The sequence below is a fragment of the Osmerus mordax genome, chromosome 1 (assembly GCF_038355195.1).
Source record: "Osmerus mordax isolate fOsmMor3 chromosome 1, fOsmMor3.pri, whole genome shotgun sequence".
NCBI lineage: Eukaryota > Metazoa > Chordata > Actinopteri > Osmeriformes > Osmeridae > Osmerus > Osmerus mordax.
The window spans coordinates 1272467-1412171 of NC_090050.1; the positions used below are offsets into that span (position 1 = coordinate 1272467).

Genomic DNA, 139705 nt, shown 5'->3' on the forward strand with positions numbered 1-139705 from the left:
ACGCACACACACACGCTCACAGACTCACACACACACACACTGTCTCTCACACGCACACACACACACATACGCTCACAGACTCACACACACACACACTGTCTCTCACACACTGTCTCTCACACGCACACACACTCACACACACACACACACTGTCTCTCACACACTGTCTCTCACACGCACACACACTCACACACACACACACACACGCTCACAGACTCACACACACACACACTGTCTCTCACACGCACACACACACACGTACGCACACACACTCACACACACACACTCACTCACACACACACACTGTCTCTCACACACACCCACACACCCACACACACACACACTCACTCACACACTCACACACACACACTGTCTCTCACACTCACACACAGTCGCACACACACTCATGCACACACACACACATACAAGCGTGCACCCATTCAGACTTGCACAAACCTACACACACATGCTACAGTAAAACACAAGGAAACACTCAAATTCATCAGGACTGTTTTTAAGGAACTGGTATTTATTCATGTCAGCACACACCCACAGTCACATTGTTAAAATGCATCAAATTCAGACATCAGAAAACATACGTGCACACACATACTCTCTCACACACACACACCCCTCAGCGCTTCTTATAGTTGGACTGATGAGACCTGACACCTGCCTCAAGCCCCTCATGTTTTCCACCCACGCCATCTCCCCTTCTCTCTCTCCTTCTCTCTCTCCTTCTCTCCCCCCTTCTCTCTCTCCTTCTCTCTCCCCTTCTCTCTCTCCTTCTCTCTCTCCTTCTCTCTCTCCTGCTCTCTCTCCTTCTCTCTCTCCTGCTCTCTCCCCTTCTCTCTCTCCTTCTCTCTCTCCTGCTCTCCCCCCTTCTCTCCCCCCTCTTTCTCTGTCTCCTTCCTTTGTTTCACTCCAACCTCCTTTTTCATGTTTTTCACAATATCCTTCTGTCTCCCTTTCTCTCTACACAGTGACTATATCTCTCCCCCCCTCTTCCCCCCCCCTCCCCCCCCCCCTCTCTCTCTCTCTTTCTCTCTCTCTCTCTCTCTCTCTGTCTCTCTCTGCTAAGAGCTAGAACTGAACAGGCTTCTCAGCTTTCCAATCAACGTTTGCTAACTCCTTCAGCTCAGTAACGGTTTCTACCATCTTCCCTCTCTAGCGTACGCCCACACACAATCTAAAAACATCTCTGGATCGACTTCCATGCTTTCTGTTTGGGTCATCCGTTGATTTGACGAGTACCTATTCAAGTGCTATTTGGTGTCATAGCCCTTGTGTGCTCCCTAAACAATGGTGAACACACAATTGATCACAGCAGCTACGCAGACGAGAGCAGAGACAGAGGTGGGATGTAAAGGATGAAGTCTGTCAGGTAAAGGATGAAGTCTGTCAGGCAAAGGATGAAGTCTGTCAGGCAAAGGATGAAGTCTGTCAGTTAAAGGATGAAGTCTGTCAGGTAAAGGATGAAGTCTGTCAGGTAAACGTGGTCAGTCGTTGGAGTGTGACTAAAGGAGATGGCGAAGGAAGGTTTCGGGTAGCGGCATGTCTGTGGTTTCAACCCTATCCGCGGTCTAGCCAGCCTCGATGTCTTTCTATGCTAGTGTACGGCCGCTGGAGAGAGGTTTGGGATCTAACTCGGTTTGACAGTAGGGAGGAAAATAAATGAGGGTTACAGTGAGGGCCACACAAACACTGGATAGTTCTGCCGACCAGTTAGTGTGCGTGTGTGTGTGACTACGTGGGCTCCTGTGTATGTGGGTGTGTGTCTACGTGGGCTTGTGTGTACGTATATGTGTGTGTGTCTGTGATGTTGTGCACCTGGTAATGTGTGTATAGTCGTGGTTGTTTCAGTGTGCTTGTGTGTGTGTTTGCCTCAGCATCCGTCTGCTGTGTTTGTTAACGTGTGAGCGTGCTCAGAGATGGAGGGATTCCAGACCAGCTGAAGGGGAGTGCAGTTCTGTGTATCCCCAGTGAGACAACAGTCCTGGAGAGGAAAACAAATGAATAAATGAGGTGGCGCTTTCTGAGGAGAACCGACACTAAGGTCATCCCAGACCAGCTGACCCACGTAACCATTACACGAGTTCAGCAGAGAATGGCTCCCCCTCTATTATCAAACAAATATAGCATAATTTCAAATTGACTGCTGTGCCTTCATTCAACAAGAAAGAATGGACTGGCAACACATTCTCAATCCAATCCAAGTGCAGGATGTATTGTAAAAGTATTTTCCACACAGATATTAAATACATTAGCTCATTAGCTGCCATACATTAATTATCTTCTAAGGATGTTGTTATAAAATTAAGCACCTACCAAAGTAATTGCTGGTTTTACCAGCTACATCCCACCAGTAATAATAGGGACCCAATTACCTTGCAGTTCCTGATGTGATTAAGGTAGCCTAGCAACTAAATAGGCAGTGAAATGAACAATGAAATAATGCTCTTGTTTCCAGATGCCTTCTTTGTGACCCCAAACAGCAGTTTGTTGATTCCAGTCTAGGTAGACTGTAGGCTGTGTGTAACCCGGCAACACCAGACTGTTGACTGGAAGACGTTACAAACCAGTGCAAGGTGCAACTCATTAGCACATGTAGAATCACTTTAAAAAAACACACAATGTATACACATACAGTACATACTGTATCTATGGTAGCCTATATATATATACTGTATCTGTGGTAGTCTATATATACTGTATTAAATGAGCCTGTGTATATACTGTATCTGTGTTAGTCTATGTGTAAATACTATTTTATATTAGCCTGTGTATAAATATGATATCTATGTTAGCCTATATATATACTGTATATGTTAGTCTATGTATCTATACTGTATATATGTTAGCCTCGTTGCAACTCCCAAGTGTCTTTTTCCTGATTGTTGTGATTTAAAATGTGCTAACTTGTTTTTGTAAAACTCTAATCAGCATGATTTTACAATGACAGCTGTTATGTTTCATATGAAGCCCTGTGGGTCAAAACTCTCTCAACACCGTCCAATGTGTTCAAAGTTTCAATCCAAATGATGGCAGGATGCCTGTGTGTGTGTATTACATGTTATCTGCAGAAGTGCCTCGTAACGTTTCTCTGTCTGCCTGTCATGGACATGTCTCAGCTTGTACTCTCTCCCTCTGTGTCTCTGTCTCTCTCCCGCCTCCCCTCCTTCCCTGCACCCCTGTCCCTTCATCACCCCTGTCCCTTCGGACAGGGGTGATGTGGCTCAGGGGGTAGAGAGGGTTGTCTGTTAATCGCAAGGTTGGCGTTTCGACCCCCGACTCCTCCCAGGCCATGTGCCGAAGTATCCTTGAGCAAGACTCTGAACCCCAAGTTGCTCCCGATGGGCAGGCCGGCGCCTTGCATGGTAGCTCGCTGTCGTCGGTATGTGTAGGGAGTCAGATGGCTGAGCGGTGAGGGAATCGGGCTAGTAATCCGAAGGTTGCCAGTTCGATTCCCGGTCATGCCAACTGACGTTGTGTCCTTGGGCAAGGCACTTCACCCTACTTGCCTCGGGGGAATGTCCCTGTACTTACTGTAAGTCGCTCTGGATAAGAGCGTCTGCTAAATGACTAAATGTAAATGTTTGAGTGAGAGTATGAATGTGTGAATGAGAGGCAAACATTGTAAAGCGCTTTGAGTGCCACTAAGGTAGAAAAGCGTTATATAAATGCAAGTCCATTTACCATTTACCATTTACCTTCGACCAGTCCTTCCCCCAGTCCTTCCTCCAGTCCTTCCCCCAGTCCTTCCTCCAGTCCTTCCCCCAGTCCTTCTCCCAGGTCTTCCCCCAGTCCTTCCCCCAGTCCTTCCCCCAGTCCTTCCTCCAGTCCTTCTCCCAGGTCTTCCCCCAGTCCTTCCCCCAGTCCTTCCTCCAGTCCTTCCCCCAGTCCTTCCTCCAGTCCTTCCCCCAGTCCTTCCCCCAGTCCTTCCCCCAGTCCTTCCTCCAGTCCTTCCTCCAGTCCTTCCCCCAGTCCTTCCTCCAGTCCTTCTCCCAGTCCTTCCCCCAGTCCTTCTCCCAGTCCTTCCCCCAGTCCTTCCCCCAGTCCTTCCTCCAGTCCTTCCTCCAGTCCTTCCTCCAGTCCTTCCCCCAGTCCTTCCTCCAGTCCTTCCTCCAGTCCTTCCTCCAGTCCTTCCTCCAGTCCTTCTCCCAGTCCTTCCCCCAGTCCTTCTCCCAGTCCTTCCCCCAGTCCTTCTCCCAGTCCTTCCCCCAGTCCTTCCCCCAGTCCTTCCCCCAGTCCTTCTCCCAGTCCTTCCCCCAGTCCTTCCCCCAGTCCTTCCCCCAGTCCTTCCTCCAGTCCTTCCCCCAGTCCTTCTCCCAGTCCTTCCCCCAGTCCTTCCCCCAGTCCTTCCCCCAGTCCTTCTCCCAGTCCTTCCCCCAGTCCTTCCCCCAGTCCTTCCTCCAGTCCTTCCTCCAGTCCTTCCCCCAGTCCTTCCCCCAGTCCTTCCCCCAGTCCTTCCTCCAGTCCTTCTCCCAGTCCCACTCCCCTCTTTCTCTCTGCACAGGAAAAGAAAAAACAGGGATGTAACAGTTACACTGGTAGATCAATCCTGTCTTCTAGCACCCAGTATTAAAGTAGCTAAACAGTGTGATACATGTGTATACAGGCCAGCACTGTGCATATCCTTCTATAACATTGTTTGGGCCCGCACTGTACATATCCCTCTTCTCTTCCAAAAATATTTTGGCCCCAAAATCTTTATAAAGACTCTGTCAACAACTGAAGAGGCAACTGTGTCAAACAGTGTGAACCTGTGGCTCTCCTTTTTCACAACTTCTTTTTCATGAACTCTGATATCCAGTCGAGTCCAGACAAGCAGAGGATATTCATCTCTATTATCACACAACTCTTGGTCAATATGCCATAAAGGACATAGGACCATCTCTTTGGAAGACCAGTCCCCTCTATCCAAACCTCTCCATCACTATCAGTATTTAAGTCTATTGGAAAAAAAAAATACCTGTGCCATCGTTAATGTGCTCAGAATGTGTGACTACATACGTTTGTATTGTTTATTATATTATTAGTATAAATTAAATCCTGGAGAGGAGGTTTACCACGAGACCTTTGGGGGTTCCTTTCTCTCCTGCACAATCCCTGCTGAATTTATTATACTTTTGTTTTAATCCCTTACTGTGCTAACAAATAAACTAAATGGAACACATCCACCACTTCTCCTCACACATGAAGAAGAAACTTCTTTATATATAAATGAAGAACAAAAGCCCCCTAGATTCTGGAAGCTTCTGGTTCGGTTGGATAATTGAGGGTTCATATTTACTGATGCACTATTTGTCATGTTCATTTACTGGAATAATCAATACATACACATCCCAGTTTGAGACCATTTTAGTTTTATAAACCAAGATGTTTGATCAAACGAAGATTCATTTATCTATATGCATGGATGATTTCTAATGCGTGCAAAAAAGGCCTTATTCTGAACCAGGCGTGATCTCTGTGTGACTGTTTGGTTTCAGTGCTCTGTTGGTACCGAGCGCTCACACTGTCACACACAAGCACACCCACTCCTCCACAAGCTCACCCAGGGCTCTGATTAGTGTGATTGGCTCCTTGTCTTGGCACACTGTGTCAACTGGAGTGCGTGCGAGTGTGTGTGTGTACTGCTTTTAGAGAACAAAACACACAGCTATTTATAGCAGCGGCCTGTAGATAATTAATGCAGCCTGAAGAATCTTCATGGGGACCTGGACGATCAACCATTTTAGAAGCACAGAGTAGTGTGTGTGTGTAAGTGTGAGACACACACACCTCTCACACACACACATACTCACTCTCTCTCACACACACTTTCTCTCTCTCTCACACTCACTCACTCACACACATACTCTCTCACACACGCACACACACCCACGCTCACTCATTCACTCACACATCTACATGCCCATAAAATACACTGACACATACACATTCAAACAAACCTACACACACACATTTCTCTTCTCTTCCCGTCAAGACAAGAAAAGATCTAGACACATCTAAAAAAAACATTTCCAAGCATGAAGCTGTGAGCTCTGAGTCATTAGGACCTTTTAGAAACACACACAAGCATCATGTAAATGATACTTTTACACACCCACATGCACGCACACACACAGTCAGACACACAGACACATAGACACACTCACACACAGACACACAGAAAAACACAGAAAAACACAGACACACTTACACACAGACACACTCACACACAGACACACTCACACACAGACACACTCACACACAGACACACAAACACATAGACACACTCACACACAGACACACTCACACACAGACACACTCACACACAGACACACTCACACACAGACACACTCACACACAGACACACTCACACACAGACACACTCACACACAGACACACTCACACACAGACACACTCACACACAGACAAGCATTTGAAGCCAAAGAGGCACGTGTGGGCTCCAACACACCATGACGGTTTACATTCAGTCGTAGAACAAACTCTGGTAACCAGGGCAACGCATGGCCAGAGTGGATGAGTCAGATGTAATGAAGCCTACATCCATCTCCCCATCCTTCCATCTCCCCATCCTTCCATCTCCCCATCCTTCCATCTCTCCATCCCTCTATCTCCCCATCTCTCTATTCCATCAGTGTGTGCTCTACTGTATGTGTGCATGCTCTAGCATGTATGTGTGTGCTCTAGTGTGTGTGTGTTCTAGCATGTGTGTGTGTGTGCTCTAGTGTGTGTGTTCTAGTGTATGGGTGTGTGTTCTAGTGTGTGTGTGTGTGTGTGTGTGTGTGTGTGTGTGTGTGTTCTAGCATGTGTGTGTGTGTTCTAGTGTATGTGTGTGTTCTAGCATGTGTGTGTGTGTTCTAGTGTGTGTGTGTGTGTGTGTGTGTGTGTGTGTGTGTGTGTTCTAGTGTGTGTGTGTGTATGTGTTCTAGTGTGTGTGTGTGTATGTGTTCTACTGTGTGTGTGTGTGTTCTAGTGTGTGTGTGTGTTCTAGTGTATGTGTGTGTGTGTGTTCTAGTGTATGTGTGTGTTCTAGCATGTGTGTGTGTGTTCTAGTGTGTGTGTGTGTGTATGTGTTCTAGTGTGTGTGTGAGTGTGTGTGTTCTAGTGTGTGTGTGAGTGTGTGTGTTCTAGTGTGTGTGTGTGTGTGTGTATGTGTTCTAGTGTATGTGTGCGCTGGACGGTGCTGGTGGACTCTCTATGGATCTAAACTGTATCTGTGTGATTTCCAGGCAGGGAGATCCATCATTAAAAATACATACTGCAGCTTCTCACAGCAAACCCTCTGGACCTGCCTGAGGGGATCAGGGACAGAGAGAGGAGGGGGGAGGAGGAGGCAGGGGGGGGAGGGGAGAGGCAGGGGGGGAGGGGAGGCAGGGGAGGGAGGAGGCAGGGGGGAGAGGGGAGAGGCAGGGGGGGAGGGGAGAGGCAGGGGGGGAGGGGAGGCAGGGGAGGGAGGAGGCAGGGGGGAGAGGGGAGAGGCAGGGGGGGAGGGGAGGCAGGGGAGGGAGGAGGCAGGGGGGAGAGGCGAACAAGGAATAATAACTGTATTTCTCAATTAAGAGGAGGGAAGAGAGCAGTAGATGAGAATTAGTCTGTGATTGTGTGAGAAAGGGAATGGGGGAGGAGGCGAAAGAGAGAAGGAAGGAGAAAAGGGAGAAACAAACAGAGAGAGAGACAGAGATACATAAAGAGAAGTAGAAAAGGGAGGGCGGAGGGAGGGAGGCAGGGAGAGAGAGAGAGAGAATAGAGAGAAGAATCTCCCTCTTTGAGAGGAAACCCCTGCAGGGGGGGAGGGGCCTATCAGCATCCTCTCCTCCTCCACCTATCAGCATCCTCTCCGCCTGCACATGAGACAGCCTGGTAACCCACAGCAGGTGACCAGCTGGGTGTGTAGGTGTGTGTGTGTGTGTGTGTGTGTGTGTGTGTGTGTGTGTGTGTGTGTGTGTGTGTGTGTGTGTGTGTGTGTGTGTAGGTGTGTGTGTGGGCTCCGCTGCATGTACATTTGCAAACGTGTGTATCTGTATGTGAGAGAGAGTGTGTGTATCTCCCTGTGTATGTGTGAGTGATCATGTGTATCCGTGTGTGTGTGTGGATTCTCACTCCAGCAGGGATACTATGTACTCGCTGTGAAAGGAAGGGGTGGAGCCTCAATGCAAGACTGGCCCAGAAGAGGGAGGGAGAGAGAGAGAGAGAGAGAGAGAGAGAGAGAGAGAGAGAGAGAGGGAGGGAGGGAGGGAGGGAGGGGGAGAGCAGAGACTTCCCTGGTTTCTGTCAGAGGGAGCAGAGCTCTCAGAACCTTGCCTCTCTCTCTCTCCCCAGGTCTCCGGCAGCTCTGGATCCTTCCTCAGTCCTCCTCGCTCTTCCTCTTCCCCATCTTCACCCTGCTCGCTTGCACCCAGGGTAACCTTGGAGACGGCACTCATCTGTTGCTGTGACGATGGGCTGTCGGCTCTCGGGGCCATGGATCGAAGATGGAATGAGGGTTAGTGTGTGTGTAAGCGTGTGTGTGTAAGCGTGTGTGCATGCGTGCTCATGGCATAAAAATGGACAGACCTGTAAAGTGGACAGAGTGTGTTTTTGAGTGTGGACAACAGCAGCCGCCTGTTCATGGATACAAATGGAATTTGGAATTTCACTTGGTGGGCGGATCTTTGATGCGTTTGTCTGTCAGCAGATCCAGAACATATTAGAATTATTCGATTGTGCTGTGTGTGTTGAGGGGGGTGGTAGATGGATATGTGTGTTCATGACAGGCAGTTCTATGTGGGGGTGTTATCTGAGAGAGAGACACACAGTACTGATCACATTATGACAGAATCTGTTCTTCTATGTCTGTATATCAATGTTTTGGTGTACGGTGGTCGTATGTGTGAAAATGCGTGTGCTTGTGAGCAGGCGAGTGTATGGGTGTGATGGTGTGTGTGTCTTACCTTATTGCACATTGTGTTTGGAGATGAAGCTGTATATGTGTGTGTCTGTACAGGCATAGTAAGGAAGCGTGTTTTGAGAGTGCAGTTTAGTTAACCAAGAAGGGAAACCATTTGCTTCCATCTGATTGACAGAAGCAAATGGCTTGTCGTTATCATTTGACAACACAAACATGGGAATCTAGATATGTATCCAGGCGGTGTTGCACCTGATATGTGTGTGTGCGCGTGTGTGTTGGGGATTCTGTGTGCATTTGTGTGTTTGTGTTGTTTGTGTGTGTGTGTGTGTGCTAGAGTGTACGCTACAGGGGAGGATTTGTGTCACTGTGTGTGCATTTTAGTGTGAGTGTGTGTGTGTGTGTGCGTGACACCCTCTTGTAACTGCGGTTGATGTAAGGTACAGAGCTTTGCCCGTCCAACACCACTGAGAGATGTGGCTCCCTCTCTACTCTCCTCTCTACTCTCCTCTCCTCTCCTCCTCTCTCCTCTCCTCTCCTCTCTCCTCTCCTCTTCCTCCTACTCTACTCTCCTCTCCTCCTCTCCTCTCCTCTCCTCTTCCTCCTCTACTCTCCTCTTCCTCCTCCCTACTCTCCTCTCTCTTCTCTCCTCTCCTCTCCTCTCCTCCTCCTCTCCTCTCCTCTTCCTCCTCCTCTACTCTCCTCTCCTCCTCCTCCTCTCCTCTCCTCTCCTCTTCCTCCTCCTCTACTCTCCTCTCCTCTTCCTCCTCTCCTCTACTCTCCTCTCCTCTTCCTCCTCTCCTCTACTCTCCTCTTCCTCTTCCTCCTCCTCCTCCTCCTCCTCCTCCTCCTCCTCCTCCTCCTCCTCCTCCTCCTCCTCCTCCTCCTCCTCTCCTCTCCTCTTCCTCCTCCTCTCCTCTCCTCTTCCTCCTCCTCTCCTCTCCTCTTCCTCCTCTACTCTCCTCTTCCTCCTCCTCTACTCTCCTCCTCCTCTCCTCTCCTCTTCCTCCTCCTCTCCTCTCCTCTTCCTCTTCCTCTTCCTCTTCCTCATCCTCTACTCTACTCTACTCTACTCTCCTCTTCCTCCTCTACTCTCCTCTCCTCCTCCTCTCCTCTCCTCTCCTCTTCCTCCTCCTCTACTCTCCTCTCCTCCTCCTCCTCTCCTCTTCCTCCTCCTCTACTCTCCTCTCCTCTTCCTCCTCCTCTACTCTCCTCTCCTCTTCCTCCTCTACTCTCCTCGCCTCTTCTTCCTCCTCTACTCTCCTCTTCCTCTTCCTCTTCCTCTTCCTCCTCCTCTCCTCTCCTCTCCTCTCCTCTCCTCTTCCTCTCCTCTCCTCTCCTCTCCTCTCCTCTTCCTCCTCTACTCTCCTCTCCTCTTCCTCCTCTACTCTCCTCTTCCTCCTCCTCTACTCTCCTCCTCCTCTCCTCTTCCTCTTCCTCTTCCTCCTCTCCTCTCCTCTCCTCTCCTCTCCTCTTCCTCCTCCTCTACTTTCCTCTTCCTCTTCCTCTTCCTCTTCCTCTTCCTCTTCCTCTTCCTCCTCCTCCTCCTCTCCTCTACTTTCCTCTTCCTCTTTCTCTTCCTCTTCCTCTTCCTCCTCCTCTCCTCTCCTCTTCTCTTCTCTTCCTCTCCTCTCCTCTTCTTACTCCTCCTCTACTCTCCTCTTCCTTATCTACTCTCCTCTTCCTCCTCCTCTCCTCCCTCACTTATTTCCGGGTCCCTGTATGTGTCAGTCGCACATACTCTCACCAGATCTGTCTGTCATCTCCATCTCATTCCCTTATCAACCCGTCTCCCTCTCCCTGCCCATCTGTCCCTCCCTCCCCCCTCCCTCCCTCCCTCCCTCCCTCCCTCCCTCCCTCCCTCCCTCCCTCCCTCCCTCCCTCCCTCCCTCCCTCCCTCCCTCCCTCCCTCTCCATGTGTGGATCCCACTGCCCCCTCTTTCTCTGATAATCTATATTTCCTCTCCCCCTTCTCTCTCCCTTTCATTCTATTCTGTTCTCCATCCTCCTCACACACCATCTCTTCACCCCTCGCTCTCTCTTTCCATGCCAGGGGGGAAACCTCCCTGTATGTAAATATTCCTTCTCTCATCGAGTCTCTGTGCTCAAGAGCCATTTTGTGCCTATGAGCACGTGGCCTGCAGTGGGTGTTTATGAGAGACAGAGAGAGACAGAGAAAGAGAGAGAGGGGGGAGACAGAGAGAGTTGACCAGATAATTTACTGTATTTGGATAGTGCGGCTATATTAATGAGAGAGAGAGAGAGACAGAAAGAAAGAGAAGAGAGAGAGAGAGAGAGAGAGAGAGAGGGAGGGAGGGAGGGAGGGAGGGAGGGAGGGAGGGAGGGAGGGAGGGAGGGAGGGAGGGAGGGAGGGAGGGAGGGAGGGAGGGAGGGAGGGAGGGAGGGAGGGAGGGATATTCTCTGTGCTCTACAGCATGTGCTCGGTTGAGCATGTTCTAGATTGCATGTCAGAGAAATCAGTGTGGAAGACAACAGTTGGCGCTCATGTGGACAACCACACACAACCACACACAACCACACACAACCACACACAGAATCTCTGTGTGTCTCCATCACAGACACACACTCACTCTCTTTCTCTTCAAATGTTATTACCAAACAATCCGATCGTGCTGATTTGATTATGAAGTCTTAAAAGAAAGGCTTAACAAACCTAAACAACAAACTCTCCTCTTCTACCTCCCTCCCCCCTGTCTCCCCCGTCTCTCCCCCGTCTCACCTGTCTCTCCCCTCTCTCCCCCCCAGAGAGAGAGGACGTGAGTGATACAGTAGGTGACTCATGTTGGTGGTGATGTGTGCTATAGTTAAGAATACACCGCATGTGTCCGACTGTAACGTTGCGTTCACACTGCAGCGTTTTTTAACGCTCTGCATCGCTTGCCTTCCCACAGTACACCACGCTCGGGGGCGTGTTAGACAAGTTAATACAGAGTTGTAGTTCTCTAAGGTCATTGTTATAGTCATGGCCAAGCGTGCAGACTTGGGTTCATGTACTCACAATATCGATCAATATACCACTTTTACACAACATTTATGTCGAGGGAGTCAGGTGGCTGAGCGGTGAGGAAATCGGGCTAGTAATCCGAAGGTTGCCAGTTCGATTCCCGGTCATGCCAACTGACGTTGTGTCCTTGGGCAAGGCACTTCACCCTACTTGCCTTGGGAGAAATGTCCCTGTACTTACTGTAAGTCGCTTTGGATAAGAGCGTCTGCTAAATGACTAAATGTAAATGTAAAATGTAAGTGCAAGATTACAGTAGAATACATGTTACGCCACCGGTCACTCAACCAGTCGTTTGTAGGCTGGGCTAGCGAGCTAGCAGTGGCACAGAACGTCACGTAATGTGACGAGACTAAATTTAAAAGTAGGCTATAAAAACACACTAGGAACAATGACGACATCGGCAACCATGCACCATGCATTATTAGTTTAATGTATTCTTTAAATTCAGGCTCGTCACATTAGTACCTTTGTTCTGAACAGAACTGGGTGTGCAGACACATACGAAAAGTTTCTGCTCCATCTTGAAATTGTCAAACCTAGAAATGTTTACCATGACGAACACGTTACAAGAAACAAGAAAGCAATCCGATTGGCCAACGCTAGCGTTTTCACGCTCCTCATTTACATAAAGTTGAGAAAATCCAACTTGCAATGCTCCGCTCCGCTCGCCTTCCCACAATGCCCTACGCGAGCGTCCACGCCTGGTTTCATTGAAAATGAATTGGAAGCCGACGCCCCGCGCCGCCCGCTCCGCTGCAGTGTGAACGCAGCGTAAGCAGGCCACAGCAGTGTGTGTGTGTCTGTGTGTGTGTGTGTGTCACAGTTGAGTGGGCGACACACCGCAGCAAGATCAGCTGCAGATGAAAACAGGTTGAGAGTGTTTGCAGGGTGTGGTGTGTACCTGTTGGTGTGGTGTGTGTGTGTGTCTTATGTTGGGGGTAGTAAAGAGAAGTAAAAGAGAAGTTTGGTTGATGTTTTACTCAAGAAGACTCCAGGTCACATGGGCGGGGTGGGGGAGTGGCTTCTGGGGCTTGAGCCCTGAATGTTTTAGGTTAGAAGTTGGGTTGTCATTTTCGTCACGTGAACGAGTCCAACGTAATGTTTATTGTCTCTCTCTCTCCCTCCCTCTCCCTCTCTCTCTCTCTGTCAGGTGGGTGGGCGGGACCTGACCCACCTTAGCAAACGAGATGCCCTGCGCATCTTGGCCACGTACGAGCAGCCAATCACGCTGCAGATCCGGGGAGGCCACTGGGGGGAATGTCAGCAGGACTGCGGCACGCAGACGGAGCACTGGGAGCTCCGCCCCCCCGGAGCTCAGCTCCTCCCCCCCGGAGCCCAGCTCCTCCCCCTGCCGCTCAGGAGTCTGGGAGGAACCGTGCCCCGAGCCAGCGCTGCCTACCAGGACAGGTAGGACACACACATGTATAGACACACACACATGTTTACGCATACACGCACACATACATACATTTACACACTTATATACACACACATACAGTATATACACGTGTACGCACATGAATACACATACACACGTATACACACACACATATCTATACAGATACACACACATACAGACACATGTACACACACATATACACATGCACATGCATATACACAAACAAATACACCCACACATTCATACACACACAGTAAATGTGTCCGCTCCCTCAGACACACGTTGGTGTGCATGTACCCCTTTACTCTCACACACACACGCATGTCTGCAGGCACACACACATGTCTGCAGGCACACACACACACACACACGCATGTCTGCAGGCACACACACACACACACACGCATGTCTGCAGTCACACACACACACACATTTACATTTAGTCATTTAGCAGACGCTCTTATCCAGAGCGACTTACAGTAAGTACAAGGTCATTCCCCCAAGGCAAGTGCCTTGCCCAAGGACACAACGTCAGTTGGCATGACCGGGAATCGAACTGGCGACCTTCGGATTACTAGCCCGACTCCCTCACCGCTCAGCCACCTGACTCCCACATGTCTGCAGGCTCCCACAGACTCCCACATGTCTGCAGGCACACACACACACACACACGCATGTCTGCAGTCACACACACACACACACACACACATGTCTGCAGGCACACACACACACACGCATGTCTGCAGACACACACACAGACAGACATGAGTCCTGACGTGTTCAGTGTTCCTGGTTCAGACCCTGCTGCCCCCACATGAGCCTGCCCAGAGACCACAGAGACAGATACGACTACCTCCCAGAGACCACAGAGACAGATACGACTACCTTCCCAGAGTCCCCCACCACATCCAAGATACGGAGCCTGTCGGCTACCAGGTGAGACACACACAGGCGCCACCCGACACACACACACACAGGAGCCACCCCACACAGCCAGGACAGGCGGCAACGGGGTCTTGTAGACAGTCTCTCTCTCTCTCTCTCTCTCTCTCTCTCTCTCTCTCTCTCTCTCTCTCTCTCTCTCTCTCTCTCTCTCTCTCTCTCTCTCTCTCTCTTTCTTTCTGTCTCTCTCTCTCTCTCTCTCTCTCCCTCTCTTTCTTTCTGTCTCTCTCTCTCTCTCTCACACACACACACACAATCTTGGGCGAGCATAGTCCGGCAGGCATTTGAATTTACGACAGTCGCACACACACACACACTATTTCTGATGACATGACGAGGTTGTGACAGGTATAAATACTCGTTAGATAACACCTCTCTCCTCTATAATCACCCTGACACCATGTGAGGACACATGCTCTCCACACGGCAGCAATCCATCTACCCCAAGCCTCACACTACTCTTCCTGCATCATCAGCATTCACTGAATAAAAGGAAGATGAGGAGGTGTACATTGTTCAGTTTGTGGGTTTGGAGGGACGCCCCCTGATACAGACAAAAAGGCTTAAAAGGGTGAAAAAGGTCATTCGCAAAATGACTTCACTCTTAGCTTATCTAAGTTAATATACAGAATGAAAAAGGTGTGTCTGTGTGAGACAATCTCCTGTAGTACTTTAGAACATGTGCTGTTTGTACTTTATAACATGTGCTGTTTGTACTTTATAACATGTGCTGTTTGTACTTTATAACATGTGCTGTTTGTACTTTATAACATGTGCTGTTTGTACTTTATAACATGTGCTGTTTGTACTTTATAACATGTGCTGTTTGTACTTTAGTTATGCTGCCTGACGATACACAGTCCTCTGTGTGGAGGGCTTTTGTTTGAAAGAAAATCATTTTGAGCACAACCTGAGGGTACTTCACTAAGTGCTGTGCTTGTGCATGTGTGTACAGTGTGTGTGTGTGTGTGTGTGTGTGTGTGTACAATGTATGTGAGTGTGTGTGCGTGCGTGTGGAAGCCGGAGGGGAGAGTTTACAACAACACTGGGACAGTGTTGTTCTGTCTGGGCACGTTCAAACAACGTTTAAACAATGCTCAAACAGCCTAACAGAATTTGACACAATGAGCCCCTCACAGTCTTTATTGTTATTTTCGAAGTCCTTTAAGATGTACACAATGTTTTCATCTTATATATTCCACCGGTCTTATAGAGAAAATAAAAACTGCAGCATCATGTTGTGTTTTCACATCTTCACGGAGTGAAATAAAGTCTTTGGTAGAAATGAGGGAGGATAATGACGCATTTAAACAAGCAGCTTCCTTCAGTGTTCAAACTGGAATTATTCATGTTGCCGTTATGCTCGGGGACCCGAGACAACAAACAAACACACACACAAACACACTCACAAACACACACACAGCCTCCCACAATGCCAGCGCACACACAACTAACACAACACCTAGAACCTCAGGCTAGCCTACTTCAGGACGCACACACTCGTGCAGACGCTCTCACTCTCGCACACTCACAAACACTCACAAACACTCTCACAAACACTCTCACAAACACACTCACAAACACACACACAAACACACTCACGTGTTCAGTAGACGGTGTGTCGCCAGATGCTGAGAATGGAGAAGCAGAGGAGGGAAACACACATCTCTCCTCCATAGACTAACACCAGCCTCCCTGGTTATCTCTCCTCCATACACTAACACCAGCCTCCCTGTTTAGCTGCTCTACTGCTTGCCAGGTTGACAGCTCACAACAATCGAATGCACTTAGGGACAGTGATAATGGTCTACTTTCAGAGCAGGGTTAGAGGACTAGCAGTGAGTGGTACTTGATGGAGATATACGTTGGTTCTAAAGCACTGTGACCAGCTCATCTCCAACAGAGGACAGACTGGAGGGAGACAGGTCTAATGAGTTTCTACAATACAAGTTAGATGTCAGTCCTTTGTTGTGAGGGAACAAATCCTAATTAAGAATGCTCTCTCTTTCCCCTCCTCATCCCTCTGTCCTCTTCTCTCCCTCCTCATCCCTATCTCCTCTCCCTCCTCCTCATCCCTCTCTCCTCTCCCTCCTTATCCCTCTCTCCTCTTCTCTCTCAGGACCCAGAGCTGTCGAACCGTGTGCCCAAAGGACAAAGTTGTCTGATTGGCTGCTGCAACGCCAACCTGGAGGAACCCAGCAGTTTCCACAGCCAGGTCACTAATTATGTGTGTGTGTGTATGAGTGTGTGTGTTTGTGAGTGTGAGAGTGCGTGTATATGTGAATGTGTGTGGGTGAGTGTGTGTGTACAGTGTATTGGCATGTTTTATACTTGTGTGTGTAAGCATGCATTGTATAATGGTGTGTTATAGTGTGTGTGTGTGTGTGTGCTGGTGTACTGTCGTGATGTATTGAGTGCTGTGCCATCACCACCTCCATGTTGAAGCATGTCTCCGTCCCCAGACGGAGGATGAGGATGTGATGCTCGACAAGGCCCTGGGCTACCTGCCCCTGCACCACGAGCTGGACAGCGGCCTGGGCTGGACCGACGGCAGCATCCACCAGGGGGAGCTCTCAGGGCTGGACACGGAGGAGGGGGGGCTGGAGGAGGGCCTGCGGGGGGGTGCGCCGGGGCCCCGGGGCGGGGGCTCGTCCGAGTCCTTCATCTCCTCGGAGCTGAGCGACTCTGGCTTCTACAGCGTGAGCACCGGAGAGTTCCGTCGCTTCCAGAGGATGCTGGAGACACGCATGCGGCTGTACAACGCCCGCCTGCACGCCCCGGAGCCCTGCGACAGAAGAGAGCGTAGGGACAGCTACCAGAAGAACCACAGAGAGCTGCTGGAGGCTATCCCTGAGACCCTGACTGTCCAGCCCCAGCACCAGCCCCAGCACCAGCCCCAGCATCAGCTCCAGCACCAGCCCCAGCACCAGCTCCAGCACCAGCCCCAGCATCAGCTCCAGCACCAGCCCCAGCCCCAGCACCAGCCCCAGCCCCAGCCCCAGCATCAGCTCCAGCTCCAGCTCCAGTGCGCCCCCCTGGGAATGGGAGGCCTCACAGCCTTGGGGCCCCCTCCACCTCGCGGACTCTTCAGGTAACAAATGTTTTCCTTTAAATTTATTTCATTTCCCTACTAATTTTGCACATGAAAATGCCACATAAACCTTTCAAATGCCTTTGTTGGTTCTATTTAGAAAGTAGATTAACCCATTAACCCGTTAATGAGTAGCGTCACAAATATGTGATCGTTCGAATGTGGGTTCCTCAGCGTAACATCACAAATATGTGATTCTTACATTTCAATTTAATATTTTCCGATAGACAAAAACTATGCGACAAACGCTTTAGTATGGCTTCAAAATTAACTAATTAGAAGGCTAGCAAGTAACACTAGCATGGTAGTAGCATTGCTACGAGTTTAATGCTATGTAACTTAGCCCGGCAGCTATCTAAGCTAGCTAGCTACCATTTTGAAAAAAATAACTTACACTGTGGGGACCTTGGAAATATTTGGAACTCACTCTTTAACCTTTAGATGATACTATCATGCTAATGTTACTTGCTAGCCTTCTAATTGGTACATTCTGAAGCCATACTAAAGCGTTTGTCGTGTAGTTTTGGTTAGGTTTTTGTTTATCGGAAAATTGGAATGTTCGAATCACATATATGCAACGCGCCCACTTTCGAACGCTCACATATATGTGACGCTACTGCTGGATGGGTTACATTGTGTTTCTCTATTATGTTAAAACATCAATGATTCAAATTTAGCAATAGTTGACACATATTGGTGTTATTTCAAGTACTAGCTGTCTCTCTCTCCAGGGTATCTTCAGTCCAGTTCCGCAAGGCCGAGCGTCCGTGTCTGAACAGACACAGCTCCAGCAGCGGCTCCCTCTTCACCCCGTCTCTGGCCCCCCTGGCCCTCCAGGGAGCCCCTGGTCCCGTCCTCTCCACTTGCAGTACCCCCTCCGGCCACCGGAGGCCCTCCGTGCCCACGGTGCAGCATGCCGGCTCCGTGTCGATGGGTGCGCTGAGGAGGAGCCGGACCCTCCACCACCGGCCGCCACCCCAGGAATACCGGCGACGCGCCAGCCACCCAGCCTCTCCCTCCTACGCCACGCTGCACCACTGCGGAGGGGTGGCAGCGCCACCTAGAGGCCTAGAGATGGGCCTGTTAGAGCAGCCAGGCCTCCAGCCCCCAGCCGGCCTGGCCCTTTCCCCCCAGCTGCATGCCCCCGTGCTGGGGGAGCACCGGGGAGCACCGGGGGTGCCCCTGCCTTGCGGTCCCTGCTACAACAACAACGCTAACCAGCTGGCACACAGCCAGCGGGTGCAGCACGGGAGGAGCTTTCTGATGGAGCTGCCTGCCAGGGAACGAGAGCGAGAATGGGAACGAGAACGAGAGAGGGAACGAGAAGGACAGCGGGAGCGTGAGAGGGAGAAGGAGCGGGAGAGAGACGCTCGCTTCCGTTCCCTGGGCCCTAACCCTACCCACCCTCCCCAGCAAGGAGACATCCACGAGACGTGGCCCAAGCCGGCAAGCCGCCAGTCCCAGGGCTCTGGGGGCGGCAGGGGCCTCTACAGCACCCTGGAGGGCCACGTGGGCACCGGAACCGGGCCACTCGGCGCTCCTGCCTCCAGGAGCGGTCCCCAGAACCAGAGCCTCAACACCGCTCCCACCCCACGCCTCTCCAGGAACCAGATGCTGAGGGAGCGGGCCCTGCGGCTGGCGGACGAGCGCAGCGGGATGAGCACGGACGAGGAGAGCCACGGGGACATGCTCCGGGGCCGCTACTGGAGCCGCACAGAGAGGAGGGAGCACCTCCTATTGGCCCGCGAGCAGCGACATCAGCAGCAGCAAGCCCGCGGGGGTGGGGCTGGAAAAGAGGGCGGGGTCGGCATGAGGGGCGGGGCCACACGAGAGGGCCTTGTCTCCGAGGCGGTGGAGGGCGGGACCCAGGAGGGAGGTGGGGAAAGGGGCGGAGCTTTGGGAGATGGGCGGAGCAACACAGTCCTGGAGCTCAGCCACAGGAAGTTGAGTCGCATGCGGAACAGGAAGGTGCTCGATGATTGGACGACGGTGGAGGAGCTGCTGACTCATGGAACGAGGATGGGGAGTGGAGAGATCCTCTGTCCCAGCTCGCTGCTCACTGTTACCACTGTGTGAACTACACAGACTGTGTGTGTGACATGGAGAGAGCAGCACTGTACACCCTGGGCAGCAGCACCTCGGCCAATAGCTTTGTGTGAGTGAGTGAGTGAGTGAGTGAGTGAGTGTGCACATGTGCAAGAGTCACTGTGTTGAGAGCCTTTGAGAAGTGTGTGTAGGTGCATGACCATCTTTAAAACTTCAGCAAGTGTGTACTTAAAGGAGAGGACGTGAGTTCATTCAATATCTCACAGAACACACACTGATAACTCTGAGGGGAAATCTCTCCTGTAGGTACAGGCATGCCTCCAATGGAAGAGATTTCTAAAAGCAATACTGAACTGCAAATGTATCAAGCTGTATCTGGCTTCTACGCAGAGGCCTCAGTAAAGTATGTAGCATTAATGTTACGGCCAGTTGAATCAATGTCCCAATAGTTGACCGCAGACAGTCGCTTTTGATACACAAACTCAGTTTACAGTCATCGCATAGTAGTGCAGTGTTCCATATACACATGAACTGAAAAAGATGACCTGTTACCCTTGAACACGCAAAGCAATCCTACACTCCTTCTCGTGTAAGGTGTGTACTCTTTATATGGCATCATGATACCTGCATCAAATAAAATGATCAAAGTGAGGGAGAAGAAGTTGAATTAAAACAATATGCTGACACAAACCAAGAAGAGCAGGATTTTATATATACTTTTACCATTACCATGGGCCCGTTTACTATTTACACACAGATTCAATGCCAAGTTGTTGTGTAAGTTGTCGTTCAGAATGAACGACAACTTAAACTAAATCAGAGCTGGACTGTTTAAAAATGTCTGTTTAGCTCCTTACTATGGCTCTGTCAGTGTTCAATCTCAGGTTGGGCTCAGGAGTTTAACAGACCCCTATCAGATGTGACACAACTTGGTTCCCACCATCCACCTTGGGCACCCCCACAAGATCTCTGACACATTCCAACACTAGACATATCAAGTAAAAATCTACAATGGCATTTGTGCTGTTTAGCGGGAGGATAAAATCCCCCCATGCAGTGACAGTAAACTGAGTTCCCTGAAAACTGATTGTCAGGGATGTTCTGAGAGGGGAGAAAATGGGAGTTGGTACTGATGTTCACTAGTTACAATGTCAAGGAGTTATTAGCGTTTATACAGATGTGATGTTCTGACATTTGTCTATGAGGCACATACATCCCCAAATGATCTCCCAGTAATATTCAACTGATTTCATGGGAGAGTACTGTAGCCTATGTCACAGATCAAAATGCGTTGTATTGCATATCAAGGATAAAACTGGTTTTGGCGAAACCTTTCAACCTTCGATCTTTCTTACAAGGTGACAGCAAAGGTGGTTTCTAAATTCCCTAACTGCCAAGGAAGGACATAAAAAAAACTTTTGCACATTATTTTACATATAAATAATTATTAGATTTTTCCTCACAAAGGGGACTTCGGCCAGTGGACTGTAGATAGAATGATAACGTTTGTCGCTATTTAGTTCTGATTGCAAATTGCTTTTAACGGAGGTTTGCCGAAAAACATTAAAGGTATTGTAGGATATATTTGTGTTGGATATATTTAAATATTGTTCTCGTGATAGTCACAAAAACGTGAGAGAAATTGTTTGTTTTTATCATTTGTAAAGAAAAAAGAAAAAAAATCTGTATCGGACTTTGTTTACCATTTTAGCAGAGTGAACAGCAAAACTAACATTATTTTGCTATTCACAACCGTATTGCTACTGCTCTTATTCTGTTGAAACCTGTACATAAGTGTTCTGTTAATGAGGCTTGGAAGGTTCGGGCCGGGGGGTTGTATATGCGCATGTCAGGGTCACACAGGCGTAGGCAAAGCACACTCCCCTAACGAAGCGTTATTATGGTATTCAGGGATGTTTACATATCCATAAGCCTACATTCAGTGTTTGCAGTATCAGTGACAGAGACTCCACAGTGTCACTAGCTGTGTGCCTCCTTTTAGCTGCACCTGATGTCGAACGATCACAGACAGTTTATTTGCACTGCGTGTTTTATCACATAACCTACTTAAAACTTATTTTACCCAGCGTGCATTGGGCACACACACACACACACACTCGCAGCAAGGATGACTAGTGTCTGCCTGGCGAGCAGAGAGAACGAGTGCGTAAAAGAGATAAAGTATAAAGGAGAGAGAAGAGATCGAGAGAAGGAAGGAAAGCGAGCGACGTAGTGACTGAAGGAGGTAGAAAGAGAAGAGAGATGGTGGAAAATCAAAAAGGGGGGATTGAGTGAGAGATAAAGCATGTCAGATCTCTTTTGATTTTAATCTTTCCTCAAGGTGTATGTGTGCACCGCGTCACACTCGGCATGACTCCACAACCCTGCATTATGGATGAAAATAAGGGGGGGATTTATTCTCTCCATCTATTTCCCCTCTCCATCCCTCCTTCTCCCTCTCCCTACATCTCGCTTCCTTCTCCACTATGTGAGGATTAAGAGCGCTGAAAATAGCTCTCCTTTATGAAAGGAAACATAGAAATGCTTGGTGCTGGGGACTGGAGCCTTGCACAACTTCAATGTCTGTATGTGTGTACGGGTTGACACCTTTTCACTTTTCAGACAAAACAATACTTTTTGGGATATGTGGTTGTAATAAAGAGATTTTAATTAGCTACAAAAATGGCTTTGCCTGTGTTTTTTGTTGTTGAATACTGTTAGGTGAAGAAGACAAAAACATATGAGATCTGCTTGGTTACAGTTGACTGTCGTTAGGCAGAGAAATCAAGTCCTATTTCTCCATAGATTTTCTTATTTTTGATGTGATATTTTTATAAAATTCTGTTTGCACTGATGTGTTCTTATAGAGAAGGTGAGAGAGATGGAAAAGTGCACAGCAGCTTTAGTCACAGCAACTGCTTGCTGATTGCTGTTATATTAGTCCTGCTTTGATCACTGTGCCTGGTAGCTGAGACGTAGTAACTTTGCACTGTGTCTGGGAAATACAGACCATCCCTTGACTCTGACCACAGAAATACTGCTGCTCTTCTGATCCTTGACCTTCCACTGAACTTTCTATATTGTGTTCTATTTGTATGTCTGTATACAGGGTATATCTGTATGTATGTCTGTATACAGGGTATATCTGTATGTATGTCTGTATGTCCTTTTACATGAAGCATCTGCTACGTGAACAAACTGTAAAACATTTTTAGAGATCTAAGTTGCACAATGGGTGCCTGTAACAGATCTGTCTTTACTATGTTAAAGGAAAGGCCATACTAAAGACAGATTACAGCCTGATCTGGTATTACAATTATCGTCAACGCAGAATCCCTGTCAAATGGGTTGATCAAATCAAGACCAGGTTTAAATTATGGTAGGATTAAAAAAACAGACCCCAAACTGTTGGAGTTAGCCGACGATACATGTAATTTTCATAGCCCTACTGGTAACATTAAATGAGCCAAGAACAAATTCAGATCTGGTTCTAAACATCTGATCTAATGCACCTCGTGAGACATTTCAACCCATGGCTGTTCTGGGAAGTGTAGTTTGAACCATCCTGACATGCATAAGCATGAGGTGCTGAGTCACATGCTCTGTCTGCTCTCTGGTCATCTGAACCAGACGTGCTCTGTGACACCACGGTCCTCTGAACCAGACGTGCTCTGTGACACCACGGCCCTCTGAACCAGACGTGCTCTGTGACACCACGGTCCTCTGAACCAGACGTGCTCTGTGACACCACGGCCCTCTGAACCAGACGTGCTCTGTGACACCACGGCCCTCTGAACCAGACGTGCTCTGTGACACCACGGCCCTCTGAACCAGACTTGCTCTGTGACACCACGGCCCTCTGAACCAGACGTGCTCTGTGACACCACGGTCCTCATGGAGCTGGGAGCTGCTGCAGAGGCCATGATGACACACACAGTCCAGGTCCTGATTCCCAGGACCAACAGGTTTAGTCAGGGTTCACCTCACTTCAAATCAAGCCCCCCTAACCCTCAATCATTAAAGAAACCGATCTCAAAGACCTGTGGAGCAATGAAAGCAGGGCAGTTTTCTCTCGAGGAGACAAGCTTGCTAGCTCCCTGGTTTAAAACAACACAACAGGTGGAAGCAGGGAGGGAGAGATGGGTACGGAGATCCACCAAGCCCCATCGAAGGGCCTGTTCAAACACAAGAATTAGCGAACCATCGAAGTGACGGCTATCCTTGTTTTCTAGACTCACAGCAACACCATGAACAACACCGTCGACCATCTTGTATTCTGTGCTGGTCCAGGAGCAAACATAGCCCACCGTCACCATAACAACAGCAGAGTTATGTAAGCGCTGTGAAGGATGAGCAGTTGGGTAAGCTCATCCCTCCATCTGCCTTCTGGTCGTTCAGCGACACTTCAGTTCATCAGGAGAGAAGGTTCCAGAGATGTGTTACATCTGAACGTCTAAAATCAGGAAATGTGTTACAATAGTGAGCATCATTTATGTATGTCTGTGTGACGTCCTTGTGAATGTAAGGAGCTTATATGAGCACTGCTGTTCTTAACCAGTGAGTCAAAAGCTTAATTAAGACTTGGGCATTGGAATGTTTCAGGAATCAAACCGGCAACCTTCTGATTTATAGCCCGATTCCCTAACCGCTCAGCCATCTGACAGTGAGGGGCTCCTCATGATCACCAGGAACATGGCAGTGTGGCAGCAGCGCCCCCCTGTGGTACAACTAGACACACAGATGCTGAAATGGTTTCCAGCAGCAAATGCAATGATACCTCTGAATGCCATCCATTGGGCCTCCTTTCCCATATATTTTGTATTGTCTAATTTTTTTACGATTATCTCAAATAAAATGACCTGGATGGCTGAAGGGAAGTGAACAGGTTTGATCCAGTTTGGATGTAGGTACTTGTGGTGATGTAAACATGACTAAATGTAGGGGAGGACTTTTACGGGACAACGTGAAGTGAGGAGGTGGCACTGCCAACTCCCCACGCCTCTCCTCACCACGTTCAGGAAGACCAGGTTCTACAGGGACATCAGGTTCTACAGGGACATCAGGTTCTACAGGGACACAAGGTTCTACAGGGACATCAGGTTCTACAGGGACACCAGGTTCTACAGGGACACCAGGTTCTACAGAGGTACCAAGTTCTACAGTGGTACCAGGTTCTACAGTGGTACCAGGTTCTCCAGGAACACCAAGTTCTACAGAGGTACCAGGTTCTACAGAGGTACCAGATTTACAGGAACAGAAGGTTCTACAGACTACAGAACTTGATTAGGTTGGTGGGAAACAATAACCTCTTTCACAGCCTACTCTTATAACCTAGAACTCCCATACAAACAGGCTCCACTCACCAAAGATCAAAATGGTTTAATGAATGTATTAAAAAAGTATAAAGCTCCTATACAGAAACGGTGAAGCATAGCAGTAATGAAAGGCAAGGAGTATCTTCAAATCTCTGTACATCCCGCGCCCTGCACAGAACACAGGTACAACTGAACATCAAGGTACACGCATAGGAGAGGAGTTCAACGTCCAGGTAACCATGGTGACATCAATCCTTGAGGGTCAGGGGAAGGAGAATCCCCCAGGGTCCAGTGATTCCGGGTTGTCATTTCATAATCCCTTTTCCTCTGGAGGGGGGCATTCTGAGGTCATGAGGACAGTCTTTTGTGGTGAGAAGAGATGAGGGCTGTATGTCTCTTCTCCAGGACCAGGGCCCCGTTAGTCCAGACCCTGCAGATCAGGCTGCTTGTACGACTGGGAACCCAGACTTCCTGTGGGGAAAAAGTCACAAGCATCAGAGAGCGCCTGGGAACAATCCAGTAACAACACAACAGTGGATCAGGGCCATGGTGATGCCACTGTGACGCTGGTTATCATTCATCTGCTCAGCTGGATCATTTGCTGCCAGACCCTTTCATGGTTCACTGACCAGTTACTGGCACTAGTCAAATATACAGAGGGGCGATGACACATTGAGTGTTCTGGCTTTTAAACAGTTAAACTAGGACTCATCTGGTGGGCCTTCTGAAGCTGCACATGACAGAAGCACGAGATACAGAGAGAGTTCAAACAATAACAACAAACTAATCCCAGGAAACCTGCTGGCACATCGTACGCACAGGAGATCCCACTAAGCACGTCTTACACGCCCGTCCCAATCAAGCTAGACCCACGGCCCCGCAGGAGCGCCTGCCCCGCAGGAGCGCCTGCCCCGCAGGAGCGCCTGCCCCGCAGGAGCGCCTGCCCCGCAGGAGCGCCTGCCCCGCAGGAGCGCCTGCCCCGCAGGAGCGCCTGCCCCGCAGGAGCGCCTGCCCCGCAGGAGCGCCTGCCCCGCAGGAGCGCCTGCCCCGCAGGAGCGCCTGCCCCGCAGGAGCGCCTGCCCCGCAGGAGCGCCTGCCGCAGCACCCACAGAGGACATGAGGAAGCGTACCTGGAGACACACACAGCACACACGCCTGGGACGAGCGAGCAGGAGCCAGGCAGGAGCAGGAAGGTCAAAGGGCAAGCAGGAAGTAGGTGAAACTAGCCATGGGAGAGCCCACGAGGACCTGATGCTGTCTACAGGAAGTCAGCACTGACCACGCCCATTGGGCTAGGTGAAGTTTGCAGCGGGTGGGGGGGGGATCTAAGCAAGGGGGTGGGGTCATGTGTCCAGTGCCTAGCTTAGGGGACTTGCAGGATCAGTCAGCATGTGGGTGTTGGAGAAGGCTGTGGGGGGTGGGGGCAAAGTGAAGCAACGTGAACAGCTAGCCTAGCGTAGCTCCCAGCCATGAGGCGCGGCTAGAGGGAGCTCGGGTCCTTACCAGCTGTGGCTAGGCCCCCCTCCATCCTGCCCTTCATCCCTCCTCCTCCTCCTCCTCCCGCGTCTCCGTCCGAGGGGTAGGGCCGCTCGCCCCTGTGGGGTTTGGGCCTGAAGGGGAAGTCTTTCTCTTTACCTTTGGAGCCTTTGGGACGGCCCGCTGTCTTCTTCTTCGACTTGCTGTCGCCCTTCACGCCCAGCAGGGGGTGCACCTCTGGGGGACAGTGAAGGGGGGGGGGTCAGTTTACTGTGTGTGATCACCCTTCAGCAGCACTGGGTGCCATGGAGTCATAACTGAAGCTTTTGATTTGAATTGATTTTTATCAGAACAACATTTCACTCCATTTGCGCTTATGACAGAATTGTTCTAGGGGGTTCAATACGTTTGCAGGGCCGTGTGTGTGATGTGTGTCCCCTCGTTTGAGGCCTCACCGTCGCTGGGCACCCCCTGCAGCTCGATGGTGGTGGTGCGGGCCTTCTTCTTGGCCGGCCCCCCCTCGGACGAGGGCTGCCGCTGCTTCTTGCCGTCCCCCGCAGACGAGGGCTCCTCGGCGGGGGCCGTCTGCGAGGCGCCTCCAGCGCCGTCCGGAGGAGGGCCGAACGGGTTCTCTTCGGGGTCCTCCACCTCCGGGGCGATGGGCAGGTACAGCAGGGCCTTGTAGTCCTCCAGCTCCTCGTCACTGGTGGGGGTGGAGGGGGAAGGGGTAGGGGGACAGGTGGAGGTGAGGGTAGGAGAAGAAGGTGAGGGTGAAGGTAGGTAGGGGTGGATGTTAGGGTGGGGGTGGACGTAGGAGTGGGAGAGGTGGTGAGGATAGGAGAGGTGGTGAGGATAGGAGAGGTGGTGAGGATAGGAGAGGTGGTGAGGATAGGAGAGGTGGTGGATTTAGTTCTCTGCAGGTTTCAAGGTTGGTGTGAATAGTGGACCAGGTCTATTTAATCCACAAATCCCCTCCACTCACCTGCTGCAGAACGCTATGATGGGGTCGACAGAGGTCACATCTACCTCCTCATCCTCGGCCGCATCCGCGCCTAACACACACACAAATACACAGCATCAATATCCTTTCACTAGAAAGATAATGCAAGACAGTGTCTGGCGTGTGTGTGTGTGTCTGTGTAGTGTGTGTGTGTAGTGTGTGTACCTGTCTGTTCTGGTTCACTCTTGTCCTCGTCTTCTATGTCAAACTCAGACTCTCTCTCCTCGTACTCCACATTCTCGTCCAGCTCTTTAAAGTCCGGGGCAAAAGCACTCCAGTTTTCCTGAACACCCAAAATAACACAACTCACAACGCAGCTAGAACTGGCACTGGCTGCTAGAATTATTACTAGGATACTTTTAGGGTTTTGGTTTGGAATTGGTTGGTTTTGGCCACCAGATGTTTTTAGTAGAGAAAGGACTGGAACATTTCAAGTTTGGTATCGGCGACTGATGGTGGGTTGAAATAGGATCTGTGTTACTTTCACTAGTTCCCAGAGTAGGGTCCAGGTGTAAGTTTGGAATGGTTCCTGCATCTTAGGCAGGGTCTAGGGGCCTGTTTACCCAGACAAGGGCCGACAGGAGGGGCTGAGAATGGGACACTCACCACTTGGTTCTGGGCCCAGATGGACACCACTCCGCTGGAGATGGAGGCGATGATGGGACGCACCGGGTGCCACTGTGGAGGTCAGGGGTCAACAGAGTGGCTTCAGGGGTCAAAGGTTATATGTGCATTTCAAACAGTCAACTAAACCACTTATCTGCCACAATATATATAATTTTTTTTGTCTGTCTGGATGCCTTTGTGTCTGTATTGTGCTTGCTTCCTGGATAAATCAGAAACTGAAACATGAAATATTTTCCATGAAGCATTTTGGACAAGGCTTCCTAGGTCATTCTTTATTTTTTGAATGAGTTAAATACTGCTTCAATGAAATATAGTAGAATGATTCAGTTAAATAAGATGTTTCAAGTTTGGGTTGGGTTTCTCCTCCTGCTGGAGGCTCCGAAGCGAGACAGTCTACAGGAGCAGTCTAGTCTACACGGGCAGACGCCCCTGGCATGGGCCCCTCCTCCAGGAGCCACGAAGCGCCTCCTCTTTGACTCCCTCTCTTGGACTCTCTGGCTCTCTCTGTCCAGGTCAGCCCACGAGTCAAACACACTCAGCCGCAGGTTGAAACTGTGCCTTTCGACCACAAGGGGAACACATTGGTTTTAGTGCACGGGACAAGGACTGGGAATACAGGGAGCTTGGTTTCTAGAAGCGCTACCCACTTGAGTCCCTCTGAGGACGTGCAGGGCAGCTGCTCAGTGACAGGGTCAAAGTAGACGGAGTAGAGGGGCAGGGTGGCTAGCTCAGGGCGCTGGGACATGCTGGAGTAGATGTGCTCCAGAGGGTGGCGGGGCCCCGGGGGGCGTCCCGGGCAGAGGTCGCGCCACAGGGCCGACACAACGGCGTCCAGAGTGGGCTGAGGCTGCCAACGGAGCAGGGTGCTGGGACATGCTGGCAGGGTGCTGGGACATGCTGGCAGGGCGCTGGGACATGCTGGAGAAGCCTGACGGTCACAGGTTAGATATCATTGTCTGACCTTTGCCTCTTTGAACGCCAGAATAATTTCATATAACCTGCACTAAAGTAGAGGGAATCTCGTGAGGAATCCAAGAGTCCCTTGGAAAGTTGTGTTCAGTAAGGTGTGTTTTAGGGGCTTGTTGTCTTCTGCTGTCTACAGTCACATTGAACATGAACTACCCTCTTTAATGACGTGACTGCTAACAGTGTCCAGAACATTCTGGGTTTCCCATATGAAACCAGATGTCAAACTCAGAGACTGTGCTTACCAATCTCCCTCATGATTATCACTGTTTTTAAACTGTCCGAGGATATCTGACAGTTTTTTTTTTTGTGGTTTAAAGTGGAGCGTCCACAAATTGAAGGAGGGTACAATTAAACCATTCTTCAAGCAAACACTAAACACCAAAATAATAATCTTATAAGTAAGGAATTGTTACAGTGCAATAACTTTTGGTGCTCACGGTAGGTAACATTTCTCTTGGGTTTAATATTAAAGGAACATTGTAACCTATAAACTGGCTATCTTACATTACACTACACCAACTTTACATTACACTAATATTGTGAATACATCAGATAAGAGGAAATCATGTCTTACCTTCAAAATCTAAATGTTTTTGTATGAAATGTGACACTTTCTACTCTGTGTTTACTCTTGATTTCCAACGGAATTATCAACCCGATTCTTAGAATTCATAGAACACCATGTAATTCCTTGCCCAGTGTCAGGGTCATGTTAGTGTTGCTAATATAGTTGTGATGGAACAGAGAGGACCCCACAGTGCCTTTGTGTTCAGGAAGTGCTTTTGTGAGTTGAAAAGGGTAGAGAAGAGCTATGGGATCATCAACCACTAGCTGTGCAGCCATGTTACAACTCCTGGAGTCTTTATGGTCCTTTGTTAGGTTCATGATGTCAAGACTGGACCTGCTAGGCACAGTCTTCTAAGGTCAGTAGGTCGCCATACCAGGCTATTGGCATCATTGCTTTCCCACCAACGAGTAAATGTTGCAATAGAACGTTCTAGTGAGCTGCAACCACGGATGTAAATCCCAGCACTGGGACACTAACAATTGGAGCTGGCTAATATTTAAGTAAGTAATAGTGTGTTAGCTTGACTGGGACCCGCCCTTAAGTTCCTCTGGTGTCGTCAGGATCCTGTCTGCTTCTAGAACTTGCCTCTGTATGTGGCTTCAAACACTATAAACGCAGGTCTTTTTTGCCAACTATACGCCTATCAACCATTTTCACACTATTGGCCTCTAAAGCTAATTTAATTAAGTATATAATATAATTGAGAGGAGGATAGGATGAGTAGGTGGAGGAGACAGGAGAAGAGGGGAGAGGAGGGAGGTGGAGAGGAGATGAGGAGAGGCGAGGAGGAGAGGCAAGGAGAGGAGGAAGAGGAGAGGAAAGGAGAGTGGAGGAGAGGAGGAGAGAGGAGGAGGAGAGGACAGTGTTCCTACCGCCACGTCCAGCAGCAGTTCTCCTCTAGTGCCGTGCAGGATCTTCACCAGGTTCCCGATGCTCTTCTCCCAGATGTAGAGGGCATGCTGCCTGGCTGAGCCCGCTACGATGTACTCCCCATCCCCAGAGAAGCAGCATCGCTTCCAGGGGGTTCTGGAGGACACACACACCACTACTGTTACACACCACTACTGTTACACACCACTACTGTTACACACCCTCTACACTCCACACACACACCACTACTGTTACACACCCTCTACACTCCACACACACTACTACTGTTACACACCCTCTACACTCCACACACACACACCACTACTGTTACACACCCTCTACACTCCACACACACACACCACTACTGTTACACACCCTCTACACTCCACACACACACCACTACTGTTACACACCCTCTACACTCCACACACACACCACTACTGTTACACACCCTCTACACACCACTACTGTTACACACCCTCTACACTCCACACACACACCACTACTGTTACACACCCTCTACACTCCACACACACTACTACTGTTACACACCCTCTACACTCCACACACACACACCACTACTGTTACACACCCTCTACACTCCACACACACACACCACTACTGTTACACACCCTCTACACTCCACACACACACCACTACTGTTACACACCCTCTACACTCCACACACACACCACTACTGTTACACACCCTCTACACACCACTACTGTTACACACCCTCTACACTCCACACACACACCACTACTGTTACACACCCTCTACACTCCACACACACACCACTACTGTTACACACCCTCTACACTCCACACACACACCACTACTGTTACACACCCTCTACACTCCACACACACACCACTACTGTTACACACCCTCTACACTCCACACACACCACTACTGTTACACACCCTCTACACTCCACACACACACCACTACTGTTACACACCCTCTACACTCCACACACACACCACTACTGTTACACACCCTCTACACTCCACACACACACCACTACTGTTACACACCCTCTACACTCCACACACACTACTACTGTTACACACCCTCTACACTCCACACACACACACCACTACTGTTACACACCCTCTACACTCCACACACACACACCACTACTGTTACACACCCTCTACACTCCACACACACACCACTACTGTTACACACCCTCTACACTCCACACACACACACCACTACTGTTACACACCCTCTACACTCCACACACACACACACCACTACTGTTACACACCCTCTACACTCCACACACACCACTACTGTTACACACCCTCTACACTCCACACACACACCACTACTGTTACACACCCTCTACACTCCACACACACACCACTACTGTTACACACCCTCTACACTCCACACACACACCACTACTGTTACACACCCTCTACACTCCACACACACACCACTACTGTTACACACCCTCTACACTCCACACACACACCACTACTGTTACACACCCTCTACACTCCACACACACACCACTACTGTTACACACCCTCTACACACCACTACTGTTACACACCCTCTACACTCCACACACACACCACTACTGTTACACACCCTCTACACTCCACACACACTACTACTGTTACACACCCTCTACACTCCACACACACACACCACTACTGTTACACACCCTCTACACTCCACACACACCACTACTGTTACACACCCTCTACACTCCACACACACCACTACTGTTACACACCCTCTACACTCCACACACCCTCTACACTCCACACACACCACTACTGTTACACACCCTCTACACTCCACACACACACCACTACTGTTACACACCCTCTACACTCCACACACACCACTACTGTTACACACCCTCTACACTCCACACACACACACCACTACTGTTACACACCCTCTACACTCCACACACCACTACTGTTACACACCCTCTACACTCCACACACACACCACTACTGTTACAAACAGTAGTGTGTATGCCTCTGTTTGTGTGTGTACCTGTTGACCAGGTCCTGTAGTTTCTGCAGGGGCTCTGGTTCCCCGTCTCTGCCACAGGTTAGGACCTCCCTGCCGTCGTACACGCGGATGATACGGTCGGCTGTGTTGATGAGGAAACAGCTGGACACAGGAAGGAAACTGGTCACCGCACGAACAACAGGCACATTTGCTCACATCATCGCCTGTGTCCGACATGGTTATCAGTTCAGTCGCCTCAAGGCTACGGAAAATGAGACAAGCGCTTAAAGACATATTTCGGTTCCCTTGGTCCCATGCACATGGACTCACCTGCCCTTGCGTGCAAACTCGATGGACTTGATGGCCGTGGTGTTGCTAGTGCCCGTGGTCACCCTAAAGGATGCTACCAGGTCCTGAGTGTCTGTGTTCAACACCAGGATCTGAGGGAGGAAGTTGGGTAGTTTGTATTAAAGGCAGGGTCAGTAAGTTTTGCAAACCTAGCCATTTTGTCTAGAGTTTGAAAGGAATCAAACCTAAATATCCCACCCCCTCCCTTTAACCCTTGTGTTATCTTCGGGTCATTCTGACAATCATTGTGACCCACCGTCATATTGCAACAACTTTACCGCATACAAAAACAAAGTGAAGCATTTTCTTTTAACCGTTGGGCTGTCTCAGACCCCCCACATTGCGAAGGTTAAAAGAAAATTATTTGTTTTTGTATTGGGTAAAATTGGGTAAACACAATGATGGTTCATTATGAACCTTTGGGTCATGTGACCCGAAGGCAGCACAAGGGTTAAAGCCACTCCTTCAAAACACATGCCTGTCTACTGCCGGGAGGTAGGTGGACAGGCAAACAAGTAGCCCGTTCAATCATTGCATTGGGTCTGCATGCCGTCCAATCATTTTGTTCGGTCCGAATGAAATGATTAGTCCTGTTTATTACAGTCCTGCGACGCCCACAGATATCAGATACATTTAATTTTACTGTCACATCTTTAGATGGTTACTATCAGGAAGTGAAGTTTGTTTCAGCAGATATGACAAAAAGTGCTTCTCAACAACTTTACCTACCCTGCCTTTAAGTATGAGATGCACTAGTTCTGAAATTCTGGGCCAATACCTATACTGATGTTTAAAATAACAATTTGGCTTAAACAGTATGTAGTAAGGCTGTATTGAGACACAGCGAGTGAAATACTATGAAATAATACGCACTTGTTTAATGTCAACCACTGTGATCAATCCAATCACTCACTCTCATAAGTTCCAAGAAGCAAATGAAACACTACTACACTTCTACTACGCTCTCAACGAAGGCAGTCGCATTTTCTTTCCCTCTCCTCCCCCTGACCTTCCCTGCTTGCTTCCCTGCTTGGCTTCTATCGTATTGTCTAGTTATTCACAGAGAAATGCTCTGAAGTTTCAATCATTTGGATAGTTTTTGAAGATATTACTCAAAATCAAATACTACAAAAAGGAACAACCTGAGAGGACTGAAGCCCAAGGAGAACAGAAGTATTTTTGGCTGCCCTCCAAGACTGACCACAGGCAAGCCAACTAAAGCTTGTTCCCTGTAGAACTATGGCTTGTAATGACTGCAAACAACTTACTCAGAGGATAGTCGAACTGGAGCTAAGAGTCAGAACCCACTTAGATATCAGAGAGACCGAAGACTTCATAGATTCCATGCTACCTAGCCCGGAGGCTAAGCTACCTGCCAATGAGCCACCCTTGGAACCAGCTTTCTCTCCACCGGCCGTTGGACCGGATGAGTCATGGTCTGCTCTCGGTGCTAAACCAAAGAGGCCTAGCGCCGCTTCTACCTTCATCAGAGATGGGACTGTCACCAAGGATAAACAGCAAAAAAAGCGAGGCAGAAACTCTTCCCGCATCACCTCTCCTCCTGTCACACTCAGAAACAGTTTCGAACCACTGGGAACTTTCTCTCCCTTGTGTGTGGAATCCAAGGCGAAGAGGCACAGGAGTGCTAGCCACGCAGCTAACAAACATGAAGGGCCCAGATCGCCGACACACCATGATGGTAGCTACTACACACATGCAAATCCAACACATCATCGTCTGCTGCGACCGGGAGTCCCCCATTTCACTCCAAGCCCCTCTCGGACCACTCGGGGCGCTGTTCGACCCCCTATCAAGCCTAATCAGACAACAATACCACAGGATTATCAAGATCCAAGGTATGCTAAGACTACCCACAGCCCATCAACACTTAGAGGAGCTAACACTGCTAGCACTATAGAATCTACTGCTAGCACTAACGCAGTGTCTAACCTTGGTCTAGCACAAGATCCTATCATTGCTAACCCAAATAAGATAAGAACTGGCCCCGCAGCTACTGATAAGGCAAACGTTAGAAATGCAAACACAACACCACATATGGCCACTATCTTGATTGGAGATGCCATGACAGCACATGTTAAACTGGCAAAGACAGAAAATATTTGTCTTAGCAACACATCTGTCGAGGAACTGTCCTCAGAGGTACAAACAATCCTCAACAATAAACCAAACAACCCTAAGATTATCATCCACACTGGCTCGTTTGATATCCTACACAAGAAAACTGGCACTGAGATACTTAAAAAACATTTCACCCAGCTACTGAACACACTTAACAGATATCAAGATGTATTCATCAGTGGACCGATTGCATGCTTTCGCTGAGGAAAAGAAGCCTTCAGTCGACTACTATCCTTCAACACATGGTTGGCATCTGTCTGTCTGACACACAAACTGAGATTTATCGATAACTTCAATGTGTTCTGGAACTGTGCAGACCATTTTCAAGCTGACGGACTCCACCCAAACCGTAGAGGATCTCGACTACTAACAGCAAACATCAATCACGTGCTCCTGACCACAAATCAAGCTTCTCTCCCTATCCCTGTTGTGTCTAAGCTGACTGACGTATCCCAAACAACCTCCCATGGAACAGAACAGAACATTCAAACAGCCTCCTGCAAGGACATGGGCCCTGCACAGATCTGCACCCCCCGGATGAATTCCCTTGTGATGGAACAGCTCAGTGACAGAGACTTTCCCAAAGAAAAGCTACGCTAGGACAGCCACCATGCTATTTCATTGGACATACCGGGCATCATCACAAACAGAAAATGGCATGGTAAAATGCATGGTTACAAACCTGAAACTAGTGTTAGAAGTCACAGAACTATCCATATTCTTCCAACAGATTTATCTACCCATGTTTTATCTGTTAATACCCCACAGATGAAACTGGCCCTTCTAAATGTTAGATCACTAAATAACAAAACATTCCTAGTTAATGATCTGGTCAAAGAAAACAACTTAGACTGCATCTGTCTAACAGAAACCTGGCTAAACAATGACACGGCAACAGCAACTTTGATAGAAGCGTGTCCGCCTGATTACAGCTTTCACCAAGTTTCAAGGACATCAAAAAAAGGTGGAGTAGTCGCAGCTATTTTCTCCTCTAAACTGTTGTTCAAAATCACTGAGCTAGGTGAATTCACATCATATGAATATCTTGCTATAGAGCTCAAAACCGAATCAATACTTTTTGTTATTATATATCGGCCACCCAAGCACTCGCCAATATTCATACAAGAATTCTCTGAACTATTATAACTATGTGTCACTAGATATGACAAAGTAGTTTTAAACGGAGACTTAAATATCCAAGTAAATAAAAAAGCAGACCCAAGAACTATTGAGCTCTTAAATCTCCTTGACAGTTTCAATCTAACTCAACACATAACAGACCCAACACACCGGCACGGAAACACACTAGATCTAGTGATAACAACTGGACTAAATATCAATAATATTTCAATAACTGATCTACCCCTCTCAGACCATCATTATATACTTTTTAATGTGGAAATTATCCTAACAAAAACCAAAAAAGAATTCTTAGTCCATAGAAGATATTTAGACGATACAGCTATGATGACATTTTCTGAACAATTTGCTCTATATGAGCCGACTTACCATGATTGCTCTCTGAATGAAATGGTAGAGAACCTCAATGAAGCACTATTATCTGTGTTAGACTCTGTTGCACCACTGAAAACCAAAAAGAAGTGCACAAGCAGAACCTCCCCATGGCTGAGAAATAAAAATGTTAGTGAAACGAAAAGAAAATGCCGTGCAGCAGAGAGAAAATGGAGGAAAACAAAGATCACTATCCACTACAATATCTACAAAGATACACTAACCACCTTTAACAAAACCATCCGTCTAGCAAGGAGAGAATATTTCTCCAACATTATTACAGAAAATGCCAGAAATTCCAGAGTTCTTTTCTCCACCATTGACCAGCTGCTAAACACTGTCCCTGCCCCACCTCCATCCTCAGCAGTTAAATGTGAAGAGCTTGCTTTGTTCTTCAAGAACAAAATAACTTTGATTAGAGCGAGTATTATTAATAGTGGGGTCGAAACTGACATCAGTAGATTCTGCAACATAACCATGAGCACATTTACCTGTATCACACTTAGTGAACTTTCCAAAATTGTCAGCGAATCTAACTCCACAACCTCAGATATTGATCCTATACCCACAACATTCTTTAAGCGAGTGTTTGATAGTGTCTCAGGTCCGGTGCTAGAGATTATAAACACATCCCTTAGAACTGGCGTCTTCCCAGATGCCTTCAAAACAGCTGTTGTAAAGCCCCTATTAAAGAAACCCAAATTGGATAACAGTCTACTTGCAAATTACAGACCAATATCAAACCTCCCATTTATTAGTAAAGTACTGGAAAAGATAGTTTTAGTCCAATTAAATTCTTTTCTTGAAGAAAATAACATCCTGGAAGTCTCGCAGTCAGGTTTCAGGAAATATCACAGTACTGAAACTGCTCTCACCAAAATAATTAGCGACCTCAGACTAAACTCTGATGCAAATAAAGTCTCTATCCTTATCCTGCTAGATCTCAGTGCAGCATTTGATACAATTGATCACGACATCCTAATCAATAGACTGGAAAAGCTTATTCGGTTCACGGATAGTGTATTGAACTGGCTGAAATCATATATCACAGGAAGGAAGTTTTATGTTAGTTTAGGTGACCATAGGTCCAAGAAACATGAGAACTGCTACGGGGTTGCTCAAGGAAGCTGCTTAGGTCCATTACTTTTTTCTCTTTATATGTTACCACTCGGCGACATAATCAGAGAACATAACATAGATTTCCATAGCTATGCAGATGACACACAACTATATATATCCACTGAACCCAACGATGCAACGGCCATCAATTCCATTACAAACTGCCTGTTGGCAATAAACAAATGGATGAATGATAACTTTCTTAAATTAAATGAAGACAAAACCGAAGTCCTACTATGTGGCCCCAAATCCAAAAGAGAGATGCTTATTAAGAATCTTGGAGGCTTAACCCCCTGTCTTAAACCAGAGGTGACGAGTCTCGGCGTAATCCTGGACTCAGATTTGAATTTCAACTCTCACATTAATAAAGTGACCAAAACCGCTTTCTTTCACCTGAGGAATATAGCAAAGGTACGACCATTCATAAACCAAAATGATGCAGAGAAGTTAATTCATGCTTTTATATCCAGCCGGCTGGACTACTGTAACGCACTTTTCACTGGTCTTCCCAAGAAAACCACTGAAAGACTACAGCTCATTCAAAATTCTGCAGCTAGATTATTAACCAAAACTAAAAGGAGAGAACACATTAGTCCTGTCCTAGCTACTTTACACTGGCTCCCTGTTACCTTCAGAATTGACTTTAAGGTCCTTTTCCTCACATACAAAGCTCTACACGGACAACGACCTAGCTACATTGCCAACTCCTTTATAAACTACACACCAGCTAGAACACTGCGATCATCAAATGCAGGCCTATTAGAGGTCACCAGAAGCAGTCATAAGAAGATTGGTGATTCGGCCTTTGTCAATTACGCCCCAAAACTATGGAACAAATTACCCATAAATATTAGGGAAGCTAACACTCTAGACATTTTTAAAAGACAGCTTAAAACCTACCTTTTTACCGAAGCATTTAAGTAATTTTATCTCAAAAGGGTTTTCCTACTTTTTAAAGTTGTTTTCTCTCTTGAACAGAGATCTTATTGGGATTTTTATTATTGTTTGAATTATTTATCACTTGTATTATTGTTTTTATTGATTTTATGTAAAGCACCTTGAGCTACAATTCTTGTATGAAATGTGCTATATAAATAAAGTCTTACTTACTTACCACTCAAATACTTGTGTTATACTGATCTCAGTAACTGACCCAGTTATGACGGACACACACACAAACAAACCCACACACACACACCTTTCCCTTGGCGTTGCCGGTGTAGATGAACTCCCCCCGCCGGTCGAAGGCCGCCACCACGTTCAGGTCCGAGTCGTCGTCCACGGGCAGGACCACGTGCTTGGAGTCGGACAGCGTGAGCAGCACCGGGGCCGACTTCATGGGGCACACCAGCACCTTGTCTCTGGAGGCAGGGGTCGTACAGAGAACACAGAGGAACCGTCAGGCTACTCAAGAGTCTGGGACACTACGCAGTGGTTCTCAAACTGCCATGCAGGAGATATATCAAACCTAAACCATCAGTGGAGACAAGGAAAAACTCCCAGAGTGACAATTGTTTGAAGAAACCCCAGGAGAAGCAATTCAGCGAGGGATGCCTCTCTAACCCTAACCCTCCAGAGAACCAGACAAGATATTTTTGTGATATGCTAATGGGGTGTAACGATACACTCAGCTCACGATTCCATACGTTTCGCGATACTGGGTTCACAATACAAAACGCATCACAATTTGAACAACATTTTAAAATAAACTGAAATTCTATTAGATTTTTTTCAGGGGGGAGACCTCAATTTAGCCTCCCATTCATTTTCAATGGAAGTCACGTGACAGGCAGTCACGTGAGATACTGCAAGGCAGTGTGAGATACCTGGCAGCGCGAACAGGCATCCTAGCAGGAGAAGGGAACCCTATTATATGCTTTATTTGGGCATTTGTGGACAAGCAGCGTCAGTATGTTGCCAGTCAAAACTAAACAATCCAGCATTACACAGCTAGCCCAGTATATGCTTTTGTACATATAGATTTAGATTTGTTGGATCAGATGTTAATTTATTTCCTCCAGGAACACAATGACACATTGAGGGACTTGTTGCACTTGTTGGTTAGTTGTAATGGATTTAACTACTTGTACTCGCTGTGAATTATATTATTGTTGCTTGCTTTCCTCCAGGTACACTCTTGTACTTTTGAGGTTCATGTTGTTTAATTGTAATTTGTTTAACTACATGCTCTTATGGTTCTTCCCATTGGCACTTATTTGCTTTTCACAATGTATGCTTCATGTTTTGGCTGCCCGCAATGTTTTTTGTGGCTATCTCGTTGTTTATGATCATTGACCTATGCACTTTTGTAAAGCTCTCTTTTGGAAGTCGCTTTGGATAAAAGCGTCTGCAAAATGAATAAATAATAATAACGAATAGTAACAGAACTTTCCTACACGCTTAGTTTAATTGCGAGTGCCTTTAATAATCGCATTAGTTCAATCGCGGTAGCCTACTGCACTCAACTAAACTCCTAATTTCCACACACATAGATTTCTTTCAATATTAGAGAGATATAGCCTATTAATATATGTTGGCATACTTTTAGGGGTGCGGGCCGCCCCTCCAAAACAATGGTAGTGGAAACTGATTAACGTTCTTTGTTGTACATACAACTTAACTCAGTTCAAGCAATGTCTGTGTATGCAGTGTATGTCTGTGTATGCAGTGAATGTCTGTATGCAGTGAATGTCTGTATGCAGTGAATGTCTGTGTATGCAGTGAATGTCTGTGTATGCAGTGAATGTCTGTATGCAGTGAATGTCTGTATGCAGTGAATGTCTGTGTATGCAGTGAATGTGTGTATGCAGTGAATGTCTGTATGCAGTGAATGTCTGTGTATGCAGTGAATGTCTGTGTATGCAGTGAATGTCTGTATGCAGTGAATGTCTGTATGCAGTGAATGTCTGTATGCAGTGAATGTCTGTATGCAGTGAATGTCTGTGTATGCAGTGAATGTCTGTGTATGCAGTGAATGTGTGTATGCAGTGAATGTCTGTATGCAGTGAATGTCTGTATGCAGTGAATGTCTGTGTATGCAGTGAATGTCTGTGTATGCAGTGAATGTCTGTGTATGCAGTGAATGTGTGTATGCAGTGAATGTCTGTATGCAGTGAATGTCTGTATGCAGTGAATGTCTGTGTATGCAGTGAATGTCTGTGTATGCAGTGAATGTCTGTGTATGCAGTGAATGTCTGTATGCAGTGAATGTCTGTGTATGCAGTGAATGCACGCGTGAAGCAGGTGCAGAGTAGGTTGCGTGCTGGTAGCATAACTTATAGGATAAAACGGACGTCATATTGTTAAAATATTGCCATAACTCTACGATATATATTGTAAAATGTTTGCATTGCGATATATTGTGCCTCAATATACTGTTACACCCCTATATAGTAGCGAAGTTAACTGTAATATAACATCCAATATTTAGTTGGATTCTTGGATAGGGGATTAGTCTTGGAAATGAACGAAATGTAATAGTTCTTAGACGAGTATGGAACTCATGTGTTTGGTACTGCAGCATCTATAACGGACCATGACCACCAGATAATCCATGTAAAGGTAACTAACAAAACAAACAACTACACTAGGGACAAAAGGACTCGAGGAGGTCTTGGTTTGAGTCCCTGAACACTGCCTCCTGTCAGAGAGCGGGCCCTGCCTCCATGAACACTGCCTCCTGTCAGAGAGCGGGCCCTGCCTCCATGAACACTGCCTCCTGTCAGAGAGCGGGCCCTGCCTCCATGAACACTGCCTCCTGTCAGTGAGCGGGCCCTGCCTCCATGAACACTGCCTCCTTTCAGAGAGCGGGCCCTGCCTCCATGAACACTGCCTCCTGTCAGAGAGCTGGCCCTGCCTCCATGAGCACTGCCTCCTTTCAGAGAGCGGGCCCTGCCTCCATGAACACTGCCTCCTTTCAGAGAGCGGGCCCTGCCTCCATGAACACTGCCTCCTTTCAGAGAGCAGGCCCTGCCTCCATGAACACTGCCTCCTGTCAGAGAGCTGGCCCTGCCTCCATGAACACTGCCTCCTTTCAGAGAGCTGGCCCTGCCTCCATGAACACTGCCTCCTGTCAGAGAGCTGGCCCTGCCTCCATGAACACTGCCTCCTGTCAGAGAGCTGGCCCTGCCTCCATGAACACTGCCTCCTGTCAGAGAGCGGGCCCTGCCTCCATGAACACTGCCTCCTTTCAGAGAGCTGGCCCTGCCTCCATGAACACTGCCTCCTGTCAGTGAGCGGGCCCTGCCTCTATGGCTGCCTCCTGTCAGAGAGCTGGCCCTGCCTCTATGGCTGCCTCCTGTCAGAGAGCGGGCCCTGCCTCTATGGCTGCTGGCTTGGGTACTCACAGGTCCCGGGGGTGGTACTGCAGCTTGAGGATGGGCGAGGGGAACCGGAACCTCTGGTCACAGTCCCCCGTCAGGACGTCCCACAGGGACACGATGTTGTCTGTGGACGCGCTCACCAGCTTGTGTCCGTCTCTGCTCCAACTGTGGACACACAGATGGCATGGGGGGGGGGGGGGGGGGGGGGGGGGGGAGAGAGATGTTTTATAAATGGAAGCTAAACCAATTTGATGTCCTTGTTTATGTTTTACAATTAATTTGATGTAGGCTGAATAGACTAAACAGTAAGTTATTTGACTGTATCTTCAAATTAAAATGTCACACAAGGCATGTGGCATGTTTTCCTAGTTGTGTGACAAAATGATGCTCATTCAAGATCCTAATTCAGCAGCAAACTTTTTATTCAACACAAATAAGGGTACAAATCAATAACTCAATGATTGACCTGACATGTTTCATTTACATTCTCATCGGTCATGACTTTTCATATGCGTGTCCAGTCTTCCTACCTATGAAACTCTCTATTACACGTCATGTAAGAGCAACACATGCGTTAAGAGCTCGTCTCACCATAGCGAGCACACTGGGTGGATGTGAGCGCTGATGATTTTGGCGATGCCCCGCGTCAGGAAGTCCCAGATGACGATTCTCCCGTCGTTGCATCCCACGGCCAGCAGCGTGCCCCAGCGGTTGAAGGTGCAGGTGAGCGCCATGCTAATGCAGTCCAGGGTCCCATCTGCTTCCTACCACACAATAGCCAGAGATGTCACTAAGGCAACCGCAGAAAGGCTATGCACTCTGGACGATTACAAACATACAAATGTATCTCTAAATGAAGAAAACATCGAAACTGGCAATGAATAACATCACACTTGTTGTCCAGTTAATAATCTAGCCTTACCTCTGGATAGTTCTGCCCAAATGACTCTGCAGAAACAAAGAAAATCGTAGGTTTATTACACAAACACGGCCAGTACCGATCGAGCAAGTAATCAAGCAACCCAGGAGCCTGATCATTAGCATCACTGCTTGACAGCTGCATACATTCAATAATACAAAGAAAGCTACTGTACGGTACGCTAATAAGAGTCAACAACACAGCAACCCTGGCCAAGTAGCTTAATAGCGAGCAAGCGTTACCTAGCTGGTTAGCTATGTAACAGTAAAACTATATGAATAATACAATTCGTATTTTAGTCATTTCTGTGAACTAAAATGAGTTCGCATTGAAGCTAGGCGCGCTCTGTAGCTAGTAGAAGTACTCGATTGGCTGAATAGCCATGCTAAAGCTAAAGGCTGCATAGACAACTCCCTAATTTATGGGCAAAAGGTCGACCAAATTGTAAATGAACGAGTAAATGTAATTACCGAGCAACTCTAAATTCATATCCGGATAATAATGGACCTGTAAATAAACCCAAAAAATGTATATTGGATGATATATTGCAAACACTGCCTTGGTTGCGTTCCAGTGTTGCCGCTAACAAGAGAGCGACTGGCGCTTACTCAGAACGAAGGACCCCAAACAAAGTGATGCTGAATTTGCCCGGACAAAAATGCTAAATGATAAATGTGTTTTTGACAAAACTACTGTAGTACGTTTACACTTGTTTCTATGATCTAAAAACTAATAATGTAATAATTGCGGCTACTTCATGTGTTCGGACTTCATATAGAGTTGTACATGCGTTTAGATTGTACACAGTTACACTTAAATGAAAGGTTTATCAAGCAACTGTGGTACTTTGATCCATCAGGGCTGGCAAACGGTCTTAACTATTATAGACCTGCCCTCCTACTCGTGATCATCCGGGTACTGACAAAAATTCACCAATTACATCTTTCCCTGACAAATGGGGCGGAGTTTTGTTTAGTAGAAATGGATGATTAAAATGGTAAATACGTGTTTCTAACCCATAATTAAGACATGCACGAAATGTACATACCAAAAAGAATAAGGTACAGTGCACAAAATTAATTAAAATAAACTATAAAGTGCTTTCGGTCCACGCTGAATAAACGTGAGTCCCTGCCGTCTGCGTCACATCCAAATCGACCAATGGAGTGTGTCCTCTTTCTAGGTCGCCACTTTGTTACTGGATGGGGCGTTGCCCTGGTGGTCTAGAAATTCAGCAGTAGACACTGAAACAGAATCAGAATCAGAACAAGGACTTTGCTTTTAAATGCTGAAGCATTTGATTTACACCATCCATATCCATAAATAATTTTGACACTTTAATATCATTGTATTGGTTAAGGTCTAAATATGACTTCGACCCTGTATTATTATAATCTTCGTTTTCCAAGATTTAAAATATCTGTAACGTAATGCATAATGTCTCTGACTATTCAATTTCTATGTCGATTGAGTTTAGCTGAAACAGAGCATGCGCAGTTGCAAAAATAGTTATGAAACCATCTAGTTGTTGGCTCAGTAAACCGAACCCGTCTAGAACACAGCACTGCTCGACTTAACTGACAAGACATCACCGAGGAATAAAACGACCTTGTGTCCTGGAATGTGATATAAGACACTTATTATTGTGACACGTTTTAAGGTGAGATGGGATTGTTTATTTAATTCTCAACAAACGCTTGTCAAAACGTATAACGCGTCCGTGAACAGAGACTAGTTTTGGAGTTACATAAATGAAAACTGACCTCGATATGGGTCTGAATGGACGAGACAGACCATTGTTTATATATAAGGTTTCTGTATATGGTTTGCAGCATTAAGTTCAATAATTAAAGACATATCAATTTGATTATCTTTATAGAAAATTGTAAAATGTATAATACAAAAATATACACAAATACTTAATACTTTGCACATGCTATATTTAAAAGTGGTACAACATATACTTTGTTTATATATGATACATCAGTGAATCTCCTGTTCATATTTACACTGTCTGTGATTTGCAGTTGATAATTAATTGTCATTTTCACACATCATTAATGTGGAAACATGTACTCTCATGAAATAGTTTATTGAACAGATTATCATTATCAATAGTGCATGTGATGCACATTTGTACATTTATATATTCCGTTTGATTCAGCATGCTTTGACTCAGGTTTGATTTTGTCTGTGTTGTTAACCATTTATTTTAAAATGCAGAATGCGCAATATTTCACATTCAGTCTCCTGTTTGTGTGGTTGGCAGAGGCATAATTCTCGTTAAATACGTCAGCAATTTATTCCAGTCAGTTTGCCAGTTCCTTTTTCCCTTGTCCAGATTGATCAAATTCATGTGCATGAGTTTAGAGTTGTGATGCAGGAAACTAATCTAACCCTCCCTGTTGCCTCTCCCAGCGCTGCTTGTGCCATGGCCACCAACTCCATCCACTGGTTCCGGAAGGGCCTGCGGCTCCATGACAACCCTGCCCTGTTGGAGGCGGTGCGTGGCGCAGACTCGGTGCGCTGTGTCTACTTCCTGGACCCCTGGTTCGCCGGCTCCTCTAACCTTGGGGTCAACAGGTGGAGGTGAGGAACGCCTAACTACTCCTCTTGTTTTTGTTTTGTTCAGACGTCCTGTTAGCTTGGTTTGTTTTACCTTCTTAAAGGCAAGCCTTTAGGGAAGGTTTCAGAAAGTTATGCACAAATGTTAGCATCTAGATGCTAAATCAAGCTATGACAGTTCAGACAAATCAATAACAAGTCATATAGATTGGTTGGCCTTTGATTCCAGAATGATTCCTCAGATGAATCCAGATGTTTTGCTGGATTACTGTACTGATATGTAATGGTAGGGATCATAGTGCAAACAGTGGGGCCAGTTTTGGTTTGACATAAGACTTTCACCAGACACTTGAACAGGTGGCTACATATTGTGTAATATGTAGTCTCTCTCTCTCTCTCTTTCTCTCATTTGTGGAACCCAATAATGGTTTTATTTTTACCTGGCTTTGTTGTTGGCAGGTGTAAAAAAATGATAACGTGCATAAAATGATTAGAATTTTTTATACTGGAAAGGAGAAAATGTACAATGCAGGACAGGGACTTTAAAATGGAGGCATTTCACTTTGAAAGGGAGGCGGTTAGTGTGCCAGGAGAGTCAGTCTTTCTTGAGTCACCAGTTGTCATGGAGATGACCTACTTTTCAGCGGGCTGAGCTTTGGCCGCCTAGCTAGCGTTGCTTCTGCAGCGCGGAGCGATTGCCAGAAGCCTGCGCTGGTTCAGCTGTGCCACTGAGAAGGTCTTTATCATGAAAGATAATAAGTCACGCTTTCCGAACAATGTCTGAAGTCTCCTTCAGCTTACAAACTTGATCAGAAAAAAAAGACAGATGTTAATGTCATTTGAATGAATTAGGAAATGTCTATAATGAGGGTTGAGGAAATGCCTGCTGGTGTGATGACTTAGATCATAAAGTAGATTATAAATGAACCGTCCAATGCAGTTGATGCAGGTTGAATGAGGCTGACATTTGGGCAGTACAGAATGACAACAAGTGTTCCTTCCACTAGGACATCACTGTGTAGTCATGGGCTGGAATTAAATGAATATTGGCCGTGATGACATCCATGTTTAATGAACACAGGGGAATGCCTGTTTTGACTGTGCATGATGTTGTTTGCTGGGTGGGCGAGTGTTCTGATCACACCACCAGCACAGCTCCTTAGTCACCAGCTGGGTGACAGCATCCCAAGCCCCTCTCTGCTCCATCACCACCAGCACAGCTCCTTAGTCACCAGCTGGGTGACAGCATCCCAAGCCCCTCTCTGCTCCATCACCACCAGCACAGCTCCTTAGTCACCAGCTGGGTGACAGCATCCCAAGCCCCTCTCTGCTCCATCACCACCAGCACAGCTCCTTAGTCACCAGCTGGGTGACAGCATCCCAAGCCCCTCTCTGCTCCATCACCACCAGCACAGCTCCTTAGTCACCAGCTGGGTGACAGCATCCCAAGCCCCTCTCTACTCCATCACCACCAGGAGCCACAGCGTCTGTTGTCAGTGCTGAACAGCGCTCTGGTTTTCTGAATGACAACAGTGAGGTAGTTGGAACGTTAACACAGACATGACATGGGATTCATGACTGTTTGGAGATATTGATATTGGAAGCCTCACCGAAAAGGATAAGAAAATGAAATAAACTTGGAGCAGTGATGATATTACATAATACAGAAGAAGGCTTCGGAGTCGACAGTAAAAATGTCACACCATTCTAAATCAAGACTAAGTGACCCATGCATTTAAACATTACTAATGCTCTTCCTAAAGAGACAGATGAGAATGTGCTGGAAGCTGTTGAAGGAGACACTAGAGTGGGACAGTTATGAAACAGGGCAGGCAGTGACATCACATGCTTCTGAGCTTAGACGGCTCAACACTGTTCTGGAGCGCTGCCAATCTGCACGTGTGGGACACGCATATACACACGCGCGCAAACACGCACGCACACACAACACACACATACACACACCCGCACACACAACACACACATACACACACCCACACACATACACACACACCTTGATGATTCTTTACTCAGGAGCTGACGTGGTGTACCTAAAACAACATACAGAAATATAACCATTTATTCTTACACTCTTTAACCATATAGAATTTTTGCATTAGTTAATATACTTCCATTTAAAATGAAGCACAATAGTAAAAATACAGTGTTATAACAGTCTTGTTAAAATTACCACCTGTAGTCAACCCTTATGAAACGTATTATATAAAATATTACACAACAGGACTTCCTATGCTGTCACCACCCTCTACTGGTGGCCTGCAGTCCTGCAAGTTGTGCCAGAAACCTTCATGCTCCATTCAGTAATCACTCTATCGAGGGGTGTCGATGACAAGTATGGGATGTGTCCACAGCAGGAAGAACCCCTCTCTGTGAGGGGAGCTCAGGGGTGGAGCTCAGGGGTGGAGCTCAGGGGTGAGTCGGGGGTTCCGTCTTCCCAGTTTGGGCCGTTCCGTAACCATGGGAACCTCTTCTTTTCCTCCCCCAGGTTCCTGCTGCAGAGCCTAGAGGACCTGGACGCCAGCCTGCGGAAGGTGAACTCTCGTCTGTTTGTGATCCGAGGCCAGCCGGCCAACATCTTCCCCAGCCTCTTCAAGGTCAGACCCCCTGCTGCTTCCCTGCTTCTTTCCCCCAGAGGGGAGCCTCCTTGGGCTCCAGTGTGGCTTCATAGAGCAGGTTCACATGAACAAGGTTATCAAGGGCAGTAGGAGCTATGGAGGGAGAGAGGCCAGACTTGAACAACAGTTATTAATGGTGTCTGAACACAGAACCCTGAGGGCCAAGGTTTGTTTCAGGGTCAACTGAAACTCAGACTTTGTTATCACCTATCCTCTGTTTAGTAGACTTAGACTTACACTCTCTCTCTCTCTCCCTCCCCCCAGGAGTGGAACATCAACAGGCTGACATTTGAGTGCGACTCAGAGCCCTTTGGGAAGGAGCGAGATGCGGCCATTAAGAAGCTGGCCAGCGAGGCAGGAGTGGAGGTTATCGTGAGGACCTCTCACTCTCTCTACGACCTCGACAAGTAAGTGGAACTGGCACATGTGAATCCATTGGGTGTGTGTGTCAACTCCATTTCAGGTCAGTTTATCCAGTTAACACCAAAAGTCCTTCTACAGTGACATGAAGTAAAACACTAAACTGAAAGGCAGACTGTCAGCTTGAATATAGGGTATTTTCATATCCTTTTATTAAATTGAACAAAAGTTACATCACTTTTTCATACATAGTCCCCTATCTTATGCACCAAAAATCTTCACACAGTTTCACATGTATAAGAAAGTAATTCTTGTTTTATACTTGCTTGCATAGCCAAGTGCTGCGGTAATCGTCCTACTATATATCCAAGATCTCAGGCACCTGGAATGCACTTAATGTATGTTGTGACCTAACTGAACTCCCCTCCCTCCGCAGGGTGATTGAGATGAACGGGGGCCACCCTCCCCTCACGTACAAGCGCTTCCAGATGCTGGTGGCCTCCATGCCCCCTCCGGAGCCCCCCGTAGAGCCCCTGTCCCTGGCACACATGGGCCGCTGTGTCACCCCCGTCACCAAGGACCACAGGGACAAGTACGGGGTGCCCCTGCTGGAGGAGCTAGGTATAGCTAAAGACACAAGCACACACTCGCTGTTGTGCAACCAGGCACTATGGCTGCATCTACAGCACTGTTCCATCTCAGTACTGAACATGGAGGAGGCTCAATGAGTTTGACTGAATATGTGTATGTGTGTTCCTGTCCAGGGTTCGACACTGAAGACTTGCTTCCAGCAGTGTGGCCAGGAGGAGAGACTGAAGCTCTGGTCAGGATAGAGAAACAGCTGGCTCCTGATCCCTCTGCTGTATGTTATTACACACACACACACTCTTTGCAAATTCATCATACATTTGACACACACTGTAAATAATAACGCTATACATGTTTCCCTGGATTGTGATCCTGTCCTCTGTTTACCTCCAGGCTCTGCAGGGGAATGTGGAGTGTCCCAAGGAGCCCTCCAGCCCCCTGCTGTCGGGCTCCCTGGACCTCAGCCCTTACCTGCGATTTGGCTGTCTGTCCTGCCGCCTGTTCTACAGCAAGCTGGCCGACACCGACAAGAAGGTGAGACGCTGCCACAGGCCCAGGAGACTTGGACACACCTAGGAGACTTGGACACACACCTAGGAGACTTGGACACACCTAGGACACTTAGACACACCTAGGACACTTGGACACACCTAGGACACTTGGACACACCTAGGACACTTGGACACACCTAGGACACTTGGACACACACCTAGGACACTTGGACACACCTAGGACACTTGGACACCCACCTAGGACACTTGGACACCCACCTAGGACACTTGGACACACACCTAGGAGACTTGGACACACACCTAGGACACTTAGACACACCTAGGACACTTGGACACACCTAGGACACTTGGACACACCTAGGACACTTGGACAACCACCTAGGACACTTGGACACCCACCTAGGAGACTTGGACACACACCTAGGACACTTGGACACACACCTAGGACACTTGGACACACACCTAGGACACTTGGACACACACCTAGGACACTTGCATATCACAAATGAAAGTGCACCTCCGGTTAACGACTCATATTGTGCTGACTCGTTCCCTCCAGGTAAAGACCAAGCTGCTGTGGCGGGACTTCTTCTACACGGCCGCCACCAACAACCCCCGCTTCGACAAGATGGAGGGCAACCCCGTCTGCATCCGCATCCCCTGGGACCGCAACCCCGAGGCGCTGGCCAAGTGGGCGGAGGCCAAGACGGGCTTCCCCTGGATCGATGCCATCATGACCCAGCTGAGGCAGGAGGGCTGGATCCACCCGCTGGCCCGCCACGCCGTCGCCTGCTTCCTCACCAGAGGAGACCTGTGGATCAACTGGGAGGAGGGGATGAAGGTGAGGAGGAGGAGGAGGAGGAGGAGGGAGAGGGGACAGGAGGGGGAGGGAAAACAGGAGGGAGGGGGAGTATGTAGGTGAGGATAAGGATAGGCTTGTTTGTAACACAAGCTGTGGGTGTGTGTGGGTGTGTGTTCGCGCGCAGGTGTTTGAGGAGCTGCTGCTGGACACAGACTGGAGCGTGAACGCAGGCAGCTGGATGTGTCACTCCTGCAGCTCCTTCTTCCAGCCGTTCTTCCACTGCTACTGTCCTGTGGGCTTCGGACGGCGCATGGACCCCAACGGGGATTACATCAGGTAGGGGGCACACACACACACTTACACACACACACACATACACACACGCACACACATACACACCAGACAGACACACACGCAGTCAAAGACTTGTCTCTCTCACCAGTCCTAGACACTACCTCCCTATGCTAAAGGTCTTGTCTCTCTCTCCTGTCTCTCTAGACGTTACCTCCCTGTCCTGAAGGACTACCCGGCCAAGTTCATCTACGACCCCTGGAACGCTCCGGTGGAGGTGCAGCGCGGGGCCCAGTGTGTGGTGGGGGTGGACTACCCCAAGCCCATGGTTAACCACGCCGAAGTCAGCCGGCTCAACATCGAACGCATGAGGCAGATCTACCAGCAGCTGTCACGCTACAGAGGACTCAGTAAGGCTGGAGCCGTCTCTGTCTGTGTTGTCCTGTCTGCTTGTTTCATCTTCCGTGTGTGTCGTCTGTCAGGTGTGCTGATCCCTGTCTCTGTGTCTGTCTCGCTAGGCCTGCTGGCTGCGGTGCCGTCCGGCCCTGTGGAGGACTTGAACATGAGCGGGATGAGGGCTGCGTCGTCTCCCTCTGCTGGCAGGAAGCTGCACGGGAGCAGCAGCTGCCACGGTAAGCCCAGCGTGGACGCGACACGCTTCACTCACACCAAAACGGTCTCCACTACCACAGACTACATCTCTAACATATCTCCCTGTTCTCTCCTCCCCTTTCCTGTTCTCTTCTCGTTTCCCTCTCTCTTCACTCTCTCTCTATCTCTCTCTCTTCTCTCTTCTCTCTTCCCTGTCTCCTTTCTCTTCACTCTCTCCCTCTGTCTCTCTCTCCCTCTCTATTCCTCTCTCCTCCAGCTCATAGAGAACAGAAAGAACAGCTGGTGTCCAGTGACTCAACATTCCTTCCTGGACCAACACAGCAGCAGGGTAAGGCCACATGTCCACTATAACTCTCTGACAACAAACTCATTTCAAAAACTACTTTTCAATACCACATATTCACTACTACTTAGTTCACAGGCTACATATCCATTAGATATAGATTCCATTCCACTCTGGCTTATGGTCTGTATTTATACATTATACTTTCTATTCATATTTACATTTAGTTGGAATTGACATTTTTGTTTGGCTATTCTAGGCTGCCATAGGTCCAGTTCCCCGCTAGCAGGAATGACCAATCAGGAGGAGAGTGGGAGTGGTCATGAGTTTGCTGTGCCTCAGCATCCTGGTAAGCATGGAGGGACATTAGTGAACCACACCCACACTACACCCTGTATACTAACACACAGTACCACACTACACCCTGTATACTAACACACAGTACCACACTACACCCTGTATACTAACACACAGTACCACACTACACCCTGTATACTAACACACAGTACCACACTACACCCTGTATACTAACACACAGTAACACACTACACCCTGTATACTAACACACAGTACCACACTACACCCTGTATACTAACACACAGTACCACACTACACCCTGTATACTAACACACAGTACCACACTACACCCTGTATACTAACACACAGTAACACACTACACCCTGTATACTAACACACAGTACCACACTACACCCTGTATACTAGCACACAGTACCACACTACACCCTGTATACAAGTAGTGCATTTAGAGTACAACAGAAGATCAAGGATTAGAAGTGCAGAGTTCTACAGTGTACTGGTGGTCAGAGAGGAGGATGGGTCTGTAACCATGGCTCCTGTGTTGGCGTTGTGTCTGCAGGGCGCCTGGCTCATTGGGCCGGGAGCGCTCCGGGGAAGAGGAGGCGGGAGGCGGAACACGAGCGAGGCTCGGACAGCGGCTCGTCATCCTTCAAGGTCCAGCGACCAAACAAACAGGTGAGCGTTTGGTGACTTGGGATGTTTGTGTCTTTTTGTACATTTACAACATGAACACAATGATACAGTCATTTATTGCGACTGTATCATAGGGGAAAACAGCCACTGTAACGACCAGAGATAAAATGCTTTATCATTCATCATAATTTCATATTTGTGTTTCAGAAAATCACAGGTCAACTGAGGGAGAGGGTGACCACGTCTTCCTAAGTTCTTAAACAGACTGTAAATACGTTGTTAAAAAGAATGTTTTTATTTTTTATTGTACAAAGAAGCATCTATTTCTGTTTAAGAAAAAGTGACTTAACCTTGGTATATTTTGTAACGAGTGTGAAATCTAACCACATATTTTTTGAATGTGTTGGAAATCCATATTTCAAATACTGTATAATAATGCGTCCATACAACTACAAACTGAAATTCTCACCTGTATGATTTGCAAGAAGAACACCACCAGTATATTTCTATAAATGTTATCTTATGACTTACATTGTTCACATTCTATATGTGATGTCTGGAGGGTTGTTCAAAGACCTCTCACCAAAGTGTGTCGTGAGGTAACAAGGTCTAAGGTCTGTCCAGGCACAGGAAGCTGGGACACCTGTTCCTTCACCTGTCATAAGACATGTTATGGAAACCTGTTCCTTCACCTGTCATAAGACATGTTATGGAAACCTGTTCCTTCACCTGTCATAAGACATGTTATGGAAACCTGTTCCTTCACCTGTCATAAGACATGTTATGGAAACCTGTTCCTTCACCTGTCATAAGACATGTTATGGAAACCTGTTCCTTCACCTGTCATAAGACATGTTATGGAAACCTGTTCCTTCACCTGTCATAAGACATGTTATGGAAAACTGTTTCACTGCAGTAGATAGGTCCAACAGTGTACAATGTTGTATTTTCTGATCTATTTTAGATTTACTGAAAAGAAAACTAAATGACCAGGAAGTGAAGATACTATATCCACCTTGTAGGTCTTCTCTTGTCTTACACTCAGTCCTCACCTGTTCTTGTTTACTGCACGGCCGGCTTCAAGTAGGAGTCACCAGTGTAGAAGTCTTCATGTCATATTACTAATATGACATCAATTGTCTCCCACCAATTGAGTTGTCTCCTACAGTTTTATAATACTTTACTTAAAATTATTTTGTACCAAATTACTTTACCAAAGTAGACTTTGCTGTAAATTACATTATTTTGCTAAAAGATTTACAATGTGTTTATATTGTAAATATTTTGTACATATATTATTTTATTTTATTGCTTGTATGTCTTTATGCTCAAGTTATGTATATAGTTGAAATGCTATTTCACCAGAAAATAAATGGATGGAGCCTAAATGTCTTCCAAAAACAAGTTAATGTGTCCACAAGTAAGTTTTACATGTTCAGTTACATTTTATTCATTTAGCTGACACTTTAATCCAAAGAAGCATAGAGAAAGTGCATATAGTTTGCAGATCTGAGGTACACAGTTCTAATTGTATTTTAGGGGTTAACAACCAAGGAACAGTTTTTATTTTACAAGGCAGAGAAACTAAAACATCCCAGCTACAGTTTGACACATAAGGGCAGATAAGATCAGCAGTGATCTGACTTCTGATAATGGGCAACAATAACAACACTTTTGTACCTAGTCTGTATACAGGACAGTGCTCAAACATCTCACATACAACATGCAAGTAAAGTTAATTTCCGCTGGTACCACAATCACCAATGTACAGCTAAGTAAAGCTGGAGGTCCCTTAGGTCAAGTGATCATAGTTCAGGTGAAGTCTGCTGAAGAGATGTGTCCAACCATCTGAATCAAAGGAGAGATACCTGGTGGATGATGTTGACAGGTCCAGGGTCTGCTTCTTCAGCAGGGAAGTGACTTGAGCCAGTCTTAGTGGACACTACCAGAGGTAAAGAGGTGTTGATGCCTGGGGACAGACCCAGGAGGATGTCACTGGATGAGGACCAGAGGAGAGCAGAGGGCTGGAGGGGATCCAGGAGGATGTCACTGGATGAGGACTAGAGGAGAGCAGAGGGCTGGAGGGGATCCAGGAGGATGTCACTGGATGAGGACCAGAGGAGAGCAGAGGGCTGGAGGGTATCCAGGGGGCAGGGAGTGGGTTGTGAGGAGACAGTCCACTTCAGAGTCCTCCAGCGTCCAGAAGGAGACTAGCTGGGTTGCTGAGCTCACTTCTGGAGGGTGATGGTGTCTGGGTGGAGGTAGGGGCACCTGGGTGCCTCACAGGGTAGAGCACGTACAGTGAAGGCTACAACCCGAGTTCAAATCCAACCTGGGCCCTTAGAGGCATGTCTTCCCCTCTCTCTCCCCTGCTCTTCCCCTCTCTCTCCCCTGCTCTTCCTGTTCCTCCATAACTGTCACAAGGAAATAGAAAAGACTTTCAGAAACAAATCATCAAGAGACAGAAAAGCAGGAATAAAAGATAGATGTCGCAGTGTCTGGTCTGCATGGTGGAGAAGCATGGGTAAGAACAGAAAACACAGGAGGGAGAGGAAGCGAGGACGAGAGGGAAAGGGGAGATTCTGGCTGAGTTCTTGGGAGAGTTAAGAGGGGGAGGGAGAGAATGAAACAGAGGGGGGGAGGTGTTGAGCTCCTCCTGGTGAAGGCTGCCAGCCTGATGGTAGCGGGGGATGGAGAGAGCGAAGGCAGTGACACCACACCCTCCATCTGGGTGGGCTTGGCCTTGAGGCGGAAACTGTCCAGTCGAGTCACTGTGGAAGAGAGGATCGTGTCCAGTCGAGTCACTGTGGAAGAGAGGATCGTGTCCAGTCGAGTCACTGTGGAAGAGAGGATCGTGTCCAGTCGAGTCACTGTGGAAGAGAGGATCGTGTCCAGTCGAGTCACTGTGGAAGAGAGGATCGTGTCCAGTCGAGTCACTGTGGAAGAGAGGATCGTGTCCAGTCGAGTCACTGTGGAAGAGAGGATCGTGTCCAGTCGAGTCACTGTGGAAGAGAGGATCGTGTCCAGTCGAGTCACTGTGGAAGAGAGGATCGTGTCCAGTCGAGTCACTGTGGAAGAGAGGATCGTGTCCAGTCGAGTCACTGTGGAAGAGAGGATCGTGTCCAGTCCATCGCCAGGTCAGGAGGCTAGGGGGGCAGTAAAGATATGTACTGGCTGATCACACTTACATGGGATTCAGAGAAGGGAGTAGAAACATGAACATAGGTGAGAGAATCTCCAGGAGCAGCCCATGGACCAAGCAGACCCAGGTCTGTGACAGAGGCCTGAGTCAAACTGGATTCAACCTGCGATACTTGGGTTTGTTTTGTCACAAAGGTACTTACCTTGAGGGAATTCATACTGTGGATGCTGAATGTTCTTACGGAGATTCAGAAATAGCTTTGCGCTACATAAAACATTGATGAACGTTAACCAACCAGAGGCTCAATACCCTTGGACAGTTCCTGAAAGAAAACGCGATCAATGATTACAAAAACAAGAAAACTATCCTTAAACAGGACATTCAAAAGCACCTTTTCACATTAATCATTATTGTTGACAATCTTATTCAAGTACATAGTGCAGAGAAGTGTATTTGCTTGATAAGAGCTGAGTCTTATCAGCTTGTTTAAACAGCCTCGATATGAGGGATCTTTAATATTGATGACACCTCATGACAAGTACAACTCTGTAAAGTGGGTCATTACCAGACGGCACAGCCAGGTGAAACAGAGGGGATTCCAGGTGCTTGTAGCTTTGTGCTGCTTTTTAGTTAACATTAGTCAAAACAAGGCTGTTAGCACAAAGCTGTTGCAACTAAATGGGGAGGGAGGATAGGGAGGAGGTGGAGCAGGGGAGGGAGGGAGGGTAAGAACAGTCTGGACAAGGCTATCACGCTTTCCAAAAGACTTTATTTATGATGCTGGAAAGTAAAAACATCCATGACAGTATTTCCACCTGCAACAGCACTGCCACAGGAAAACACAAATGTTGCATTGAAATGCTTAAATTCAATTTAAATGTTCACATACAAATGTTTAAAAGGGTCAGAAATCTGAAAAAGCCCTTCCATATAAATAGATATGAGTAAAATGGAATTTGACTGAAGACTGAATCCTAGCTTGATCTAGTTTCCCTGTAATATCCCCTGGCATCGTTATCATCACACCCCGCTATCTGACACCAAACGGGACTCACGTTCTGGATGTACTTTGTTTACTGGGAATCGGTCTATACGGAGTGACCAGCCATGCCAGACACTAAATATGATTATCCAAACATGATATAATGCTGCGTCTTCAACATGGGTTTACAAAGTCCATTTTGACCATGTTCCATATAAAGACAGAAGCCTATTAAAGAACCTGAAAGTATTCTGACCTGTCATTCATGTCCTTGGCAGGTGGTGACAATACTAAACTCACCAGCTAACCTTGAAGGCTGACTAGGGGTTTGAGGGAAGGAGGCATTTGGGGTTGAAAGAGTTGATTGAAATGACGCTGTCATAAGTGGGTCAAGGGTCAGTTATGCAGCCTGGTGCCAAGTTAGGACAAGGACGGTCTAGACCCGGACCTGCATCTAGGTGGAAACCCAACAGGGCCACAGAAGAAGAGTGGAAGAGAGGCTGTGGCTGTCACCTCTGACCTCTCAAACAGGAGCTACAAAGAAGAAAACACACACTAGGATGAAAAACACACACTAGGATGAAAAACACACACTAGGATGAAAAACACACACTAGGATGAAAAACAGAACAAACACTTGCGTGAAAAGAGTTGAGCAACCGAAGGCACTTTTAAACAAGGTTTTTCAGAAGAAAAATGGAACGGTCCCTTTTTGGAACTGTGATCACAGCCGACACCAAGTTTCTCATCGCTCACAGGTCTCTCTTATGGCTCAGGAGGGCGTTGCATTTATAAACTGTCCATCATCATCATCATCCTACTCCTCCTCGTCCTCACTCAGCCTTGTCCTTCCTCTTGGCCGTGAAGGGGACTTTATTGGCTACCGTGGACCCCACCGAGGACACACCCCCGGCCACGGCCGACACGCCCCCCTTGACGAGGCTGACGCCCACGGCGGGGACGGTGGTGACGGCCGTCTTGGTGAGCTCCAGACTCTTCCCGCCCAGCCAGGCCACGCCCCCCACCGTGGCTCCCACCACACCCCGGGTGACGCTGAACAGGCCCCCCGTCACCCTCCACACCATGCCCGGCCCCGCCACCGCCGGGTGGTCCTTCCCCTCGTCCTTGGGCGCATCTGCAGGGGGAACGCAGGGGGAGGTCAGGAGAACCCACAGCCTGGAGATTCAACAAGCTTCTCTTCCTGTTCAGTTCCCACAGCAGTTAAAGGCAGGGTCGATAAAGTTATTGAGATGCATTTTTGGTCAAATTTTCTGAACAAAAAACCTCCTGGCAGTAGTCGGGCATGGTCAAGTGTTTTGGAGGAGTGGCTTTAAAGGGAGGGGGAGGGATATTTTGGTTTGAATCCTTTTCGAACTCGAGCCAAAATGGCTAGGTTCGCAAAATGTACCGACCCTGCCTTTAAGAGTAACAGAAGATGAGGATGAACTTCAACGACCACTGTTCTAAACCACTCTCGGCATGAGAAATGGTTGAAATGCGCAAGTGTCACGGCAAATGCGTGAGACTTGGGAGCCCTGTAGATCAAACACTAACCTTCAGCCCATCAAAGTGTCACAGTGGTTCCTTGCACAAACACACTACCCTGGCGAAACTTGGGCTAAAATAGCAACAGACGGCAACCTCTGCCCTGAATTGCACCATCTCCCCCAAGGCTATCATCCTTTATCATCTTGAAGGATGAATATAGTCGTGTATTAGTCGAGAAAAAGCTGGTCCGGAGAGGCCGGAGGGTATGCGCCGGGGACGTCGTTACCTGGAACAGGTTTGCTCTCCGTGGATTCGGCCTCCTCACCCACGAGACTCGTTCCCGGCTGGGTTTCAGCGCTGACGTTCACGTTCTGAAATAGATAAGAAATCACACTGCATGACACACAACGGGGAGCATAAAATAAATTAATCGTTGCCCATATCTTTATGCTTATCCACAATCTTTCTCTACGAGTCTCACTTCACTGCCACGTTGAGGCTTTTCAAGCAACTGATGGTTTTACACACGTGAATTTACAAATTACATATCTGGACTAGGCTACATATCTACCCCAGATTTTCTCAGGGATGCATTTAATGCATACATATATATTGCAGACATGCAAGAGGTTAGTTTAAGTGCATATGCCTATATGATAGCAACAAATAAATCCAATTCATCTCTGGGGCAGAGTAACATAACTGATACAGGCTATATTTAATATTTATAGCTACGTGGCTAAAAGGAGGAAAACGTTTTTTGTAAAGGCGACTTATCCAAATCGGACCCGCGGCGGATTATGAAACATATCTATTTCAAGGTACCATCAGATGACAAACGTTCTGTTATTAGGCCTCTAGACAACATTACATACAAGTTACACATTTAACGAGAACAAAACGTCTCGATAGTGTTAAAGCTAATAATCTACACCCCTTAAGAGGACGGAGCATCGCACACCATTTGCGCTGTAACGTTATCGTAGTTTTGTAAAATTGTCTTTATTTTCGTCAAGAAGTCTTTAAATACACGGGTATAAAACACACATAATAATGCAAATCCAACATAGAGAAGACATTTACCTTGACCATTGTTTCCAGAACTTTCTGACGAGTGATTGCAGAGAGTACGATCAAGTCTTGCAAAATCGCACCTGAAACAAATGATTGGTGCGCTCGCTTGTCTTGGATCCTTTCACAAGTTTAAGCTCTTATTCTTTTTAAGTGCGAAGGGCAATAATTTTGTGTTAACTTTCAAAATAACCACTTCTTTTCTCTACTGGTGCACGTTGTAAAACGTTTACCCGAAGCTTCAAAACTTCAACAACAAAAAAAAGTATACGTTTATCTTGTTGGTTCTGCCGACGTGGCGCTGGAGCGCTCACTTTTCCCCCGTCTCCGGATCTTGCGTCACCTATAGGAGGCATTCGTTCCTTTTTTTTCATAGAATAATACATGTACTGTCCTCGATGCTCATGCATACGGTTCTTACAGGTATACATATCACCCACACGAAAACATAACTTTGATTCAAACTAACTCACTGATACATTTCTTGAAAACCGTTCTACCCTCAATGTTTGCTGTAATCCCACCAGCCCTGAGCATATCCCATAACCATAATTGTGTGAACAAAAGAAAAAAATGTGTGTCCCAAATAGTGAAGAAAAGTTAAAACATGGGTAAACATATTGGCCCAGTATAGCATACCGCATACCGACCACAACTCTACATAGCCCTTACAGAACCAAACTAAGCACACATTTACGGATGCTCATTTCAATTTATTCATAAATGCGTCATTTTATTTTACAAGCATGAAAAACTAGACAAGATTTCCGTCTACAGTAGTGACCGCTAGTCAGGTAATTAGCATGTTGTCTACATTTGTGTTGAAAAAAAAAAGTCTTACACAATCCCTGCTACCAAAGTCACAACCAGTGTTTCCTACACGATAACGGAGCATGCTTATCAGACTGAGTATCTCTACCCTGGAGGAAAACCTTTGCCCCCAACCATGAGCCTGCCAACTCTGAAGGACCGGGCAAGATGGTGGCTTAGGTTTGTTTCCATTTATGGGCAAAGAAACCTTGGTGTGTGTGTGTCTGTGTGTATGAAGATCAACCTAGGCTGTGTGTGTGTGTGTGTGTGTGTGTATGAAGACCAACCTAGGCTGTGTGTGTGTGTGTGTGTGTGTATGAAGACCAACCTAGGCTTTGTGTGTGTGTGTGTCTGGATTCACCCCACATCTCAGCAGCTGGTCTACCTGGGTGATGAGCAGGTCGTGTCTACATCAGACTGAATCATTCATGATGTGTTGAACAGCAGCAGTGCAGGTAATGTGTTCCGCTCCAGGGGACATGACCATGTGTTAGCTGGTTGTCATGTGACCTGGTACTGGTCCTGACTATGGAACATCGTTATTGTATATATAATGTCAGAGGCTTCTTAAATCAACCGTGTGGTCCAAAACTCATCGGGATTCAAGATCATTTGTGTCTCTTTATTAGATATTTGCATACTGGAAAGCACAAACCAAGGAGGAAACCGTTTGGAACAGGCTTTGGAAACTCAGTCTCAGAACTTTTTCAGTGTCAGAGAGAGGTGCTGCCAGATACATTTACATTTAGTCATTTAGCAGACGCTCTTATCCAGAGCGACTTACAGTAAGTACAGGGACATTCTCCCCGCGGCAAGTAGGGTGAAGTGCCTTGCCCAAGGACACAAGGTCATTTGGCACGGCCGGGAAACGAACTGGCGACCTTCTGATTACTAGCCCGCTTCCCTCACCGCTCAGCCACCTGACTCCAGATAGTAACAGGTCATAATAACATCAAACTTTGGTTGAGCTGGTACTTCAGTCCAGATCTCACTCAAGTGCTTAAGTGCACATCTCAGAGCTCCACAGCAGTCAGGTGCTTACCAGAACCTGGGAAGAACTCATTGGAAAAAAACAAACAAAAACATTTCTTTTTGAGCCAGTTTGGATATATTGTTGCCCACATGGGGTCAGCAGATAATTGCCTGAATGTAAATTACAGTTATTTCTGATTGCTTCGACACAAACATTTCAAATAACACACATTTAGTGAAACCTGACACTCAAGGAGAAAAACAGCAGCTCAGATCTGCACAACCATAAGCACATTCTCAGCCTCACACCATTTGCAAAATACTACACACACACACGTGTTTTGCAAGTCACTAAACACACTTTTCTACATTAGACACATAAATATAAGATGTAACTTAATTGCCTTTTCAAGACACTGCCTTGTAAAATGCCACACCTGTGAACAAATCAATCAAACACGGGCATCAGGTGTACAAGCACTTAAGTGCTTAATTGTAAACATACCAATCAGGTGTAAGCACTATAAAAAAGGCATCAGGTCAGTGTACCTGACCTCATCAAAAATGGAAGGCAATGTTGCAGGAAGAGGGAGAGTGAGGATGAGAGGGGGAGCCCGTGGAGGAAGAGTGGTAGAGAGAGGGAGAGGTAGACCTGGAGGCCGTGGAAGAATAAGGCCAAATTTATCTAATGAAATTTGAGCAGCATTGGTTGACCATGTTGTGAACCATGGGGCAACATTGAGAGAGGCTGGACAGAGTTCAGCCCAACCTCAGCAGATATAATGTTGCAACAGTAATTCGGACATTTCGACAAGAGCACAGGTGAAAACTACTATTCTCTACTGTCTACAGTACAGTAAAATGCAGCCTACTACAATGACACTGTCACTTTACCTCATACACTCTTGTCACTTTAACATATTCAGTATTATTTTTATTCTATATTATTTTATTTATTGTATTTTATATTATATTGTATAGCTCTGCCAGTAGTTTATTTTATTTTGTTGTACATTTTCTACATTTTCTTTTTGTTCATTATGTTTAAATGTTCACTGTATGCACCTGCCCACCAAAGTAAATTCCTTGTTTGTGACCACTTACTTGGCGATTAAACTCAATTCTGATTCTATATGCACTACATCAGTACTTTTTTTGTACCCATTCACTCCAATCCATGATTGGAACAATGCCTTGTAGGCTGGCCTGTGACATTTAAAATTGTTATTGTTCAACATAGGACTGAGGCCCGACAACATCATGGAGGAAGGGGCCGAATATTCTCAGACGAACAAGAGACAGCCATCATAAACATGGTTTTAGCCAATAATGCAATACGCCTCCGAGAAATTGAGACAAACATCCTCAATGACCAAAAGCCCTTTTCAGTAATGTCAATCAGGTCTCCATATCAACGCTAGGGCGAATCCTTAAAAACATCCCGTACAGAGAGTACATTTACATTTAGTCGACGCTCTTATCCAGTGTGACTTACAAGGACATTCTCCCCGAGGCAAGTAGGGTGAAGTGCCTTGCCCAAGGACACATAATTTTGCAGATGGAGGTAGAGCAGATGGAGGAAGACTGCCTACTTTAGAACAGTGTGTAACTGGTTCAAACAGTGTCAAATTGTATGAACCATGTGTGTGGCATACGGTGACAGAATTGGGTTTTAATGATTGTATAGTTTTGAACGAAGTGTTTCATTTAGCAAAAGTTCTGAGGTGTTCTGCTACTTGTGTGTCTGGTTGTGTGAATCATGTGTTGACAAAGTGAGCCCTGTTTTCAAAATTGTGCTTAAGGAGCCGTGTAGGAGGCCCTCATGTCCCTGTGTTCCCTCTGATCCGGTTAAGCCGTCAGTCTAGGCGTCAGTCTAGGCGTCGGGCCTGTTCACCGGGGCGTGGCTGGGGAGGCGAGGTGGGACTCACCTGCTCACTGGGACAGAGCTGAGCATGGGAGTGAATATCCTCCGGTGACCGCACTCTCGCACGGCAATTTAAGATTTGGCAATTCGCACCAGTTATGATTTTTTGTTTGTTATGAAATCGTCATTTTTAATCCTGTTCTGAATGCAAATGACTGGGTTTACATCTGAGCATCTCCAAGTTCTGTGTTTGCCTCCAGGCGAGAGTTTGGTCGCCGAGCCAAGAGTCATGTGACAGGAAGTCCAGAGTTTGGGTCCTTTTATATTAGGCAGCTGCTTAACTGCCCCCAAAAATCCAGAACAAAAACAGTCGAAAGCCCATAATAAAACAGTTACCGAGCAGACTTCAGACTGTCTGAAAGCAGAGAGCAGAAACAGCGAGGCGGTGCTCCATTCTCCTGGCAGCAGGGCTTCAGGGTGAGTTATCCTCCTACATCCCAGAAAACATCAGGAGCCCACAAGCAGGAGCACACTCTTAGGGTTAGGTCACTCTCACAGTCCACGTCTTTTCACAAGGGAGCGTACAGCTGCCATTTTTGTGCAAAAACAAAAAAAGACCCCGATGGTTTGGATGCTGCTCTGTTTGTGGGAGGTAACCCGCCGGTCAACTGGTAACCTCAGCCTCCTCAGTAGGGAGAAGTCCGCTGCTCTCATGCCAGCTTCTAAACCACTAACGATGGAAGGATATGTGAAGATGTGCTTGTCAGAGCGGTGCTTGTTGGACAGTCTGTCCAGGGAGAGCGTGTGGGCGGCAGGTCACTCAGGTCACTCTGTGTGTCTGCTATCGTCGTCAGTGTCCGGCTCCGGGCCTGGCGTGGCACGCTGCTCTCTGGTCGGCCGGCGCTGCTTGGTGGGAGGCGTGCCGTCTTCGTCCTCGACAGTGTCGTTCCGCTTCAAACGCATCTTCATGGGGTCGTCTGAGAAGAGCAGGGAGGAGGAGAGCAGGGAGGAGGAGAGCAGGGATGAGGAGGGAGGAAGAGGAGAGCAGAGAGGAGGAGGGAGGAAGAGGAGAGCAGAGAGGAGGAGGGAGGAAGAGGAGGAAGGGAGCATGGAGGAAGAGCAGGAGAGCAGGGAGGAGGAGGGGTACAATGTCAACACTCACCTGAGACTTCTACTGTTGGTTTGTGTTCTAGTGGTCATTGTGTTCTACTGTTGGTTTGTGTTCTAGTGGTCATTGTGTTCTACTGGTGGTTTGTGTTCTACTGGTGGTTTGTGTTCTACTGGTGGTTTGTGTTCTACTGGTGGTTTGTGTTCTACTAGTGGTTTGTGTTCTAGTGGTTGTGTGTTTACTGCCATGTTCTCCCCTCTCTCTACCCTGCCTTTACTGTCACACTTCACTATCACTCATTTAGAAAGCATGAACTGATATACATAAACCCATTAGTTAATTGACCAGTGTGTACTCTTAAGTGTATAGGGGGAAAAGGAATGTCACATATTCATTTAGCGGATGTTTTTATCCAAAGAGACGTACATGTGGGTATGAGTGCAACCTGTTGATCTGCAGTCTACCACTAAGCTATAACATCTGCCTCAAAAGTAACTCCAACTGCTCAAATAGTGTGCAGGAGCTGCTGTGTGTGTGTGTGTTACCTCTAGTGAGCCGTGCTGTGTGTGTTACCTCTAGTGAGCCGTGCTGTGTGTGTGTGTTACCTCTAGTGAGCCGTGCTGTGTGTGTTACCTCTAGTGAGCCGTGCTGTGTGTGTGTGTTACCTCTAGTGAGCCGTGCTGTGTGTGTGTGTTACCTCTAGTGAGCCGTGTGTGTGTGTTACCTCTAGTGAGCCGTGCTGTGTGTGTTACCTCTAATGAGCCGTGCTGTGTGTGTGTGTTACCTCTAATGAGCCGTGCTGTGTGTGTTACCTCTAGTGAGCCGTGCTGTGTGTGTGTGTTACCTCTAGTGAGCCGTGCTGTGTGTGTGTGTTACCTATAGTGAGCCGTGCTGTGTGTGTGTGTTACCTCTAGTGAGCCGTGCTGTGTGTGTTACCTCTAGTGAGCCGTGCTGTGTGTGTTACCTCTAATGAGCCGTGCTGTGTGTGTGTGTTACCTATAGTGAGCCGTGCTGTGTGTGTTACCTCTAGTGAGCCGTGCTGTGTGTGTGTGTTACCTCTAGTGAGCCGTGCTGTGTGTGTTTGTTACCTCTAATGAGCCGTGCTGTGTGTGTTACCTATAGTGAGCCGTGCTGTGTGTGTGTGTTACCTCTAATGAGCCGTGCTGTGTGTGTGTGTTACCTCTAATGAGCCGTGCTGTGTGTGTTACCTCTAGTGAGCCGTGCTGTGTGTGTGTGTTACCTCTAGTGAGCCGTGCTGTGTGTGTGTGTTACCTATAGTGAGCCGTGCTGTGTGTGTTACCTCTAGTGAGCCGTGCTGTGTGTGTTACCTCTAGTGAGCCGTGCTGTGTGTGTGTGTTACCTCTAGCGAGCCGTGCTGTGTGTGTGTGTTACCTCTAGTGAGCCGTGCTGTGTGTGTTACCTCTAGTGAGCCGTGCTGTGTGTGTGTGTTACCTCTAGTGAGCCGTGCTGTGTGTGTTACCTCTAGTGAGCCGTGCTGTGTGTGTGTGTGTTACCTCTAGTGAGCCGTGCTGTGTGTGTGTGTTACCTCTAGTGAGCCGTGCTGTGTGTGTGTGTTACCTCTAGTGAGCCGTGCTGTGTGTGTGTGTGTTACCTCTAGTGAGCCGTGCTGTGTGTGTGTGTTACCTCTAGTGAGCCGTGCTGTGTGTGTGTTACCTCTAGTGAGCCGTGCTGTGTGTGTGTGTTACCTCTAGTGAGCCGTGCTGTGCTCTCCTGTTGGTTGTGGACTCGTCTCATCATCTCCAGGTTCTTCTGGCTGGCCTCCTGGTGGTCCACCACTGGTAGAGGGTAGTCCTTACCTGCACACACCAGCAGGACTAGAGTACTACTGTAGTTACCTAGGACACATCCAGCCGTAGCTGCACCTGGTCTGGTAGTAATGGTACTACATTAATGTTATTACAGTAGTAATAGTACTACAGTAATGGTAGTACAGCAGTAATAATACTACAGCAGTAATAGTACTACAGCAGTAATAATACTACAGCAGTAATAGTACTACAGCAGTAATAATACTACAGCAGTAATAGTACTACAGCAGTAATAGTACTACAGAAGTAATAGTATTACATTAATGGTATTACAGTAGTAATAGTACTACAGTACATTTAGTCATTTAGCAGACGCTCTTATCCAGAGCGACTTACAGTAAGTACAGGGACATTCCCCCGAGGCAAGTAGGGTGAAGTGCCTTGCCCAAGGACACAACGTCAGTTGGCATGACCGGGAATCGAACTGGCAACCTTCGGATTACTAGTCCGACTCCCTCACCGCTCAGCCACCTGACTCCAGTAATAGTACTACAGCAGTAATTGTACTACATTAATGGTATTACAGTAGTTACCTATGACACATCCAGCCTGTAGCTGCACCTCCTCCGGGGCTTTCCACGGCTCGTAGATGTACTTTGACGGAAAGTTCTTCAGTACTGGCAGGTACTTCCTGCAGACACAGAGGAGGACAATACATCCAACAGGGTGTTTAAACAATTTGTGTTTAAAAACACAAATAATACATTGATTTATTTCTATGTATATAATGTCTAGGCCCAGTTTCCCAGAAGCTGGTCCTGGTCCAGAGACCTGAGGTACTCTCCGGTGGGGTCAGTGCGCCGGCCGAAGCGTACAGGACAGAAGATGCGAGGTAACTGGTGGTAGAAGGCACTGGCAGACAGCCACATCCAGTTACCAGCGTTGATGCTGTAGTCTGCATCCAACAGCTCGTCCTCAAACACCTGAGACAAACACACACGCACAAACACACAGTGTAGAACAGCCCGTATCCTAAACCTGTGCATGTCATACACTCTCTACCAACTAATACCCTCTTCAATCTCCATCTCCCTTTTCATCCCTCCTCCCGACCCCTCTAACCTCCTCATCTACATACCTCTCCCTCCCACTCTCCTCCTCTCTCCTCCCCTTCCCCCCTCCCTCTCTCCTTTCTCCTCCCCTTCCCATCCTCCCTCCCTCTCTCCTCTCCTCCCCTTCCCATCCTCCCTCCTACTCCCTCCTCCTCCTCCTCCTCCTCCTCCTCCTCACCTTCAGTCCCTCCTCCCAGTTGATCCACAGGTCTCCTCTGGTGAGGAAGCAGGCCACGGCGTGGCGGGCCAGGTGGTGGATCCAGCCCTCCTGCCTCAGCTGGGTCATGATGGCGTCGATCCAGGGGAAGCCCGTCTGGCCCTGGGATCCACAGAGAGGCCAGGGAGTCAAACAACCACCATGCAGACAATAACTACTGTTTGGGATCAGCCCTCCCTGCTCTGTGCCTGGGGTCAGGGAGGGCTGGAGGGATCTGCTTGTACCATCGTCCACTTGTGGAGCAGGTCCTTCCTCTCGTCCCAGTCGATCTGGAGGCAGATGGGGTTGCCCTCCATCAGGCTGAAGTTGGGCGTTGCCGAGGCGATGGTGTAGAAGAACTCGCGCCACAGCGTCTGCCCTTGTAGCGACCCGGGAGGCAGCGAGTGGTTCTTGGACTGGGGGAGGGCCCAGGGAGACACGGTAAACAAAAGGTTACCTTGGTGATATGGAAACCTGGCTTTTCTTTAGCCAAGCGAACAATGTCAAATTAACTGCCTCCAACACCTCTTTTTGGGGTGATTTTGAAACAATTGTGGAGCTATACTTTATTTTTAGTACGTACCCGTGCATAGATTTTGGAGAGCCTGTGGTATAAGGTGCGGGCGGAGAGGCAGCCCAGGGCCAGGTAGGGAGACAGGCCAGTGGTGCTGGGTAGAAGGGAGTTGGGAATGGTCCGAGGCCTGGAGAAGTTGGCCACCCATCCCTGAACAACACAAGACAAGCTCTCTTTTAACCAGGCCACATATCTACAGGACAGCTGAGATTTGTCACTAACACCTCAGAACTCTGTTTTGGACACAAGGATCAGGAGTGCATAGTCCTAACAGTGTACTGGGGTTCACAGCAGGGGTTATAACAGTGTACTGGGGTTCACAGCAGGGGTTATAACAGTGTACTGGGGTTCACAGCAGGGGTTATAACAGTGTACTGGGGTTCACAGCAGGGGTTATAACAGTGTACTGGGGTTCACAGCAGGGGTTATAACAGTGTACTGGGGTTCACAGCAGGGGTTATAACAGTGTACTGGGGTTCACAGCAGGGGTTATAACAGTGTACTGGGGTTCACAGCAGGGGTTATAACAGTGTACTGGGGTTCACAGCAGGGGTTATAACAGTGTACTGGGGTTCACAGCAGGGGTTATAACAGTGTACTGGGGTTCACAGCAGGGGTTATAACAGTGTACTGGGGTTCACAGCAGGGGTTATAACAGTGTACTGGGGTTCACAGCAGGGGTTATAACAGTGTACTGGGGTTCACAGCAGGGGTTATAACAGTGTACTGGGGTTCACAGCAGGGGTTATAACAGTGTACTGGGGTTCACAGCAGGGGTTATAACAGTGTACTGGGGTTCACAGCAGGGGTTATAACAGTGTACTGGGGTTCACAGCAGGGGTTATAACAGTGTACTGGGGTTCACAGCAGGGGTTATAACAGTGTACTGGGGTTATATTTTTTTACATTACATTTATGCATTTAGCAGACACTTTTATACAAAGCGACTTCCAAGAGCCCCTCCCTGAGTCACCACCTTACCGCGGTGGAGGGGTTTGCGTGTCCTAATGATCCTGGAAGTTATGTTGTCGGGGGCTTTATGCCCCTGGTAGGGTCACCCAAGGCAAACAGGTTCCAGGCGAAGGATCAGACAAAGCGTGGCTCAAAAAACTACCATGAAGAAAACGAACAATGGTTCTCAGTTGCCCCTGCCCGGAAGCGGGTCACCGGGGCCCCCCCCTGGAGCCAGGCCCGGGGGTGGGGCTCGATGGCGAGCGCCTGGTGGCCGGGCCTTTTCCCATGGGGCCCGGTCGGGCACAGCCCGAAGAGACAACGTGGGACCCCCTTCCAGTGGGCTCACCATCCGCAGGAGGGGTCATGGGGGTCGGGTGCAGTGCGAGACGGGCGGCGGCCGAAGGCGGGGGCCTTGGCGGTCCGATCCTCTGCTGCAGAAGCTAGCTCTAGGGACGTGGAACGTCACCTCGCTGGCGGGAAAGGAGCCGGAGCTGGTACGCGAGGTAGAGAAGTTCCGGCTAGATATAGTCGGCCTCGCCTCGACGCACAGCATCGGCTCCGGAACCAGTCTCCTTGAGAGGGGCTGGACTCTCTTCCACTCTGGAGTTGCCCTCGGTGAGAGGCGTCGAGCTGGGGTGGGAATACTTGTTTCCCCTCGGTTCGGCGCCTGTACGTTGGGGTTCACCCCGGTGGACGAGAGGGTAGCCTCCCTCCGCCTTCGGGTGGGGGGACGGGTCCTCACTGTTGTTTGTGCTTATGCACCAAATGGCAGTGCAGAGTACCCACCCTTTTTGGAGTCTCTGGGAGGGGTGCTGGAAAGCGCTCCTCCCGGAGATTCCCTCGTCCTCCTGGGGGACTTCAATGCTCATGTGGGCAATGACAGTGAGACCTGGAGGGGCGTGATTGGGAGGAACGGCCCCCCCAATCTGAACCCGAGCGGTGTTTTGTTGTTGGACTTCTGTGCTAGACACGGCTTGTCCATAACGAACACCATGTTCAAGCATAAGGGTGTCCATATGTGCACTTGGCACCAGGACACCCGAGGTCTCAGTTCGATGATAGACTTTGTAGTCGTGTCGTCGGATCTGAGGCCGAATGTCTTGGACACTCGGGTGAGGAGAGGGGCGGAGCTGTCAACTGATCACCATCTGGTGGTGAGTTGGCTACGATGGTGGGGGAAGACACCGGTCAGGCCTGGCAGGCCCAAACGTAATGTGAGGGTCTGCTGGGAACGGCTGGCAGAATCCCCTGTCAGAAGGAGCTTCAACTCCCACCTCCGGGATAGCTTCGATCATGTCTCGGGGGAGGCCGGGGACATTGAGTCCGAATGGGCCATGTTCCGGGCCTCCATTGTTGAGGCGGCTGACCGAAGTTGCGGACGCAAGGCGGTCGGTGCATGTCGCGGCGGTAACCCTCGGACTCGGTGGTGGACACCGGAGGTGAGGGAAGCCGTCAAGCTGATGAAGGAGGCCTATCGGACTTTGTTGGCTGGTAGGACTCCAGAGGCAGCTGATGTGTACCGGCAGGCCAAGCGGAATGCGGCTTTGGCGGTCGCGGAGGCAAAAACCCGGGCATGGGAGGAGTTCGGCGAGGCCATGGAGAATGACTTCCGAACGGCTTCGAAAAGGTTCTGGACCACCATCCGGCGACTCAGGAGGGGGAAGCAGTGCACTGTCAACGCTGTATATGGTGGGGATGGTGCGCTGCTGACCTCGATGGGGGACGTCCTGGATCGGTGGAAGGAATACTTTGAAGACCTCCTTAATCCCACCAACACGCGTTCCGACGTGGAGGCAGAGTCTGGGGACATTGGGGGGGGCCCTTCTATCTCTGGGGCTGAGGTCGCCGAGGTGGTTGAAAAGCTCCGCGGTGGCAAGGCCCCTGGGGTGGATGAGGTCCGCCCGGAGTTCCTTAAGGCTCTGGATGTTGTAGGGCTGTCTTGGTTGGCACGACTCTGCAACATCGCGTGGACATCAGGGACAGTGCCTCTGGACTGGCAGACCGGGGTGGTGGTTCCCCTCTTTAAAAAGGGGGACCGGAGGGTGTGCTCCAACTTTAGGGGGATCACACTCCTCAGCCTCCCTGGGAAAGTCTATTCAGGGGTGCTGAAGAGGAGGGTCCGTCGGATTGTCGAACCTTGGATTCAGGAGGAGCAATGTGGTTTTCGTCCTGGCCGTGGAACTGTGGATCAGCTCTATACCCTCGGCAGGGTTCTGGAGGGTGCATGGGAGTTCGCCCAACCAGTCTACACATGTTTTGTGGATTTGGAAAAGGCGTTCGACCGTGTCCCTCGGGGGCTCCTGTGGGGGGTGCTCCGGGAGTAAGGGGTACCGGACTCCCTGATCGGGGCTGTTCGGTCCCTGTACGACCGGTGCCAGAGTTTGGTCCGCATTGCCGGTAGTAAGTCGAACTTGTTCCCGGTGAGGGTTGGACTCCGCCAGGGCTGCCCTTTGTCACCGATTCTGTTCATAACTTATATGGACAGAATTTCTAGGCGCAGCCAGGGCGTTGAGGGGGTCCGGTTTGGGGACCTCAGGATCGGGTCGCTGCTTTTTGCAGATGATGTGGTCCTGTTGGCTTCATCGGGCCGTGACCTCCAGCTCTCACTGGAGCGGTTCGCAACCGAATGCGAAGCGGCTGGGATGGGAATCAGCACCTCCAAATCTGAGGCCATGGTTATCGACCGGAAAAAGGTGGAGTGCAATCTCCGGGTCGGGGAGGAGATCTTGTCCCAAGCGGAGGAGTTCAAGTATCTCGGGGTCTTGTTCACGAGTGAGGGAAGGATGGAGCGCGAGATCGACAGGCGGATCGGTGCGGCGTCCGCAGTGATGCGGGCTCTGCATCGGTCCGTTGTGGTGAAGAAAGAGCTGAGTCGAAAGGCGAAGCTCTCTATTTACCAGTCGATCTACGTTCCTACCCTCACCTATGGTCACGAACTGTGGGTAGTGACCGAAAGAACGAGATCGCGATTACAAGCGGCCGAAATGAGTTTTCTCCGCAGGGTGTCCGGGCTCTCCCTTAGAGATAGGGTGAGAAGCTCGGTCATCCGGGAGGGGCTCAGAGTAGAACCGCTGCTCCTCCGTGTCGAGAGGGGCCAGTTGAGGTGGCTCGGGCATCTGGCGCCTCCCTGGTGAGGTGTTCTGGGCACGTCCCACTGGGAAGAGGCCCCGGGGAAGACCCAGGACACGTTGGAGGGACTATGTCTCACGGCTGGCCTGGGAACGCCTCGGGGTCCCCCAGGAAGAGCTGGTGGAAGTGGCCGGGGAGAGGAAAGTCTGGGCCTCCCTGCTTAGGTTGCTGCCCCCGCGACCCGACCCCCGGACAAGCGGAAGATGATGGATAGATGGATGGATGGATGGACTTCCAAGAGAGAGTTTTACAAAAGTGCATAGGTCACTGATCATAACAACAAGATCCAAACATTGCGGGTAGCCAAACATGAAGCATACATTGTGAAACCCAATAAGTCCCAAAGGGAAGAACAATAACACAGCGAGTACACAGCGAGTACACAGCAGGGGTTATTAGTTGTATTTTTCATATATCGTTATCGACCGTTATAACCAATAACAGTACTGACGATAACTGTGATTGTTTATCATTGTTTATTAAGTTATCATGTTAATAATACACCTATAATACACTGCAAAAAAAAAATTATGGAACACTTTGAAAACACATCAGACCCCACTGTGCCCTTGCGCTGACAGAGACATGGATCCGCCCTGAGAACATTGCAACTCCAGCTGCTCTCTCCGTCAACCACTCCTTCACTCACTCACCCCGCTCAACCGGGCGGGGTGGTGGGACAGGGTTGCTTCTTTCCCCACATATTAAATACACATCCACACCACTCCATGTTACTGCCAAATCATTTGAACACCATTATGCGATACTAACTGATCCTATCAAAGCATGCTTAATTGTTCTTTATCGCCCACCAGGCCCGCTAGCCGACTTTGTGGAGGAGCTGGACATGCTCCTCAGCGTCCTCCCGGATGATGGAACCCCCCTGATAGTCCTTGGGGACTTCAACATCCACCTCCAAGGAACTCAGGCCGTCGACTTCTTGTCTCTCCTGACCTCTTTCGACCTGACGCTGCTGAGCACACCGGCGACCCACAAGGCAGGCAAACAGCTAGACCTCATCCTGACACGTAACTGTATCACTGACTTAACCTCTGTAACCCCACTGCATATTTCTGATCACTACTTTATCCAATTCTCTATCTCTCTCCCTCCAACTCCTTCTACCTCCCCTCCCCTTGTAACTTTCCGGCGCAACCTCCGCTCCCTATCCCCCTCCCATTTCTCCTCTATTGTAACATCCTCCCTCCCCCCCATTGACGAGTTCTCGTCCCACCCCACTAACACTGCCACCGACACCTTGTTAACCACTTTAACTGCATCACTTGACTCTCTCTGTCCCCTGTCAACCAGGCCTGCACGATCTTCTCCCTCCTGCCCGTGGCTTACGGATGTTATTTGTGAAGAACGGTCCACCCTTCGGGCAGCCGAGAGGAGATGGCGCAAGTCCAAAGGCGGTCTGGACCTTGATAAGTATCACTCCCTCCTCAAATCCTTCTCTTCTCACATAACTGGTGCTAAAACCCTCTACTTTCTGAACAAAATTAACTCTGCTTCAAACCCCCACAAACTTTTCTCTACCTTCTCCACCCTTCTTAACCCACCTCCCCCACCCCCTCCCTCCACCCTGACAGCAGACGACTTATCCTCCTTCTTTGAGAAAAAAGTCGCCGACATTAGCAGTCGGTTCCCTAAACCCACCTTTCCTACCCTCTCACCCTCCATGACTGACCCAACTAAATGTCTAAACTCTTTTTCTCCCCTGTCTGAGGCAGAGATCTCTGACCTCATTCTCTCTCATCGCCCCACCTCCTGTCCCCTTGATCCTATACCCTCCCCTCTCTTTCAAACCATCTCCCCCTCCATCATAACTTTTCTTCTCCATGTCCTAAACTCCTCTCTCACCTCTGGCACCTTCCCCTCTGCCTTCAAACAGGCTAGAGTTACCCCTCTACTCAAAAAACCCTCCCTTAACCCTGCCGTTCTCCAGAACTACAGACCGGTATCACTGTTACCCTTCCTTTCAAAAACAATTGAACGTGCTGTATCTAACCAACTGTCTAACTTTCTCTCTCAGAACAACCTGCTTGACCCCAACCAATCGGGCTTCAAGACTGGCCACTCCACAGAGACTGCCCTCCTTTCAGTCACAACTGCCCTCCAGTCTGCCAGAGCAGCTTCCAGGTCATCCGTTATCATTCTGCTGGACCTTTCTGCAGCGTTTGATACGGTTAACCACCAGATCCTGCTCGCCAGACTTTCTGAGATGGGCATCACTGGCACTGCACTCCAGTGGATCTCATCCTACCTGTCGGGAAGATCCTACCAGGTTTCCTGGGGAGGCAAACTGTCAGGCCCTCGCCAGCTCTCCACTGGTGTCCCACAGGGCTCCGTCCTTGGACCCCTCCTCTTCTCTCTGTACACCACCTCACTTGGACCAATCATCACCTCCCATGGCTTCTCCTACCACTGCTACGCTGACGACACGCAGCTGTACCTGTCGTTCCCCCCGACCGATCCGGGGATCTCAGCTAGGATTGAGGCCGGCCTCACAGACATCTCCGCCTGGATGACCGAGCACCACCTCCAGCTGAACCTCGCCAAAACAGAACTTCTCATCATCCCGGCTAAACCCTCCATCTCCCACGATCTCTCAATCACCCTGGGATCTGCGACGGTGACCCCTTCATCCTCTGCCAGGAACCTTGGGGTTACCATGGACGACGAGCTCTCCCTCACGGCCCACATTGCTGCGGTCTCCCGGTCATGTAGATTCACCCTCTACAACATCCGGAAGATCAGGAGATACCTGTCTGAGCACTCCACCCAGCTGCTAGTCCAAGCACTCGTCCTCTCCAAGTTGGACTATTGCAACTCGCTGCTCGCTGGTCTCCCAGCATGTGCAACCCGCCCTCTTCAGAGGATTCAGAACGCGGCGGCCCGCCTGGTCTACAATCTACCCAGACGCTCCCATGTTACCCCGCTCCTCATCTCTCTCCACTGGCTACCTATCATGGCCCGTATCAGATTCAAGACCCTGGTATTGACCTTCCGAGCAGTGAACGGGACTGCACCCGTCTACATCAAGTCTCTCCTGCAGCCTTACACCCCCACCCGTCTCCTACGGTCTTCTTCAGACAACCGCCTGGTGGTCCCACCGCTCAAGACCGCCCGGTCCCAACACAAGCTCTTCTCCTGTCTGGCCCCCCAGTGGTGGAATCAATTCCCCACCTCCATCAGAGACACTGACTGTCTCTCCACCTTCAAGAAAAGGCTCAAGACGCACTTGTTCCGGGAGTACAACGGTACTTAGGAACGGTTCGCTTGACCCGATGTTAGTTTACCTCAAGGATCACAATGACTCTTGCTTAGAGACTTGTTGCTCTTGTGGTTAGTGGTAACTGATTTAAATTTTTGTTCTCGCTGTGATATATTGTTTTATTACTGTTGCTTGCTTTTTTCCACAGGTACACTTGCACTTATAGCTGTTCATGTTGTTTAATTGTAACTTGTTTAACTACATGCTCTTATGGTTCTTCCCTTTGGCACTTACTTTGGTTGTTCACAATGTGTGCTTCATGTTTTGGCTACTTGCGATGTTTTTTGGCTATCTTGTTGTTATGATCAGTGACTTATGCACTTTGTAAAGCTCTCTCTTGGAAGTCGCTTTGGATAAAAGCGTCTGCTAAATGAATAAATGTAAATGTAAATCTCAATGTGAAAAAAAATTATGTTGGATATCTATACTGGGAAGAGGCCCCGGGGAAGACCCAGGACACGCTGGAGGGATTATGTCTCTCAGCTGGCCTGGGAACGCCTCGGGGTCCCCCAGGAAGAGCTGGTGGAAGTGGCCGGGGAGAGGAAAGTCTGGGCCTCCCTGCTTAGGTTGCTGCCCCTGCGACCCGACCCCCGGATAAGCGGAAGATGATGGATGGATGGATATCTATACTGATATGGACAGTTTAATGTCTTAGGAACGAAAGGATGCCAAATCTTTTGATAGAAATAAAAGTTTTCAGCCTAGAGAGGGCTTCATTTTACAGACACCCCCAAAATCAAAGTAAAAGATGATGTGGCAGGCTAGTCCTTTTTGCCAAAATTCAATGTCTGCAACTCAAAATGCTTCTCAATATCTTGTGTTGCCCCCACGTGCTTGTATACATGCTTGACAACGTCGCGGCATGCTCCTAATGATGGACGGATGGTGTCTTGTGGGATGTCCTCCCAGATCTGTCGAGGGGCATCAGTGAGCTTCTGTAAAGTCTGAGGAGCAACCTGGCTGCATCTGATGGACCGAAACATAATGTCCCAGAGGTGTTCTATCAAGTTTAGGTCAGGTGATCGTGAGAGCCATTCAATTGTATCGATTCCTTCATCTTCCAGGTACTGCCTGCATACCCTCCACATGAGGCCGGGCATTGTCGTGCATCAGGAGGAACCCAGGACCTACTGCACCAGCGTAGGGTCTGACTGGTTCAAGGATTTCAGTCAGACTGAACTTCTGTTCTCTAGCCTGTAGAGGCCTGTGCGTCCCTCCATGGATATGCCTCCCCAGACCATCACTGACCCACCACCAAACCGGTCATGCTGAATGATGTTGGTCATTCTGTAGGGCTCGGGCAGTGCTCAACCTGTTCCTCCTTGCACAAAGCAGCAGATATCGGTCCTGCTGATGGGTTGAGGACCTTCTACTGTCCAGCTCTCCTAGAGTAACTACCTGTCTCCTGGAATCTCCTCCATGTTCTGGTGATTGTGCTGGGAGACACATCCCAGTAGTGATAATGACTCTAGCTAAAGCCAACACTAGTGAAAAACCAGTCAAAGAGATCAAGAGGGAGACACTTGAAATGGCCTCCACATGCAAGACCAGTCCTGTTTTGGGGGTCGTCTCATTGTTGGCCCTCTAGTGCACCTGTTGTTAATTCCATCAACACCAATGCAGCTGAAACTGACTAACAACCCCCTCTGCTAATTAACTGACCAGGGCTGCGTTTCCCGATAACGATGGATCGTAGCAACGATTGAGCAAAATAACGATTTCTTACGTGCGTTTCCAAAACATGCTCGTAAGGAGTAGGCTAATCTATGCGCTTTCAAGAGCTACGAATTTTCAAGAGACACTTTAGCTACGGTGTCTTTGGGAACGGCCTGTAAAACTAAGATTCGTCGTACGATGGATTCTACGATCAACTTAGGCTTACGCCGCTTTTGGGAAACGCAGCCCTGATCATTATCAGAGAAGTGGAATTGAATTCATGCCATACCCTGATAAAGAAATGTTCCTTACATTTTTTTGAGCAATGTAATATTGTATAAATAGTTCAGCACCTCTCGAATCATTTTCGTTTCAGCTTTTGGTAACAGACTCTCTCTCCACCTCCCTACAATCGTATTTTGAGTGTAAAACACACAATACACAAAGCTTAAGATTAATTTGACTGAGTAATAACATTATTGTTTATTATTGTTAACATTCTATATATATATATATATATATATATATATATATATCACACTAATATCGTAATCGTGGATAATTTTGGCCACAATAATCGTGTCGGGAAAATCGGATATTGTGACAGCCCTAAAAGGAAGGGTCTGTCTTTACCAGGCTATTCCTGTGCAACAATATCTACTAGTCTTTTATTTATACATATACAGACTAAATGATTTCACCCTATGTATTCACTCTGTGAGAGTATTTAGAACAGCACTCTACGAGGTGTCTTCTGATGCCCACCTGGCTCTCCATGTGTGTGCGCAGCCTCTGGAGGGCCTGGGTCTCTCCTCCAGGCCACAGCACCTGGTGCTCTGTGTGCATGCCCAGCTCCTCCAGGGAGGGCACCCTGTACCGGCGCTCTTCCTCCAGGGAGGGCACCCCACACCGGCCCTCTTCCTCCAGGGAGGGCACCCCACACCGGCCCTCTTCCTCCAGGGAGGGCACCCCACACCGGCCCTCTTCCTCCAGGGAGGGCACCCCACACCGGCCCTCTTCCTCCAGGGAGGGCACCCCACACCGGCCCTCTTCCTCCAGGGGTGGACAGCACCTCCTGAGACGGAACAACACGGAGGAGACCGGAACATCACGTCCCCTCTGTCACTGCTCTTCACAGGCAGGAACATTGGCATTAATGTACATTGACATAACCTTAGAAAAAACATAAACACGTACAAACATGTATATAATTTTGTGGCCTGATGTTTTTATCCCAAGTGACATACAGAGGATCTGAACCTGAGATGATGTAAAATGCTCTCCCATTACCCAGATACACTCATAATAAAAATAAATCATAAAAATGATTACACATTGTCATTCCAGTCAGTTGTCAATGTCGTCTTGGGGCAGGATTTCAGATGTGTGTCAAGTATGTTTGAATTATATTGTATGACTACACCGTATATACTGTATGTACAAATGCACAGCTGTCTGCCTTCCTATGTGTGCCCAGTACCAGCAGATATAAGTATAATTTCCCACAACAGGGGTCAGATGAAGGAAGCAGGTCACTTGAAACTAGGAACCCCGTTTAGCAAAGTTTATTCAATCCCATGATACAGAACATCCCAGTAGGTCATGACACGGTGTCTCTATAGACACCAGTCGCTAGGGTCCTCCCTCCCGCCCCCTAGCAACACCCCTGGAACCCAGAGACAACATCAGCTGAGCTGTGTGGTGAAGGTCACATCCATATCCTGTTTGGAGCACAGGGGTTCTGACCAGGCTGGTCTGGCTGGGATCAAACACCAGCACTGCTGGCAGCCTGGTAGGGTCAGAGGTGGGCTGGTGACTGGCTGGGTCCCACAGACAGGAGAACATTTGATGTGAGCGTGTGGAATGGTCCACAAACACACACGTGTGTGTGTTTGTGAATCATCAGTTAGATCATTCGTTGAGTCAATGATTGTATTACAATTTCATTTCTTAGCATCCACCACCAACACACACCCATTTTCTGTAGCTGGCTCCTCCAGGGGGGGCTGTTGCTGCCGAGTCACATGTAGGGTGTTTACTAAACACAGACATCTTAGTGTTTCACAGGCATCTGCTGCCTTGGCAGCTCTGACACACACACTATTAGATGTGCCAGTCTCACACTGCCGTAATAACTGTACTAATTAACAAACCATTCACATCAGGGGCAACATTCCAAATAGCCTTGATAGCCACACCAATATCCCCCTCAGAAACAATACTAAACTCCTCCATATGTCTCCAGCCTAGCTTCGTTATCAAGGCCAAGGATGAGAGGAGATGGTGGGCAGGACTCTGCTGCCTGGTGATCCCTCCGGCACAACAGAACCAGACGGCCCTGTACTGCACTCACGTGTGTGTCTGTGTGAATGTGTGTCTAACTGTGTGTGTGTGTGCGTGTGTGTGCATGTGACTGTGTGTGTGTGTGTGAATGTGTGTGCATGTGACTTTGTGTGTGAATGTGTGTGTGTGTGTGTGAATGTGTGTGAATGTGTGTGTGTGTGTGTGAATATGTGTGTGTGTGTGTGTGTGCATGTGTGTGTGTGTGTGCATGTGACTGTGTGTGCGTGTGACGGTGTGTGTGTGTGAATGTGTGTGTGTGTGTGTGTGTGTGTGAATGTGTGTGAATGTGTGTGTGTGTGAATATGTGTGTGTGTGTGCATTTGACTGTCTGTGTGTGTGCGCATGTGACTTTGTGTGTGTGTGTGCACATGTGACTGTGTGTGTGTGTGGCAAAAAGCCAAGGCCAACAGGACATAATGACTACAGACCCGTCGCCCTGACCTCTGTGGTAATGAAGTCTTTCGAGCGCCTGGTGCTGGCACACCTTAAATCCATCACTGACCCTCTACTGGACCCCCTGCAGTTTGCCTACAGAGCCAACAGGTCTGTGGACGATGCAGTTAACATGGCCCTCCACTTCACCCTACAGCACCTGGACTCCTAAGCATCCTATGCCAGGATCCTGTTTGTGGACTTCAGCTCTGCCTTCAATACCATCATCCCCGCTCTGCTTCAGGACAAGCTCTCCCAGCTGAACGTGCCTGATTCCACCTGCAGGTGGATCACAGACTTCCTGTCTGACAGGAAGCAGTGCGTTAAGCTGGGAACACAAGTCTCTGACTCCCGGTCCATCAGCACCGGATCACCTCAGGGCTGCGTCCTTTCTCCTCTGCTCTTCTCCCTGTACACCAACAGTTGCACCTCCAGTCATCCGTCCGTCAAACTCCTGAAGTTTGCGGACGACACCACCCTTATTGGGCTCATCTCTGGTGGAGACGAGTCTGATTATAGGTGGGAAGCGGCCAACCTGGTGACCTGGTGCAGCCAGAACAACTTAGAGCTCAATGCTCTTAAGACAGTGGAGATGGTTGTGGACTTCAGGAGGAACACAGCCCCACTCACCCCCATCACCCTGTGTGACTCCCCAGTCAACACTGTGGAGTCCTTCCGCTTCCTGGGCACTATCCTCTCCCAGGACCTCAAGTGGGAACTGAACATCAGCTCCCTCATCAAGAAAGCACAACAGAGGATGTACTTCCTTCGGCAGCTGAAGAAGTTCAACCTGCCAAAGACAATGATGGTGCACTTCTACTCAGCCATCATTGAGTCCATCCTCACCTCCTCCATCACCGTCTGGTACGCTGCTGCCACTGCCAAGGACAAGAGCAGACTGCAGCGTATCATCCGCACTGCTGAGAAGGTATTTGGCTGCAATCTGCCTACCCTCGAGGACCTGCACACCTTGAGGACCCTGAGGCGAGCGAGGAAGATTGTGGCCGACTCCTCCCACCCTGGACACTCCCTGTTTCAGTCACTCCCCTCCGGCAGAAGGCTGCGGTCCATCAGGACCAATACCTCACGCCACAAAAACAGTTTCTTCCCTTCCGCTGTTGGCCTCTTCAACAAGGCCAAGGGACCACACTGACTCTAATGACTTCTTGCTTAAAACACACTGCTTTTTGCACTGCATTACAATAATGGTATCTTGTACATTTGTATTTTTTGTAATATTTGTATTTTTATATTGTAATTTACGGCAACTTATATTTTATTTTATTGTATATTTAATTATATTCTAATCCCACTTAGTACTGCTAGTTTATGTACCCTTAGTATAGATAGTCCACATATCTAAATTTTAGGTATATGTTTATTGTATGCACCTTCCTGCCAAAGCAAATTCCCTGTCTGTGCAAACTTTCATGGCGAATAAATCCCATTCTGATTCTGATGTGTGTGTGTGTGTGTGTGTGTGTGTGTGTGTGTGTGTGTGTGTGTGTGTGTGTGTGTGAATGTGTGTGTGTGTGTGTGTGAATGTGTGTGTGTGTGTGCATGTGACTGTGTGTGCGCATGTGACTGTGTGTGTGTATGCGCATGTGAATATGTGTGTGTGTGTGTGTGTATGTGTGCGCATGTGACTGTGTGTGTCTGTGTGTGTGCGCTTACTGGAAGTCCTCGGGTGTGATGTCTCTGGCAGGCTGACTGGGCTCCCCCAGACCAGAGAGAACCTTCAGGAACTTCTTATAGGTAAGGGGAGGCTGGCCCCCATTGGCTCTCACTATCCTGCAGGAGACGGATGAAGAACCGTGTCACTACAGCATGCCTAGGTCACACTCCAGCACAGCCCACACTGGACTTCCTTTAGCAGACACTTTTATACAAATACATGTACAGGGGGGGTGACACTGAGTTTTACCCATCCCCATGTTCTATCACTGAGTTATACCCATCCCCATGTTCTACCACTGAGCTTTACCCATCCCCATGTTCTACCACTGAGTTATACCCATCCCCATGTTCTACCACTGAGTTATACCCATCCCCATGTTCTACCACTGAGTTATACCCATCCCCATGTTCTACCACTGAGTTATACCCATCCCCATGTTCTACCACTGAGTTATACCCATCCCCATGTTCTACCACTGAGCTTTACCCATCCCCATGTTCTACCACTGAGTTATACCCATCCCCATGTTCTACCACTGAGTTATACCCATCCCCATGTTCTACCACTGAGTTATACCCATCCCCATGTTCTACCACTGAGTTATACCCATCCTCCTACTAGCTATCTGTCTCTTAACAGCAGGGCTCCAGCCTGCCTGCTCCCACCTGCGGACGTCGTAGAGCGTGTGGGCCACGGCGGTGCGCAGGGTCAGGCCCAGCTCTCCGGCCAGGGCCTGGATCTCCTGGTCCTGCTGGAGATAGTGGGGCTCCACCTCCGTGTCCAGGCTGAGCTGGGTCACCCCCCACTGGGCCACCAGGCGCCGCAGCACCCCCAGACAGGGCCCCTGGACCACGTAGAGCCGGGAGCCCAGCACCTGCAACCTGTTGTGTAGGTCCTCCAGACTCTGGAGGACAACAGGCATCAGATTAAGATTAGGATTAGGCTTTCTAGGAGGTCTTGAGAAGGGGTGGTTTACATTGTTAATGTATTGTTCATTTGAACTGATACTAGCAAAACAAGCCTCCACCAAACGAACACCCTCCAGCTGACTTGTTGGAACATAATCTGACAAATTCAAAAAATTGCACTGTATGCCAGGAAGTCATAATAAAATATAAAATCTGTTACTGTCAAAGGGCTGTTTCTTCATAACAAGGACATATATCTGGATGGATACTTTCAACAACAAGCAGGCCACAGCACACAAAAGAAACCTCTTAGCTTCTGACAGGACAGCTGTGTTTGTGACGGGTTACCTGCAGTATGAACCTCCAGCGCAGCACCCCGATACGCATGGCCCCCTCCATGAAGCCCCGGTCCAGGATGAACACGGGGTACACACACGCTGACGACTCCAACACCCCCACCAGGGACGGGTTGTCGTGGAGACGCAGGCCCTTCCGGAACAGATGGATGGAGCGGTGCTGGGTCATGGTGTGTTGGGGGGGGGGGGGGGGATCCACCAGGTACCTTGGCGAGTAGCTGGCGGAAGACAACGGGAGTGTGGAACATGTGTCAGCGAACTGGGAACGCGTATTTAAGACTTTGTACAGATTTCTGTTTGTACAAATTACGTTTTATAACAAATTCCAGAAAACAAACATAAATGAACATACACACATACGTCTCTATACACGTAGCCTATGTACAGTATATAAACCCCACATCGGAATAATCTCAGTGAGCCAGGGGCGATTCTAGGATCAGACCTTTAGGGGGGGCTCAGCCCCCAATGAAAATGTGACATGGATACAGTGACTTGCTAAATTGTGAAACCCCCTTTCTAATAAATGATTAATTTTACTGAATAACATTTAATACATTTATTTATTATTATGCAAAATATTTAATGAATGAAAAAATTAAGAAAGTCACTTTCTTTATGACTGAAACAATAATGATGTGTCAACTATAAATAAACATTGTTTTAACAATGTCACCCAAAAACCCAACCCAGCTTACAATAAGGAACAATGTCACTCAACTATTCTCTACCCTTTCGGCTTAAAACATCTCTGCAGATCATTCCTTCTACTTAGGGAGAATTAAGCTATGTCGCCTCACCTTGAGGGTGGCAAATATATCAATCACTTTTTCGTTTTGGACTCTCTCAAGCACATCCTTCTCAATTGACATGACAGGGGCTGGAGTCTGCTCTGCCCTGCTGCTGTGTAATTGTTTGTCATGTCACTAACAGACACGTTTTCACTCTCACGTTAGAGCACTAAAACGTATTTAAGATAATAATAATTAAAAACAAATGTTTTTTCTTTTTTAGGGGTGCTGAGATTAAATTTAGGTGTGCTTGAGCACCCCTAAAAAGAGTCTAAAATCGCCACTGAGCAAAGAATGCGTCTTGCGCCAACATTCTGCGTGTCCACGACATCAGTAGCTCTAACTGCGACAAAAAAATAATGTCCAAGATCCAAACCAGACTTCACACACCATAACCTACGCGTGTGTGTGTGGTGACCTGCTAGGATCCCTACTGCCTATACTAGGCTACCCGGCTTTTTGGAATATCGTCAGAAACATCAAACATCATAATATCGTCTAGACCTACTGCCACAAACCACAACTTTAATAAAAGTAAAATAATCTTACCTGAGTTATTATCTCGAGTTTAGTTGCCTTTCCGTTATATTAACTATCGACGTATGCTATGGTCATTCATTGTCAAGCAGAACCGTTAAACCATGATACATAAAGGCCACCGAAAACCGTCAGTCTGGTTGAAAATGTGTTACTTTGAGCTTCCAGGGCACTCCGAGGTGTTGTGTGTTGCATTAACCGTAGCCCGGAATAGCTCAACGCTAAATGTGCCCGCCCCATTGGGAAACATTAATGATCTCTAGCTGCATTGACAGCTAGTGTAGACTAAATGGAGTTGTATAAAAGAAACACTATTCAAATAAATGTTGTTTGCATGACAACCACAAACGTTTTGTAAAACGTTTTACCATAAGGTATATTATGAGTAATACAATAGGCTACATTTACATTTGTAGGCCTACTTGTTTTCTCCCAAAAAAATAATTATCCTGAAAATGTGTAAAACATGAATGGAAATGCTGGAACTTTTAAATATAAACCATCTCCCACATGCTATTTCATCAACTGTTAAACGTAGACAACTAAAGTCAGTGTGCGTGAATGTGGGTCAGTTTACACCATCTAGAGGTAAAGTGAATAGCATACATTGTAGCCTATAATATTGTGTAACCTAATTGACATTCAATATTTTGTTTTAGCATTTGCCAATAAAATAAATTCACGTTAAAACAGGGTATGTGCTGAGTTAAATAAAAATTGGTTTGGGTAAAAAGAGAGCAAAAAAAATTGTAGCCCACACTAATACAAAAACGTATATTAATACTTGTTATATCACTGGGTCGGCAGGACCAGTCTTCAAGACCACATGCAAAAACAAAACAACCAGGACAAGTCTTTTATTCCCTCACCTAGTCTGACGCTCCCATTTCCATTGTTTACTCGACACCGATTTAATGCTATTTTCAACAAACATAAATAAATACATAATGTGTTATGGTTTGTGATAAGCCTTAACAGAAAGGAAATGTTAACGATTGTGGAGGTTAACTGACCGATGCACAAGCAAGGTCTCTGGCACGCAGCCCTCCACCTGTTACACCACTATCCTGTCTATCAAACTCTGCAGAACATAAAACACAATGCACCATCACACTCATAATTCCACTGCATATAATTAAAAGACGTACATAGGTAGGTCTACTATTACTAATATGCTATTTATGGGATGCGTCGGGAACTGTCGTACTGGTAAGTGACTTTTTAGACCACCTAGCCAGACTGTCATTAATATCGCTTTTATAAGCCTAGTTGGCTAGGCATTTCTTAAAGTTTCTCAAAGAGTCGACTGGTGATCCCCTGCAGGTGAAATAAAGACTTTGGGATACATTTATAGCATTACATTTCAATACATTTATAGCATTACATTTTAATGTCCTATTTGCTTCTCTCAGTGCAGTTACTACAGTAGCTGTACTGTAGCATATTAGCTAGAGCTACCACTATTTGCTACACAACAATCCGCATTCTTGCTTACCTATTTTGTTTTTGTCTTCTCTTGAAGCAAGTTAGTTCTATGGTTTTAACCATACAGTTTGTTTTAACTGATACAGTACGATTTCAAATGTTGGTCGGCTTTTTTTCTTGCGTCAGCTCAACAAAGTAATTTAATTGGGCAGAATCTTGTGGAAGAGCCCAACTTGGCGGGGTTACCGCTGTACTTGTACTGTTTTGTTTTACTCAATTTGTATTGAACAGTGTATCCGGAATTGTTGATCAGTTAATCTGGATTAATAAAGATCGTAAAAATACAGAATAGGTAGTCGTACAAACCGCAAAAGAAGCTATTACACTAGTATTATAACGCACACATCCCTTAGAAAACATGACAGGGTCCGTGTAGAACAGGGTTGCGACCATGTGGAGTCTATGAGGAAAATTCATTCAAATTCAGCAATATGCTCCGTGCACGTTAAAGATCCTGTAAAGTGGACCTGTAAACGAGTTTTAAATTCGCCACACCACAGAATAATGTGTTATTAACTACCCATCCAAATTCGAATGAAAAAATAACACCGGCAAGTATGTTAAATTAGGGTTTGAAATCGTGAAAAAATCAGCAGTCTTCTCTGCTTGAGACTGGGGGGCGTGTCGCCTGAAGGAGCTGAAGCTCCGCCCCTCGCTGCCTAGTGCCTACCTCCGACCCAGATAATAGACTCTATGTCAAGCCGAACAAAACCATATAGAATTAGAATTTATTTGTTCAATGAGTGAAACATACAGATGCATATAAATGAAATGTTCCCCTGAGCTGTAACAGTAAAAAAAATGGACACCAGAGACAGCAGACCGTGAGCTCTCCAACTAGGCTACTTCTAACACATTAGCTACCATTTCACCAAAATACCATCATTCTAAACCGAGTAGCCTAATATCAATTTAGCGGTTTGCACTAACTCATAGCATAGATACCTCTGGAAAAGATATCTAGTATAATTATAACAAGCACACAGAACTGAGTGATGAACTGCTGGCGGCGGTGTATGGTCCAGGTGCGACCGGAGGATGAACGGCCGGAGGGGCGATGCTCGGTACGGCTCAGCGCTGCAAGAGAAGCCGTGTGTTGGTGAACCCCGTCTGTCTCTGGTCCATGTTAAAACTGTCCGCCGTGAAATGGTCAGTGCAGAGGCGGCTGTTGGAGTTTATCCAAAGCTTTCCATGAGTGTGGCTCTTCACAAAATCTATCCACCTATTTTTCCTTTCATTATCAATAGGGAACTTAAATGGCGTTGCAGCGCAGCTGGAGTTATTGCATCCAGGGAAGATGCAGTTGCGGGTGGTGGGAGACATCCTGAAGCTAGCTAGCTAGCTTATGTAGGCTACAATAACAGTACAGCAGGAGGAGCCATTCAGTGATCTGACGTAGATAGGGCGAAATGATTAGATAGGGCATTTTTTGGCTCCACCCATTACAACCTGATCTGAAAACGGAAGAGAAACTGTTCTTCGGTTTAACTCCACATTTCAGTGTGACAAAGTTTTAGCGCTTTGCACATGCTTTCAGGAACTCATTTCACACGTATATAATGTACTTAGAAGCAAAATCTGTAGTAGGCATTTTAAGCAGACCGATTTTAATGTGACTGCCGCAGGGTTGAGGAGGCTAAAGAAGGGGGCCGTACCAGTTTACTTTTCGTGGAATGGGTGCAAACTACCTGCGCCCAGACCGAGCGTCTGGGAACGGCGTCCACGGGCCGAGAGTCCCGAAGCAGAGTCGGACTCGGAGATGGAGACCGAAATGGCCCCAGATCATGACTACTGTGTAGTCCCTAAAACAGGAGCGAGGGCGAGTAATTTGGCCGACGAGAACGAAGCCCTACATCGCCAGATTAGGGAGCTACAACAGCAATGAGAAGTCCTCGAACGCCATCGTTTTGGGATAGAGCGCCTGTCTACATCAGATGAGGACGTGCCAGAAGACTAGGCCATACAGTACAATCATAAATAAAGTGATGGAGATTAAAAAGACGGCTCTGTAGATGGTTTAATTTAAATTAGCAAAATAAAAATAACTCATTAATCATGTAATGTCCCTCGGTTTCTACAATTTGGCATCACCTGGTAATGTCTGTATCAGTGGCGGCCGGGACTTTGCAGACGCCCCCCGCAAAGTCGGAGCTCGAGGCCCCTCCCCTAAATCCACTCAAAATGTATCTCCATCCTATCTTATACATTGCTGTCTAACTTTAAAGGGTTTTTGGGGGTATTTCACACATTTCTTTAAGGTCTCCGAATAGGGTATGTAACATTGGTTGGGTTGAAAAAGGCCCGGGTGCTGTTCTATGCCCCCTGATAGATCCTCTGAAATTTTCCCGGGAAAAAACACTAGCTTTTCTCCTTTTATGGTATGCTCATTAATATTTAAATGAGCTGCGCGCTGATTGGTTGGTTTTCAACGAGTGAAGCTGGGGAGAAAAAACGCAACACGGCCAACAGCACTCACTGAAACACAGAAGGTGGAGACTTGAAATAAAAACGAGCAAATAAATCTATTGTGTCTACACAACAGTTTTCAACATATTGACTAGATATCATTTGAAATGATAACGTTAGTTGTTTCCACTTCTGTTGTCGAAGCAAACTGGATTGACTTAGGTGGGTAGAACGTTACAGCTTATAGCAACCAAACTATATCGTGATTCAACTCAGCTTCAGTTAGCTAGCTCTAGACATCTTGCTGAAAAATAACCTGACAAAAATCTGGACAAACATGCATCGTGAATTGTAGATTTACATAACAACACGGGTTATTTATTTGAATGAAACAGTCAGGAACATGAAACAACGTTAGCCCCATTGCCAATAAACTAAGTTATGCTATTCTATCTATTCTATATTCTAACGCAAGAGCATATAATCATCACACATTCTATATGCTCTTGCGCAAGAGCATATAGAAAACTAGTTTACATGCTTACAGTCTAGGTGTTTTCGCTATATAGCTGTTCTTGCATTCCTTTCAAATCAGCGTTAATAAAAAGCAGATGAGATAGAGTCTAGCAGCATGCCCGTCTAGTCAATAGTCTAGCTATTGACTAGACGGGCATGCTGATGTTTGTCTATACCGTAGCGTAGAAGATCCCTGTGCAGTTCGACCCTCGACACATTTGCGCGAACCATTTCACCAAGGACGGTTTTGAAAACCTGGGACAATGTAGCTAAAGCAGGATTTGCTATGAAGCTGTTGCTGAAAAGAGCTGCGTTCCGACCTTACGTTCATCACAACCGCAAGCTGTAGTATGATTTTGTCGGTAACAGTTATTAGCAATGCTAACATATCCTGTATCTAGCACCTGCCTTTCTCCAGTTCTTTCAAATAGATAATCCAGACAGGCGTTAGCAATACTGCTATTTGTTTTCTGGCTATTTTTTCGGAAGCTTCCCTTCTAATGCCGACTACAGCTAGTCTAGGTAGTCATTTGCTAAGTAAAGTATGTTGATGTGTTTAGAAACGTATTTAGGATTCTACCTATGCTAGATACAGGAGACGTTAGCATTGCTGTTACCGACAAAATCATACTGTAGCCTACTTACAGCTTGCGGTTGCGATGAGCGTACGGTCGGAACAGCACATCTTTTCAGGTTCAGCTTCTTAGCAAATCCTGCTTGAAATTGTCCAAGGTTGTCAAAACTGTCTTGGGTGAAATGTTCAGAGCAAATGAATAATTGAGTGTCAAACTTCGCCGGGATCTTCTCATAGACAAACAGCAGCCATGCCTGTCGAATGCACACAGCATTTACGACCGTGGTCCATTTTCAATATCCTTGTTATACTTCAAAACGTTATTCTTTGTAATTGCTTAGTAGCCTACACAGAGCAGCGCGCAGCTAAACTAGCATCGGAGATCTACGCTACCTCGGACTGGACAAGAACACCAGTGAGTGGGCTGGTCTGGATGTACATTTTGGGGCGTGACAAAGATACAGACCAGAGCCAAAAAAGGCGGTCCCCGGACTGACATCAATCCGGTGGCTTTGTTGAAAAGCTAGCGTTTTCCAAATTTTTCATTTTGAGATTTGTATAGGAAAGAGGTACGTGTCAATGGACTTTGAGGTTCACTGTATGTTCATTTTACCCACCGAACTGTCGTTATTCAACTATGACAAGGTAAAATCGGTTTTGCAATCAATCACCCCATTTAAATATAGCCTATATTCACAAATGTGAGAGAGAAATAAAAAAGTTTAAAAATAACAAAAGCACAACAGCAGCCTATCTGTGTGGCATCCTGCGGAAACCCGTCGGATGTCGCGGCCGCTCATTGTTGGCTATAAGCCATAAAAGATCGAAAATCGTTCTGTCAAAATTGAGATTTTTGATGTTTTCTATGTTAACACCCTAAACTTCATTGTAATGTACAATATGATTACTTATGAAAAACAGTTAATTTAAAAGTTTTTTAGCCATTTCAAATCAAATGCTCAGTTTGCCTGCTCTTTTGAGTGTTGCAGCAGCCCCAAACAACTGATCAATTAAGTCAGGCTGTTAAGCTTTAAAATAACTTTCTGAGAAGTTATTAATGTAGCCTATACTTAAACTGACATTTACATTCACGTGATTACGAACAAAAGGATTTCCTTTCCATATTCGCCACAGAATTAGAATGAAACGGAGTGGAATCTTTTAATGTAATTTTCTCCCTCATCACTTTTTGACACAGGTCAACTTTAAATTATGTAACTTCAGTTGTGATAAAGATATTGTTGACAGATTCAGGGATTTTGAGACAATTTAGCCCATGTAAGTGGATGAAGATCTGTTAAGTTGCCTATTACGGAATTACTTTACCTGGCAGTTTAAACTTGGGGCTCTCAATGAGCACCCTCAAAGTGTTTTCCTTGTTTTTTTTAATATATATATATTTTTATATAGGCCTAGTCTGTTTTTTGATATGCAGGGTGGGGGCCCCCCGCCTAGATAGATCCAAACTCACGCGTCACATATATTTGGTCTAATATAGGCCACCGTAGTCGTAATCATGGTACCGATTTTAAGCGTATTGTTTGGAATTTGTTGTGTAGGGATTTTTATTATTTTGCGGCTGCTGATTGTCATTAGGTCCGGAAGTAGCCTATAGACCCACACACTCGAGGGAGCGGAAGTAGAACGGAATTAAGTAGAGTCTTGCGCCCATAGATATATATATATCTATGCTTGCACCTAGCGATTTAAAATCGTCCAAAGATCCAGTTGACTTCTAGTAGGATACAAACTTGACATTTAATACTAGGACAGTTTATTCTATACCGGGCCTATAAAGACGAAAAATATAGAAAGCAATAATGCAAAACTAATAATATAGAGCATCTTTATTTTCAAAAGCCAATACATTCGTAATCAAATGTCTGAAGTCCCATCCACTTTTGTAGTGGGATACAGATACATTTTTTAAATTTAGCATCATCATTAGACACCTTCTGAAAGGGTCATGGTTAAAGGATCTGTCCTGTATTGTCCTGTATGCTACAATAGCGTTCCCTTTAGCACAAGAGCAGGAAATACTGTACTCAAACGACCTGCTTGCAAGTTTTTTTTTTTTTTACCTATAAAGTGTTAAAACTAAAATAATAATAAACAAATACATTTTAACAATCCAATCAGCTGTGCTGTTACAAAATGGCCATGAGTGAGAATATATGAGTGAAAGCATGGAGAGATTGAGACCACCCAAATCCACCCCTGCAGGCTTGAAAGGGATCTTCCTGATAGCCTGCAGATTCCAGGTCTTCAGAGCCGTGACAGGAGAACAGAGCAGTCAGCCTCCAGGTCTTAAAATCACAATCAGTAGATCACCTAGTGCATTATTCTCTGGCCATGTATTCTGCCTTCACATATTGTATTTTTACTTGGATTGTCTCCATCTTCCTATGATAATGAACACCAATTGCCTGTATGTCATCTTTGTTTTTGGCTATTCACATTCAAACACAATCCTCTGACCTTCATGCCTCAAAGAGACTTTGCTAGTAGCCTACTGCTGTGCATCTGAACTGGTAATTTTTATATTGGGGTGTTTGTTAAACTCTCCCTCCAATCAGCTGGCTATCTAATAATTATAAACCCAGAACCTAAACTGATGGTCACACCGTTCTAGTGACGACTGACAGAACTTTCTTCCAAATTTGGCATTGGCAAGATTGGTGAATTCCATATCCAGGAGGGACCTATGGGTTTGTCAAGCTAACATCATTAAGGAATAGAACGGTGTCTGCAGTCACAATTCAGGGAAATAAAAGGATGAGGACAACCTTCCTTTCCAGACTGACCTTGGTAGAGTGTGTTTGGCACAGTGTTCAATGAAGATACATAAGTTATCTTCCTGCCCCCAGCTTGATGAGTTTCCCCTGCAAACACGTCCAATTAGTCCATTACATACAAAGTTGCTGTGGATTTTCTTTGGCGTGAAAAAACACATGTTTGTTTCCTTTTACTTCAATGGCACACGCCTGAGACACTAGTGTTACCCTTTTGACGGACGTGATGGTTTGCTACCTGATTGGTGCCATGACTGGTCACTCCTGTGTCATCAATGCTCCATAGCTTATTTCTGTGTGAGAAAAACCTAGTCAAGCCACAACACTAGTTGATTTACAGATGACCTGTCTTTTACATTACCAGTGACACAATTGAGGGAATGTGACCAGAGATGAACAACAGAGGGAACTTCAATCAGTGTTGGTGCAGTTCATTCACTCCCAACCGTTAAGCTGGACTGTGTGTTAAATTTGACACCTTAGAGGTGGTGTTTATGGCACATATCTGGGACAATAGATTTGACTGGTTCCATGCTACAAGCATGCACCAGTAGTGAGGTTTGCTCGTTGAAGAATAGAAATACTTAATTTATAATCAAGTATTTAGTAAAAGGGGGCACCATCCTGATATTGGGTTTAGGACATCAGGTTTATTATGTAATAATGTAGCAGTTGTAGGGAGGAGCCAGGTGCAGAGAGATGGTCGAGGCAGGGGTCAGGAAACAAAGGCTTTACTGGTAACCGTGAAGACAGCAGGGAATCTCACAGGGACTAGGACTTTTGTTTATTTTAATTCTAATTCCACTTAGTATTGCTAGTTATGTACCCTTAGTATAGTTAGTCCTCATATTTAAATTTTAGATTCCTATATGTTTAATGTTTGCACCTTCCTGTCAAAGCAAATTCCTTGTCTGTGCGAAACCAAACGACAGGAAACATGCTACATGAAACAATGACTGACCAAGACTGAACAAATGACAGGGACTAAATACACCAATCCAAACAGGTGAACTCAACAACACTAACGACACCACTGAAGGACAAACAAGACACAGGTGGAACTAATAAACACAGAAAAACAGGGAAACACTAGGGCAGACAAACTAAGGCTGGGGCAAGGTCGTGGGCGTGACATATAATCAGTATCTGAAGGAATTAATTTGTTTTAAGTGTAGAGCGGATCAAATAACACGAGGGATCAAAATACACGAGTTAAAATTATACACAATGATTTATTGAAATAAATGGAAATATAATGAACAGTAATAGAGATATGTTATTGGCTTCAGTAAGAATTTGATGGACTAACACATTAAAGAAAACATACAATCGGTCAGATGGAAAGAGCGGGAAGGGGGGAGGAGAAAGAATCAAGGCCTTTGTCTAATAACGGGAATGATCACAATAGTTTCTTTCGTGAAAGTATTCCTTTTAATCCACGGTGAGACTGAGTTTGGTTATGTCAGTGTCGCAATTAGAATTGCGTTTGGTTACTTCTGCAAAATCGTCCAGAATCGTCCAGAATCGTCTTATAATGTTGAATCTCAGGAGCTTGGCGAGATCCTTCTTGAAGGCCTATCTGTTGTAACAGGACTTGCTGTATCAATGGACTCAGCGAGTGATTATTTGTTGTTGGTATTTATAATCCGAATAAAGAGGAAGTGTCTTGAGGCAGGTAAAACAGTTCATTGGTCAGGTCCTTGGCCTGGTTGTCCAAACTGGTTACAGATGTGAAGGGGATGTAACTTTTGGATTGTGTCCTTAAAATGTTTATACCTTGCATATACTTCATAATATATCTACATAACATTGATAAACGGTTTGGTTCGAAGATTACAATAAATCTGATACCAAGATCGACTGACTTAAAACATGAAAGGCAGCTACAGTAAAACATAAAATTAAATCAACACAGAAAAGAAAGAAGCATACATTGTCACACATCCAATAATCCTTCTAGTGTCTACAAGCAGTGTGTAGTCTTTGAGAGATGTTTGTGAATCCATGAAATGTCTGTTTTGGATAAATCCTTTGTTTGATCCAGTGTCTCTTTGGAGTAAAGAGAGGCTGAGGAAGGTGGGCCACTTGGCTGGCCCTTCTCCCTCCCATGGGGAGAAGGAGATACCAGGTCTGGTATCAAGCCTTTGAAGCTCCTCCAGAAAGATAGTGGTATTGTCAGGCGTCATATAATGCAAATGTCAGGGGTTCTTGTGCTCATGTGGTCGGCAGTATTGTGTCTTACTGACGTGATCAGAAATGACCGTGTTGAAGGTTTGACTCTGACATGTCTGTAGCAGCAGAGCTTTTGTCATCATTGAGGGATGTTGTGGAGGGACGAGACCAGTTTGAGATTTTGAGCAGCCTTAAATATAACAGGTGTTTCCCAGTTACACATTAGCACCATCTTCAGGAGAAGAGAAAATTAGCAGATGAGAGCTCAGAACCAGGTGTGACATGAGGCAAGGCAGTAATTCAAGATGTGGTCATTGATAAGCTAGAGGCCTGAACATCGCATGTCTCTTAGGAGCAGAGCCGGCCCAAGGCATAGATAACAGTCAGATGGGGGAACAGTCAGATGGCTGAGCGGTGAGGGAGTCGGGCTAGTAATCAGAAGGTTGCCAGTTCAATTCCCGGCTGTGCCAAATGACGTTGTGTCCTTGGGCAAGGCACTTCACCCTACTTGCCTCGGGGGAATGTCCCTGTACTCACTGTAAGTCGCTCTGGATAAGAGCGTCTGCTAAATGACTTAATGTAAATGTAAATAACTAAACGGCTGCTTAGGGCCCCTTGTCCACCAGAGGGCCCCCAAGAGCACATGAAATTACAGCTTAATTAAATATATATATATATATATATATATATATATATATTATACGCCAAATCAATTCTGCTTAAGGCCCCATAAAGGCTTGGGCCGGCCCTGGGAGTTGCATTTAAGTCAGGTGTCTAACATTGATGTCATAGTGGACAAGGTTCATGCACTCCATCAGACTGGGACATATAGGCGATTCTAGGTTTTAAAACTGGGGGTGCAAAAGGTAGGGTTTTTTTTTGCTAACAAAAAACATGCTCAAAATTAATAGATCAATTAATTTTGAGCATGTTTGATCAATTTTTATTAATCATTAGAGTACAACAAACCATGATAGAACATACAACGCTGACATCACTTAAAAATGTTCTAAAATCATTAAATCATTTTTTTTTATATTAATTTGAAAATGTAAATGTTTTCATCCCAACAGTAGGACCCGCGGTAAAATCGCCTATGCCTGGACATAAACTTTGCCAACAAACTCTCATCCAATTCATGTCTTTCATGCCTGACTCGTTTCCAGCTAAATAGCCTGAAACGTTGGAGGCACTTAATCTGCAGTCAGTGTTCCCCCAATGTTTTTTTGGCAGTCACAAACTGACAGGAGGAGCGGACATTTTCCCTTTTAGGCAGAATAAAACATGAGCTGCAGAGTAGCATGTGCTAAACCATCTCAGCTCATTATTACTTATTTCAACAGTCAGACCTTGTCAGACAGCTGGGAGGAGGATGGCAAGACACCAACACAGGAGAGACCAACACAGGAGAGACCGACACAGGAGAGACCAACACAGGAGAGACCAACACAAGAGAGACCAACATGGAGAGACCAACACAGGAGAGACCGACACAGGAGAGACCGACACAGGAGAGACCAACACAAGAGAGACCAACACGGAGAGACCAACACAGGAGAGACCAACACAGGAGAGACCAACACAGGAGAGGCCAACACGGAGAGACCAACACAGGAGAGACCAACACAGGAGAGACCAACACAGGAGAGACATGTCCAGGTATCTCACAGGACCAGGATTCGGCCCTGTGGGTAAACTAGTAGGCCCATCAAAGATGTAATAAGTTGGAACGTGGTACTCACAGCTCATTTTGTCATTACTTATATCTACACCAGGGGGTGGAAACTCTCCAAAAGTCTATACAGTACTGTTGTAAAGTTGAGTGGCTGTCCACAATCCATTGAATGCAAAGCTTCTTTTCATTTGAACCTTTTGGAGAAAACTGAAATCACATTATTTTATATTAACTGGCATGAGTCTGATGTTTTGTCCATTAAGAAATTATTTAGGCAAGGCTACACATTATGCAATTTCTTTCCTCACTTGTTTTTGCATAAGAAACGTCACAGCAAAAGAATCGTCACTTTAAATTAGGTAACGATTAAAAGGGGTGTGCTTCTTGCTATGCCAGTGTCTTTCCTGTGTTCGTAGTCGAACTGCTTAAGGGATCTATTCTCTTATTCCGCAGTGTTTCTCTCAATGGGTAGCTTTGAAAACGCTTGCATCTGCTCCGAAAGCTACTTTATGACTCAATAGGGCTTAATATTCAGCCCTTAAATAGGATTTACGGTTTTACTTAGGTAATTGTCATCCTTTACGTTTCTCTCAACTTTTCGATCGAGGTCTAAAACAGTACATCCACCTGCAGGCTGACCGCTTGTAGCCTACATCTTGTTCTGGATGTCAGACGGTCAATAGGAGTCCAAGTTTGACATTCAACCAGAAAAGAAAGTGAGTATAGATTTATCTGACTTTATTTATCTGAAATACATAGGCTAATTGAGTTGGCTTCTGAACCGCTGTGGTTCGCTATGGTCAGCCCAGACGTCTAAATTAACATACTGATAGGCTATTGATGACCCCTTTCCTACGTATTTGCATAACCCTAATGTGGAGAACATGATTTGATGTCGCAGACTACTGACAAATTGGTATAAGTTTGTTACAGGGCGAATTAGGCTAAAATTGAGGCTCAGGGCTTCAAAGAATAGAGAATGACGAAGTTTATGGACTGCTTACTTTGAATAGAAAACACGTCTTAGCCCTCCTCAACGTGTTAGCAAAGTGAAATGGAAAGAACAATTGTCAGTGTATTGGGGGATAGGGCTCTTCAAGTTATTTCAATACAATGTACAACACCTAATGAAACCTCAAGTTTAAAAATCATTTTCTAGTCAAAATCTATTTAATCTGATCTGTTGCTCTGGTTAGTTTGAGCCTACACAAAGAGAAAACAGAGTACATCCATAGTACACACTGAACTGTCATTGATGGAGCGCTGTTCACATTGTTCTGAAAGGTCACTTCTCACGTATTTTGTTGGGTACACTTCACTTGAACATGAAAAACAAAGACTGAGTGCCTCAAGGCAGCACCTCACCTATAGAGCTGCCACGTGACAGAGGGTTTATGGTGTCAGCCACGTTTGGCCCTCTCGTATACAACTTTTCGACGTTTACATTGACAGTTGTGATGAGTCTAGAGAACGGCTGAGTTATGCGGCTGTTGCCCTAGTTTTTAGATATGGACCTGCGGTTGTTGGCCAATTGAACAGAATCATCATGAGTGTGTTGATCTAGTAGCATGCTTATTTCTCTTCTCCCAGGGCCAAAAGGTGAAGATTTCCCTGTGGAGATTACATTCCAGATTGTTATCTCATCATACGGGACTAAGAGAGTTATGTCGTTCAGCATGTGACTATTGAATGTTGATTCCAAGGAGGGCAGACTGCAGTAAACTGTGTTCAGTCAGATAAATCACATTTAGGGATAGAGCAAAATATGTCCTTTAAGAATCCCCTCCCCATCTTTCAAGTTTGCGATCTAACTCTGGCCTGCCAGTCTTATCTCACTGCTGTTTGTCCATGTCAGACAGACGGTGAGCTCAATGTTTAGAACTTACTGTTTTCTTTACTCTGTGCTCCCCTGTATTATTATTCACTCAGTATTTTTCTTTCACTAGTAGAGTTTGAACAGGGAGTTAGTCATGCCTGTCACTGATTTTGTTTCAAGGATGTTCAATTGTTATTTTGCCCCTAACACTAATCAAGATCTGGAAAACTCCCTTCATCCTTCTTGGAATTTCCAACAGGAAATGTATTTCTAAGTGAAAGTTGGCATGTTAGAAGTGTGAGGGGTAAGTGTGTGGGTTCCCACCATGGTCTGACCCCCCCCCCCCCCCCCCCCCCCTTTCCAGGATGTCTGCTGAAATGGACACGAGGGACCACGGACCAATGAAACGACTCAGTTCCATATTCACATCCCTCCATGACAAGATCAACCAAGGACGTAAGTGTTTAGTTTGGCAGTGAGTGCCTTACACCTAGTCTTTCCATTTGTTTTGATTTCACCTACTTTTTCAAATGAAGTTTGGGGTGAGGAGTTTAGTTTAATATCTTTTGCCAGATACTCAAAGACACAAAATGTATTTACTAATAAGAAAACAACCTGGTTGTGATCCTCACTGACAGGATGCACATAACCGGTTTCACACTTTTCACCACCAAACACTTGTAAACAAAGACACCTTTTGTCGACACTCACCACAAACTCTTAACCCCATAAATCAACTTAGCTCACCCACTTTTTTATTTGCAGGTGAGGAGAAAACAGAGAGAATTCAGAATCCAGACTTATTTGAGACAAACATACACAAACAGCCTTGAATAGTTTCTCTTCACATCTGAAATGTGTAAGATGGTTTTACAGCCACATTGTCACATCGGTTTTTGTGTGTGTTCATCCGACTGACATTTCAAGTTGTTCAGTGACATGCTCCTTGAACACCTAGCCATACTGGTTATGTCACCGTTTAGCTGACGTTCTGTTCTGATGGCCACGGGATGGAGGGAAGGATTTGTTTGTCATGTAGTTTGACAACTGTCTGTTGGTCAAGTTAACATTTGGCCTATAGAGTAAACAAATGCCAGGAATCACCGTCTGACAGCTGGGATGGACAATACTGGAAATCCTGGGAAATACTGGACAGTAGGGGTGCACAATATATCGAATTAATATCGTTTTTGCGATATCACGTTGTGCAATATCAATATCGAAAATGTCCCGAAAAGTATGCAATATTTTGTGGAGAGATGCGCCGGGGGCTGTGTGTTGTGATCAATTTAGAGCCCGCATATTTCATTGGCCAGTTGCCCTGTCACACATGCACACGTCGACAGCGTGAGTGAAGGGAGATAGAGACAGCGAATTAAAGAAGCGAGAAGTGAAAGGACAGAAAGAGAAAGTGCGAATCGAGTTTGTGGAGCGAAAGGAAAGAAGAGACAGAAAATTAAGAATATGAGTGTGCCTTAGGGAGACGACGAAATTATGGAGATTGAAGAGTTAGTTAAACGTTAGTAGCCAAAAAAAACACAGTAAAAATCTTCCCATAAAAATCTGCCACAGTTACGCCAGAGCTAGCAACGCAAACATCGCTAGCGAGTGCTTTTGCTACTAACTACTAGCCTGGTGGGTGCCATCCGAACTTATCCCGCCCACAAAAAAATTTGGTCGGGAAGTTGGGACTGGGGTCGCTCGGTTGGGGAAAAACTATGTGGACCAATCAAATAGTCAAGGCAGGCTTTATACGACGAAGGACAGATGATCAACAGTAACGTAATCAACCACATCACCAAAGAGCGCTTGGGTTTAATTCGTTTTCAACAAACAACATACTATGTTGCTCTGATTGGTTGTAGGTCTATCCAATTGAGCGAAGAGGCATTTTTTGGCCGGGTTCGGGTGAAACACGCCCCATATTCACAGCGCAACGGAGCGGTATCAGACTCATATTCTGACTAGAATTATGAGTATGACAATGTCAGGCTAGGTAACTACGACAAGAGCTCCAAGAGACTTAACGAAATCACCAATGCTGTAACATACTATTTGGCCAAAGACATGGTGCGCATTTATACAGTCGATAAAGAATGCTTCAAGAAGCTTCTGAATTAACTGGATAAAAGATACCAAATCCCATCCCGATATTTGTTATACTGAAAAATACATTCAAAGATTCCACTCCGTTTCATTCTACTTTACTGTGCCGAATATGGAAAGGAAATCCTTTTGTTCGTAATCACGTTGTGAATGTAAATGTCAGTTTAACTACTAGGCTACATTAATAACTTCTCAGCAAGTTATTTTAAAGTTTAACAGCCTGACTTCATTGATCAGTTGTTTGGGGCTGCTGCAGCACTATAAAGAGCAGGCAAACTGAGCATGTGATTTGACATGGCTTGAAAATCTTACTAGTTAACATGTCCAAAAACCGTTGAAATTAACAGTTTTTCATAAGTTATCATATACTTTATGTACATTACAATTAAGTTTAGGGTGTTAACTATACAAAACATTAAAAAACTAGATTTTTTTGGGACAGAAAACAGATTTTCAATCTTTTTTTGGCTTATAGCCAATGAGCGGCCATGACATCCGACAAATTCTTGCAGACCGCCACACATGTTTAAGAATATCGAAATGAATATCGATATTGCAATATTCATGCTCAATATCGCAATATCACATTTTGTCAATATCGTGCAACCCTACTGGACAGCCTGGACAGAACACGTATTGTGACGGTGTGCTGTTGTTAACAGACGTCTTTGTGTGCCATGTGGGGAAGTCAGAAACGCGTGTCTGAACAGACAAGGGTGAAGCTAGTTTTTGTTCATGCAGTGGTGTTCTCACTGAGCCGCTGGCTCCAAGGCACCGCATCGCAATGAAAGACAGCCCTGTTTAACATACCACTTCCTGGACTCGTTTCTACTTGGTTCAGCTGTGTGTGTGTGTGTGTGTGTGTGTTTCACTCTGAGGTTGACATGCATGCTTTTGTTTTGGTTCCTCAAAATCTACTGTAGCTGAATTTCAACAATACTGTATCCTATCCACTATGGTGCAGAGCCAGTCGCAAGAGGCTTGATCCCAAACTTTCATAAGCAGAGTCCCAACCCTGTAACAAGAATGCATTTCCCCTTTAAACCAATAGACGTCGGAAACATCAAATATGGAAGTGAAAACATTCAACAACACACTGCCTTTCTCACTGACCAAGTTGGCAGTTGGTACTTTGACGCCTCATTTTCAATTTCTGTCCAAAAATGTCATGTTACAGCAATTTGTCAACATCTTTTGACACCAGACGTATGTAAATATCCATACAGTATTTATTTCCAGCCTTCCAAAGCGGTGTTGTGGTGTGTGTGTGTGTGTGTGTGTGTTAGGCCGTGACGGGGTGGCTCCGGTGTCCAGGGCCGCTGCCCTCTCCTCTCCCGAGCCCCCGCGGCTCCCCAGCGGACAGGCGTTCTTCGAGTACCTGGTGGTGGTCAGCCTGAAGAGGAAGGATGGAGTCTACCAGCCTCACATCACCTACCAGTTTCCGAAGGTCTGCTCTCACGCAGGAATACACACACACACATGTTTACTTGTGCGTATCAACAAGATGTGTGCATGTATGCTGGCAGGAAAAACGTGTCCAAACATTTTTGTTTAATAGTGCTGATTTTGCTCAGTGAATTGTGTGTGTGTGTGTTAGCTGGCAGAGCTGGGGCGCTCACAGCGAGAGCAGGAGGAGGGAACCCTGAAGGCCATCCCCCTGTTCTGTTTCCCAGAAGGAGTCAACTGGGCCCCTCTCACAGAGTACCACAGGTAACACGGTGTGTGTGTGTCTGCGCTTGTGTGTCTACAACCCACTCTCCAACCTTGCAGCAGAGTGGAGGCTGAGACAGGATGTTGTTCAGGAACACATCCGTTTGTGTGTGTGTGTGAAGCAACCCTTGCAACCAGTTGACTTGCGTCATAACCATATTCACAGTTGCGTAGGCCTATTAGTACGGGCCGTGTCTGAACGTTTCGTCGTGATCTTTACATACGACTGCGATTTACTCCGTACGTGTTAAAAATGTCCGCTGGCGGGTTTTACCGCTCTATAATACAGACCTAAAAGCTGAGAAAAGTTCACCTTTGAGGCCGCACGGATGTGTACGACCAAATAGAAAACCGATGTTTCACAGCTCCTGCACAGGGAGCACGGTTATTCTCCCTCGTGCTTTGTTGTAAAAGTGAAATGGTCCGAATGGAGGGAGAGGAGACACTAGTCCAACAGTTAAAAAATGGTTCAGTGTAGGGGTGGACGGTATGAACGGTATAGAAATATACCGGCATGAATAAGGCCTACTATATGAATCTCATCTAGCTCTTCTGCCGTGGCAAAGCACTACAAAAGTTGGAAAAATTCAACTCTTGCGACACGCCTGCCGTACCCCATTCGAATCCGGCCGAGTGCAGCGGTGAGGGCTGCATTATATTCAAACGAATGGACTAGACATTTGAAGGAAAACTAATATGATATATTGACACGATATATACTGTCAGCGCTTTTATATCGTGATATACATTTTAGGCCATGCCGCTCAGCCCTAGAACAGTGGGCTCTCTGCTAGAAGGCGCTCTTGTTGAAGATGGGTCAAAGACCCTAAAGAGCTACTGTAGAGTGAGGCGGCAGTAACCCTCCTCTCTTCCTCCCTTCCTCCCAGTGAGACGTTCTCCTTCGTTTTGACAGAGGTGGACGGCAGCAGACGGAATGGATACTGCAGGAGGTTACTGGTGAATGACAAGTTACAGAAGTACTTGACAGTGAGATGTAGGCTGAGTGTTTGTGTGTGTGACCTTGTTGTGGGATGTTTCTGTAGCCTGGTGGCAGAGGTGCCAGACCTCCTGAAGCCTACTGCATCATCAGCAGGGTGGCCTGCTTCGGACTCTTCTCCAAGGTGAGACACTCACACCCACACCCACACACACACTGACACGAACACTCATGCATACTGACGCATACTCACACACACACTGTCTCATGCACACACACACACACTCACACACATCCCATTGTAAAATGTGCCCTCACTGCTGGATTGTGTTTCCCCCCGCCAAAACATTTGAATGACGCAGAACGCTAATGCACTTAATCAGTCAACAGGTCCTGTGGGTTTGTGAGTTTGCGTGGGTGTGTTTCTGAGTTTCTGAGTGTGCAGCGTTGTCTGAAACTGGCTAGTCTAGTTTTTGTTTTGTTAGATAATAGATCATAGCTTTACTGGAAACACACACAACTTAGCAAATGAAAATGCAGGTTTGATTAAGAGTATAGAAACCTTTTAAAATGGTAAAAGCTGTTTTATTTTTGGTTAAAAGAAATACATATTTCTAAAAGTGATAAGATTTCTTTGCCCTTCAGCCATACCACTTAGAACCAAACATTAAGGCTCAAAAGCAGAGCTTGTACATGCTGCGCCGATGTCAGGGCTGTGTGTGAGAGCGCTGCATTTGTGTGAGCAGATCTTTGACGAGGTGGAGAAGAGGAGGCAGATCTCTGTGGCGATGATCTACCCCTTCATGCAGAGTCTGAGAGAGGCGCCGTTTCCTGCCCCAGGAGACACCGTCAACATCACCAGCTTCATCCCTGAGTCTGGCACCGAGGTGAGAGCACACATATACACCACACACACGTGTGTATATACTGTGGTAACCAGGCAGCTCACTTGGGCATGACCGTATATCGTCCACTGCAGCTCACCATGGTTGTTCTCTCCCTGGCTCCCCTGTACTGGCCAGCTTTCAGCCAGATGGTTCAAGTTCAAGTCTTTTATACTTTTTCAGATGCACAGAACAGCATAAAGTCTGACTGGGCACTGAAATTCTTAGGACCAGACAACGCAAAGCAACCTGACATGTCTAAACATAATTGACACCTATGATGAGCAAAAATATAATAAAGCTCCTAAATATACAAAATAATATACAATACACTATACTAAACCTCTAATACACATAATCACCTATACTTACCTAAAGACGAGTGGGGTAACAATTAGTGCAATACGAGGTGCAGCTGTGGTCCTCGTGAGCCGGCCGGGGAATTTGTGGTACTTCCCCCGGATCACCTGACGCCGAGCTCCAGGGTTGCCACAATACACATATATATGCACACACACACACACACACACACAGATCTGACACAGAGGTGGAGTGGTGTGTGTGTACACAGGTATATGGTGTTTACTGACCTCTACCTTCATGTGTCAAGGTGGTTAACATAACGTCATTCAAACATCCAGGTGTCTGTAGTACAATGAGTGTTTATGTGGGTCAACAGTCAAAGGCTACCAGACAGCTGTTAGTATTGGAGTACTTATTGGAGGTATGAGTTCACCCTGACAGGAAGGATCAGCCTGTTTTGCCAAGTCACTCTGAACCCTGTCACTGAACCCTGTCACTGAACCCTGTCACTGAACCCTGTCACTGAACCCTGTCACTGAACCCTGTCACTGAACCCTGTCACTGAACCCTGTCACTGAACCCTGTCACTGAACCCTGTCAGTGAACCCTGTCAATGAACCCTGTCACTGAACCCTGTCAATGAACCATACACTGTCTGTCTGTGTGTTTGTATCTGTGTGTGTGTATGCTTGTGTGTGTTCAGATCATAAGGCTGACGCGTCCCTGTGACTCGTGGCTGGAGCATGTGGACTTCAGGGTGTTGTTTGGTCTGCTGACAGACGAGGAGGTGCTGACCGTGTTTGCTGCCACCGTGCTGGAGAGGAGGGTCGTCTTCACTGCTGACGAGCTCAGGTACGCTACTGACCGCGTGCGTGTGTGTCTGTAGTGTACTGGTGGAATGAAGGTTGTTGGTCTACTCTTGATAGGTTAACAGTTTGTAAAGGCTTTCTGTAACAATGCTGTGTGTGTGCCTGTGTGCCTGTGTGCCTGTGTGCCTGTGTGTGTGTGTGTGTGTCCAGTACTCTGTCCCAGGTGCTCCATGCGGTAGCAGCGCTGCTCTACCCATTCTCATGGCAACATACCTTCATCTCCATTGTTCCCACGGTGCTGATAGACGTCGTCATGGCGCCCACCCCCTACCTGCTTGGTGTGCAGAAAAACCTGCTGGACAACATCCATGACCACAGCGATGTGAGTGTGTGTGTGTGTTGTCTGCTTCTTGTTTTAAATGTGTGTTATTAAATGTGTGTGGTAAGACTTGTAACGTAGATGCTTCATAATGACCTGTAAGTACTGTATGTATTTGTAAGTCTGAGGGGCTGTTTAGCGTTAGTCCAGGAGGCCAGTGGAGAGGACAGCAGGCTTTACTGTGGTGTTTCAGGAGGCCAGTGGAGAGGACAGCAGGCTTTAATGTGGTGTTTCAGGAGGCCAGTGGAGAGGACAGCAGGCTTTACTGTGGTGTTTCAGGAAGCCGGTGGAGAGGACAGCAGGCTTTACTGTGGTGTTTCAGGAGGCCAGTGGAGAGGACAGCAGGCTTTACTGTGGTGTTTTAGACGCTCCTGTTTGTCTCACAGACATGGAGGCTGACACTTATTAGACTAACACAATTACATAGGACAGAGCCCTCTGTGTGTCTGTGTGTCTGTGTGTGTCTGTGTGTTTATGATCACAAGTCTTAGTATTCAGAGAATAGTTTCAGTGTCAGAGGTTATGGAGGGGTTTGATGAGTTTGTTTCTACTGTCTTTAAATGTATTCTGTGGGTTTATTTTAGTTACGTTTGTCTTTTGTAGTGTGTGTGTGCTGAGACTGCTAACATGATGTGTTTTTCTGTCTTTAAATCAGATGCTGATTGTGGATCTGTCAGCTGGGGCAGAGAGTAGATTCATTACCAGTGTGAGTGTAACACTCACTGTCACAGCCACACACAAACACATCATCCATACATGCTTTAGCGTTCACACACACACACACAGGGCCACGTTTTGTCTGGACAAAAACAGGGCCGTATGAAGACCCCTGTCAAAATATATCATTGATCTTATATAGAGCTTTCTACTACTCAGAGTACTCAAGGTCGCTTTACAGATTCCAGCATTCATTCAGACACAGTCAAACCGGTGGTGGTACAGAAGTGTGGCTGCCAGTCAGCGCCTACGGCCCCTCCGACCACCACCAACATTCATTACTCACAATTCACATTCACAATGCATGTCTTTATGATGGTGGAGGAAACCGGAGTACCCGGAGGAAACCCACGCAGGCACGGGGAGAACATGTAAACTCCACACAGAAAGGACCTGGAGCGACTGGGGTTTGAACTAGGGACCTTCTTGCTGTGAGGCGACAGCACTAACCACTGAGCCACCATGCTGCCCACAGAACCCTGAGGAGCAGTCAGATTACTGAACCATCACCTCCCTCCCATGATCCTCCTGGTTCCTTCACAGCAGCACTCCCTGGTGGTACAGACCCTGTCTGGTCTAACATCCTCACCCGGCTGGTCTAACATCCTCACCCGTCTGGTCTAACATCCTCACCCGTCTGGTCTAACATCCTCACCCGGCTGGTCTAACATCCTCACCCGTCTGGTCTAACATCCTCACCCGTCTGGTCTAACATCCTCACCCTGTCTGGTCTAACATCCTCACCCGTCTGGTCTAACATCCTCACACGTCTGGTCTAACATCCTCACCCTGTCTGGTCTAACATCCTCACCCTGTCTGGTCTAACATCCTCACCCGTCTGGTCTAACATCCTCACCCTGTCTGGTCTAACATCCTCACCCCTTTCTGGTCTAACATCCTCACCCCTTTCTGGTCTAACATCCTCACCCGTCTGGTCTAACATCCTCACCCCGTCTGGTCTAACATCCTCACCCCGTCTGGTCTAACATCCTCACCCCTGTCTGGTCTAACATCCTCACCCCTCCTTCAGCCTTGTCTGGACTATTGGGGATGGGTATAGCTCAGTGGTAGAGCATGTGGATGGGTATAGCTCAGTGTTAGAGCATGTGGATGGGTATAGCTCAGTGGTAGAGCATGTGGATGGGTATAGCTCAGTGGTAGAGCATGTGGATGGGTATAGCTCAGTGGTAGAGCATGGGGATGGGTATAGCTCAGTGGTAGAGCATGTGGATGGGTATAGCTCAGTGGTAGAGCATGTGGATGGGTATAGCTCAGTGGTGCGTTTGACAGCAGAAGAAAAAGTCACAGGTTCAAATCCCCTCTGTGCGTCGCTCTCGATGAAACTGTCTGCTAACATTACGTCTGACTCACCATGGACAAGAGTAAACTCTCTGCCCTCCTCTTAATTTTTTTTTTTACTTTACTACTGTACATGGAAGTCAGATACAATTTCATACAGGATTTAGAGTTTGTTAGGTCCATTTTATGAACTAGAAATATTGTTTATAAGAAAGTTTAGCTCAGATAGGATTAGGATTTATATGTTCATAGAATTGGGGTGGGCCAATAGGAGCCTATAGAGAGGAGTAGGACCAAGTATTTCCACGTCCTGTACTTAACTGGTAACTCCAGCTATTTGTTAGTCAAATGTGTTCACAAGCGTGTTCCAGTTCAAAGCATTTTTTTTCAGGAGCCAGGAGCCGCAACATTCCTCCTGCTTCACATGACACGATACTATACCTCAAATCTGTTCCTGCAAGTGTGTATTCTCACACTCCTCCTCTCTAACTCGTCTGCCCCCCCCTCCTCTCTGACTCAGATGGGAGACGAGGACTCGCTCCTCCCAGTGAAGCTTCAGGAAGAACTGCTTCATGCGCTTTCCTCCAAAACGCCAGCCTCCAGTAAGTGACCCTTCACCCTGACTCATGTTTTTGGTTCATCCCGGAAGCAGGGCCTGAAATAGTCCATCTGTGTGGAAACGTGTCTCTGTCAGACACACAAGACCACAGCTCGACTCAAGCTCCAGAGAATGGCTCTGCTTCACAGGGCTCATGTTGTGTAAGAACATGCTGAACTGACATCAGCAATGTCTCATGTATCTAGGAGACTGTAGAAAGCTCTGGAAGACAGGTTCTTAGGACCCTGGGGGTTCTGTCGTGTATTTTTTTTCAATCCAAGTTTTGTCCAATTTCAAGTCCAAAAACTGGTCAGGAATCTCAGCAGAGTTTGATGCAAAAAGTTTGAGTCTCGCAAAAGTCAAAATCTCAACAAACTGAGCCGGGCCTTGGGTACCGAACTCAAGATCTGTTCCTTTCCTTGTGTTTTCTCTTTTATACCCTTAAAATCTCCAACTTGTCTTTCTACGTCCTAACCCAAATTTCAAAAGTTGATTTCTAATCAGTGAAACCTAAGGGTGTCAAGATCAGCACCTGTTAGGGGTGATTGTTGCTACGTAACTGTAGTGGAGATATTAGTGGAGTGTGTGTATTGACATATTGTAATATGTGAGTAAAAAAAAAAATACGTCATGAAAGATTTATGAGCGTATGTTTGTGAATGTATGAGGGCATGTGTGTGTGAGAAAGACTGGTGTGATTTATGTAACGTGTGTTAGAGAGTGTGGGAGAAAGAGTTATTATATAACATAAAAGAGATAGCAATAGAGAGGCAGAGTGGTGTGAATGATAAAATGTGTGAGTGAATGTTTTTGAGATATGAGACACTACGCAGATGAGAGCGTATTACAACTTCAGGCGGTTTGTGTGTGGCCGTGTGAGTGACTGACCCTTGACCCCTCCTGGCTGTGTGTTTGACGCGCAGCCCCGGAGGAGCTGAACCGAGTGGTGTCGGAAGCCTTCCTCTCCTTCTTTGTGAAGACCGTGGGCCACTTCTCATCCCACATGAAGCGCGGCGCCAACGGCCAGTCCAGAGTGTTCCAGAAGAAGTCCTTCTGCAACGCCACCGAGTCAAAGACCTACCGTCAGTTTGTCAAGGACTTCTGCAGAACCCAGATGTTTGACATTTTCATCCAGGAGGAAGAGGGGCAGCCCTCGACACATGAAGGTAGATTCTTTATGTTTGGGTTCATGTTGGAACGTTAGGAAGCTTGAAACGGATCACAAGGGATTGTTGACATGTTACACTCATGTTACACTCATGGTACACTCATCGTACACTCATGGTACACATGTTACACATGTTACACACGTTACACACATGTTACCCTCATGGGAAAATATTTAGAAAATGTATGACCAAATCTCAGGTGAGATATTCTCTAAGCATTGCCTCTGTAACAGCGATTTGTTCTTCTGTTTTACAGGTTTCTTCCAGCAGAAAGTAGCAAAATATCAAGAGAGGAAGAAAAAAGAGAAAGCCAAGAGTGGCTGGTTGAGAGGGTTTGTGGTGTGAGGCAGCACCTTCAGGCCTTCTGTTTCCGGTTCCTTCTGAACGTGGTGCTGCTGTAAGCAGAGGTTGTAACTTGCAGTTTTCCTCTTTGCCAACACAACCGTTATTTACTATGACTGGGGTGGTTGGAGTATTTCTCCTTTTCTTTTTTTTTTTTACTATTTATTAGTTTTATGAAAGCTTGGTATAAAATGGTTACACTTAGAAGTTACTGTACATGATTATTTCATATTTTAAATTAAATGTTTGTATATACATGTTTATGTTCTTTTTAGCCATTTTTAAACAATGTGAAGGATTTGATGATCAAATGTATTGCACTTAATGTGAAATAATAAAATCTAGTTTCTATTGACATAAATGGAGAACGAACAATAACAATGTGCCAGTCATCCAGTTAATCTGAACTGTAAGAGTGGTTTGAAAAGGATTTATTGGTGACAGTTTTCTTTCAAAGGCAAATAAACATAGAACACGTTGGTTTGGGTACAACATCCCTTAGTACAGTTAGCAACAAAAGCTGAACAATGCCACCTTGTGTTTTGGTTCGGTACTCCAGCATTGGCTTTGACAGCAGGACACAACGACCAGTCGTACAAACCAGCATCTATCACTTCCCTGTGACTGATGTTTACTGTAAAAATCTCTACAGTGCTTGTCTCTTCGGGAGAATGTTCCTACTGAACTCAACTTACTCACTTTAGCAGGTATTTAATCGTTTGAGGTCTTGCGGCTAAGTATTCCATGATGACCCAGAATAATTAGCAGTCTAGTCTGCCTTATGGACAGCTCAGACATATTGAAATGCAAACTGTTTGTAGTGTCAACTTGACAGTTGCGATAGGTGCTATAAAACTGGAGACTGTGTGTAAAGTATTTTATACAACAAGTTTGCACAAGGTGTGATATTAAAGATGCACATGTCAGTGCATGATTACCAGTCTGATTTGTCAATGTCAATTATACCTTCAGACATAGTTCTGCTGAACTGGAGGACAGAATCAATGCTGTCTGGATCAGATTTATGGCAAAATGTGTAAACAGCTTTGACAACAGCATCATTCAAAACCCTAATTCTCTTCCCTATTTAGGGCCTTGTAAAAGTTTAGAAAGATATAAATTAATGACTGCTGAATAATACTGCAGTGTGATTAATTGAAGGCTTGTCAGCATATTAACAGTTTCTCTCAGTTGCTTACACACTAACACTGAAACTTTAAACACAAAAACCAAAACCGGAAACGTGTACCTTATCTTACACCAATCCAGCACATTTATAAGCACATGCCTGTTTTTCACTCATTATGCAGTTCTAAACCACACTTTATGGCTCGATCTTTACTCATGTTCAGACGGAATACATAACAGTTTACAACAGGCTACTTTACATACAGTATGCAGTGTAACACTGGAAATACAAAAGGCCTACTGATACGGTAAGATTACAGCATCATAGTAGTGTTTCCCACTGAGCAAATCAGTGTTCAATTGATTGTTATAAATGTCTACTCATTTGTTTGTGTGCATGTCATTTCAAGACAACATTACATTTTGAGACGGCAAAATTAGATTAGAATGTTCGGTTTTGGGTTTTGGTGTGTCAGCTTTTGGATTTGTGTTAAGAGTTTTGAGAAAATGAGCCTTGCTTTCAGATAACTTGTGTATGCAATTGAGAGAGAAAAAAACTAACTAACTGGTCACAAGTGAAGCAGCTAAATAACAAAACAGCAACGTTAGAAAGTGAGAAACATAATTACTTCCAGAATTAAAATTTATAAACATCGGAGCAAGATTTAAACTATTAAAATATACTTGTTCAGGTACAGAACTTAATTTCCTAATTTATAATCTACCTGTACATTTTTGGCACCTTCAGGGAATGTGCCTTATAAATGTAAAAAAGTTGTAATATAGACTACCTACTCTCTTAGTACAAACATTTAGTGGAAATGTGCATTTACCAGCTCCTGTAAATCCATGTCCACTTGTCATGTGTGTGTCAGGTGAACCCCACTACTGGGGGAGTTGAACACAGTCCCTGAGTTTCAGATACTTCCCGCTAGTAGCGGCGATGTCTCTGATTGGTTGACGGGTGCTGTGATGCTGTAGTGCAGTGAATCATAGAGGTGACTGCTGTGTAGGTTTACGTCAGCTCGCAAGGTTATTTTCTTTGAAAAGCAAATAGGAAAAGAACACAAAAATGGCACTCCAGTCATCCGTCTGTACAAACCAGTTCAACAGCATTTTCTGTACATAGATTTATAAGATAATAGATTTTTAAGCATAGGATAAACATGAACATCAGAAAGGATTATTGATAAACCAGCCTCCCCAGGTAATACAACAGAACATTTACATCTACACATTGAGGTGGGAGAGGTAAAGAGAGAGGATGAGAGAGGAGGAAGAAGGAGAGAAAAGGTGGAGGAGGAGGGGAGAAGGAAAGAGAAAGGGGGACGGAGGAGAGAAGAGAAAGGGGGGGCAGAGGAAAGAAGAGAGGGGAGGAGGAGAGAGGAGGATGTACCTGGAAGAGAGGGGAGGAGGAGAGAGGAGGATGTACCTGGAAGAGGGGAGGAAGAGAGAGGAGGATGTACCTGGAAGAGAGGGGAGGAAGAGAGGAGGATGTACCTGGAAGAGAGGGGAGGAGAGAGGAGGAGGATGTACCTGGAAGAGAGGGGAGGAGGAGAGAGGAGGATGTACCTGGAAGAGAGGGGAGAAGAGAGGAGGATGTACCTGGAAGAGAGGGGAGGAGGAGAGAGGAGGATGTACCTGGAAGTCTCTGATGTAGGTGAGAAAGAAGCTGATGAAGGACATGGCCAGCGACCACTCTGAGATGGTGCTGATAAGGTGAGCTGTGTAGCCCTGGAGGAGACACAGACGAGGTTAGTACACACACACACTCATACATACACACACACATACATACACACACTCATACACACACACACACACCGTCTCTCCTGGGATCCAGTGTAGTTTGTGGGCCACGTCCACCCCAGGCAGACTGCTGTACATGATGACAGAGGACACAAACACTGGGGAGGCAGGGTCAAGGAGCCATTCCATTAGAAAACCATTACTGACGCATTAGAATCCATTAAAAATCCATAATTATTCGTCTCTCACTGTGTGACTACTGTTTCACCTTGGCACCGTTTGTCCTTCAACTCCGGGTGGAAATGTGAAGTTTGGTTTCACTTGTTTGTTGCATTCCCCAAATGTTTTATTTAGTTAGACACAACTTGCCTACAGTGTGGCTCTTATCCAGGTCCTTTTTCCCTTCAGCTTCAAAGAAGCCCAAATGCTTCCATATGCTGTTAAGCCAGGGGGTGCAGGTCAGATTGTAGGCCTATGCTTCTTCCATTTCTCAAACTCAGCCATCTTCACTATAACTCACAAAGTAGGTCGAGCCTAGCTTAGCATGCCAGTACGTTATTATCACAATCCAACTGTTTCAAACATAAGGAACGTACAGTGGGGTCTTACAAAAGTGTTACCGGCAATTTATTTTAAATGTCCGATTATTGAGTTTTTGGCGTCGATCTATAATTGTCGGAGAGACAATCGAAGAATCCCCCCCCCCCCCCCCCCCCCCCGCAGACAGGGAAGGATACTGCTGATGATGCTGGAGAAGGTCCACACTCCTACAGCCAGGCGCACCCAGAAGACGGTCTTGCCGTGGACGTGGGGCTGCATGTAAAGGGACACCAGCGTCTGCACCAGGATGTAAAGCGCCCCCACGCCAAACGTCAACACAGCCCCCACCAGGTGCATGGAGAACAGGGTGGTTTTCTGGAGTGTGTGAGAGAAAAGGAAGCGAGAAAAGGATAAAGAAAGGACAGACCGACCGACCGACGGAGACAGAAAGAAAAATCATGTTATAGGTGTGATAGTGATGCAGGTATTACATACATTTTATATATATATTTTAAAAGTTTTCATAAGCAAGAAGACAAACCAAGTACATATTTTATTATCTTTCAGCATAAACACCGACCTGGAAGTTAGCAACGACACACATCCCAAAGGAGCTGATCCAGCCCAACACCAGACCAAACAGGTTGAGCTTGTGGAGTTTGTACTCCTCGTCTTCTGTCAGGGCCTGTACCTGCTTGTAGCGCACATAAGTGGTCGCAATGCCTGTCAGAATATCCAAGGTCATGGTCAATGGTCAGCCAAAACATTTCGGATGTTTTTATTTCATTTTTACAGTCAACAACAGACTGTTGTCTAACTCACACAAAGACTGCTGCTCCATGAATAGAGAGGGTGATACAGGACCGTGAGAGAACGAGGTAGTTACCTAAGAATGCTGACACGTCCAGCATCATTCCAAACACGCAGCGTTCAGGAGGCACCGTACCTGTGTCGCTGTCAACACAAAACACACCACAGCTGTGTCAAACAGCAGACACACCAGAGCTGGGCTTCTACATGTCCAGGGGGTCACCCGGCAACCACAACCATTCTGTAACTGTTTGTGTCTCTGCTGAGCAGGGGGACAGGGAGATAATTGTTCTTTACTGTCCACAAAGGGACAGGGGCAGTTTATCTCTTACCAGGGGGCAGGATGTGAAAGCAGGTGTTGAGGGTATGACTTGATACACAGAAAGGGGAGTGTGGTGCAGGGGGGACAGAGAGAGTGTGGTGCAGGGGGACAGAGAGAGTGTGGTACAGGGGGACAGAGAGAGTGTGGTGCGGGGGGGACAGAGAGAGTGTGGTGCAGGGGGGACAGAGAGAGTGTGGTGCAGGGGAGACAGAGAGAGTGTGGTGCAGGGGGGACAGAGAGAGTGTGGTGCAGGGGGGACAGAGAGAGTGTGGTACAGGGGGACAGAGAGAGTGTGGTGCGGGGGGGACAGAGAGAGTGTGGTACAGGGGGACAGAGAGAGTGTGGTGCGGGGGGGACAGAGAGAGTGTGGTGCAGGGGGGACAGAGAGAGTGTGGTGCAGGGGGACAGAGAGAGTGTGGTGCGGGGGGGACAGAGAGAGTGTGGTGCAGGGGGGACAGAGAGAGTGTGGTGCAGGGGGACAGAGAGAGTGTGGTGCGGGGGGGACAGAGAGAGTGTGGTGCAGGGGGGACAGAGAGAGTGTGGTGCGGGGGGGACAGAGAGAGTGTGGTACAGGGGGACAGAGAGAGTGTGGTGCAGGGGGGACAGAGAGAGTGTGATGCGGGGGGGACAGAGAGAGTGTGGTGCAGGGGGACAGAGAGAGTGTGGTACAGGGGGACAGAGAGAGTGTGGTGCAGGGGGGACAGAGAGAGTGTGGTGCGGGGGGACAGAGAGAGTGTGGTGCAGGGGGACAGAGAGTGTGGTGCAGGGGGGACAGAGAGTGTGGTGCAGGGGGACAGAGAGAGTGTGGTACAGGGGGACAGAGAGAGTGTGGTGCAGGGGGACAGAGAGAGTGTGGTACAGGGGGACAGAGAGAGTGTGGTGCGGGGGGACAGAGAGAGTGTGGTGCAGGGGGACAGAGAGAGTGTGGTACAGGGGGACAGAGAGTGTGGTGCAGGGGGGACAGAGAGTGTGGTGCGGGGGGACAGAGTGTGGTACAGGGGGACAGAGAGAGTGTGGTGCAGGGGGGACAGAGAGAGTGTGGTGCGGGGGGACAGAGATAGTGTGGTGCAGGGTGACAGAGAGAGTGTGGTACAGGGGGACAGAGAGTGTGGTGCAGGGGGGACAGAGAGTGTGGTGCGGGGGGACAGAGTGTGGTACAGGGGGACAGAGAGAGTGTGGTGCAGGGGGGACAGATAGAGTGTGGTGCGGGGGGACAGAGATAGTGTGGTGCAGGGTGACAGAGAGAGTGTGGTGCAGGGGGACAGAGAGAGTGTGGTGCAGGGGGACAGAGAGTGTGGTGCAGGGGGACAGAGAGAGTGTGGTGAGGTTGTGGACGTGCTTTCTCAGACCTGATGTAAGGCACCAGGGGGTCCACATGTCGAAGCAGCACGGCTGTGATGTAGGCCAGGATGAAGGTGGCTGCTGTCCACACCACCAGGGCCACTGGCAGGATACATAAACCCTGCTGGAACCACCACATGGCCTCCTCACGGGGACGTGTGTGTGTCTACGTGTGTGAGTGAGGTGTGTATGTGTGAGGTGTGTGTGGGTGAGGAGTGTGTCTACATGTGTGTGTGAGGTGTGTATGTCTATGTGAGCGTGTGTATGTGTGAGGTGTGTGTGTCTATGTGTGTGTGTGTGTGTGTGTAAGTGTGTGAGGTGTGTGTGTGTGTCTAAGTAGATGTGTGTGTCTATGTGGATGTGTGTCTAAGTGTGTGAATGTTCCAGCCGGCCAGTTTAGATTGTGATGCCTGTTTCCACCTGTAGAGCAGAACATATTTGGTATCTTTAGAGAACACACACACACACATCAACGTATGGTCTCGTTTCTGCTTTACGGTTAGCAATCAGATCTCAAAACATCAGTTTTCGGTTCCTCCTGCAGCCTATGCTGTGCCGTCAGTAAGGGAAAATCCGGAAGACTGAACAAAGCTACAGATCAAATTAGTAACGTGTCAGACATTAGACCAACTGATATGTAACTGGGCTTATAAATGCTTTATTGCTGACAGTTTTCCTTCAAAGGAATGTTATCAAAACAACAAAATTACAGAACTTCTCGACCAGATTAACTAACTAATAACTCTGGGATCAAATTGTTGAAAGTTGGCTACCACGAAGCCGTACTGTAGCCTAATCAAATAGACTAGACTTAGCCGTGTGATCCTAAATCTATAGCAATACTTACGTTTGAAAATACGACTCCCCTCGGCGCTACATAGTCATATGACAGTTCACACGTCGTTTGAATGGGCTTAACATTTTCCATAAATCCAACTGTACGAAAGCAGGTTCGCTTTAATTAAATGTACATGATCCAGATCAGAGTCGGGTCATGCAGCGCCACTCTGTCTTCCTGTTAGTGTTGTAGGAGGCGTGTTCTCAAAGCACCCGGATCACGGAAAAGCACGCTTTTAAGGTCAACTGTTATTGGGTGTGCTCAAGCCTTCGGCGAGAGCACAACCTTTGTTCTCTCACATATATATTTATTATTGTTTATTTTCGCCCCCCTAAAACTCAGTCAATATTTGGCCTACATAGACAACCTAGGTGTCAAAAGTTTCGTCTTGGTAGCGATTGAGTTGCTTCTACTGGGATTTACGTTCCGTTGCATGGTTTAGGCTCAAGTTACGTTTTTGTGGCGAAAAGTGAAGCTAACGGTGGTTAATTTGCTAGCCACAGTCACTGACGTTACAAACGTCACTACGTCACTAACGTCACGAAAACACGCGTGACTACCTTTGGCAGAACATTCGCTTCGCATCTGTTAACTTGAGGGATAGCTAGGCTAACTATAGCTTTACTGCAAGGCAGCTGCAGAAACGCCACAAGCAAAGAGGCCAGGGTGATAACTATTTACTCATTTTACTTTGTGATATGACACACAATTGTGATGTGTAATGTACAATATAAGCTGATATTATTAAGGAAGTACATCTACTTTCGGAAACAGTAGTCTACTATTTCACTGAAGTATTAGCATCATGACATTAGCCTGTGTTGCCCGGGCAACACATACTACAGTGGTCTATGATGTAGCGTTATCTGTTTTCAATCGTTAAAATAAAAATTGCTCACATATCAATTTTCGTTGTAGGATTTATTCTGACATTAGTAAACGATTTGTGTGTGAAATTATCATTACCTGTGGTTTCAAACCAGTGTTGCTCACTGCAACGCTGTAGCCTACGCGAGACACTACAAAAACATCTACACAGCTGTAGGAAGTCAAACGGCGACAGAACATGTTCGGCACTCCCCTTACTTAAATCAAAAGTCTATCTAACTGCTAACCTTAACTTCATTGCCACAGCCTAAACTTTGTCAATCTGTTCATGAAAATAATTAATTTCAGCCTAAACCGTACAACGGAACGTAAATCCAATTCAACCAACGCAATCGCTACCAAGACGAACACAGCAGTAGTCTACTGTACTGTAGTAGTACAATTTACCGGGGAAGCTTCTCCACACAGGGCTATATCGCATTTTGCGTTGTTACTGACAATGATCGCTACCAGTGAGCTTTTTATGAATGAGCGATTTTCCACTAAATAAATGTCAAGCTTATTTACGTTTTGGGGGGCATATTTTCAGTTAGCAGATGGTACTGTTTGAATCGCGATTCCATCTTCTACTGCCGGGTAACGTCGTAGAATAATCTTCAAAGGGGTTCTTTATTAATGAATGAATGCAATGAGTAGGCTAAATGCCTGAAAATATTATGAGAAGGGAAAAACTTAAAATGACGTTTAAGTCATAGAGATTGGGTCAATTTTTACACCGGTCTGCCAAATTTATTCGTTTTGATTCAACGATGAGGCAGCCTCTTGCAGGGGAAATAAGAAGACATCTATTTCATTCTCCACTTCACTCGTATTTTCAGTTGTAAATGAGCAGCAAAAAAAAAATGTCATTCAAAAACGTACCCCTGTGCAACCGACGCAAGCAAGCACACCCTACAATTTCCCCAGAAATTGTACCCTCTCTAGTTGGGTGTGCTTTACCTTCGGCAAGGGCACAACCTTTGTTCTCTCACATATATATTATTGGGTGTGCTTTGCCTTCGGCAAGGGCACAACCTTTGTTCTCTCACATATATATTATTATTATTATTATTCTTTTTGCCCCCCTAAAACTCAGTCAATATTTGGCCTACATAGACAACGTAGGTGTCAAAAGTTTTGTCTTGGTAGCGATTGAGTTGCTTCTATTGGAATTTACGTTCCATTGCATGGTTTAGGCTTAAGTTACGTTTTTGTGGCGAAAAGTGAAGCTAACGGTGGCTAATTTGCTAGCCACAGTCACTGACGTTACTAACGTCACTGCGTCACTAACGTCACGAAAACACGCGTGACTACCTTTGGCAGAACATTCGTTTCGCATCTGTTAACTTGGGGGATAGCTAGGCTAACTATAGCTTTACTGCAAGGCAGCTGCAGAAACTTCACAAGAAAAGAGGGTGATAACTATTTACTCATTTTACTTTGTGATATGACACACAATTGTGATGTGTAATGTACAATATAAGCTGATATTATTAAGGAAGTACATCTACTTTCGGAAACAGTAGTCTACTATTTCACTGAAGTATTAGCATCATGACATTAGCCTGTGTTGCCCGGGCAACACATACTACAGTGGTCTATGATGTAGCGTTATCTGTTTTCAATCGTTAAAATAAACATTCCTCACATATACATTTTCGTTGTAGGATTTATTCTGACATTAGTAAACGATTTGTTGGTGAAATTACCATTACCCGTGGTTTCAAACCAGTGTACTGTAGCTCACTGCAACGCTGTAGCCTACGCGAGACACTACACAAACATCTACACAGCTGTTTAGGAAGTCAAACGGTGACAGAACATGTTCGGCACTCCCCTTACTAGAATCCAAAGTCTATCTAACTACTAACCTGAACTTCATTGCCACAGCCTAAACGTTGTCAATCTGTTCATGAAAATAATTAATTTCAGCCTAAACCGTACAACGGAACGTTAAATCCAATTGCAATCGCTACCAAGACGAACACAACAGTAGTCTAGTACTGTACCGTAGTAGTAGAATTTACCGGGGCAGCTTCTCCACACAGGGCTATATCGCATTTTGCGTTGTTACCGACAATGATCGCTACCAGTGAACTTTTTATGAATGAGCGATTTTCCAATAAATAAATGTCAAGCTTATTTACGTTTTTGGGGGCATATTTTCAGTTAGCAGATGGTACTGTTTGAATCGCGATTCTATCTTCTGCCGGTAACGTCGTAGAGTAATCTTCAAAGGGGGTTCTTTATTAATGAATGAATGCAATATGAGTAGGCTAAATGCCTGAAAATATCATGAGAAGGGAAAAACTTAAAATGACGTTTAAGTCATAGAGATTAGGTCAAAATTTTCTGCCAAATTTATTCGTTTTGATTCAACGATGAGGCTGCCTCTTGCAGGGGAAATGAGAAGACATCTATTTCATTCTACACTTCACTCGTATTTTCAGTTGTAAATGAGCAGCAAAAAAAAAATGCTTTTAAATCTATTTAATCTTTATAAATAATAAGTATGCATTTTCATATGAAATATACAGAAATCAGTTGTAAAAATGTCATTCAAAAACGGACCCCTGTGCAACCGACGCAAGTAAGCACACCCTACAATTTCCCCAGAAATTGTACCCTCTCTAGTTATTTTGTATAATTGTAAAACACATCAACATTCAATTTAAGCAGCACAACATAAACAAGAAAATAATGATAAAATAAAATAAATAGAAACAATAATCATTCAACACTATGGGATGTCAAGTTTACATTGTCTTTTTTGTCTTTTTTTAGTTGCAAAAATTGGGAACTACAATTTTACAAAAAAACGAGGATGAGTAACGTAGAAAGGAAAACAGTGTAGGCTACTAGATGGAAATAAAAGGAAATACATTGAAAACAGACAATTTACATGAAAAGACACAAGGAGCAATGACCTTAGATAAGAATCCCCATTCATAATAATACAATTGTTGAAAGGTCGCTGCCTAGCCTACTTTTCTTGCAAGTCTGCCAGAATTAACCCTTTTCAGGGTCAAATAAAACAATTTGAAATCATTTAAAAACCAAGTAAAGGAGGTAGGCTACATTATTGAGGTAGGCTATCGCTTATTTGCACCAAAGTCTGGGAGTTGGTACAGTAAGAAATTGGATGATATTATACAGTGTCAAGGAACCATCAAAGAACAGAATACAACGTGGTTAATCTATTCATAAAGTGAATCAGGGCCGGATCCAGGGGGGGGGCGGGGCAGATTCCTGCCGCCCCCCCCCCCCCCCCGCCCCCCCCCAAGCTCCTTCTGACTTCAGCCAAAATAGTTACCTGTTGAAGCTATGAAAAAGTCTGTTAGTGCTTTCAGTAATATGCTTTTTTTCCAACCAATCTTTTTAAAAGATTCCCCAGTGATTGTCTGGTTGATATTGTAACGTAGGTTAGAGCTCCGCATCCACGTTTACCGATACAAGTGAAATCAACCTCGAATCTCTTGCCACTCACTTGTTCTCGAAGTTATTGTATATCGGTCTTTTGTGGAGGGCTTTTGACGAATAGTAAAATGTAGCATTGGTGTTTAATGTTAGACCCTGGAATTTCATACTTCTGTCTCAGTTGTAATTGTCCAACTAATGCTAGGTTTAATGACTGGTCGTCTAATTAAATATCCGAATACATATTTACATTAAAAAACTATTCAACTTACTACGACTCTTATCCATTAATTTATACTGTTAAGAGTGTGCTAACCGAATAATCTTTAAATGTTGCATTAAAGGTATATGCACATGGATATTTTGAACTACTTACCAAATGACTCGCCATTGAAATCATCAGCATTCTAGTTTTGTTCTTATTCTCTGACGTTCTTTGTGTGATAGACAGACGAACATGTCCAATGATACTAGACACAGAAATGGCTATATTTGATTGGCTTAGATGGTTTTGGGAGCAGTGTTCCCGCCTTCTTCTACGGAGACACAAAACTTTTTTTTACAAGTACACGAATCTTTTTCTTCTACAGAGACAAAAAACTTTTTTTTACAAGTACACAAATCATTTTCTTCTACGGAGACACAAAACTTTTTTTTACAAGTACACACATCTTTTTCTTCTACGGAGACACAAAACTTTTTTTTACAAGTACACAAATCTTTTTCTTCTACGGAGACAAAACTTTTTAAAGTACACAAATCTTTTTTGCAAGTTACAAATCTTTTTTGCAAGTACACAAATCTTGCCTTCTTCTACCGAGACACAAAACTTTTTTTTGCAAGTACACGAATCATTTTCTACAGAGACACAAATCTTTTTTGCAAGTTACAAATCGTTTTTACAGAGCTCGCTCTCCTGGCACTAATTTCACGCCATAATTACTCAAAGTCTCTGCTAATCTGTCGATAGACCAGGTAGTTCCAGCCGGGCTACTACTGTAACTAGCTAGAACAAAGTTACGTAATGTGACGAGAGACTGAATTTGAAAGTACAAAATACCCACCAGGAGCACCGACAACGTTGGCAACCCTGCGCCAGGCCTCATTCTTTTTATTAATGTCTTTGTAGAGACGTATCGTACGGGACTGGATATGCAGCCACACAGGCGATTGTGGACACGCACACTGTTACGGTGCGTGTCCACTGCAGCAACGCGATGCAAGCGACAACATGTTTTCCATTCATTTTCAATGGAGCAAGGCGAATCGCTTGCGTGGTGCATTGTGGGTAGCGACGCGTTCGAGTTGAGATTTTCTCAACTTGATGCAAATGAGGAGCGATTTTCGCTAGCGATGGCCAATCGGAGTGTTTTCTTGTTTCTCGTAACGTAGCAACCATGGTGAACATTTCTAGCTTTCTAGGTTTCAAGGTGGAGGAGAAACTAATCGTTTGTGTGGCTGCTTACCCAGTCCTGTACGATACATATCTGTATTCGTACAGAGATGTTAATAAAAAACGATGCATGGCGCAAGGTTGCCGAAGTTGTTGGTGCTTGTACTTTCAAATTCAGTCTAGTTACATTACGTAACTTCGTTCTGTGGTAACTACAGTAGCTAGCTAGCCCGGCTGGAACTCCCTATCGTATCGACAGATTAGCAGACTTTGAGTAATATAATAAAACTTTTTTTACACATGTCAACGTTTATGTCTATTAAACAGTTTTGTATTTTGTATACAAGTTGTGTTTTGATCGATGTTGCGAGTATGTAAACCCAAGTCTGCACACTTGGCCATGACAACTACAACAGTGACTTTAGAGAACTACATTTTACATTAATCTGTTTGAAACGCCCCCGTGCGTGGTGAACTGTGTGAAGGCGAGCGATGGCAAGCGATTCGCGTCGCTGCAGTGGACACGCACTGTAAAAGTAAGTCTTTGAGAACGAGTTTCTCAAGCCAGGTGAGCGAGGAGATTAGTTAGATATAGATGATAGAGCTGTGCTGACGGGCTTGCCTCGGTTGCACTCAAACAGTAGTTTGACGACAACTCTTGACCCGGCATCTTCCGCATTAGCTAAGGGATGCTTTGCGTTTAGGTGGTATTTGAGATGGTATTTGAGACTGGAATAACTCCTACAGTAAACTAATTCCGCATCGCACAAGGTGCAAACAACCTTAGTCTTGTCGAGGTTTCCATTGGGAAGCTTCTTAATAATACATTTTCCCTGAAGCAAACCCGGCGGCCGGGCAGCTATAGCTGCATCCATGTTAGCACGTCACGTTTGATGTGGTAATATCATACACAAGGCATACACACAGGTTCGAAGACTCGTTTTTGCCCCCTACAGTGCAATTCGGCTAGGTATACATCCACGCTAAAATATCAAGGTGAAAGTCATCATAGCTTGCATAGTATAGACCCAGCTCCCAACCCAACTTTGAGAATAGATTAACGGCGATATTTTAACAGCACACCACTAATGTGTATATATATATATATATTTCTGCCATCACATGCACGCCTGTCCATGCATGCATGCACGCACGCGCACATACACACACAATTACCTTCCTCCCATTGCGCATACATTTCTAGCGAATTTAGGGAGAAATCCCCACAGCTCCCTTCCTTAGAAATTCACGGGTAGACAGTGTAGCATCTGGCAGTGGAGAGACCTGAGAATCACAGGGCTTCTCTTCTCTCCGTCTTTCTCCAGAACCCGTAGAAGGAGTATGTAGGAAATTGGGTCTCACTGAAGTGATAGAACAGCCAAGACAAATTTCTGTGGAGCATACACACTCCCTCTCTCACACACACTGACCTTCTCACAAACACACACATATATACCCTGGAATGTTACGATAAATGCTATGAGGTTCAGAGGACTTTGGGCCCTAGATATTTTTTAAGTGTAGCTACACTCAGGAAGAGACAGATATACACACAGATACTTTCTCTTTCTCCTTTACACATACACACACAAAATCGGACATTGCTATCAGAATCAGAATCAGAAAGGGATTTATTCGCCATGAAAGTTTGCACAGACAAGGAATTTGCTTTGGCAGGAAGGTGCATACAATAAACATATACCTAAAATTTAAATATGTGGACTAACTATACTAAGGGTACATAAACTAGCAGTACTAAGTGGGATTAGAATAGAATTAAATATACAATAAAATATAAGTTGCCGTAAATTACAATATAAAAATACAAAAATACAAATATTACAAAAAATACAAATGTACAAGATACCATGTTGTGGTGCAGTGCAAAAGCAGAGTGTTTTAAGCAATAAGTCATTTGAGTCAGTGTGGTCCCTTGGCCTTGTTGAAGAGGCCAACAGCGGAAGGGAAGAAACTGTTTTTGTGGCGTGAGGTATTGGTCCTGATAGACCGCAGCCTTCTGCCGGAGGGGAGTGACTGAAACAGGGAGTGTCCAGGGTGGGAGGAGTTGGCCACAATCTTCCTCGCTCGCCTCAGGGTCCTCGAGGTGTGCAGGTCCTCGAGGGTAGGCAGATTGCAGCCAATCACCTTCTCAGCAGTACGGATGATACGCTGCAGTCTGCTCTTGTCCTTGGCAGTGGCAGCAGCGTACCAGACGGTGATGGAGGAGGTGAGGATGGACTCAATGATGGCTGAGTAGAAGTGCACCATCATTGTCTAGAAGTGCACCATCATTGTCTATAGGTGTAGGGGTGGGCGATATGGCTAAAATCTCCTATCACGGTATGAGTAATTTTTATCACGGTTACGGTATATATCACGGTATAGTAATTGTTCTGTAAATTAAATTAAGAAATGGTACAAAATAACCATACCGTACTTCATCATCACACTTGATTATTTATTACAAACAAAAACAACTGCCTCACATGAGACAACACTTGAGTTAAAAACAAAAGACTCAAAAAAGTTACGAGTACGAGCGTTCTGATTGGCTGATGCGCAGTCATGCCATCCGCGTGGGGACCTACCCACAGCTCAATACGGATCTGTAATGCCCCCCAACGAAAATTTCTAAATGAGCGAAAGCGATCAGTCTGAGTTTTACTATCCATATAACTTCGATTTCGGCGTATCAACCTCGTTAAAGCTCGGTCAATACGTTAAAGCTTCAGTTAGATATTTCCCGGCATGACCTCACTCTCAGTTAGTAAGTAGCCTAGTTAGCCTTCACTAGTCATGATCAAGAATGCTACCAACGCCACCAGTGTAATTGTACAACAATAATTTTACAGCAGGAGACATAAAACTTGAACAACAAATCGAATTGGTTACCTGCAGAATGGGTCATCAAATATATAATTAATTAGCATCGGCATGAATGTGGTCCGCTTAGACAAAATACACTCCGTTCCGTCAGACCAACGCAAATGTGCTTCAGGTCAAACGAAAATAGAAAATCAAATAAAAGTTAAACTACAATTCTAAATATCGCAAGAATGCGATTTATATGATGGCTTATATACAATACAACAACCATACATTTAATTGACACGTGTAATACAAAAATATAGTATAAAAGTATACCGTGGTTGAAAACATATAGCCAAATCTCTCCCGGTAGACACATTTCTAGCGTCGCACGGTGTATACCGTCATACCGCCCAGCCCTATATAGGTGTTATATATAAATACTATCAGGGCCTTAACCCAAAAATGCCAGGGACGATTTTCGGTCCCAGTCCAGCCCTGGTGGTCACCCTACTTGACACACGCGCGAGCTTGGCGAGACGCACACACACCCATTCTGGAAATGGTGTGCTGACCAAGCCCCCACCCTTGGTCTTTAGCTCCTGTTTCATTTCGCTGTCAATCGCAGCTCGCCGTTACGAATATAAATTCTTTTTCGGTGGCCATTGTTGTTTTCAACTGGAATTGCCTGATAGCCGTGTTGGAGGCAGCCACGTTCGAGTCCTATTTTTACACATTTTAAGCTAGAATCAATGATTGGGTTTGTAAAAGTACACTACTCTTGAATTATGGTGAAGGTTTGAGCACTTTGAGACCTTTAGATCGTGAGTTTGAAGTGACGGAAAACCGAACTCGAAAAGTAGCTAGCTTTTTCCCTCTGTGTAATTAGTGAATCATTCAGCATCTCGGGCGAATTCATCAAAAAGGTAGAGGGAAGTTTTTAGGAGAACAAGCGAATCCCCACAGACCTGAAGGCTCAGAATTGTGATTTGGGTCGTGAAAGTCTTTGTAATTGGTGTGAGTTCGGACGCAAGGGAGACCGCATAGGCTTAGGCGGTGATAAGATGTCAATTCTGGAGAAGGCAGGCCGGAAGGAGTCACGACAAGGGAAAGGAGTTGACTTTGGTTTATTAGTCGAGCAGCCCGGATCAAACAATCAGTTCAAGACGAGCTGATGGCATGAGTGAGAACTCTGTCTCTCAGTTGTGCTTAAATACATGAGTTGGACATTACATATATAGAATGACACAGAATTGCTTCCTTAACGGGTCTTCAGTGGTCAGTACACTGATACACTAGAACGTTCAGCAGGTGAAGTGGTCGTTAATCACATAAGCCTTATTTGTACATGCTTTTCCTCACTGTCTCCCCTCAGTCTGGACTGCATGCTATATTCTGCTCAGAGGGAGCCTCGCTGCATGACCTCTTGACCTTACAGAGACACACGCTGTACATGTATCCAGAAACTCTGCCTTACAGGCGGCAGCCATGCTTTGGTCGCGTCATGTTCATAAATTCACAATTTTACAGTTCGGTCTACAGGGCTCTCAAGTGTCACACATTGAGCGTGACAGTCACTCATTTCGGTCTTTTGTCACGCACTCCCGCCACACGTTGTATTTCTCACGCGGAAAAACTATTTATGTTTAATATGCCGCACGGCCGCCCAACCAAAATTTCTCAAACATCATTTGGCACAGCCGGGAAAATCGATCCAGCAACCTTCTGATTACTAGCCCGATTCCCTAACCGCTCACCCTCATTTCGCCAAGCTGCTTGAAGCCATGGCCACCGGCATCGCTGATGGGAACTTCAATGACGTGCTGGAGCGCTAGGCCTGGAATTTTGGGGCTCAACCCAGGACGTCAAAGAGCAATACATCAGCCACCCGGACACTGTTTTTGTCCCTCGTTCACGATGGTGAAGCTGTGACGGGTGGCACTTGTGATATAGCCCGTGATGTCGGGATTGTTTCTGCAAATAACCGAAACCTGCTCGCGATAATACATGGCGTCTTCGATGCTCTCGATCAGCTGGCGCGCGCGGTCATCCTCAAAACTGATACCCACGTTTGCACTTGGCGGCCATCAGATCAGCCAAGGCGTTCAGCGCATGGCCCTCATCGGGGTGATGGTCAATCCGCACCTTTCCTGGGCTGCCAACCCGGCCCCATTCGCGGATCAGCGACGCGCCACCAAACAGATCGGGCTGCACCGTCATAAAATAGAACCGCCACATATTTTTGGCGGGCACATCCCGGCGTAAATGCAGACAATCCGGAAACACCTCGAGTTGGTCCGCATCAAAGCTCATCTGAGCCCGCGCACGTTTGCACGACTGGATCGCCACATTCATTTCCTTTTCTGCGATGATACTCAGATCACGCACCTGCTTGATCATCCTGTCCAGTTCTTTGATATCCGTGGGCGTAGCTTTCGTGGTTGCCAACTCGTGCAAGCCCGCCAGCAGAGCGCGGATTTCGCCCAAGATATTGGTCGTGCGATGGGCCTTTTTGGGCAGGTCTATTTCTTCATGCCCAGCAAACAGCCCTTCGATAAAACCATCAATCTCTTCGCGCCGCAGCAAAGACAGGCGCGCAAGCGCCTCCCAGCTGGGCTCCACGCCCTTCACCCGTGTCAGTTTGAAAGGGCTTGTCCGTTTTTGATGCGCGCTCAGCCCATTCCAGAGCCCTTGCATCAGGCCCATCAGTAAAATTTCAGCGTCTTGCTCGGTTTCAAACTCACATCCGGCGTGGCGATATTGCCCATAAACAAGGCCCGCACCGCGTGAAACGGCAACGGGCATGCATGCTTGTGCAACAGCGCCGTGATCACCTGGTCGCTCAGAGCATCCAACTTTGATTTTCCCGACACCCGCAATCTCTTTCGTTCTTGTCGCAAGTTCTCCCCTCACAATAGAAAACAAGCGCCAGATCAGCCACAAGAAAAGAGCCCCACATGGGGGCTCTCTCAGTTTTCAAAAGAGCGAAAGCTGAACGGGTTTGCCGTCGTCTTTCGTCTCCAGCCATGCGGTGACAAAGGCGACCGGGCCACCGGCTTCTTCCACCACCTCGCGGGGGCAGAAGTGCGAGCGATACCCGATTGCGGATATCGGATGCGCGGCGCAGTCGGCGGTCACAATTTCCAGGTGGGCGATGTCGCCGCCCAGCCACTGCGGGCACCACCGAACGGTGATGCCTTACCCTTACCCTAAGCATAAACCTTGAATGGATTTCAATTGGCCTAATATTGATTTGCTATTGGGTCAGAGGTAGTCTCCTTAAAAGTCTGTTCGATTAAGGTGCAATATTTTGCTATTGTTACATACCTGGTACAGTGAAAAAAAAGTAATGAATCTCACTGTGTACGGGCTAGCATAGCATTACCTCACACCGGGTGATGTCTTTCATGCTTTCATTCTCCCCAGCATCATCACTTCCTACAGGGATCAACTGACATGATGGTGCTATGTTATCATGAGAAACTCACAGTACATGTCTGTTCCTACAGGGATCAACTGACATTCAGACAGCAGAGACAAGCACTACATGTCTTATTAACACAAGCTTACATATGTTGCCTTCCACACACACACACAACCACAAACGAACAGACACACACACACACACAGAGACAGACAGACACACACACACACCCACACACAGACAGGGCAGTGGCACATCATTATTGAATGCTGAAACTCCTCCTGCCTATGTGGCCTCACAGGCACTCGATTTCAGCGTGCCAATCCCCACACACACACATTCAGTCTGCTCAGCCAGATCTGCAGTCCCTTCTCCAAACATGTTATAATCACCAATTAATTTTACTGGGCCACCATGTTCTTTCTTGTGACATAAATTCCCCCCTTTGCCCTTGTCATGGCAAGCTGATTATTGTATGGCAGAATGTATAGGGATAGATGGAGTCACCTCTCACCTAGAATAAGGAAAGGCCTGTTATGGTAGAATGGAATGTAGCTGTAGACAGTAGGTCTACAACAGGGAGTACGAAGGAGGGGGTTGAGAGTGTTTTGGCTTTAAAATGATGGGAAAGGTCCTGTGTGTACATGTCTCCGTGCTAAGAAACACTTAGGAGGAGAGCTGGGAGCAGAGGAAAGGTGGGGGCTCATTGGGGGAGCAGGCTCGGAGGGGGCTGAGTAAGGAAAGTAAGGTTTGAGCGGGAACAACACTTTTGGGGTCAGGAGAAGTGGAGACTTCTTGGGGAACATGCTACTTGAGGATATTGGGAGAAGGGGGAGCACAGCCCCCAAGCCAAGGTTGAGGCTGCGCACACAGTAACGGATGGGGTACTTATTCTTCCAGAAGCTTCTAAGAAGGTTCCATATTGCACAATCTTATCTCTTGGGACAAGGGGTGTGAACGAACCATCGAACCATTCCTAAGTACCGTTGTACTCCCGGAACAAGTGCGTCTTGAGCCTTTTCTTGAAGGTGGAGAGACAGTCAGTGTCTCTGATGGAGGTGGGGAGTTGATTCCACCGCTGGGGGGCCAGACAGGAGAAGAGCTTGTGTTGGGACCGGGCGGTCTTGAGCGGTGGGACCACCAGGCGGTTGTCTGAAGAAGACCGTAGGTGACGGGTGGGGGTTTAAGGCTGCAGGAGAGACTGGATGTAGACGGGTGCAGTCCCGTTCACTGCTCGGAAGGTCAATACCAGGGTCTTGAATCTGATACGGGCCATGATAGGTAGCCAGTGGAGAGAGATGAGGAGCGGGGTAACATGGGAGGGTCTGGGTAGATTGTAGACACACACACAAGTGGAGTACCTTTGTGTATGTAAATCAACATAATCTGGCAAAACATCGGGAGTAGCACACAGAATAAATCTTGTCTAGCCCCAGTGTGATTTAAAAAGAGGCTGAACTCCGTTAAACCCCCAAAGAATGAATCCTCCAGTGTCACATTTGCTAAATCTACCGAGCAAAGATATAAACACAATATGGAACAGTTTTAGTTCATGTTAGTGCATCAGGCAGTAGTATGGACTCCACATGACTATGGCTACAGATATTAATGTGGGCACAGAATCGGAGAGAGGTATGTTTTTAGTGATCAAGGAGAAATTACAGGATCTTTTGTTTGAGTTAATTAAACATGGGTTCCAAAATCTACGTTGCGTTTTAAATATTTGTTTAGTGTAATTAGATATCTAGTAGCCAGCCTTTTTCAGTCCTGTATATATACCAGCCCTCTTCTCCTGCTGCTAGAGCCAGCCTTGTCTAGTCCAGTTAGAGAAGAGACACTCAGCTTGGTAGACCTGACGTACCCTTAACTCAACCACCTCCATCATGGTAATGTAATGTATTATATTGTGTTGTCATATAATGTAATGTATTATATTGTGTTGTCATATAATGTAATGTATTATATTGTATTGTCATATAATGTAATGTATTATATTGTCATATAATGTAATGTATCATATTGTATTGTCATATAATGTAATGTATTATATTGTATTGTCATATAATGTAATGTATTGTAATGTAACCAAAAAAGGAAGAATGTTTAATAATGTGTAATGTTTAGGAAGCCTTTGGGGTAGAATTAGAGTGTGTGGAAATTCTTCCTTTTTTAGTTTAGCTTTACCTTTGTCTGCACCTGATATATCAGCACCTGGAATAGTTTCTGTAAGTAATATAAAGTCATGTTTTCTTTTTGCCTTTCTCTGGTCTATGGCTGAGCCTTTTCATTAGTTTTGTAGATGTATAATAATCAAACACTCTGGCAATGTGTTTTGTGTCAACCAGCCTCCGTTTTTGAGTATGGAATTATTTAATGTAAAGGTTAATGTAAAGTTGTTGTTTTTTTCCAAAGCGACGTACGTCTGGGATCACAGGTGTCATGGGTGTGTGTGTGTATTGTTCATTCATGTGTTTGTTACCTGTGCAGGTGTGTCCAGGTGTGCTTAAAGGACTCTTCCTGTTCTCTCTGATCTCCTCTGGGGTATCAGCAGAGGAAGTGGATCAGAACACTCTTCCTAAAATCATTCAATTCATTGGAACCAAGTAAGCAAGAGGACTCCCATCATAGTCTAAGTTATGTGTCACAGTAAACAACTATAAATATTGAATGCAAATATTCATTCATTTATGTATTTATTTATAGTGGTAGTTTAGATTGGCCAAAAGTATGATCAGGATGTAATTGTCATTACTATCCCATGATCACATGAAACCTATAATCGTGTCTTATATGTGAATTCAGCAGGCGCAAGAAAACCCTGACTGCTAAAAGAGCATGTGGTAATTGTGCACTGTGTCAAGCTGGGGACGGGCAGCATCAGCAGCATCAGGTTTTCATTTAACTGTTTTCTACTCTTTGTTTCTCCAAGTTATCAACCATCTGGACAGAATGACAATGGTGATCGTCTCCAGTATGCTGTAGCTATCAACGTCCCGGCAGAACAGTGTGGGCCCGGATTCAGTCAGGACAACTTCCTTAGTGAAGATAGCGCAGAAGCAGTCAAGAAGGACCTCAAAGAGCACAATCTCTACAAGGGATCACAGCTGGTCGCTGCCACACCAAAAGGCACTGGACAAACAAACGCAGTCCACTCAGAGCGTGCTTTACTCATGTGCAAGGACAGCAGTGATGCTGTCTCTCCTATGCAAGACATGCTGAATAAGAACAAAGATGGCTGTGTGGTGTTCTACACCTACAACTCTCCGTGTCTGAAGCTGTGCCTAAACCAAGCAAAAGACAACGAGTTAAAGAAGGCGAGGGATAAAACGATACAAAGGAACAGACCCAAAATCCCCCCCCTTGTGCAGAAGTGCATATTGGAGTCTCTCAGTGTGCTGACCAATCACGGTGGTCCCAAGGCCTTTGTGTTCAGTAGGGTATACATTGAAGACTTAGAATCCGACACACTGAAAGCTGCCCTGAAGGTGGTTGCGGAGAAAGTCCCCCTCTACAAGTGTGATGCCAACTCCTGTTTCAAGTGCCTGAGCAACGGTCAGATTATCGAAAAATGTTTGTCTTAGACAGAAACACTCATGTCCGAATGGATTCTCATTGTTTTTTCTTTCTATGATTATTAATGACTTCAGTCTTTGAAACTTGATTTACAAAACTATATTGATAATCTTCATTGTTTACTTAAGTATCCCAGCAACAAGTGCATGTCAGACTATCAAGGCTGCCTAACAGGTCTCAGACTTCAGAGGGGTAATGATTTCAGTCTTTGAAAATTAATTTACTAATCTACTGTATATTAATACTCTTTGATTGCTGTTGATAATCCAGTTGTGATTTGTAATCATTTACTTAATAAACATCCCAGCAACAATTACAGATGTCTGTCTATGTGTTGAGAGAAAATAACATATTGGATATGTGTATTTGTGTGTGGACATGAAAATCAGATGCTCAGTTGAGGAAATTAATGAAGGCAGAAGACTGAGTTTAGAAAATGATGAGTGAGTGAAAACTGAATCAGACAAAAAGTCTATCTTGGAGCTGTGCTTCACCACCAGAGAGCCTGATTGTCCTCAGCATGACTCCTCAGCATGACTCCACATGAGGGAGAAGCTCAGTCACTCCTGCTCAGCCACACGTGCACTCTGAGACATTTTACATTTATTCTTTAACTTATTTCAACATGTTTTACACAGGATTACTCACACTGGTGCTCTAGTGAGGAGAGGTGTGTGCCTACATACTCCCAGTGGTGACACAACACACTCTGAGAGATTCATCTTTCATACTCCCAGTGGAAACACAACACACTCTGAGACAGCTTGCTCTTCAATTTATTTCAACATGTTTTACACAGGATCACTCACAGCGTGCCTCTTTTGCTTGCAGACACCCGCCCCCCGTTTCCCGAACAAGCACATAGCGCGTACCCTGCTCTTAAGTAGTACTTAATGCTGTCCACCTAAACGGTACTGAAATGTCCCCTAATTTGGTGATCTCCACTGAGATCACAGCTGCCTTTTCAACTTCATAGGACATACATGTTAATTGACTTTAAGGCATAAAAACCTTTAACATCTGCATATATAACTTATAGAACTAGAGAGGGTACAATTTCTGGGTAAATTGTAGGGTGTGCTTGCTTGCGTCGGTTGCACAGGGGTCCGTTTTTGAATGACATTTTTACAACTGATTTCTGTATATTTTATATGCATACTTATTATTTATAAAGATTAAATAGATTTAAAAGCATTTTTTTTTGCTGCTCATTTACAACTGAAAATACGAGTGAAGTGTAGAATGAAATAGATGTCTTCTCATTTCCCCTGCAAGAGGCAGCCTCATCGTTGAATCAAAACGAATAAATTTGGCAGACCGGTGTAAAAATTGACCTAATCTCTATGACTTAAACGTCATTTTAAGTTTTTCCCTTCTCGTGATATTTTCAGGCATGTAGCCTACTCATTGCATTCATTCATTAATAAAGAACCCCCTCTGAAGATTATTCTAAGACGTTACCCGGCAGCAGAAGATGGAATCGCGATTCAGACAGTCCCATCTGCTAACTGAAAATATGCCCCCCAAAACGTAAATAAGCTTGACATTCATAAAAAGCTCACTGGTAGCGATCATTGTCAGTAACAACGCAAAATGCGATATAGCCCTGTGTGGAGAAGCTGCCCCGGTAAATTGTACTACTACGGTACAGTACTAGACTACTGCTGTGTTCGTCTTGGTAGCGATTGCGTTGGTTGAATTGGATTTAACGTTCCGTTGTACGGTTTAAGCTGAAATTAATTATTTTCATGAACAGATTGACAACGTTTAGGCTGTGGCAATGAAGTTCAGGTTAGTATTAGATAGACTTTTGATTTAAGTAAGGGGAGTACCGAACATGTTCTGTCGCCGTTTGACTTCCTAAACAGCTGTTTAGTGTAGATGTTTTTGTACAGTGTGTCTCGCGTAAGCTACAGCGTTGCAGTGAGCTACACTGGTTTGAAACCACAGGTAATGGTAATTTCACCAACAAATCGTTTTCTAATGTCAGAATAAATCCTACAACGAAAATGTATATGTGAGGAATGTTTATTTTAACGATTGAAAACAGATAACGCTACATCATAGACCACTGTAGTATGTGTTGCCCGGGCAACACAGGCTAATGTCATGATGCTAATACTTCAGTGAAATAGTAGACTACTGTTTCCGAAAGTAGATGTACTTCCTTAATAATATCATCTTATATTGTACATTACACATCACAATTGTGTGTCATATCACAAAGTAAAATGAGTAAATAGTTATCACCCTGGCCTCTTTTCTTGTGGCGTTTCTGCAGCTGCCTTGCAGTAAAGCTATAGTTAGCCTAGCTATCCCCCAAGTTAACAGATGCTAAACGAATGTTCTGGCAAAGGTAGTCACGCGTGTTTTCGTGACGTTAGTGACGCAGTGACGTTAGTAACGTCAGTGACTGTGGCTAGCAAATTAGCCACCGTTAGCTTCACTTTTTGCCACAAAAACTTAACTTAAGCTTAAACCATGCAACGGAACGTAAATTCCAATAGAAGCAACTCAATCGCTACCAAGACGAAACTTTTGACACCTACGTTGTCTATGTAGGCCAAATATTGACTGAGTTTTAGGGGGGCAAAAAAATAAAAAAAATAAAAAAAATAATAATATATATGTGAGAGAACAAAGGTTGTGCTCTCGCCGAAGGCTTGAGCACACCCAATAAACCATGTCCGAGTAGACCTATTATAATACTAGGATTAAGACTTGTCATTGATGCAAACAAAACAAGTATTTTCATACACAATACACATAAATGTTTCCAATGTCATAAATGCTTTGTTTTGTGTAGTTCCGACAAGTTGAGTCATTTTTAGTATGGAATGTGTGTATCAATCAGAGCATCATAGCACTACAGCTATTACAGTACATCAACATAATCTGACACAACATTGCCAGCAGAGTCACAAGATCATTAGACAGGCTCTTATTTCTGAACATAATGGACAAGATGAAGGTCAGAACTCCACAAAATGAAGCACAACATATACGTGTATTGGGTATGATGTGAATATATGTTTGTTTTGTTTGCATCAAGCTTGGATGGTTTATATTATTATTTCGGGTAAGTAGCTAGCTAGGTGCCCCATTATCATCCACCGTCCTAGATCTAGCTGCCGACGCTCGTTAAAATTCTTACGAAAATGTTGATATAATACAAATTTAAAACGTTATGTCACAACATTATACTTTAATATATAGATACACATTGCTAAGAGTAATTACTTTCAAGTAGGTAATGGGTTATTTGTGTCTCATTCTACCACTGCAGGTAAGAAAAGTGATAATCCGTTGAGCCCCGCTTACGTGCCCAGTCTGTTTGCCTACCTGTCACCTGAGCAGCGCCAAAGAAAAATAAATAGCTTAAAGAAATTTGAGCAAACACAAGCTGTAAAGAAGAAGAGATCTAATAACCATGATGTTGCCAGTGATAACAGTACTGACAAAGACAATGACTACAGTGACAGTCTTCAAGAGTGGGGAACACAGCTACTGTAAAGACCCCATCCATACTGAGAGCAGTGTAGTATGTTCCTGCCAAGCAACTATCAAGAAACTGACAGAAGAGTGTACCAAATTGAGATCAGAGGTCTATCAGCTTCGGGACAGAGAAAGCAAGTTATCTTTCCAGCAGGCAGTCTTCAATGATAATGATGACATGGTGCTGGACTTCCATCCTATGCCAAAATAATGACCGTCTTCACCTTCCTGTCAGGATCCCTAAAGGGGGGGGCCTGGGGTGTCTCCTTTTCAATGCTTTTTAATGACTCTAATGAGAATGAGATTGAATTTACCACTGCACTTCTTAACTTATATATTTCTTGTGTCAAAGCCTACAGTAAGCCAAATTTTTTATAGTACACTAAATGTAATGTACAGTAGGTTGTCTTCATTCATAATATGGCCTAGTAAAGAGCAGATTCAAATCAGTTTACCCATGTGTTTCAAAAACAGTACAACAGAAATTTACCATTGGAGATGCTGTGGGCTTGTACAGTGCTCAACTCAAAATATCTGCCTTCACTAGAGGGAAACCGCAACTGCACCCAAGTGAACTTGAGTCTACGAGAGGACTTGCAGCTGTTTGTATCCATGTGGAGCGCGTCGTGTCTTGTGAGGAACAAGTACACAATCTTATAAAGCACGATACCCATCTCTCTCTGCAAGACTACAACTCCAGGAGAGCTTCCATCTGTTGACAAGATGGTCAGAGTCTGCTGTGCTTTGTGCAACATTTGCCCATCTGTTGTGCCTTCAGAATAGAAACTTTTTAAAGTAACACTGTGTTCTCAGTATCTCTGTATCTAAATGTATGACTAAATGTAAATGACTAAAGGTAAATATTTCCACTATAAACGGTTTGTTTTTATGCAAGTCAGTAGATTATTTGAAATAAAAACTGCTGGAAGTAAAATACATTGCTCTTGTTCATCTTTTATTAATAATAATCAATTCATAACAATGGAGGTATTGTTGAAAGGATATTGAAATAAATTAGAGGGAAATTGAAAGTAGTTTCATTGTCATGACTCAATTCTACAAATAACCCCATTAAAAAAACAGGTCTTGACAGTTCTGCAAAAACAAAATATAAACAAGTGGAACTCAAAACAAAGCAAAAAAATAACATTACCAAATGCATTGTTTATTTCATAGATCAATAAAGAAAAGAAAACAAACATGTATCAATGATAATATATTTTACATAAATAAAAACTAGATTATCCATCAATATGCATTTGTCTGTTGCTGCTCTTGAAATGCTCTTGAGCGTAAATTGTTAAATCAAAAACTAAAGCAATACTACACTTTTTTTCTGCACTTTTTTCTGCACTTTTCTGACAGGTGATGTCATCTGTGTCACCAGGTTTACCACAGTAGCATCCAAGTTCAGGTGGATGTTCTGTGGTTGCCGCGTCTGTGGGAGTATGCTGTGGTGCTGTATACCATTTCCCCAGCAGCTCTGGTAGTACTCCGGTCTTGATGAATTCAACCACTTTGAGGTAGGCATTGTGGAAGAAACAGGATCATACTGGATCCGCTGGAGGATCCGCTGGAGGATCCGCTGGAGGATCCGCTGGAGGATCCGCTGGAGGATCCGCTGGAGGATCCGCTGGAGGATCCGCTGGAGGATCCGCTGGAGGATCCGCTGGAGGATCCGCTGGAGGATCCGCTGGAGGATCCGCTGGAGGATCCGCTGGAGGATCCGCTGGAGGATCCGCTGGAGGATCCAGAAGTAACTCACTGGCAACATGCATTTGAGCTTGCACTTGGTACATGAACGTGTGGCCAGTCTTAAGTGCCATTGTCCCATCCTCTCCTATGCCTAAACAGAATGATGGATCTTTGCAGCTTTCAGAGAGTGAGCAGTCCCTGCTGTTGAATGGGCATTTGATCTCCAGAACGCCGTCAGCATGACAAGTGCATGTTACCATGCCATAAGGTGATGCTCCAATCCAGGGGAGGTCTGGGTTGATGATGAACCCTGAAGCTTTAACCTGGAAGTATATACAGCATATTGATCAACTGTACATGGATATTGATAGGCATACATAGATTCATTAATCTTTGAATTACTGATACACCTGGAATTCTTCATGGTGATCTTGCATCATAGCTTGATAGTAATGATAGCATTCGATGCTAGCATTAGCTAGCTCTATATCTAATGCTAGCTGTCCAGAATAACATTGATGTAAATTTACATTAGTAACGTTAGTTATATGGTGTATTATTATATGGCAACGACAGTACGAGCGTTCGGCTAATGGGTAGTCATGCCAGCCGCGTATTGACCTCATCGCTGGTCCGCGGTCTGATACTAACTACTTAGGGGAGAGTGGGGTAAGTTGTGCCAGAGGGTAAGTTGTGCCACCCCCTGTTTCTAGGGAACCATAGAAGAAATTGGTCATGGGACCACACATTTTTGAAGAGTCAGTCTATTTACTCATCCTGTAAAGAAGAGAGCCTCATTGCATGAGATCCAGATACAGCAAAGCCGAGGTTTGATATTTCCAGGCATGACCGAACGGTCGAGGTTAGTAGGTTTTTTATTATATGGCATTTTTCGCTCTTTTCATTTTGTAAATGAAAGTAAATGCTTGGCTAACTGTAGCTAGCTCTCAAGTCTTCTCACAGTGTGTTTCAGGTGATGCCTAGCAACCAATTACTTTTGATAGAAAGCGGACAACACGGTTCTGCTAAAATGGCTTTAATTCCAACACAAGTAACGAATCTTTTAGAAAGTTAACAATTTCTTTGTCACTGTTGATGTCTTCAGTATCGTCTGGATAGTAAAACTCAGCTGACTCCTCGATATAGCTCATTTTGAAGATGACGTCAGAGGAGGGCAATAATAATCCGTATCAGACCGCGGACCGGCGATGAGGTCAATACGCGGCTGGCATGACTACCCATTAGCCAATCAGAACGCTCGTACTGTCGTTGCCATATAATAAGGATTATTATTGCCCTCCTCTGACGTCATCTTCAAAATGAGCGATATCGAGGAGTCAGCTGGACAGCTGGACAGCTTCTCTTCAGCCCTGACCCCAGGACAGCTTCATCCAGCTGGCCTGCCCTGACTGCCTGCCTGCAGGCCCTGCTTGCCCCTGCCTGCCAGCCCTCCAGAGACAGACAGTCACCCCACAGACATAGTAGCTCTGCAGACTGCTTTTTTGAGGACATTGATGAAAAAGGACAAACTAGCATTTTTTACTTTGATGAAAGTGTAAATGTTTAATCCTTTCCATGTCCCAGCATGCCAAGCTGCTGACTTTTAGTGTCTTAAGTGATGAAACCTAGCCTGGCTGCCAGCCCAACTTCGTCCCGCCCACAAAAAAATTTGGTCGGGAAGTTGGGTCTGGAGGGTCTCGTATTGGGGACAACTACAGAAAACCAGAATCTGGGCGGACCAATGATATTGCCAGGGCGGGCTTTATACGATGACGGACAGATGATCAACAGTAACGTAATCACCAACGTCACATAAGAGCGCTTAAGTTGAATTCGTTTTGAACAAACATGGCTACCGCTGGAGATCTGGGATGTTATGATTCTGCCATCGAGTCTGTTTTAGAAGACATCGACAGCGCATTAATTTTGAAAGAGGAACAGAGAAACGCAATCAAGGCATTTGTCGATGGAAAATATGTTCTTGCCGTCCTTCCTACGGGATTCGGTCAAAGTTAACATACTACGTTGCTCTGATTGGTTGTAGATCTATCCAATTGAGCGAAGAGGCATTTGTTTTCCAGGTTCGTTTGAAACACGCCCCATAGTCACAGCCCAACGGAGAGTTCTCAGACTCATATTCTGACTAGAATTATGAGTATGACAACGTCAGGCTTGATGAAACCAGTTCAAGTGATAGACCTTTGACCTGAATCCAATGATTATTCATCTGAATAAAAACCACTCAAGAGAAGTAGTGCTTCTTGGATCATTTGTGCTCCACATCAGTTCATCTCACACATTTGCCTTTGTTTCCATGGGATTCATGGAATTGCTTGTTTCTGCTCCACCATTTCCACCCTAGTGTAATAATACCCTAGTGTAATAAAAAATATAATTTAGGACAGCAATTACATTTTTGTGTTATCCTTTCGCATTACACACATTTAGTCAATGTTCTTAAACTCAACCGATTGTTGTCATTTTACCATAATGTTCATATTGAACAGACATCAGTGTTTGGGAAGATTACTGTATATTTCCACTTTTGATTTGTATTTCCATCGTAAATTTGGTCTTTACATTATCAAATCATTCCACTACTGCCAGAGCTCTTCAGTAATTATGGATCTCCATAATGTTTGTTTTCCCTTTTGAATTTTGAAATACTCATTCAGCTTTGTCAACTTCTCTTATACTCCCTCTACATCAACCTCTCTCATACTCCCTCTACATCAACCTCTCTCAATCCTAGTTTTCAGACCTACTAGCTTGCATGTCTTTAGATTTATCTGCTACAAATGAATGGGTTGTCTAAAAAATGAGTTGGAGGCAAGATACCACTATTAACCCTTGTGTTATCTTCGGGTCATTCTGACCCATCAGTCATTGTGACCCACCGTCGTATTGCGACAGATTTACCGCATACAAAGACAAAGTGAAGCATTTTCTTTTAACAGCTAGGCTGTCTCAGACCCCCCACATTGCAAAGGTTAAAAGAAAATTATTTTAATTTGTTTTTGTATTGGGTAAAATTGGGTAAACACAACGATGGTTCGTTATGAACCTTTGGGTCATGTGACCCGAAGGCAGCACGAGGGTTAAGTTTGCCCTTTGCGCCCCTCCCCCCACCTGCCACACGGCCAGGCTGCTGCTGTAACTTGCTAGCCAACTTTTACTGAGGGGACTGTTTGAATGCGCTGGAATTAAAACATGTTTATCTTTATGTATATTTGAGACCACACATTCGTAGATGTACGTTTCCACTATATGTTAACGGATTTTGAGGTCGATCCGATTAAATTAGCGAAAACAAGGCACATCTGTCCATATTTTGTTAGTGAAGCAGGGAAAGGAATGCTAGTGGCAAGCTAACTAGCTGGATATAGCGATGGGGAGTTTGTTAGCGCTCAAAATGTAGCTCTAAAACAGGGGCACTCCTCGGACATAAGCTCGATTATAAAAAATCCCCCAGCTGGGAAATGTTCGCGGTTTTCACAGTCCTGTAGAGGAGACCTTCGTGAACAGAATGACATCAAATTGAGGCTGTGGCCAGGGGCGTCTTAATAGCACTCGAGGCCCCTGGATATTTTTTTTTTGGCCCCCCACACGCTAATCGCACAATCGCACGAGTTGCTTGTATTGTTATTTACATTCCGTTGCACGGTTTAGGCTGAAATTCAGTTTTTGTGGCAAAAAGTGCCTTGTGTCAACGAAGGGAACTCAGTGCTAGCCTACGTCACAACGTCAGCACACGTTAGCATCGACGCATGGATACAACGTGCATTGCTGTTGCACAGCAAGTATCGTATCGTGCCGTGATGTAATAGCAGCATTATACATTTAAGCAATTCAAGACTTGCATATACAGTAAGTAATGTCACAAATTATGTATTTAAACTCAAGCTTGTGTGGTACGTCCCTGTATTCAATGCCACAGCCTAAACTTTATGTCAAAAGAAACGTTTTTAATTTCTGGCGCATTCAAACAATCCCCTCAGTGAAGTTTGGCTAGCAACAGCAGCTAGGCTAGCTTGCTCGTAGCATAATTCAGCTTCTCCACGCAGGGCTCTAGACTGAGACTAAAAAGTCGCGTTTGAGGGCATATTTTCAGTTAGCAGATGGTACCGTTTGATTCGCGATTCCATCTGAAAAATACTGCCGGTGACAACGTTGTTAGAATAGCTTGTCTCAAAGGGGGTTCAGCTTGTTTCATATTAAATGGACCCATCTGCAACCGACGCAAGCAAGCACACTCTACAAAAACGACATGCTCTTATGGTTCTTCCCTTTGGCACTTAGTTTGG

The 139705-nt window shown here is 46.2% G+C and overlaps 7 protein-coding genes across 10 annotated transcripts; 3 read left to right on the forward strand and 4 right to left on the reverse strand.

Annotated features, from left to right (window-relative positions):
- Nucleotides 1-24758: 24758 nt before the first annotated feature.
- rbbp5 (retinoblastoma binding protein 5) lies at nucleotides 24759-43161 on the reverse strand. 2 transcript variants are annotated; one of them, XM_067235691.1, is made up of 14 exons: nucleotides 43034-43161; nucleotides 42567-42592; nucleotides 42236-42408; nucleotides 41669-41809; nucleotides 38521-38683; nucleotides 32535-32644; nucleotides 32247-32366; nucleotides 30227-30380; nucleotides 27797-27868; nucleotides 27356-27473; nucleotides 27173-27242; nucleotides 26646-26893; nucleotides 26350-26427; nucleotides 24759-25185 (listed from the first exon to the last, which is right to left on the reverse strand). In XM_067235691.1, exons 1-14 carry the CDS (start codon nucleotides 43050-43052, stop codon nucleotides 25133-25135), a joined length of 1545 nt encoding a protein of 514 aa, XP_067091792.1. In that variant the 5' UTR covers nucleotides 43053-43161; the 3' UTR covers nucleotides 24759-25132. The 2 variants fall into 2 exon arrangements, with proteins under 2 accessions (XP_067091792.1, XP_067091784.1); XM_067235683.1 differs by having other exon boundaries at nucleotides 26218-26427.
- A 929-nt stretch (nucleotides 43162-44090) lies between these two features.
- On the forward strand, nucleotides 44091-53551 carry cry3b (cryptochrome circadian regulator 3b). 2 transcript variants are annotated; one of them, XM_067235607.1, is made up of 15 exons: nucleotides 44091-44223; nucleotides 44982-45152; nucleotides 47635-47743; nucleotides 48029-48171; nucleotides 48561-48745; nucleotides 48889-48986; nucleotides 49106-49246; nucleotides 49784-50065; nucleotides 50211-50362; nucleotides 50525-50727; nucleotides 50836-50949; nucleotides 51186-51257; nucleotides 51472-51561; nucleotides 52090-52205; nucleotides 52371-53551. In XM_067235607.1, exons 2-15 carry the CDS (start codon nucleotides 44995-44997, stop codon nucleotides 52413-52415), a joined length of 1908 nt encoding a protein of 635 aa, XP_067091708.1. In that variant the 5' UTR covers nucleotides 44091-44223; nucleotides 44982-44994; the 3' UTR covers nucleotides 52416-53551. The 2 variants fall into 2 exon arrangements, with proteins under 2 accessions (XP_067091708.1, XP_067091713.1); XM_067235612.1 differs by having other exon boundaries at nucleotides 51195-51257.
- Nucleotides 53552-56054: 2503 nt separating this feature from the next.
- zgc:153675 (uncharacterized protein LOC768179 homolog) lies at nucleotides 56055-59147 on the reverse strand. The gene is made up of 3 exons (XM_067236138.1): nucleotides 58859-59147; nucleotides 58062-58146; nucleotides 56055-57422 (listed from the first exon to the last, which is right to left on the reverse strand). Exons 1-3 carry the CDS (start codon nucleotides 58865-58867, stop codon nucleotides 57121-57123), a joined length of 396 nt encoding a protein of 131 aa, XP_067092239.1. The 5' UTR covers nucleotides 58868-59147; the 3' UTR covers nucleotides 56055-57120.
- Nucleotides 59148-60277: 1130 nt separating this feature from the next.
- cry4 (cryptochrome circadian regulator 4) lies at nucleotides 60278-84861 on the reverse strand. The gene is made up of 13 exons (XM_067235661.1): nucleotides 84808-84861; nucleotides 84326-84393; nucleotides 81977-82202; nucleotides 81386-81624; nucleotides 80717-80833; nucleotides 77033-77342; nucleotides 67261-67401; nucleotides 66923-67093; nucleotides 66660-66800; nucleotides 66201-66352; nucleotides 65963-66060; nucleotides 65307-65417; nucleotides 60278-63469 (listed from the first exon to the last, which is right to left on the reverse strand). Exons 3-13 carry the CDS (start codon nucleotides 82151-82153, stop codon nucleotides 63318-63320), a joined length of 1809 nt encoding a protein of 602 aa, XP_067091762.1. The 5' UTR covers nucleotides 82154-82202; nucleotides 84326-84393; nucleotides 84808-84861; the 3' UTR covers nucleotides 60278-63317.
- Nucleotides 84862-95418: 10557 nt separating this feature from the next.
- Nucleotides 95419-108907, forward strand: dennd2db (DENN/MADD domain containing 2Db). Of its 2 annotated transcripts, XM_067235804.1 has the most exons (13): nucleotides 95419-95648; nucleotides 97113-97204; nucleotides 100141-100301; nucleotides 100452-100564; nucleotides 101452-101521; nucleotides 101608-101685; nucleotides 102248-102388; nucleotides 103392-103540; nucleotides 103708-103879; nucleotides 104532-104582; nucleotides 106413-106494; nucleotides 107414-107656; nucleotides 107916-108906. In XM_067235804.1, the coding sequence occupies exons 2-13, from the start codon at nucleotides 97114-97116 to the stop codon at nucleotides 108002-108004; spliced, it is 1440 nt and encodes a 479-aa protein (XP_067091905.1). In that variant the 5' UTR covers nucleotides 95419-95648; nucleotide 97113; the 3' UTR covers nucleotides 108005-108906. The 2 variants fall into 2 exon arrangements, with proteins under 2 accessions (XP_067091905.1, XP_067091912.1); XM_067235811.1 differs by lacking the exon at nucleotides 95419-95648 and having other exon boundaries at nucleotides 107916-108907.
- Nucleotides 108908-109292: 385 nt separating this feature from the next.
- dram2b (DNA-damage regulated autophagy modulator 2b) lies at nucleotides 109293-114883 on the reverse strand. Its single transcript, XM_067236007.1, has 8 exons — nucleotides 114739-114883; nucleotides 113900-114311; nucleotides 112305-112372; nucleotides 111999-112141; nucleotides 111616-111793; nucleotides 110954-111036; nucleotides 110771-110863; nucleotides 109293-110169 (listed from the first exon to the last, which is right to left on the reverse strand). Exons 2-8 carry the CDS (start codon nucleotides 114028-114030, stop codon nucleotides 110047-110049), a joined length of 819 nt encoding a protein of 272 aa, XP_067092108.1. The 5' UTR covers nucleotides 114031-114311; nucleotides 114739-114883; the 3' UTR covers nucleotides 109293-110046.
- Nucleotides 114884-128438: 13555 nt separating this feature from the next.
- LOC136942946 (uncharacterized) lies at nucleotides 128439-130524 on the forward strand. Its single transcript, XM_067236018.1, has 3 exons — nucleotides 128439-128524; nucleotides 129126-129241; nucleotides 129568-130524. Exons 1-3 carry the CDS (start codon nucleotides 128522-128524, stop codon nucleotides 130217-130219), a joined length of 771 nt encoding a protein of 256 aa, XP_067092119.1. The 5' UTR covers nucleotides 128439-128521; the 3' UTR covers nucleotides 130220-130524.
- The last annotated feature ends 9181 nt before the right edge of the window (nucleotides 130525-139705 follow it).

What these genes read in the sequence shown, in the direction of transcription:
- rbbp5 (XM_067235683.1), bottom strand. An exon ending in CACCCAGTGTGCTCGCTATG is followed by an intron (nt 41,810 to 42,235) that starts GTGAGACGAGCT and finishes GTGTGTCCACAG; the next exon opens with TTGGAGCAGAGACGGACACA. An exon ending in GAGTGAACCAGAACAGACAG is followed by an intron (nt 27,243 to 27,355) that starts GTACACACACTA and finishes TGTGTGTGTTAG; the next exon opens with GCGCGGATGCGGCCGAGGAT.
- cry3b (XM_067235607.1), top strand. Translation starts at nt 44,995, where the DNA reads ATGGCCACCAACTCCATCCACTGGTTCCGGAAGGGCCTGCGGCTCCAT. An exon ending in TGGCTCCTGATCCCTCTGCT is followed by an intron (nt 48,987 to 49,105) that starts GTATGTTATTAC and finishes GTTTACCTCCAG; the next exon opens with GCTCTGCAGGGGAATGTGGA. An exon ending in TCCAGCGACCAAACAAACAG is followed by an intron (nt 52,206 to 52,370) that starts GTGAGCGTTTGG and finishes TTTGTGTTTCAG; the next exon opens with AAAATCACAGGTCAACTGAG.
- zgc:153675 (XM_067236138.1), bottom strand. An exon ending in GGAGAGCAAACCTGTTCCAG is followed by an intron (nt 57,423 to 58,061) that starts GTAACGACGTCC and finishes TTCCCCCTGCAG; the next exon opens with ATGCGCCCAAGGACGAGGGG.
- cry4 (XM_067235661.1), bottom strand. Translation starts at nt 82,153, where the DNA reads ATGACCCAGCACCGCTCCATCCATCTGTTCCGGAAGGGCCTGCGTCTC. An exon ending in GCACACACATGGAGAGCCAG is followed by an intron (nt 67,402 to 77,032) that starts GTGGGCATCAGA and finishes TGTGTTGTTCAG; the next exon opens with GGATGGGTGGCCAACTTCTC. An exon ending in TCTCCAAAATCTATGCACGG is followed by an intron (nt 67,094 to 67,260) that starts GTACGTACTAAA and finishes GCCCTCCCCCAG; the next exon opens with TCCAAGAACCACTCGCTGCC.
- dennd2db (XM_067235804.1), top strand. Translation starts at nt 97,114, where the DNA reads ATGTCTGCTGAAATGGACACGAGGGACCACGGACCAATGAAACGACTC. An exon ending in TGACAAGATCAACCAAGGAC is followed by an intron (nt 97,205 to 100,140) that starts GTAAGTGTTTAG and finishes TGTGTGTGTTAG; the next exon opens with GCCGTGACGGGGTGGCTCCG. An exon ending in AGAGTAGATTCATTACCAGT is followed by an intron (nt 104,583 to 106,412) that starts GTGAGTGTAACA and finishes TCTCTGACTCAG; the next exon opens with ATGGGAGACGAGGACTCGCT.
- dram2b (XM_067236007.1), bottom strand. Translation starts at nt 114,030, where the DNA reads ATGTGGTGGTTCCAGCAGGGTTTATGTATCCTGCCAGTGGCCCTGGTG. An exon ending in GGACGTGTCAGCATTCTTAG is followed by an intron (nt 112,142 to 112,304) that starts GTAACTACCTCG and finishes ATATTCTGACAG; the next exon opens with GCATTGCGACCACTTATGTG. An exon ending in ACTGGATCCCAGGAGAGACG is followed by an intron (nt 110,864 to 110,953) that starts GTGTGTGTGTGT and finishes TGTCTCCTCCAG; the next exon opens with GGCTACACAGCTCACCTTAT.
- LOC136942946 (XM_067236018.1), top strand. An exon ending in ATTCAATTCATTGGAACCAA is followed by an intron (nt 129,242 to 129,567) that starts GTAAGCAAGAGG and finishes TGTTTCTCCAAG; the next exon opens with TTATCAACCATCTGGACAGA.